This window comes from Macaca mulatta, chromosome 4 (assembly GCF_049350105.2).
Source record: "Macaca mulatta isolate MMU2019108-1 chromosome 4, T2T-MMU8v2.0, whole genome shotgun sequence".
Taxonomy (NCBI): Eukaryota; Metazoa; Chordata; class Mammalia; order Primates; family Cercopithecidae; genus Macaca; species Macaca mulatta.
The window spans coordinates 151029775-151151670 of record NC_133409.1 but is presented as its reverse complement, the minus strand read 5'-3'; the positions used below and the strand labels follow the sequence as shown (position 1 = coordinate 151151670).

At 44.3% G+C, this 121896-nt stretch overlaps 4 protein-coding genes, 4 long non-coding RNA genes and 2 pseudogenes across 51 annotated transcripts in view; 3 read left to right on the top strand and 7 right to left on the bottom strand.

The window, feature by feature from the left end:
• Positions 1–943: 943 nt before the first annotated feature.
• LOC114677645 (uncharacterized) lies at positions 944–13371 on the bottom strand. The gene is made up of 3 exons (XR_013416674.1): positions 13333–13371; positions 3035–3130; positions 944–2917 (listed from the first exon to the last, which is right to left on the bottom strand). It is a non-coding gene; the product is annotated as an uncharacterized LOC114677645 (long non-coding RNA).
• On the top strand, positions 12818–15290 carry LOC144340490 (uncharacterized). Its single transcript, XR_013416668.1, has 2 exons — positions 12818–14133; positions 14520–15290. It is a non-coding gene; the product is annotated as an uncharacterized LOC144340490 (long non-coding RNA).
• Positions 15291–37009: 21719 nt separating this feature from the next.
• On the bottom strand, positions 37010–40297 carry LOC114677642 (class I histocompatibility antigen, Gogo-B*0102 alpha chain-like). Of its 11 annotated transcripts, none has more exons than XM_078000553.1 (8): positions 40209–40297; positions 39809–40078; positions 39305–39580; positions 38463–38738; positions 38216–38343; positions 37949–37956; positions 37585–37652; positions 37010–37417 (listed from the first exon to the last, which is right to left on the bottom strand). In XM_078000553.1, exons 1-8 carry the CDS (start codon positions 40270–40272, stop codon positions 37329–37331), a joined length of 1179 nt encoding a protein of 392 aa, XP_077856679.1. In that variant the 5' UTR covers positions 40273–40297; the 3' UTR covers positions 37010–37328. The 11 variants fall into 11 exon arrangements, with proteins under 11 accessions (XP_077856679.1, XP_077856680.1, XP_077856681.1 ...); XM_078000554.1 differs by lacking the exon at positions 37949–37956 and adding an exon at positions 37763–37801 and having other exon boundaries at positions 37010–37431; positions 37597–37656; positions 38227–38343; XM_078000555.1 differs by lacking the exon at positions 37949–37956 and adding an exon at positions 37763–37783 and having other exon boundaries at positions 37010–37431; positions 37597–37656; positions 38227–38343.
• Positions 40298–49116: 8819 nt separating this feature from the next.
• LOC106992342 (dihydrofolate reductase-like) lies at positions 49117–50373 on the bottom strand (annotated as a pseudogene).
• Positions 50374–51757: 1384 nt separating this feature from the next.
• LOC723473 (patr class I histocompatibility antigen, B-1 alpha chain-like) lies at positions 51758–55048 on the bottom strand. Of its 9 annotated transcripts, NM_001318343.2 has the most exon segments (9): positions 51758–52182; positions 52348–52369; positions 52371–52407; positions 52514–52534; positions 52978–53094; positions 53214–53489; positions 54057–54332; positions 54560–54829; positions 54960–55038. In NM_001318343.2, coding segments are annotated over 9 exon segments (1104 nt in total). In that variant the 5' UTR covers positions 55024–55038; the 3' UTR covers positions 51758–52161.
• Positions 53927–81769, top strand: LOC144340491 (uncharacterized). The gene is made up of 3 exons (XR_013416669.1): positions 53927–54126; positions 81154–81280; positions 81757–81769. It is a non-coding gene; the product is annotated as an uncharacterized LOC144340491 (long non-coding RNA).
• Positions 64226–65153, bottom strand: LOC720317 (dihydrofolate reductase-like; annotated as a pseudogene).
• Positions 81770–93955: 12186 nt separating the features above from the next.
• LOC719250 (class I histocompatibility antigen, Gogo-B*0101 alpha chain) lies at positions 93956–100806 on the bottom strand. Of its 17 annotated transcripts, XR_013416655.1 has the most exons (9): positions 100708–100806; positions 100309–100578; positions 99772–100047; positions 98916–99191; positions 98695–98811; positions 97238–97270; positions 97084–97131; positions 95636–95783; positions 93956–94581 (listed from the first exon to the last, which is right to left on the bottom strand). XR_013416655.1 is itself a non-coding variant. In XM_078000547.1 (8 exons), exons 1-8 carry the CDS (start codon positions 100769–100771, stop codon positions 96915–96917), a joined length of 1089 nt encoding a protein of 362 aa, XP_077856673.1. In that variant the 5' UTR covers positions 100772–100806; the 3' UTR covers positions 96506–96914. The 17 variants fall into 17 exon arrangements, 11 of the variants coding, with proteins under 11 accessions (XP_077856673.1, XP_028698457.2, XP_077856672.1 ...); XR_013416656.1 differs by lacking the exon at positions 97238–97270; XR_013416658.1 differs by lacking the exon at positions 98695–98811.
• Positions 100807–118485: 17679 nt separating this feature from the next.
• Positions 118486–121896, bottom strand: part of LOC144329398 (class I histocompatibility antigen, Gogo-B*0103 alpha chain-like) — a 4317-nt gene continuing 906 nt past the window's right edge. For 2 of the 8 annotated variants that reach the window (XM_028842618.2, XM_078000537.1), the window contains exons 2-9: positions 121662–121869; positions 121256–121525; positions 120734–121009; positions 119919–120194; positions 119692–119793; positions 119219–119269; positions 119065–119112; positions 118486–118911 (exon numbers count right to left, since the gene is read on the bottom strand). In XM_028842618.2, coding sequence (XP_028698451.2) covers positions 118907–118911; positions 119065–119112; positions 119219–119269; positions 119692–119793; positions 119919–120194; positions 120734–121009; positions 121256–121525; positions 121662–121725 — 1092 coding nt within the window. In that variant the 5' untranslated portion in view covers positions 121726–121869 and the 3' untranslated portion in view covers positions 118486–118906. Of the gene's footprint in view, positions 118912–118996; positions 119113–119214; positions 119358–119673; positions 119794–119918; positions 120195–120733; positions 121010–121255; positions 121543–121657 lie in introns of those variants that run through there. The other 6 variants (XM_078000539.1, XM_078000540.1, XR_013416651.1 and 3 more) reach the window with 5 other exon arrangements.
• LOC144340487 (uncharacterized) overlaps positions 121073–121896 on the top strand; it is a 20835-nt gene continuing 20011 nt past the window's right edge. For all 3 annotated transcript variants that reach the window (XR_013416663.1, XR_013416664.1, XR_013416662.1), the window contains exon 1: positions 121073–121896. This exon is cut by the window's right edge and continues 937 nt beyond it. This is a non-coding gene — a long non-coding RNA (uncharacterized LOC144340487).

Below are 121896 nucleotides of genomic sequence, written 5' to 3'. Positions count from 1 at the left end.
GAAAAGTGCAGTTTTAAAAAATGTCCAAAAAATTTAATGGACTGTACGAATGAAATAAATTATTTTTGATTGTACTTTAAGTTCTAGGATACATGTGCAGAATGTGCAACTTCGTTATATAGGTATGCATGTGCCATGGTGGTTTGCTGCATCCATCAACCCATTATCTAGGTTTTAAGCCCCACATGCATTAGGTATTTCTCCTAATACTATCCCTCCTCTTGCCCCCATCCCCCGACAGGCCCCAGTATGTGATGTTTCCCTCCCTGGGTCCACATGTTCTCATTGTTCAACTCCCACTTATGAGTGAGAACATGCAGTGTTTGGTTTTCTGTTTCTGTGTTAGTTTGCTGAGAATGATTGTTTCCAGCTTCATCCATGTCTCTGCAAAGGACACAAACTCATTCTTTTTTATGGCTGCATAATATTCCATGGTGTATATGTGCCACATTTTCTTTATCCAGTCTTTCATTGATGGGCATTTGGGTTGGTTCCAAGTCTTTACTATTGTAAATAGTGCTGCAATGAACATATGTGTGCATGTGTCTTTATAGTATAGTAGAATGATTTATAATCCTTCAGGTACATATCCAGTAACAGGATAAATAAATTCTTAACTATGCTGCTATTTTATTTATTTAAAAAATGTGAGTTCGTGGGCTGGGCACGGTGGCTCACACCTGCAATCCCAGCACTTTGGGAGGCTGAGGTGGGTGGATCACGAGGTCAGGAGATTAAGACCATCTTGGCTAACACAGTGAAACCCCGTCTTTACTAAAAATACAAAAAAATTAGCCAGACGAGGTGGTGGATGCCTGTAGTCCCAGCTACTCAGGAGGCTGAGGCAGGAGAATGGCATGAACCCGGGAGGCAGAGCTTGCAGTGAGCCAAGATCGCGCCACTGCACTCCAGCCTGGGCGACAGAGTGAGACTCCATCTAAAAAAAAAAAAGAAAAAGAAAACAAAAATGTCAGTTCATGATCTGAGTAATTTGCCTCAGTATATTCAGGAAGGGCACTGGAAGTCCACTGATCTGATCAGAACAGAACCACATATATGAATGGAAAAAGTGGTCTTGTGTCCACCAATCCCAGGGGCTCACAGGATGCTGCCTAGAATGGGCTGGCTACAGCAACTCCTAGTTAATCCAGAAGTTTGAAATGAGTTCAATTTTGGGGGATTAAATTCTAATGAGAGGCAGAGAACAGGAAGATTTATGCTTTTCCATGCTAATCAATTGGCCCCATAAACATTTTCTTGTGCATGTTTTTGTAATTTCAAAAAAACTCAGTTGTTTTATCGGTAATGTCTTAGAGGTGCACACAGAGAGAGATGAGTATAATTGTGAAGCTAAGTTTTGTGAAGCACAAGGATGGCTAAAAAAGGGAAGGAACTGACCCCAGAATCCCACAGAGTAAGCCAGTAACCCTCAAGCCAAGAACGTGATGGCCACTGTTGTGCTTCAAAGGAAAAGCAGCCATCGGGGGAGCAAACAGAATTGCGTGAAGAGTAAGAGTGCAGATGGTGTCCCAAACACAGTGCTGAGATTCATGGAGAAGCACAGGAGGAAGCAACTGTGTAAGTATCCAGAGTCCTATGAAGGAGGGATTTCAATCCTCAAAGCCACCCTCTCCCATCTGCTAACAAGGATCAAGGCTTTTGTGGATGTAACTGGCTGTGGTTGATGGGAACCTCTGTGATCCCTATGGGGTTACACATAGCTTCAGGGAGGGGAATGAACACACATACAGCGAAGGGAAACCATTTGGGCCTTTACTGAAACCAATAGCTGATCCTTGGGTGAAAGTATGCATGTTCTGAGTACTGATGTTAATTACATAAAGACCTTGCTCAGACTTCATGTCACCTCGCACTGCTGGACTTTTGCCTTGACCTCAACTCTCACCAATGACCTTATGGGTAGTTTCTATGACCAGCTGACTTAAAAGGAAAATTCTGAGCTTCTTCATAAACATGCCAGCTTAGTGCATTGGTATGAGGCAGCAGTAGAGTGTGCCTGCAGTGTGGGCAACTCGGCAATGAGCAGAGACAGCGTTGAAGAGGGTCCTACCAATAGGCAGGTGGGGCTCTGATTCGCCCACTTTGTGTAGACAGAAGTGGCCTGAGGTGAGAATATGCACAGACTCATAGGCAACGGCAAATGGCTTAAACAGCGGGTCAGGGGCCCAGAAGGAGCAAGATTGGAAGATCAGGAACAGGAATATCTGGAAAGACGCATACAGTACACACAAAGTGCTAGGATCTTTTGTATGAGATGTTAATGCTCAGCAAAAATTAGCCTCTATACAAATAGTCTAAACAACCACATGTACAGGATGAATCATTCAGTACACATCAGCCAGCCTCTGTCCTTAACCATCCCAGTGCTCATGAAACAGGCTCTTGAAAGTAGTATCTATGGTGGCAGAGATGCACCCAAGGCTTGGGCTCCCTTCAGCATGGCTGACATGGTTATTGTCACAACCTACCTTCCAGCGATAAACAAACTCCAACAGATTACCTTCACTTACGGAGGTCAATGAGCAATTTGGTGGCAAAATGATTATACTTTTACTTTTTCACAATGAAAAAGTCAGGGGTTCTTTCAGATTTAGGTGACCTTGTATTAGGGGTATGAGTTTGTTCTTTCTTTCCACAGTGCCACACTCAGAACCATTATTCAAGGGCTCACATATGTATGATCTTCTAATAGGGGATCCACATAACATTGCCCCAGACTAAGAGACCTACTTTACAGCGAAGAGCGTCTGGCAGTGGACACATGACCATGAGACCTTCTGGTTCTACCCCATACTGCACCACACACGCTGCCAGCTGATAGAGCAGTGGAATGTTCTCTTGAGGGTGCAACTGGGTTTTATCTTCAAGATCACATCCTATCAGGATGGGTAATGTCCTTCAGGATGAAGCATACACTAAGGTTATGCCAGCAGCTGTTACATGGCGCCAAGTCTCCAACAGGTAGAGTAAGTCTCTAACAACCAGTGGTGGAAGAATGAATGACTATACTCACCAGCACTTCCAGTAACACACGTGGGGTGTTGGTGCTTCCCATCCCCTCGACATACTTAGCTTGTTTAGGAGTTTGGGATCCCAGAGAAGGAAGTTCCTACCATGGAACAGAGCACAAGTTACATTACGTTTAGGGGTATGTATTTTACCTGTTCAATTTGGGTTCCTCAGGCTAGGAGGCTGTTGGGAAAAGGAGGGGTTACTGTATAAGCAGGGATAATTGATCCTGATTATTATGAGGAACAGAACTTTAATTTCTGTCTTAATTTCTTGCTGAAACTGGTAACAGTGGTTGTGTCCAGGCAAGGAATTTGGAATAAATGTGGATGAGATGGAGGAGGAAATTTGCTTTTCACTCTCTACACATTTTTATTATTATAATCTTTTAAATCTTTTTCTTGTAGTAGCCATTCAAAATAAATTTTAAATTACAAATCAACTTCACATTTATTAAAACAATTTTTATTTCAATAGTGTTTGGGGGAAAGGTAGTTTTTGGTTATGTGTGTGAGTTCTTTAGTAGTGAATTCTGAGATTTTGGTGCACCATCACCCAAGCAGTGTACTCTGTACCCATTGTTGTCTTTTATACCTCACCCTACTCCCAAATATCACCAACAAGTCCCTAGAGTCCATTAAGTCATTTTGTATGTTTTTGTGATTTTTGCACATTGATTTTGTATCCTGAGACTTACTGAAGTTGCTTATCAGCTTCAGGAGATTTTGAGCTGAGATGATCAGATTTTCTAAATGTGCAAAACTCACAAGCATTCTTATACACCAATAACAGACAGAGAGCCAAATCATGAGTGAATTCCCATTCACAATTGCTTCAAATAGAATAAAATACCTAGGAATCCAACTTACAAGGGATGTGAAGGACCTTTCCAACGAGAACTACAAACCACTGCTCAATGATATACAAGAGGACACAAACAAATGGAAGAACATTCCATGCTCATGGATAGGAAGAATCAATAGTGTGAAAATGACCATACTGCCCAAGGTAATTTATAGATTCAATGCCATCCCCATCAAGCTACCAATGACTTTCTTCACAGAATTGGAAAAAACTACTTTAAAGTTCATATGGAACTATAAATAGCCTGCATTGCCAAGACAATCCTAAGCCAAAAAACAAAGCTGGAGACATCATGCTACCTGACTTCAAATTATACTACAAGGATACAGTAACCAAAACAGCATGGTACTGGTTCCAAAACAGAGATATAGACCAATGGAACAGAATAGAGCCCTCAGAAATAACACCACACATCTACAACCATCTGATCTCTGACAAACCTGACAAAAACAAGAAATGGGGAAAGGATTCCCTATTTAATAAATGGTGCTGGGAAACTTGGCTCGCCATATGTAGAAAGCTGAAACTGGATCCCTTCCTTACACCTATACAAAAATTAATTCAAGATGGATTAAAAACTTAAATGTTAGACCTAAAACCATTAAAACCCTAGAAGAAAACCTGGGCAATACCATTCAGGCCATAGGCATGGGCAAGGACTTCATGACTAAAACACCAGAAAGCAATAGCAACAAAAGCCAAAATTGACAAATGGGATCTAATTAAACTAAAGAGCTTCTACACAGCAAAAGAAACTACCATCAGAGTGAACAGGCAACCTACAGAATGGGAGAAAATTTTTACAATCTACCCATCTGACAAAGAGCTAATATCCAGAATCTACAAAGAACTTAAACAAATTTACTAGAAAAAAATCAAACAACTCCATCAAAAAGTAGGCAAAAGATATGAACAGACACTTCTCAAAAGAAGACATTTATGCAGCCAACAGACACACGAAAAAAATGCTCATCATCACTGGCCATCAGAGAAATGCAAATAAAACCACATGAGATACCATTTCACACCAGTTAGAATGGCGATCATTAACAAGTCAGGAAACAACAGGTGCTGGAGAGGATGTGGAGAAATAGGAACACATTTACACTGTTGGTGGGACTGTAAACTAGTTCAACCATTGTGGAAGACAGTGTGGCAATTCCTCAAGGATCTAAAACTAGAAATATCACTTGACCCAACCATTTGGTATTACTGGGTATATACCCAAAGGATTATAAATCATGCTGCTATAAAGACACATGCACATGTATGTTTAACGCAGCACTATTCACAATAGCAAAGACTTGGAACCAACCCAAATGTCCATCAATGATAGACTGGATTAAGAAAATGTGGCACATACACACCATGGAATACTATGCAACCATAAAAAAGGATGAGTTCATGTCCTTTGTAGGGACATGGATGCAGCTGGAAACCATCATTCTGAGCAAACTATCGCAAGGACAGAAAACCAAACACCGCATGTTCTCACTCATAGGTGGGAATTGAACAACGAGAACACTTGGACACAGGGTGGGCAACATCACACACCGGAGCCTGTCATGGGGTGGGGGGGGGAGGGATAGCTTTAGGAGATATATCTAACATAAATGACGAGTTAATGGGTGCAGCACACCAACATGGCACATGTATACATATGTAACAAACCTGCATGTTGTGCACATGTACCCTAGAACTTAAAGTATAATAAAAAAAATTTTTTTTAAGTCTCCCATTATTATTATGTGGGAGTCTAAGTCTCTTTGTAGGTCTCTAAGGACTTGCTTTATGAATCTGGGTGCTCCTGTATTGGGTGCATATATATTTAGGATAGTTAGCTCTTCTTAATGAATTGATCCCTTTACCATAATGTAATGGCCTTGTCTCTTTAAATCTTTGTTGGTTTAAAGTCTATTTTATCAGAGACTAGGATTGCAACCCCTGCTTTTTTATGTTTTCCGTTTGCTTGGTAGATCTTCCTCCATCCTTTTATTTTGAGCCTATGTGTGTCTCTGCACATGAGATGGGTCTCCTGAATACAGCACACTGATGGGTCTTGACTCTTTATCCAATTTGTCAGTCTGTGTCTTTTAATTGGAGCATTTAGCCCATTTACATTTAAGGTTAATATTGTTATGTATGAATCTGATCCTGTCATTATGATGTTAGCTGGTTATTTTGTTCATTAGTTGATGCAGTTTCTTCCTAGCATTGATGGTCTTTACAATTTGCCATGTTTTTGCAGTGGCTGGTACCAGTTGTTCCTTTCCATGTTTAGTGCTTCCTTCAGGAGCTCTTATAAAGCAGGCCTGGTGGTGACAAAATCTCTCAGCATTTGTTTTTCTGTAAAGGCTTTTATTTCTCCTTCACTTATGAAGCTTAGTTTGGCTGGATATGACATTCTGGGTTGAAAGTTCTTCTCTTTAAGAGTGTTGAATATCAGTCCCCACTCTCTTCTGGCTTGTAGAGCTTCTGCTGAGAGATCCGTTGTTAGTCTGATGGGCTTCCCTTTATGTGTAACCCAACCTTTTTCTCTGGCTGCCCTTAACATTTTTTCCTTCGTTTCAACTTTGGTGAATCTGACAATTATGTGTATTGGAGTTGCTCTTCTTGAGGAGTATCTTTGTGGCATTCTCTGTATTTCCTGAATTTGAATGTTAGCCTGCCTCGCTAGGTTGGGGAAGTTCTCCTGGATAATATTCCAAAGAGTGTTTTCCAACTTGGTTCCATTCTCCCCATCACTTTCAGGTACACCAATCAGACGTAGATTTGGTCTTTTCACGTAGTCCCATATTTCTTGGAGGCTTTGTTTGTTTCTTTTTACTCTTTTTTCTCTAAACTTCTCTTCTCACTTCTTTTCATTCATTTGATTTTCAATCACTGATACCCTTTCTTCCACTTGATCAAATCAGCTAATGAAGCTTGCGCATGCATCACGTAGTTCTTGTACCATGGTTTTCAGCTCCATCAGATCATTTAAGGACTTCTCTATACTGTTTATTCTAGTTAGCCATTCATCTAATCTTTTTTAAGGTTTTTAGTTTCTTTGTGATGGGTTCGAGCATCCTCTTTTAGTTTGGAGAAGTTTGTTATTACTGATCGTCTGAAGCCTTCTTCTCTCAACTCTTCAAAGCCATTCTCCATACAGCTTTGTTCTGTTGCTGGTGAGGAGCTGCATTCCTTTGGAGGAGAAGAGGTGCTCTGATTTTTAGAATTTTCAGCTTTTCTGCTCTGGTTTCTCTCCATCTTTGTGGTTTTATATACCTTTGGTCTTTGATGATGGTGGCATACAGATGGGGTTTTGGTGTGGATGTCCTTTCTGTTTGTTAGTTTTCCTTCTAACAGTCAGGACCTTCAGCTGCAGCTCTGTTGGAGTTTGCTAGAGGTCCACTCCAGACCCTGTTTGCCTGGGTATCACCAGCGGAAGCTGCAGAACAGCAAATATTGCAGAATGGCAGATGTTGCTGCCTGATCCTTCCTCTGGAAGCTTCATCTCAAAGGGGCATCCGGTTGTATGACGTGTCAATTGGCCCCCTACCAGGAGGCGTCTCCCAGTTAGGCTACTTAGGGGTCAGGGACCTACTTGAGGAGCCAGTCTGTCAGTTCTCAGATCTCAAACTCCATGCTGGGAGAACCACTACTCTCTTCAAAGCTGTCAGACAGGGACATTTAAGTCTGCAGAAGTTTCTGCTGCCTTTTGTTCAGCTATGCCCTGCCCCCAGAGGTGGGGTCTACAGAGACACACAGGCCTCCTTGAGCTGCGGTGGGCTCCACTCAGTTGGAGCTTCCCAGCCACTTTGTTTACCTACTCAAGCCTCAGCAATGGCAGACTCCCCTCCCCCAGCCTCACTGCCACCTTGCGGTTTGATCTCAGACTGCTGTGCTAGCAGTGAGTGAGGATCTGTGGGTGTGGGACCCTCCAAGCCAGGCACGGGATATAATCTCCTGGTCTGCCATTTGCTAAGGCCACTGGAAAAGTACAGTGTTAGGGTGGGAGTGTCCCAATTTTCCAGATACTGTCTGTCATGGCTTCCTTTGGCTAGGAAAGGGAATTCTCCAACCCCCTGCACTTCCCGGGTGAGACAATACCCCATCCTGCTCCGTGGGCTGCACCTACTGTCTGACAAGCCCCAGTGAGATGAACCCAGTACCTCAGTTGCAAATGCAGAAATCGCCCATCTTCTGCATCACTCACACTGAGAGTTGCAGACTGGAGCTGTTCCTATTTGGCCATCTTAACCTCCCACATGACACTTTCTTTAGCCACTGGTTGGTCAATGGGCACTTAGCTTGGTTCCATATCCTTGCAATTGTGAATTGTGTTGCTATAAACGTGTGTGTGCATGTGTCTTTTCCATATAGTTACTTATTTTCCTTTTGGTAGGTACCCAGTAGTGGGATTGCTGGGTCAAATGGTAGATCTAGTTTTAGTTCTTTAAGGAATTGCCATACTGCTTTCCATAGTGGTTGTACTAATTTACATTCTCACCATCAGCAGTGTAAAAGTATTCTCTCTTCACCACATCCATGCCAACATGTATTGTTTTCTGACTTTATAATTAATGCCATTTTTTTCTTTTTCTTTTCCTTTTTTTTTTTTTTTTTTTTTGAGACAGCGTCTTGCTCTGTCTCCCAGGCTGGAGTGCAGTGGTGCTATCTCAGCTTACTGCAATCTCTACCTCCCAGGATCAAGCAACTCTCCTGCCTCAGCCTACTGAGTAGGTTCAACTATAGGCACATTCCCCACACCTGGATAATATTTTGTATTTTGGTAGAGACAGGGTTTCACCGTGTCAGCCAGGATGGTCTCAATCTCCTGACCTTGTGATCTGCCTGCTTTGGCCTCCCAAAATGCTGGGATTACAGGCTTGAGCCACCACTCAGCCAAATTAATGCCATTCTTGCATGTATAAGGTGGTATCTCATGGTGAACCCCACATTTATTTAGCAAACATTTATTAGGCAGTTACTATGTGTCAGGCTCTCCTACGCCTCAGTGAGTGAAACATCAAAGATTCCACGAGGGGACTCAAAAAACAGGTAAATTCAGGCTACTATAATAAGTGCAGGAAAACTGCTTCCAGGAGGATGTAATGTCTAAACAGAGAACTGGATGAGGAACACAGTTAATCCAGGTGAATGGCAGGAGAAATCTTTTAGGGAATCAGTATCACAAACAAAGGCTCGGAAGACAGAGCACACAGGAAGTCTGGGGGAACTGCCAGCAGTTCAGGGTGGAGATTAGAGAGAAAGGAGCGCAGGGGCCAAAAGTAAGCTTGGAGCAGTGAGCAGATTCAATGACTAAGGCTTGTGGGGTTGGGGAGAACCTTGGCTTTTATCCGAGGACAATGTGCAACATTGGCAGCACTGAAGTCAGGAAGAACCTTGATCAGACCTGCATTCCAGAAGAATCACTCTGGGTTAAGTGTGAAGAATGAACTGAGAGATGCATGGAGACTGGATACATGGAGAAGAAGAGGTTCGAGGAAACCCTGGCGGGAACTGTAGGGAGAATATTAGGATGGAGGAAAGGGTAGAAAGGACCCTGAGAGATCTGAGTGATCAAGATCCACTGTTTCACACATGGAAAATGAAGTGGAAAAGGAGAAAGTTCCCCATGTGAACAGCACCCCATCTGGAAAAATGACATAAAACAAGCGAATTTGACCCATAACATAAGAGGTGCTGGGGCTCACATGGTATTGAGTGATCAGGGAGGAGTTTAGTTGAGTTCGCCTCTACAGACAGGTATTGAGTGCCAGGTATGCTGTCACAGGGACATAAGGAAATCAAAGGTATCTGCCTTATATCTTTGTGACCTACATGTCTGGTCCTGCTTAAGAACTATGCCAATCCCTGACTTCCCAGGGCCCTGACTAATTTTGTCTTGTGTCCATGTGGGAAGGGAGCTGAGGCTTGGCAAGAGGATCTTAGCCCATATGGTCCAAAAAATAGTAGAAAGATTTCTTTAGAAGACACACATTCCCTAATTAAATTGACTAATTTATCCATACAAGAGAAATAAAATCACTAAAAAATAAACTGAGTGAAGGAAAATAAATCAACGAAGTATAATTACCAGAAGTTTGTGGGATTCTGCATGAAAACAAGCTTGAAGAAACAGTGAAAGCAGAAGATTTGCCTAATAACAGTATGACACTCGAATGAAAAAAAAAAAAAAAACAGATAGGTTTAGTGGTGTTACTTCTTTACAGATGCAGGAGGTTTGAAAACTAATAGAGAAAAATATTTGGAGAGAACGCCATCTTAGCTTTCACACAGAATGCAAGACCAGCCTTTCCAGTGGGCATTTCTTGATTTTTGTTTCCAGGGCTTTGATTTCATAAACACAGCTCAGCTCTGCAGATCATCTGGCCCAGTCCGCGACCCAGGTTTGTAATGATCTTGTTCAGTCATGGTCCAGCCTGTGTGTAGAGACCCTAAGATGATGCCTGGTGATCCTGTCTCGTGGCATCTCATTCAGCTGAGAACCGGTGGGACCTAAACTTGCTTCTAAGCAACAGAATGTGGCAAAAATGATGCCACTTCTGTGATGAGGTCATAACAGCCCCACTCCTGTATTACTAGATGACTCTGTCTTCTGCCTTCTTTGTTTGCAAGTTTTGATGAAGCAGAAAGGCCTGTGTGGCAAGGAACTGAAGTCAGCCTCTGGCCACCAGCCAGTAAGGAACTGAGGCTGTCAGTCTAACAGGCATGGAGGAATGAATCCTGCCAACAATTGCTGGGGCTTGGAAGTGGATCCTTTCCCAGTTCAGCCTCCAGATAAGACCCAGCCATGGCATTCTGATGAAAATCATGTGAGAAAGCTGCATAGCTGTGTCTGGATTCCTGGCCTATAGAAATGTGGGATAATACATACGTGTTGTTGTAAGCTGCTAAGTTTGTGGCAATTTCTTTTTTTTTTTTTTTTTTTTTTTTTTGAGACGGAGTCTTTGCTCTGTCACCCAGGCTGGAGTGCAGTGGCGCGAACTCGGCTCACTACAAGCTCTGCCTCCTGGGTTTACGCCATTCTCCTGCCTCAGCCTCCCGAGTAGCTGGGACTACAGGCGCCCGCCACCTCGCCCGGGTAGTTTTTTGTATTTTTTAGTAGAGACAGGGTTTCACCGTGTTAGCCAGGATGGTCTCGATCTCCTGACCTTGTGATCCGCCCGTCTCGGCCTCCCAAGACAATTTCTTATATAGAAATAGATAGCTGAAAACACTTCCCACAGCTTTCATTGAGTTAAGTGACCCTTGGGGCCAGTTAGAACTTCTCTCATCCCCTTCCCTGTGGCAGCCCTTATCTTTCTCCTAGGTTGACATCCCGCTTTCTCTTTACCAGTGTAAATGTCAAGTTCTCTTACTATCTCCATTGCTGTCCTCTCACACCATCCAGGAGGCCCCACTAGGGAGTGGCAGACAGACAGGAGGAAGTGCCGTGGTCTGGGGTGTGGGTAGACTCCTCCTCATGGTTCAACCTTGAGTGTAGGTATTACCAGTTGGAAGAAGAGAGGTCAGGAATCATCAGGGATTGGAAGGAAATGAGTGAATACCCCACTGTTCTCAGGCCCATGCAGGCTGTGAAATAAAACAGTGATGAATAGACTCTACATGGCCCCCGCTGGTCTTTACCCTTCAGCATTCTAGATAGTGCACCTCATATGCCATGATGCAAACACCACTGACTCCCTCCATGGCAGATATAAATCTCCCTTTCCCCCGAATCCAGCAAGCACATTCTATCAGCCTATGGGTCACTTCAACCCCATGACTCCCCCGTCGGGACTGTGGCAAATGCAATAGACTCTGGTCCAGTCTCTGTGCCTGGAGAAGAAAGGGAAGCTGGTCAGAGCCCACAGGTGGTGACCCACAGGGAGCCAGTAGATGGGTATGAGGGTGAGTGTGAAAGAGCGGTCACGAGGGCTCAGCAGTCAGACTGTCTCCTTAGAGATATGAGTCACCCCATTGAGAGTTACTAAACTTCCTAGTGACCTCAGTTTCCTTGTCCGAAAATGGGGCTGATAGCTGTCTCTAGGTCATAGGGCTCTTGTGAGGTTTAAATGATTTAATTCATGTAAATCTCTTAGGAACGTGACTGACACTTTTTTAAAGGCACAATTCTGTAAAAGAGTGGGACCCATCCATTTATGTCCTGTTTCCTTATTCCAAGTGTGATGAAACCAGCTCTCCCCAACACTTCTCCTGATCCCCCTTCCATGCCTGCCGGTGGAGAGCTGTTCTGTCCCTTACAACCTACAGTGTAGGGAGCAACCAGGTAAAGGCCAGGTGGTACCAAGTATGAGGAAGTCACAGAGTAACACACACACACACACATACATACATACCCATACCTGCTTATATACATAAATATGTACAGATACATACATATACGCACTTATAAACACACACATACCCACAGACGCCCATACCTGTTTATACATCCACATGGGCACAGATAGACACACGCACATTACACACTTCCAATTCATTAATTCAGTTTGGGGCCTGGGTAATTCCAATTCAACCTCTTTTAAGAAATGTAAGAATCTGAAAGAGAAAGACCTGAGAATTTTTGTCCCACAAGAGACAGACCCACTTCCCAGGCACTGTGGGACTTTCTGAGACCCATGTGGCCCTGCTCCTGGAAGCTCATGGAGAAGCGGGAAAACCTGACTTTAGATCAAGATTCTGGAGCCCAAAGGCAGCCCCAGGAACTGGCCTTCCCTGGGTACCGGGCCTCCGGGAGTCCAGCAGGTCCCCTTCCTCCTATCTCACCGACAACGTCTCAGCCTGTCTTCCACAGCCAGGGGCCCCTCCCAGGCTTTGCTGCACAGCAGGAGTCTCCACGGGGCTCCAGAAGGAACAGGAACAGAGTTTAACTCAACCCCCTCGGGTGAGGCACCCTGAGGTCCAGTTTTTTGGTTCTAACATTGGTGATATCACTTTTCAGTCTTAAAATGTCTGTTTCTTTTCTGATTTGCAAAAAGATTTATAACTTTTGATACATGTGCTACGTTCTATTAGAACCTAGCAGTCCTGCGTAGTACTTTCATCCACTGTGTCTCTGATTCCGTTTCCTGGTGTTTTATCTTCCGGTTGAGTTAAAGACTATATGTAATTGTTGGCCACAGAGGACCAGGAAAGAAAAAGATTCCCAGTGAAGCTGGACCCATGTACATCACTGTTGACAAGAGTAACTACTGTCCTCTCCTGTTTACCTCCCTGCACTCCTTCTCTCTGTCCTCCCGCCCCACCCACCCTAGGGACAGCCTCAGGAGCCTGGGCCAGAATCCCCAACCCCGCAGTAGAAATGCTGAGGAGGAGGAGGAGGAGGAGACTGTGTTCGGTCCCCTCGTTCCTCAAATATGGATGCCTCCAAGGAACATAATTTCAGCTCCGAGAGGCTCTGACGTGCGGCCCGGAGGACCCCAGTACCTGCCGGTAGTAGCGTCTCCTTGCCATGCTCCAGGTGTCTGAACAACCACCTAATGCAGTGACCTATCAGGGCTTCCCTTGTGGCCTCCGCGGTCCAGAACCTCTCCCAAGTGCACTGGATCCTCCAAGCGCTTTTTGAGCCGCTGTCCAGGTCTGCAGGTCCTCGTTCAGGGACATGAAATCTCCCTGTCGTAGGTGGACTGAAAGTGTCCCCCGAGGAAGCTCCTGTCCGGAGTCACCACCCAGCCAGGCAGTAGCATCTGCAGGTGCGGTGCCCTGGACCTGCCCTAGGGCAAGCCGGAGGCGGGGCCGGGGAGGGGAGAGAGGTCTCCCCGCCCACGCCAGCTCCTTCCTCCCTCTTTGATTGGTCACAGCACAAATCAGTCATGATCCAGATGGAAAGAGAAACCTGGAGCAAAATGTCCCCTGCGCTTCCCCACCTTAGAGGGATCAGCTGAGGCCCCGACCCCCATCCCTGGGAGATCCGGGCTCGTACCTCTGGGGTCGGGGATGCGGGGGCCAATACCTGTGCCCGGAGTCTGAGGTCACTCACCGGCTGACCCTGGTGGTGGTGTCGGCCCAGGAACCTCAGGCCCCTCAGTAACACATTCCCTGCGGTCTTCGAGAACTTTCCTCAGGGCGCCCACAGCCCTGTCCCATCTTCTCCACCCGCGGCGCCCGCGGCTTCACGCTCTGATTCTCGTCGCGACTGTAGAAGCTCAGGAACTGCGTGTCGCCCACGAAGGCGCCGCTTGGGAGCTCAGGGCCCACATGGTGAAGGCGCAGCCCGACCGCCTTCAGGTACCCGGGCTGCGGGCCTGGGCTCCGGGAACCCACACGTTGCGGGCGGGAGAGGCGCAGGGAGCCTGGGACGCCGCCCCGCTCCTCTCGGGTCCCCACCCGCCCCTGTCTCTGGGACGCCCTCGCTCCGCCTCCCCGCGGGGCCCCAGCCTCCCGAGCTCCCTCCCACGTCCCCGCCCGGCACCGGAGCCGCTCACTTGGGAGCTTCTTACTGTGTCGGGGAAGGTGGGAAGGGGACAGAGGGACGGGAACCAGGGGAGGGTGGCGTGGGGCGGCGGCTCTGGGACAAACGACCTGAGGAGTCTGCAGACCCCAGCCCGGGGCGGAGGCGTCGCGAGAGGAGCTGCTGAGCCCTCCAAGTCGCCCTTTCCCTCTTGCCTCCCCAGCCCAGTTCATCCTGATCCTCTCCTCACCAGCCCAGGTCTCCCCAAGTCAGGGTCCGCAGAGGAGCAGGAAGGGAATTCCGGGACACAGGACCCGGCTTCTCCGGGTATCTTGGATCCAGGGAGGATCCTGGAGATCTCCCACTTTATGAAGCTCATCCTCCACTCACTCTGATGGCTTTTCTAGAACCCGGGACCCAATGGAAACCAGATAGGACGCCGTCCTCAGTCCTGGGGGAAAATCAAGAGCAAAGGGTGAGAGGTGGCCATGGGGTCAGGGAAACTCCTGCAGAATTCTCAGGAGAGGGAAATCTTCAGAGCTGCGACTTTGGCTTAGTTTGTCTTCCCCGCCAGCCACCTGTCCTAGAGCTGGAGATGCTTAAGTTTAAACCAGAGACTTTGGATATTTTTGCTGAATGACATAATCCTTGTCTTTCTCTCCTGGAATCGTGGGTCCAGACCACCACAGTGATCCAGTCGGCCCACTCTCCTTCTTCTCTCACTCCCGTCTCTCTCCCTGAGCTGGACTCTCCGCCCACCCTCACACTCTGGAAAAGTGCAGTGGTGTGAGCATGGCCCTGGGGCAGGATTGTCTGGGTGCAAACCCAGCTCCATCCCTACTTGTGTGTGATCTTCATTCCTTGGCATTAACTATAAAAGAGAAAAATAACAGGCACAAGCCATAGATGTGTAGTCAGAATAAAATGAATTGGCATTTTTTAAAATGCTAAGACCACTATTTGACACATAGCACAATAAAAGTGTAAAATGTTATCATTCTTGTCATTTCTTTAGGCACTTTTTCTTGAGCTCTTCCTCTTCTCTTTGGGTTCCCATGAAAATTTACCCTGTCAGAAGCTGATGTCAGCAAGAGACCTCCTCTTGGGAAATGCTGGCTCAGGGTAGGGCCTCCCTTTTAGTAAAGAGAAAAACTGATGGTGGACCAGTAGCTAGTGAGTCAGAGTCCATTTTATTTAATCAAGATCACCTACCTAGAATTAACTCCATTTTGATAAGGACATGCATCTCACAGATAAGCCCAATGTAATTTATGAGGAGATTGCTTTGATTTATTTGTGTAGAACTTACTCTAGTGCCTTTCACAGAGTCTTGCAACACATTTCAAATCCCTGGGTCTCATTTCACACTATCTGCCTCATAGAGTGAAGATGATGAGAAGTGTCTTCATACTATATTCACTCGTTTGTCTGTCAGAGTCACAGTCATATATTACATATGCAGATATTTTTCCTAGAAGTTTGAGTTTATTGATATATATTTTAATCTGGAATAGATAGATATTATGTAACATTTTTGTTTTTACTATCTCTAAGTTACACATGTTTAAGTAGTCACTACTGATACCTATGCATTATCTCTCTTGGCACGTGACAATGACATAAAAATTGTACATTCTACTTTAGTTTTCAGGAATTATTAATTATGTAGTTTGGATCATCCCTCCCATTGAGTACTACTGGGCAAGTGGGAAAAGAGTACATATTTGAAAAATCTGATGGAAAGTATGGAGGGGCTAACCAAGCAGTAAAGATGTGCCAGGCTGGGAACCAGCAGAAGGCAGAAATCTAGAAGAGCAAGTTGAGCTGAGGGGCCGCTTTTGTCTTGGGTGATGTTGGCTGCTCTGGGCAGTGTCTGAGACCTTCGAGGGCTAGGTGGATAAAGGCTACATCTAAAGGCTGCAGGGTGTATTTGTGGCACTGTAAATCCCTGGGTTTAGGATGGGTCCCAAAGGACTGACGCATAAGAGCAACACAGTCAGTTCTCAGGAGTTGAAACTCAACTTTTGTTTGGGTGAGCCAGTAGTTTTCACTGCTGTTACTGAAAATTGTAATTGAGGATCTTCCCAGTGTTGTAAAGAAGAAAAGAAATACACATAAAAAGGTTTGAAAAAAAGGCACAGAACTCTTATAATTTGCAAATGGTAATATGCTGAATGCAGAAAATACAAATGATTAGAACACGCTTGAAGCTAATAAGATATTTTTGCATGGTAGGTAGAAGAAATTATAGAGCTGTTTTGCACAGATAGAAAATGAAAATTTTTTAAAAATTGATACAGCAAAAGTGCATACATATAAACTTCTAAAACTAAACCTAACAAATTCTATACAAGATATCAATTGGGATATTTAAAAAACTCTACTGAGTAATAATAGAAGACAGTAATTAAAGAAGACAATGAATTAACTGAATCAATTTACCAAGATCCTGGTTTGGACGATTCAATATAATAATGACATTAATGGCCGGGCACTGTAGCTCACGCCTGTAATCCCAGCACTTTGGGAGGCTGAGGCAGGTGGATCACGAGGTCAGGAGATCGAGACCATCCTGGCTAACATGGTAAAACCCCGTCTCTACTAAAAATACAAAAAATTAGCCGGGTGTTGTGGTGGGCGCCTGTAGTCCCAGCGCTCTGGAGGCTGAGGTAGGAGAATGGCGTGAACCCAGGAGGCAGAGGTTGCAGTGAGATGAGATCGTGCTACTGCACTCCAGCCTGGGCGACAGAGCGAGACTCTATCACAAAAAAAAAAAAAAAAAAGGACATTAGTTTCCTACGGTGCTCTAAGAACTCAAATACATCTTAATCAAATATTTATCAAGCATTTTTGTGACACATTGCCAATTTTAAGCCTTATATCAAAATATGAAAGACAAAAAGTAACTGTGACACTCTAAATAAGAATAATATGCAGAGAGAATTTCCTTGGCAGATATTAAGACTTATATTAGAGTTTTTAATTGAGAGAGTCGGGATGTTGAGAGAGTCGGGATGTTGAGACAGGGGTAGTAAACTACAACTTTGGAACAGAATAGAAAGCCCTGAACGTATGTATGGCAGAGGCAACATTACAGATCGGTGGGTAAAGGAAAACAATTTAGAAAATAATTTAAGAACAATGGGTTATCTATATGGAAAAATGCAATTGTACTCATCTCTTATAAAAAAAAAAAAGTGCTATTGTACTCATCTCTTTAATATAGTAGAGTATCTTCACTACATTTAGTGTAGGGAAAGATTTTTATACAGGGTACAACAAAGTATTAACCCCAGGGTAAACTTTGACAGGATTAAAGACATTAAAGTTGAGCTCCCAGATTATTTGGGGTTTTCCATTCCCCAGGGGACAGCGATAAATGACTAAATGTTCCCCTGGGAAAGGCCTGTAAAAAGAATGTATCTTGGAGTGAATTATAGGGTCTTTTCTCAAAGGCACCAGCCTTCTGCTTATTTGAGGGGCTCTGACATATCAACTGGCTTTGGTGTAGCTACTGGATAAGAATTTCTGAATATCCAGGACTCGAGGTTGGTGACTGTTCAGGAGACCTAGCACTTTTTATACCTGTATGTGTCATGTGGCACCTTACTGCCTTGGTGAGGGGGCATCCTCTCAGCCCTTCAGGGAGATGTGGTTAGGAGATGTTAAGTAGCTTGCACATAATGGATACATTCCCACTTTTCCGTCTCTCTGAGTGGTGTTCAGACACTTTCCTCTGCAGTATGCCTGTGATAGGGATTCTGTTGACATAGGCTAGTCTTTTTCACCAATTGTTGCATATAGCAAAATCTGGAGAGATGATTTCTTTTAATAAACTCAAGGCTTTAGCCTGTTATATTAGAATAATATCTGGGCCTGTGTAGTTTTGCTATAATTCCCAGATGATTTAGATACATACGAAATATTGAGAACCACTGCTTTGAGCCACTAGTTTTTAACTTGTCTGCTGATTGGAGTCAAACCTGGAGAGTTTTCGAAACAATACTGTTTCCAGGATCCTACTTTTGATGAATTAGATTCAATTGGTTTTATGTGCTGATCTAGACCTGGGGCTATTTAAAATCTCCCATGTGATCAAAAGTGTAGTCAAATTTGAGAAACACTGTGCTAGGCCACAGTTGAGTTCGGGTTTTAATTAGCTAACCCGGCTGACTATTAGCATCACTCTGAGGTTTTCAAAATAACACATTTAATCTAAGATACTGGGTGAAGATCCCATATTAATGAATCCAGGTCAATCATGTCTCATTTCTCCCTGTGTCAATACTGAAAGCCCTGGGGAGAAATCCCTCCAACCAGTGCTCCTCTTCACTCTCTCCATGATGATGCTCCCATTTAGCCGATCCCAAATAAAAGCCAGACAGCAAGGTTGCCTTTTGTCATCCAGCAGGCCATGCAGCACAGTGTCCAGGACACAGAGCAGGGAGAGTATATGGAGCGTGGATCAGGAGGGCACAGAGAAGATGCCAGCAGACCTGCCCTCTCCATTGAACTCAAAATACAATGGATTTCCTAGCTAGTGCAATCAGGCAAGAGAATGTATAAACTACATGAATTAATAAAAGCTTTAAGCAAAGTCATTGAATTAAAACTATAAAAAATTATTTATATTTATACATACCACAACCGACACTGAAATTCAACAAAGAAAGAGATACTGTGAATTAGCACAATATTTCAAGATCTTTGGAATAAATCTACTAAAAGATACACAAGCAAAAACAGCAATACTTTATTTAAGAGTATTTAATAAATAAACATTCCATGTTCATGAATTATAAGTCTCAATGTGGCAAAACTTGTCAGTACTCTCCAAATCTGGTTACTGAATGAAATCTCTATTAAAAATAGAATTTTTAAAGGTACTTGGAAAGGTGCTTGTCAAGCTAGGAAAGTTGCCAATGATAGAAAAATCACTCTTGAAGTGAAAACTCAAAATTTATGGATTTACTTCAATGTATAGAGAGACATATTATAAAGCCATGGATTATCTCAGGATGATGAAAATGTTCTAAAATTAAATGTGCAGATTTAAAACTGAATATGTGAAAAGTCATTGAATTGTATACTTTAGATGGGTGAATAGTATGTGATTTATATCTCAATAAAGTTTAATGAAGAAAACATAATGAGATATTTTGAAAAATCCACTAGAATTTCTATATTAAAATCAATGAATGTTCCAAATATTGGTGAGAATACAGACCATCGAGATCTACCACACACCGCTTGCCACAGCCACTTTATCTAGCAGCATGGCGTCATCTCTTTGGGTGGGCTATCATACACGTATACCAGTAAGCCCACTCCTAGGTGTGTAATTTTGACAGATATGTGCTCATTGTGCCAACATACTAGTGCCAGAAGGCTTGTAACAGCGTTGCTTGCAATTTAAAAAATCTGACAACAAACGAAGTGACCATAAAAGAGAGAAGGGTTAATTTAATATATGATGTATTTATTCAAAGAAATGTTACAAATAATAAACATGAACACTCTGCAGACACCGATAACAACTTAGCAAACATGCATTTGATCTAAAATGAGGTATTGTAAGAATATACACAGCATGATTCCATTTGTATGAAAAATTCAAAATTTATATAAAGTTTGAGGTAGCCTATGTTGTTTTAGAAATGTATGCAAGGGATAAAGCTTTAAAGAAAGACATGAACAGGATTACTATGAAATCAGAATGAGGGTGAACTCTAATGACAGAAAAGGGATTGTTATTACTATGGGAATTGGTATGAAAACTTCTGGGTTTTTTTTCTGAGTTTTGTTTCTTTTTCACACGGATCTTCCCTTTAAAACCATATGTTAAAATGTAAATATAATTCATACCCCGCACTTTTGGTTGTAACTTAACAGTGTAAAACTGGTTTTAAAAAAAGTAATGTTAACTACTTATCTGTAGTTGGAAAAATTAACCTTTATTCACAAAAGAGATGGGTTTCCCCCTACACCACTCATCAGAGAAGAGACCAAGAATTGGAATGGGAACTCGGAATCGTCATCATCCTATAATTATACTCAGAATTCTGTCCTTAAAACATGGGAACACTGCTGTCCAGCTCCCTTCTGTGGTGATAGAATGACTATATCTGTGCTGTTCATTACGTCAGTCACCGGCCACCCATGAATTCTGAGTACTTGAAATGTGGCTAGTACAAGAGAGAACCTGGGAAAACCGACTTTTAAAATTAATGTAATTTGAATTGATTTAAGTGTAAATAGTGCCTTGTGGACAAGGCAACATTACAAAAACAAAATGCAGCATCCGCTGTCTCTGTCTTTCTGTTCAGCCAGCCATCATGTGAACGACAGCTTCATTGTTACTAACTTTGAAAAGACTCCATTTCAAAGAAAAGTGGAATTTCAGGTTCTTCGGGGTGAGACTTTCTTGAACTCAGCATCTAATAAAATACCCAAACCACACGAAAGGACTCTGTTTATCTCTGTTCTCTCTGAGTGTAGAAAAATATGCTGAATTCTTATTTGTATGTGAAATAAAGGAGTTTTCAATAAGAAATTTTTCTGTAAGGTGAGAAATTTATTCTAAATATAGTTCTCTAATTTCAAATGTTTTATCCAAGTTGCTTATAATTATTACTGTTTGGCTACTATAGTGTAAATATTTTTCAAATAATCTGAAATTTAAAAACATAGCAGTACAGTTCTATGCTGTGTGTGAAAAGGATTAAAAACAAGGTAAGCCTGTGTTAGCTTGGTAAATTATTACAATATAAGAGTGTTGTACAGTGTACCAAGTTTAATGTAGAAGATGATGAACACCTCACACAGCCCATTAAGTTCATTAGAAACGTTTCACTGTGAATGTGGAAGAGAGGATGAACAGAATTTTAAACACATTGGGTGTGTGCAGAGGATCAGGACCTTGAATTTAGCATCGCTTTTATATATTTTTTATTTACTTAGGGAGACTTTAGCACTCACTATGTCTCAGACACTTTTCTAGGTGCTTTTGATGCATCAAAACACATTTAATCCCCTAAGAAAATGTGGCACATGTACACCATGGAATACTATGCAGCCATAAAAACGGATGAGTTCATGTCCTTTGTAGGGACATGGATGAAGCTGGAAACCATCATTCTCAGCAAAGTATCGCAAGGACAAAAAACCAAACACCGCACGTTCTCACTCATAGGTGGGCATTGAACAATGAGAACACTTGGACACAGGAAGGGGAACATCACACACTGGGGCCTGTCATGGGGTTGGGGGAGGAGGGAGCGATAGCATTAGGAGATACACCTAATGTAAATGAGGAGTTAATGGGTGCAGCACACCAACATGGCACGTGTATACATATGTAACAAACCTGCACATTGTGCACATGTACCCTAGAACTTAAAGTATCATAATTAAAAAAACACACACACACATTTAATCATTGTATCAACTTTAAGAAGTAGTCACCATGGGAATCCCAATTTAGAGATGAGTAGTAGCTTTATGTAACTCCAGCCAAGGGGGTGATAGGCTTTTACAGTTCTTTTATAGTTTTTATTCCTAAAACATGTCTTTCATTCATCTTTTTTTCTAATTAATATTCAGATATATCTAGCAACTGGTTGTGTTTCATAGGATAAATTTTTGTCATTCATTCTACAGTGATTTAGCTTAGCATTAAAAGTTCATGGAATTTCCTTTTAGTTTGTAAATTAGAAACAATGTTGGCATTTACTTCTTGTTGATATTCCCCAAACCTCATTGTACACAACAGCTTCTCTCAAATAGAATCTCACAGAATCAGTTCAGGGTTGAACTCCTAACACTAAGATTTTACATTAACATTGTATTCTCTCTCTGTTGCACAGGCTGGAGTGCAGTGGCACCATCATAGCTTGCTGTAGTCTTGAACTCCTGAACTTAATGACTCCTCCTGCCTCAGATGCTTGAGTAGCTGGGACTACAAGGCACGCATCACCATGCCTGGCTTGACATTTTCTTTTATCAGATAGCAGAGTGAAGCACTTGCATTACAAAAATAAAATACATAAAATTATGACGATTTTGCCAATCTAACATATGACTTCAAATGGTAGTGATTAAATTAGGAGCTAGTCAGCCACTTTCAAACATGCTTTTCAAAATGAAATTTTAAAGGCAGTGGTGTCATTGTTTACTTCTACTACGCTCATAGGTTTAGCTGTGGTCATGCTATAGAGTTTGTTAAAAAAACTTCTCTGAGTCGTTTTAAATGGTCTTTTGAAAGCCAAACGCTGCAATCCTATAATCATTGGAATTGGGAACAAAAGATATATTTTTAGGCTTTATTTTATTATAATTTAAAATCTTAGTGATGGTAGGATTATTTTTCCTTATTGGTTTTTTCTAATGTATTTAAAGCATAGATAATTGTGTTCAATCAGTTGTAGTTTATGCTGAATCTTTTGACCATGTGAGGAAAGCAGATTTTTGGACTTTTAGCCCATCTTGACCCAGAGGGATCAGTGAAAACCTGGAATGAAGAATTTCTTCCTGTGCACACCTTTTTATCTTGTGTGCATTGCCCCTCATTCACACTTCTGTGCATTCACACATTTGTGATTGCACTTTTTTGTATTAATTTTGAATCATTTATTAATTCCACAGTCAGGTTAATAAAATGGTTAAAAATAAATTTTACATGAATTTTCTCAAAATCCATTACTTGATCCATTTATTCATTCTAAACCCATGTCAAATACCATTCTTTAAACCTCATCTTGTATTAAAGTTGCTTTCATTTATTAATTCAATCAAATGGCATTGAAACTTATAGCAAGAGGCATCTAAGAAGGCAGAATGTTTCTGTCTGTTCTGGGATTAACAGGGGCAGAAAGATGTGAAAGGCAGAGGGAAAAGAGGCCTCACAGAGGCAGCCCAGATATAATGACACCTGCCTCCCTGGCCAGAAGCCAACTTCCAGGATTCAGGATTCAGGAGTAAAGTGTCCCAATATTCAGAATGTTTCCTGGTCTCTCTTGAATTCAGTGCTCATTTGGTTAGGGCTAAGACCCTCACACACTTTGGTTTGAGGATCCAAGCGTAGAATGTGGCTGTCTCTGGGACATTTCATGCTAAAGAAGCCCAGCGCGTATAGTGAAAGGGTCTAGAGGGCACCAGCCACCCTTCCTTGGAACTCTATTCAAGGCACCTCCCAGTGCTCTATTACTTAGTTTGGCCACGTCCTAAGGAGTTTAGAGAAATGGCCGTGTTGCCTCTGAGTGGAAGTGAGGGGAGGCCATGGGGTAGTCAGGATTTTGAATCCCTATGTCCTTTCCCTCCATCTCTACCAGAGACCACTTGTGGAAGTCCAAGAAAAAAAAGACACAAATATCAGAGGTGAATCCAGGCCCATGGATCCATTGTGGTCAGGGGACTGAAGCCAACTGGCCCAACAGTGATGAAGTCTATGAGGTCTTGGTTACCCCAAAGCTCCCCCCATTAGGAGCTGCCTCTCACTGCCATCAGGGACCCCAGGAGCTGGACATGCCATTCTTTGTCATTTCTCATGAGGAGCTGGAGAAGTCCCAGAGCATATGGACCTTGATCGAATGGAGTCAGAGTGCAGTCAGGTAAAACTCTCCATTGGGCAGTATAATATGTTTGTTTTAATTTGCTGGGGCTGCCATAACAAAGTACCACACGCTGGGTGACTTAAACAACAGAAATTCATTGTCTCACAGTTCTGGAGGCTGGACGTTCAAGGTCATGGTGTTGGCAGTGCTGGTTTCTTCTAAGGCTTCTTTCCTTGGTTTGTGGATGTATTCTGTCTATGTCTTCACATGGTCACTCCTCTGTATCCGTCTGTGTCTAATCTTCTCTTTTTATAAGGACACTAGTCACATTGAATCAGGGCACACTCATATGACCTCATTTTACCTTAATGACCTCCTTAAGGACCTCTCCAAGTGCAGTCACTTTCTCAGGTACTGGGGGTTAGGACATCAACATGCCAATTTTGGGGGGATACAATTTAGCCCATAACAGTCTGGATTATCCTTGAGATTGCATTTTCTAAACAATAAAATAGAGTAAATCTCTTTGGCTCTTGATACTCTGAAATTTTGTTCTACAATGAGAACAAAAAAATGGAGAGTCAAAGATTGATGTCACCCAGAAGGTGAGCCCTCCATAACTCTGGCTGCCCCAAGACCCAGTGCTGTGTCATACCAGAAAGCCTTGCTCCATTCTAGTGATTCCGGTTTCATATTTTCAACTGGAAAGAAGATGATCTCCCAGGGGAACAACTTCTCCTGCTGGGCAGGCTTATTTTCATTATATGTGGAGGACAAAAAAAGTTGATGTAATAAAAAGAACATATTTGTCAAATTTTTTTGGTAATCGTTTTGATATCCTTATCACTACTCCATATTGTGATGAATATGTTGGCTTCATTTTGGTGGAAAGAACATGACACTGGTCCTTTTGAGCCAGCATTTTCTGGGCCTTTCCATGGGATTCACTTTCTGCCATGATGGATAAGGGGAGAGCTCTTGGTGTAGGGTTTAGTCTTTATAATGAACCATGCTGTTTGGGCAGCAGGTTTGTCTCTGGAAACTGGAATGAATCTCCTCCCCATTCAAAAGGTCAAGGTAGAGCAGGTCCTTGTTCAGGGTGCAGTGAGTGAGAGAAGGGAAAGTGACAGAGAGTATTCTTTCACCCCTTTGTGACCTGCATGCATCCAAGTCTCTGGTGTTTTAAATAACTGAAATTGAGACCTAGATCCACTTATCTGTAAAGTAGAACGGTGGAGGAGGAAGCATATCGTCCCCGCCACTGGAGAGATCCCTGAAGAGAGTTCGTGAGCCCCTGCTTTATTGAAAATGACACAAAATTTCATCAAAATAAAGTGAAATTGTGGCTTTATTTAGAGCTTCGACTGCCCACCTGCTTCCTAAGACATGATCCTTCCCCAGGAGACTGTAGAATCACAGGACTTACACTGGAGGGGTCAGGCATGATGGTGTTCTTCCTTTCTGGCAGACAGGATGTTTTGGATTGCATGTATTTTCCTAAGAAGGCTGAAAAAATATCTTCCATCACACTTGCTTTTCTTTAGTTTGACCCACCACTCCCTCATCAAGAGATAAGGTCTCTCCATCCCCTTAAACATGAGCAGATCTGATATCTGCATTAGCAAATAAAATATGGCAGAAGTGTGGTTGTGTCCGTTCTGGGCACTGCCATTAACCATCCTGCCTGCATCTGGTTCCTTCCACTTCAATTCCTGAACTATGTGAAACTCCCAGGCCATCATCTGAACCCAGCCAACACAGAACCCTTTGAGAGATCATAAAAAATTCTTTGTTACTATTTTCATGAATGTCCCTTTCTATCCCTCCAGTTTCAACTAGTGTGTGTCCTTGTGTGCAAAGTGAGTATATTGTAGCCAGCGTATGGTTAGATTCTTTTTATTCTATCCATTGTGATAATCTCTGAGTTCTGATTGGGCAGTTTAATCCATTTACCTTTAAAAGTAATTACTGAAAAGGAAAGACTTACTTCTGTAATTTTAATGTTGGTTTTATGCATGTCTTAAAGCTGTTTCATCTTTCATGTCCTTCATTCCAACCTTCCTTTGTGTTTAGTCAATTTTTTCAAGCAATATATTTTAAACGCCTTCTCATTTTCTTTCATGTATATTTTATGTATGTTTTCTTTGTGATTACTATGGTATTACATATAACAATACAGTTATAACAATCTTGAATTGAAACCAACTTCAATCATATATGAGAGTTCTGTTTTTTGTTTTGTTTCATTTTGTTTTGTTTTGTTTTTTGAGAGAGAGTCTCACTCTGTCACCCAGGCTGGAGTATAGTGGCATGATCTCGGCTCACTGCAACCTCCACCTCCTGGGTTCAAGCACTTCTCCTGCCTCAGCCTCCCGAGTAGCTGGGATTACAGGTGCCTGCCATCAAGCCATGCTAATTTTTTGTATTTTTAGTAGAGACGCCATGTTGGCCAGACTGGGTTTGAACTCGGGCTCAGGCAATCTGCCTGCCTCGGCCTCCCAAAGTGCTGGGATTTCAGGCATAAGCCACCACACCTGGCCTGCTTCATTACATCTTTTTCCACCTCTCAATTTACCTTATTGATGTCACAAATTACACCCCGGCAGGCTGGCAGGCTGGAAAGTCACAATGTTGCAGGCTTCAGTCTGAAATTTGTAGACCAGGCTGGGAGACTGGAAGCCTAAACTGTAGTTGCTACTGTCATCTTCAGGCAGAATTTTTTCTCCTCTGGGAAGCCTCATATTTGCCCAAAGGCCTTCAACTGATTCGAAAAGTCCCACCCAGATTTTTGAGGGTAATTTCCTTCTCATAAAATCAACTGACATCAGATTTTAACCACAACTGCAAAACACCATCATAGCAACATATAAATTAGTGTTTGATTATATAAGTAGGTGCTATGGTTTAGTAAAATGGATACATAAGATCCACCATCCCAGTCCATGCTTGTGAACTTGGCACCCATTAACGTTTTTTTAAGTCATACTTAGTCTCCAAATAAAAACAACTATAAAGTCATGCATTTGCCAAAGATGATACAACTAGTTTGCATCCACTAAAAACACACTAACCCTTTGTGCAGAAAAAGATTCAAACGGAATGCATGGTATGCACTCGTCTCTTTGATGTACTGTAACCTAAACACCATGTTTAAAAAAAGTTAAACCGTCATTAATAAAAGGGAACTATTAGCAGCATGTCTTATGTTTTAAGATGATTAGGAAAAGATGAAAACAAAGCTATTTGCTTAATATATGTATGGATACATACACACAGACATAAATATCTTTATAAAATATAGGAAAGTAATACTCATAACGTTTGCCATCTTTAGTTCTATAACTGGTCACATGGTTACAGCTGGTTATTTATTTATTTATTTACTGATTTATTTGATACAGGGTCTTGTTCTATTGCCCAGGCTGGAGTGGCATTACCTCGGCTCACTGCAACCTTCACCTCCTGAGCACAAGTGATCCTCCTACTTCAATCTCCTAAGTAGCTGGGACTACAAGCACACCACCAAGTCTGACTAATTTTTTGCATTTGTTTTCAGTAGAGATGGAGTTTCAGCATGTTGCCCAGGTTGGTCTCACACTCCCAGACTTAAGCATTCCACCTGCCTCAGCCTCTGAAGTGCTGGGATTACAGGCATGAGTCACTGTGCCAGCCAAAATTAATGTTTATAAATACTTTTTTCTTTTTTTACTAACCATCCCATATTCCCATTGCCTTCAACAAGTCCCTCAGCTGATTAGGTTTCTTTTCCTGCTTGGATGACTCAAACCTTCGTTCTTGAAGGGTTTGTGTCATTACTAGTCCTACCTGATGCGGGTTGTTGCAGTTTTTATTGACTTTAATTATAGGGCAGAGTATTACTAAGAGATGTTCTAAAAGATCTTCTGTATTCCAGACATAGTCTTATTTGCTGCCATTGTGTAGTAGCAGACCAATTCCCCGTGATGACCAGGACCAATCACCCCAGACGGTGCAGTCACTCCTTCCTTTTCTGTTTATTCAAAAGCATAAGGAGCTGAAGGGGCCGAGTGGCTGTCTTAGCTTCCAGTTCAATGGAATCATTTCTGTGTCTCCTGAGGGAGTATTCCTCCCTTTAGTAAACCTCTAGATCCTGATTCTGTTCCTCCTGACTGGGCAAGATCTCCCAATCAGGGTCTCTAGCACCTCCTACAGGTGGGTTTGGCCTGCAACAGGTCTGTACCTCCCTGAGAGAGAGTTCCCAGGGGAAGGGGCAGACTCCCATCTTTACTGCTACATAGCCTTCACTGGTGATACCTCCAGGTACTGGAAAATCAGAGGCAACTGGGGACTGCAGCAGACCCCCAATAAACTGCAGCAGCCCTACAGAAAAGTGACCAGACTGTTAAAGGAGAAAATAAAGGAGGAGAAAAACAAAACCCACTCAAAGGTCAGCAACTTCAAACACTGAAGGTAGATAAGCCCACAAAGATGAGAAAGAATCAGTGCAAGAATGCTGAAAACTCAAAAAGGCAGCTCCGGTTTGGATCCAGGCTAAGGCTGAGATGGCTGAAACAATAGACGTAGAATTCAGAATGTGGATAGGAATAAATTTCACTGTGCTAAAGGAGTATGGTGTAATCCAATGCAAGAAAGCTAAAAATCCTGATAAAACATTGCCAGAGTGAATGACAAAATAGCCAGTATAAAGGAGAACATAACCAATCAGATAGAGCTGAAAAGCACACTACAGGAATTTCATAGTGTAGTCACAAGTATTAACAGCAGAATACAACAAGTGGAGGAAAGAATCCCAGTGCTTGAAGACTGGTTTTCTGACATAAGACAGGAAGACAAGAATAGAATAAAAAGAATGAAAAGGAATGAACAAAACCTCCCAGAAACATGGGATTATGTAAAGAAACTGAATCTAGGAATGATTGGTGTACCTGAAAGAGATGGGGAGAATGGAATCAATTTGCAAAACATTTCAGGATATCATCTATGAGAACTTCCCCAACCTAGCTAGACAGGCCAATATTCAAATTCAGAAATGCAGAGGACCCCAGTAAGTTACTCCATGAGAAGATCATCCCCAAGACACATAATCATCAGATTCTCCAAGATTGATATGAAAGAAAAAATGTTAAGGGCAGCAAGAGAGAAGGGCCAGGTTATCTACAAAGGGAAGCCGATTAGACTAACAGTGGACCTCTCAGTGGAAACCCTACAAGCCTGAAGAGATTGAGGGCCAATATTCAACATTCTTAAAGAAAAGAATGTCCAACCCAAAATTTCATATCCGGTCAAACTAAGCTTCATCAACAAAGGAGAAATAAGATTATTTTCAGACAAACAAATGCCACTGGAATTCATTACCACCAGACTTGCATTACAAGAACTCCTAAAACAAGCACTAAACGTGGAAAGGAAAGACAGTTACCAGCCACTACAAAAACACACTGAAATACACAGATTGTGAAATATACAATAAAGCAACCACATAAGCAAGTCTGCAAAGTAGCCAACTAACATCATGATAACAAGATCAAATCCATACATATCAAGACTAATTTTAATGTAAATAAGCTAAATGCCCCATTTAAAAGATGCAGATGGGCAAGCTGGATAAAGAACCAAGACCCATCAGTATGCTGTCTTCAATACACTCATCTCATGCAATGCAGTGACACACATAGGCTCAAAATAAAGGGATGAAGGAAACTTTACCATGCAAATAGAAAGCAGGAAAAAAGTCAGGGTTGCAATCTTAGTTTCTGACAAAACAGACTTTAAACCAACAAAGATGAAAAAAGATTTTTTTAAAAAAGGGGCATTACGTATGGGTAAAGGGTTTAATTCAACAGGAGATCTAACTATCCTAAATATATATGCACCCAATACAGGCACACCCAGATTCATAAGCAGGTTCTTAGAGACCTTCAAAGAGACTTAGAATCTCACACAATAATAGTGGTAGACTTTAATTCCCCACTGACAATATTAGACAGATCAGCAATACAGAAAATTAACAGAGGTATTCAGGACCTGAACTCAGTCCTGGATCAAATGGACCTGATAGACATCTATAGAACTCTCCACCCCAAAACAACAGAATATACATTTTTCTCATTGCCACATGGCACTTATTCTAAAATCAATCACACAATTGGAAGTAAAACACTCCTCAGCAAATGCAAAAGAACTGAAATAATAACAGTCTCTTGGACCATAGTGCAATCAAATTCAAAATCAAGAATAAGAAATTCACTCAAACCATACAATTAAAGAGAAATTGAATAATCTGTTCTTGAATGAGTTTTGGGTAAATAATGAAATTAGGGCAAAAATCAAGAAGTTCTTTGAAACAAATAAGAACAAAGATACAATGTACCAGAATCTCTGGGAAAGGGCTAAGGCAGTGTTAAGAGGGAAATTTATAGCTGTAAATGCCCACATAAAAAAGTTAGAAAGATCTCAAGTTAACAACCTAAAATCACAACTAAAAGAACTTGAGAACAAAGAGTAATCACATCCCTAAGCTAGCAGAGGACAAGAAATAACAACAAAAAAAATTAACAAAGGTATTGTCTCCTGAAGGAGACAGAGACACACAAAAGCATTCAAAAGATCAGTGAAGTCAGGAGGTTTCTGAAAAAAAAATTACAAAAATATATAGACCACTAGCTAGACTAATAAAGAAGAAAGAAAATTCAAATAAACACAATTAGAAACAAGAAGAACATTACCACTGACCCCACAGAAATACAAGAAACTACCAGAAAATATTATGAATACCTCTACGCATGTAAACTAGAAAATCTAGAAGAAATGGATAAATTCCTGGACACATACACCGCCCCCAAGACTGAATCAGGAATAAATTCAATCCCTGAACAAATAACGAGTTCTGAACTTGAGGCAGTAATAAACAGCCTACAAACCACAAAAAAAGCCCAGGACCACATGATTGACAGGTGAACAGGCTCAGCCCAAAAGCTTCTTAAGCTGATAAACAACTTCAGCAAAGTCTCAGGATACAAAATCAATGTGCAAAAATTACTAGCATTCCTACACACCAACAACAGGTAAGCTGAGAGCCAAATCACGAATGAACTCCCATTTACAACTGCCACAAAAAGAATAAAATACCTAGGAATACAGCTAACTTGGGAGGTAAAAGATCTCTACAAGGAGAACTACAAACCACTGTTCAAAGAAATCAGAGATGATGCAAACAAATGAAAAAATTTCCTATGCTTATGGATAGGAAAAATCAATATAGTGAAAATGGCCATACTTCCTCATGCAATGTACAGATTCAATGCTATTCCTATCAAACTACTATGGACATTCTTCACAGAACTAGAAAAAATTATTTTATAATACACATGAGACCAAAAAAGAGCCCAAATAGCCAAGGCAATCCTAGGTAAAAGGAACAAAGCTGAAGATATCAAGGTACCGGATTTCAACTATACTTCAGGGCTGCAGTAACCAAAACGGCATGGTACTGGTATAAAAACAGACACATAGACAAATGGAACGGCATAGAGAACCCAGAAAAAAGACCACACACCTACAACTACGATCTTTGACAAATCTGACAGAAACAAGCAATGGGGAATGATTCCCTGTTTATAAATGGTGCTGGGATAACTGGCTAACCATACACAGAAGATTGAAACTGAACCCCTTCCTTACAACATATACAAAAATCACCTCAAGATGGATTAAAGACTTAAATGTAAAACCCAAAACTATAAAAACCCTGGAAGATAACCTAGGCAGTACCATTCAGGACACAGGCATGGGCAATGATTTTATGACAAAGATGCCAAAAGCAAGCATAACAGAATCAAAAATTGACAAGTGGGATCTAATTAAACTAAAGAGCTACTGCACAGCAAAAGAAATTATCAACAGAGTGAACAGACAACGTAGAGAATGGGGAAAATTTTTTGTGAACTATGCATCAGACAAAGGTCTAATATCTAGCATCTATAAGGAACTTAAACAAATGTACAAGAAAAAACAAAACAACCCCTTTAAAAAGTGGGCAAAGCATATGAACAGACACTTCTCAAAAGAAGACATACATGCAGCCAACAAACATATGAAAAAAAGCTCAACATCACTCATCATTAGAGAAATGCAAATCAAAACCACAATGAGACACTATCTCACACCAGGCAGAACGGCGATTATTAAAAAGCCAAAAAATAACAGATGCTCGTGAGTTTGTGGAGAAAAAGGGAATATTTATACATTGTTGGTTGGAGTGCAAATTAGGTCAGCCATTGTGGAAGACTGTGTGGTGATTTCTGAAAGACCTAAAGACAGAATACCATTATACCCAAAGGAATACAAATCATTCTCTTATAAAGACATAGGCACACATATGCTCATTGCAGCAACATTCACAATAGCAAAGACGTGGACTCAACTTAAATGCCCATCAATGATAGACTGGATAAAGACAATGTGGTACATATACACCATGGATTACTATGCAGCCAGAAAAAGTAACAAGATCATGTCCTTTGCAGGGACATGGATGGAGCTGGAAGTCATTATCCTTAGCAAACTAATGCAGGGACAGAGAAGCAAATACTGCATGTTCTTACTTATAAGTGGGAGCTAAATGATGAGAACGCATAGAGACAGAGAGGGGAACAACACACACCAGCGCCTTACAGAAGGTTGAAGGTGGAAGGAGGGAGAGGATCAGGAAAAATAACTAATGGTTACTACGCTTAAAACCTGGGTGATTAAATAATCTGTGCAACAAACTCCCACAACACAAGTTTACCTATAAAACAGCCTGTACCAGTACCCCTGAACTGAAAATAAAAGTTAAAAAAGGAAGTGAACTGCAGATTCTGCCTGTTGCTGAGCAGGTCTATTTCAATTATGCAAACCAGCGCTGAGGAAATAATCACAGGGTGGTCAGGGGCCCACTCGACCCGCTGTGAGAACGGTTCACGGATGTTAGGACTTCAGGTTTTCTATTCTTCTTAATTTAACCTTGCTAGGTTGTATGTTTCCAGGAATTTATCCATATCCTCCAGGTTTTCCAGTTTGTCAGTACAGAATTGTTCATAATAGTCTCTGATAATCTTTTGTATTTTTGCAGTATCAGTTATAATGTTTGTCTTTTCTGATTCTGTTTGAGTCTTCTCTCTTTGTTTCTTGGTTTGTCTAGCTAGTGGTTTATCACTTTTGTTTATCTTTTTGTAGAACGATCTTTTCACTTGGTTGATCATTTACTTGGTTTTTAGAAGTCTTTAGTTCTGTTCTGATCTTTGTTATTTTTTCTGCTAATTTTGGATGTGGTTTGTTGTTGCTTTTCTAGTTCCTTCAGGTTCATTGTTATATTGTTAATTTGTAGTGTTTTTACTTTTCTTAGGTAGGCATTTATTGCTATAAACGTCCCTTTTAGCCTTGTTTAACTGTATTCCACAGGTTTTGGTATATGTTGTGTTTCCATTTTCATTGGTTTCAAGAAACTTTTTGATTTCCATCTGAATTTCTCTGTTGACTCAATAGTTATTCAGGAGCATGTTGTTTAATTTCCACGTATTTGTCTAGCTGCCAGTTTCCCTTGGAGTATAATTGCAGTTTTATTCCATTGTGACTGGAGAAGATATTTGATATGGTTTCAACTTTTGAAAATTTGTTGAGTTTTTTTGTGGCTTAACATAGGCTATCTCCCAGAAAATATTCCATGTGTTATGAAAAGAGTATAGTATATTCTATAGTGTTAGAGAGAATGCTCTGTAAATGTCTGTTAGCATTATGAGTTCTAAAGTTCCGTTTAAATCCAATGTTTCTTCTTGATTTCTGTGTAGATGATCTGTTTAATGCTGAGGGTTGGATGTTGAAGTCCCCACTATTATTGTACTGGAGTCTATCTCTATTATTAGATGTAGTAATTTTACAGGCTGCTCTTTATTAGAAAAGAAAATGACTTGCGGGCTGCATTTCATTAAAAGGAAAACCTTACTGAGGACTTCTGTACCCTCACTATCTGCCGAAATAATTTCTTCTTAACTCCTATATCACTGCCAGCCTCTGAGCCAGAGTGAGGTCACACAGAAAGGCTGGGACTGTGCAGAACACATTTTAGTAAAGATGACTGAGTGGCAGTAGTGATGTCCAGCTTCCAGGTGCAGCAGTGACGTCTCCCCTGGCCTCAGTGTCCAGTGTCCAGCACCAGGTGTCAGAGGTGTGAGCAGTGGCGTCTGTACTCAGCAGCAGGGGCAGTTGTTCCTACGAGGGACCTGATCCAGGGTGGGCTGTGGATTCTGTTTCTGGATGTGTAGTTTCCAGCCTAGTTCTATGGCCTTCCCCACAATAAAATTAGCCCCCAGTACCATGTATGCTACTGTATGTGTAAATTAGAGAAATTTGGTTTCCACAGTTTTCTCCAAGAAGTGAGTGGGAAATGAGTCTGTGGGCGGGTGTCAGAGAGCGGCATTCACAGGTGTTCCTTGTGCGAGAGCCACATCCTGAACTGTCTACCTGGCCTCTACCTCATGGTGGAGAGAACAACAGGGAATGTCACATCTCATAACTGATGATACACATCCTCCCTTTTCTTTCTGTGAGAAAAATCCTCTTTTAAACAAGGTTTGAAAACCCACCCCACCCACCCACCCTGGCCACTCTCTGATCTCTGATCTCAGTGGTTCCCGATCTGGCTGAGCAACAGGATTGCTGGCGGGGCTTAGAAAATACACAGGCCACTCCCCAGAATCCCTGTCTCAGAATATTATGCACAAGACCAAGGAATCACTTATATAACAAGCCCTATAGGCAAGGCTGATGCTCAGACATGTGGGATCCTGGTGTTCTTGATCCGGAGACCAGCAGCATGAGCTCCAGCCTTGTCATAAATCAAGAATCTCTTGTTTAACTCCGGACTTCCTGGATCTCAGCACCACGTCCAGGTGATCCCTGTGGACATGGGAGTTCCTTGTCTAAGTGTTCTCTAGACTTGGGGTCAGAACTGTGCAGTCTGCTCTGGGTGTGGTCTGCTCAGATCCCTTAGAACTGGAGGTTCAGGGTTCTGTCCTTGCACTCATTCTTTTCCATAGTCAACCACTCCCTTGGTGCCCTCATCCATGCTTGAGGTTTTAAGTATCATTTATACAGTGTGAGCTCCTAAATCTATTTCTCCTGCCCAGTCTATTTCTCCTTTCCCCTAAACTCTGGAGTTGTCTGTCTAAATTCCATCCCAGCTCCCCCACCTGCATTCCTAGTAGACATCTCCTCCACTGAGTGCCTGTGATGCCCCCTCCTCAGTATGCTCCTGCCAGAGTCTCCCCATCTCCACTGACAGCAGCTCCACCCTTCCTTCTACTCACTCATTTTACAACTATGGGTGTCCTTGATTCATCTTTCTCACATCACAGATACAATCCATTGGCACATGTTGTGAGTCCATCTTCAAATGCATCTAGAATCCCCTCACGTCCCACTATTTCCCCTGCTCACACCCCAGTCAAGGTCACCGACATCTCCAGCCTGGAATACTGCACTCGCTTCCTACTGTTCTTCCCTTCTGCCTCCCTCGTCCCTCACCTCTCAATTCCCTTCTCAGTACAGCAGTCAGAGATCCTTTTAGAAGAGAAGTTGTGGCTGGGCTTGGTGGCTCACGCCTGTATCCCAGCACTTTGGGAGGCCGACGCGGGCAGATCACTTGAGGTTGGAAGTTTGAGACTAGCCTGGCCAATGTGGCGAAACCCTGTCTCTACTAAAACTACGAAAATTAGCCGGGCTTGGTGGTGGGTACCTGTAATCCCAGTTACTCAGGAGGCTGAGGCAGGAGAATCGCTTGAACCTGGAAGACGGAGGTGCAGTGAGCGGGAATCATGCCATTGCACTCCAGCCTGGGTGACAGAGCAAGACTCCATCTTAAATAAATAAATGAATAAATAAATAAATAAATAAGTAGTTGTACCATGTCCCTCTTCTGCTCAAAATTGTCCTCTACCTCCCATCTCACTCAGAGCAAAGGTCAGATCCTTCCCCACTCCCCTCAAGCCCACCTGCTCTGGCTGTACCTCTGACCTCACCTCAGTTTCTCTCTGTCCAGCCCTCCTGGCCTCCTTGCTTTTCAGGAAACACAGACACCTTCCTGCTCTAGTACATTTGAATTGGAGGATCCTCTGCCTGGAAAGAACTTCCCCAGACATCCTCATGGACAACTCCTCATGTCCCTCAAATCTTTCCTCAAAGGTCACCTTTGCAACGTGGCACACACTGACCACCCCAGCACAACAGCCACCTTCCCTGTCCCCACTGCCCACACCCTGGGTCACCTGTCTCACAGCACTTACCACCTTCTAGCACTTTCTTCCCTTGCTCTGGTTATAATGTCTCTTTCGTCTGCCTCCGCATTGGAACACATGCTACCCAAGGTCAGAGATTTTTCTCATTTACTTCAGTGATGTTCCCCAGATGCAGAACCACTCTGTCCTGTGTCTGGCTGACAACAAAGGTCAGTTGAATGAATGATCAGTGCAGAGCACCTCCCTAGTCTAAAGCCAGTATCTTTATTAACATAGCTTCAGGCTAAATGCTGTTTTGTGGTGACCACAGCACAAGGTCCCCTCACACTGACACCGAGGCTGCCTGTGCTTTTCTCAGCAGTGCTGCTTGTGGTCCTCCCTCCTCCATCCTTCCTCCCACACCAACCCCCCACACACCGCAGCACACAATCAGGTTTCTCTCTTCAGGAAAGAACAGTCCTTGATGATGGGCCCAATTTCACAAACAAGTATAAACCTAAATTTCACTCTGCTTTAGATTTGAGTTGGGACTTGAGCCAGCACCAAGATCACTAGAACCAGGGCAGGGAGAGAGGGCAGGAGAGGAGCCCTAGAAGGAGGGCAGGAATGAATGGATCTGAAAATTTGTCTCAGAAAGCACAGGGACTCCCATGTGCAGGGGCCACCCTGGGTGATGTGTGAGCCTCTGTAGTCACAGCTCCGGCTGGACAAGTTTCCACTGAAGGGACAAGGACAATGGAGCAGTGAAGGTGACCCAGCTGAGGACTGACCACATAAAGCCTATGAGGGACTGAACAGCAACAAGGCACAGGCCCCGTCCACATTCGGCTCCTCACAGCCTTCTCCAGTCCCCACCTGCAACAGACTCAGCACAGGGAACATGTGGATTCTGGAAGGTTCTCAGGTCTTTATTTCCTCTCTCAAATTTTAGGAATTGACTTATTTAATTAACCCATCAACTTCTCATGGCAAATATTGAGAAAACAAATTTCTATTCAGATTCTTATTTTCAGTAGGGAAGTAAGAGGTTGCAGCTTAATGCAGCATGAAGTTGAGACTGAGATGGAGACATCCAGCCCCACCTCTCTGGAACAGGAAAGATGACTGGGGAGGGAACACAGGTCAGCGTGGGAACAGGGGTCACGGTGGACACGGGGATGGGCTGTCTCTCCACCTCCTCACATTATGCTAACAGGGTCGCAGACACATTCAGATGCCTTTGCAGAAAGAGATGCCAGAAGCTCTTGAAGTCACAAAGGGGAGGCGTGAAGAAATCCTGCATCTCAGTCCCACACAAGACAGCTGTCTCAGGCTACAGAAAACAGTAGTCATGAACAAATTCAGGTCAGTCATGGTAAGTGATGACACTCTGAACAGTCCCCCCACAGACTCGAAACATCCCACTCAAAGAATCTCCATTACCCAGGCCTTTCCCCTCTGCCCCACCCCCACCCACTTCAAATCCCCAGGGTCTCACCTTTACAGGCCATGAGAGACTCATCAGAGTCCTGATCAGAGCCCTGGGCACTGCTGCTCCCTGGGGTAGAACAAAAACAGGACCTGGTCAGAGCCCACAGGAGACGTGGTGCAGGAGGAATAATGGAGTGGGTGAGCTCCTCCACACTCCTGCCCCCGGCACTTACAGTAGCTCCGGCTTTTTCCACCTGCGGGAAGTAAATGTCCTGTGAGGATCTTAGAGGGATCTTAGAGGAACCATGGGATCTTAGAGGAACCTCCTAGTCTTGAACCCAAGAGAAGTTTCTAGAACTATGACTACAGACCCAGGGCAGGATCAGGAAACACCAGGAAAGCAGGCGTGGGTCCTGGACCAACCGCCCTCCTAAGGTCTGTCCTTAGCAGGGACCTTCCCCTGACTCGTGAATGCTGGAATCACGATCCCAACACCACAACCATCAAAGTGATACATTGTTCTTCCTTGTCACGTGTGCTGCACAGAAGAGTAAGTGCCGGCACACAGGACCCAGGCAAGGTCGGCCCATGAGTGGATGGTGCTTTCCAGTAATGAGGCAGGGAACACTTCTACCTGGGGTTTGAAACCCCCAGCGGGACAAGAAAATCCAGACTCCACCCCTCACCCCTTCCCTACCTGAGCTCTCTGTCCTCCGCATCACAGCAGCAACCACAGCTACGGTGACCACAGTTCCTAAGACAGCCAGGCCAGCAACGATGCCCACGATGGGGATGGAGGGCTGGGAAGCCCGCTCTGGGGAAGGAGGAGAAGGTGAGAGGCCCTGACCCCAAGGCCTAAGCCCTGATCCTGCTGAAGGGCTCCAGAAGGGCTCCCGCTTTCCCTGAGATGTGACCCCTCATCCCCCTCCTTACCCCATCTCAGGGTGAGGGGCTCCAGCAGCCCCTTGTGCTGCACATGGCACGTGTATCTCTGCTCTTCTCCAGAAGGCACCACCACAGCTGCCCATTTCTGGAAGGTTCCGTTCCCTGCGGGCCTGGTCTCCACAAGCTCAGTGTCCTGAGTTTGCTCCTCCCCATCCCGCTGCCAGGTCAGTGTGATCTCCGCAGGGTAGAAGCCCAGGGCCCAGCACCTCAGGATGGCCTCATGGTCAGAGACTGGGTGGTGGGTCACGTGTGTCTTTGGGGGATCTGATGGGAAGAGTCAGAAAATTCAGGGGCTTTGCATCTCTCATGAGACAGCCCAACAGCATCCATGTGACCACCCTGAGAATGAACAGGACACCTGGGGTGGGGGAGGGAGCACAGAAGCCAGACACCAGCCTGGACACAGGCATCTGGGATAATCTCCTATTCCTTGGAAAGTTCTAATCTCTGAGGGAGGAACAGCGACTTCTGGTCCTGACCTGAGTGGAGGCCGAGGGACTCAGAAAAGCTGGAATCAGACCTTCAAACACGTTGAGTGTGAGGAAGAGAACAAGGCCTGAGAGAAAAAGCTCAAGGCTGCTGCGGTGGTCAAAGGGGAACCCTGATCTGTATTTAGGGACTGTCTTCCCCTCCATTTCCTCAGAGACGTCATCCCTTAATTGTCCTAGAGAGCAGAGGGGGCCCTCAGAGGAAATCAGGAAAATTCATGCCATTCTCCATTCAAGGGAGGGCGACATTCTAGCGCTGATCACATTATCCTCCCCTCCTCGTGGGAGGCCATCCTGGGAGATTTATAGGAGACGGGGAAGGCTCCCCACTGCCCCTGGTACCCACGCGCTGCAGCGTCTCCTTCCCGTTCTCCAGGTATCTGCGGAGCGACTCCAGGCACTCGCCCTCCAGGTAGGCTCTCCGCTGCTCAGCTTCACGGGCCGCCTCCCACTTGCGCTGTGTGACCTGAGCCGCCATATCCGCGGCGCTCCAGGAGCTCAGGTCCCCGTTCAGGGCGATGTAATCCTTGCCATCATAGGCTAACTGGTGATACCCGCGGAGGAGGCGCCCGTCAGGCCCCAGGTCGCAGCCATGCATCCTCTGGAAGGTGTGAGACCCTGGCCCCGCCCCCGCGGTCAGCCCCGCCCACCGAGCCCCGCCCCGCCCCGACCAACCCTTGGGAATTTCGGCCTAAACTGAAACCGAAACCGGGCAAAGGCGCCCGCGGCACTCCCAGGTCGAGGGTCTTGGGCTGGTCCTGCTGCCTCGGGGTGGATCTCGGACCCGGGCCGTCCGTGGGGCATGGGGAGGGGTCGTGACCTGCGCCCCGGGCCGGGGTCACTCACCGGCCTCGCTCTGGTTGTAGTAGCGAAGCGCGGTGCGCAGGTTCACTCGGAAAACCTGTGCGTGGGCCTTGGCTTTCTGTGTCTCCCGGTCCCAATACTCCGGTCCCTCCTGCTCTATCCACGGCGCCCGCGGCTCCATCCTCGGACTCGCGGCGTTGCTGTCGAACCGCACGAACTGCGTGTCATCCACGTAACCCACGGCGATGAAGCGGGGCTCCCCGCGGCCGGGCCGGGACACGGCGGTGTGGAAATACCTCATGGAGTGGGAGCCTGGGGGCGAGGAGGGGCTGAGACCCGCCCGACCCTCCTCCCCGCGCGGCTCCCCGGGTCCTGCGCCCCCGTCGGGCGGACCCCTCGCTCCTCCCCGCCGAGGCCGTCTCCCTCCCGACCCCGGACTCACCGGCCCAGGTCTCGGTCAGGGCCAGGGCCCCCGAGAGCAGCAGGAGGAGGGCTCGAGGCGCCATGACCCCATCCTAGGCGTCCGGGGAGAGTGTGAGTCTGAGTGGGGACTTTAGAAGCCGGACCGCAGAGACCCTGATTGGCTTCTCTAGAATCCGACACCCAATGGGAGTGGGAACTGGGGCCGCGTCACGAGAGTCCTGTAAAAAGGACCCAACACAGGTTGGGAGAAGTGAAACTCAGCGGAGTGGGGAATCCCAAACGCAGCGCCTGCCCAGTGCAAACAGTACCCTGAGACCCTGAGAGCGACGCCTGGGACCTGGGGCTTGGTCCTGATTCCTCTTCTCCTACACCAAGCCTCTTTGTCACACTGTCTGCCTAAGTCCTGGCCAAGGATCTGTCTGTGGAAACCAGGGACAGACCCCCAGGCTGCGCCCAGATCCTTCCTCTTCAGTGCTCGTCCTGGAATCCCCGACCCTGAACTCGACTCCCTCCCTCCCTCTCCTGCCTCTCCCCTTGGACCTTTGTGCAGGGAAACTGACCACGGGGAACTTGATGCCAGAGTGAGCTCGCCCTGGGAATGGAGGTGTAGAGACAGGGATTTTTTCTCTAAACCTAGTGAGGTTTTGTCTGAAGGCACCACACAGAGATTCTCATGGAGACCAGTTTCCTTTTTGTTTTTTAATACAGTCGATAGTACAATATTGGTAATCCCTATATGATTAGAATTCCAATCTGTAAAAGACCTGTGTCAAAACAGCATTATAATTAAACTATCAAAGCTCCTGTTTTACTTTCCCAGACTATGGATCTGTGACTCTGAGTTGTTGCATTTAAAATTATCTTCATTCCCTAGCCCGAGTTTCCCTGTGTGAGTCCAGAACATCTCCTCAATACAAAGAAGCAGGGTTTGTTACTGTCTATTGCAACCGGGAGCCTGTAGTCATCACCTCAAATCTGCCAGTGCTCCATGCAGTCCCAAGGCTCTTCACCAACGCTCAAGCACTGCCTGTTTTCCTGAACTCTGCACATCTAAGCAGTGTGCACATGTTATTTGGACACTTGGTATTTTTGTAAACCCCCCCTTTTTTTAATCATGAGGGGGTCATTAGTTTTTGGCAGTCCCACAAAATGTATTAAATATCAAATGCAAACAACCCCCTACTAGGCTCTTCCACTGCTTTAGAATTCTTTCCTGTCTCCTTTTCCTCACCTCCTGCTTCCAGCCCTTCTCTCTGCCCCTCTCATCCCTCACACCCTCCTCTCCCCTTAGTCCCCGCCACCCTGTCACTCCTGAATTGTGGCACTAACACTGTCCCTCACCTCCTACCCATGTCTGTTCTCCCCACAGTGCTCATAGGTCCTGCTAATGTGACTCATGTCGTGTCATTTCTTCACTTACTATGGCTGGATTTTGGTCTACAATTTATATGTTTTCAATTTGTCTCGTATCTTTTTGTTTCTGTTCGTCCTTTGCTACTTTTTTATGTGTCAAGTGAACATTTTTTAGTTTTGGTTTTAATTCTCCTAGTGACTTTTAGCTATATTTCTTTACACTAATGTTTTATTGTTGTAAGAATGGAACCTGATTCCTTGACTTTTCACAGTGAAGTTCAGGTTCTATTAAACTACATCCGGCAAAATAAAGGATACTTGTAACAGTGTAGTTTCATTTAACCTACCATTATGCTATTATTGTTTTATATATTATATCAATCTATATTATAAACTCAATGATACAGTGTAATACCTTTTGTTTTAGACAAGTAGCCATATGTCTTCAGGAAATTAAGAAAATGAGTGTGAATGTGACATGTGTATGTGCATCATTTCTGTTGTTAATTGCCTTTCTGTGTATCTGGGTCACCATCTAGTATCATTTCCCTTCACCCTGAAGAATTTCCTTGAAAATTAAATATAATACAGGACCTCTAGGAAATGAATTTTATGGCTTTGATGATATAAAAATGTCTTTATTTTTGCCTTCTTTCCCCCTCTTTTTTTTTTCTGCTTAGTAGGAAATTTATGTGTAATAAAATTCAACAGTTTTAGCTGCGCCTTTTGGTGAATATTGGTAAGTATTTATAGTCGTGTAACTACCACACTGCCCAGTAGAGAAACACCGAATGCACAGAACCCCCTGCTAGGCTCCTCCACTGCTTTGGAGTCCTTTCCCCTGCTCCTTGTCCTCACCTCCTGCTTCCCCAGCCCTTCTCTCTGCCCTCATCCCTCACACCTTCCTTTCCCGTTAGTTCCCACCACCCAGTTACTCCTGAACTGTGGCACTGTAGAGAACAGTTTCTTTTCCCTAAAAACCTTCTTTATGCCCCTTTCTATTTAATCCTTGCCTCCCACCCTCACCCTCTTCCCCTCATTCAACCACTGCTCTGCTTTCTGTCGCTGCAATGGTGACATTTCTAGAATGTCACGGACATGCAGTCATATGTTATGTAGTCTTTTGTTTGGTCTCTCCTTTAGCATAACGATGTTTGAGATGATGCCATTCATTCATTTTTATTGCTGAGCAGCTGCTGACTATCGTTGGAATCCCAGTTTATTCGTTGCTTTCTCTATTCTTCAGTTGATACACATGTGGACTCCTCCAGTTAGGGTTTGTTATTAATGAAGCCACTAGAAATAACTGCTTATAAGTGTGGCCTTACATTTTTATTTCTTTTGGATAACTACATATTTGTGGAATTGCTGGGTCATGTGGTAATGGATGGGTAACTGTGTAAGAAATTGTCATACCACTTTACAAATTGGCTGCCACATTTTTTGCATTCCTACCAGCAATATCAGACATTCTTGTTTTTTCCATATTCTTGTCAGTGTTTAGACTTATCATATGTCTTTTTAACTTAACCTACTCTAGTTGATGTGTGATGGCTTCTCATTGTGGTTTTAACTTGCACTTCTTAGATGACTAGTATTGTTTGCTATCCTTTCATGTTCATCTGAGTGACTTATTACATATATTTTATGAATTATTTTGTAAATTCACTGATTAATTCCAGAGACTTTTTCAGAATTCCCTAGTGTTTTCTAAATAAGCAATGAAGCTGGTAACAAAGAAAGTCTTTTTTCGTCCTTTCTTATCTATCGACCTTTTTTCTTTTAAAATTATTTTTATTTGGTAGAGATGAGGTCTCACCTATCAGACTGGTCTCAAACTCCTGAACTCAAGTGATCCTCCCCACTCAGCCTCCCAAAATGCAGGGATTACAGGCGTGAGGCACCATGCCCCGTCCTTGTTAACACTGGTTAGGATGCCTGTTAGGCGTTTAAGCAAGAATGATGAGAGCTCACATGTTTGTTTACAAGGAATTTAAACAAATATACAAGAAGAAAAAACACCCCCATCAAAAAGTGAGCAAAGGATATGAACAGACACTTCTCAGAAGAAGACATTTGTGTGACCAACAAACATATGGAAAAAAGCTCAATATCACTGATCATTAGAAAAATGCAAATCAAAACCACAATGAGATACCATCTCCTACCAGTCAGAATGGCAATTATTAAAAAGTGAAGAAACACTAGATGCTGGCGAGGCTGTGGAGAAATAGGAACACTCTTACACTGTTGGTGGGAATATAAACTAGTTCAACCACTGTTGAGGACCGTGTGGCCATTCCCCAAAGTTACAGAACCAGAAATACTATTTGACCAAGCAATCTCATTACTGGGTATATACCCAAAGGGATATAAATAATTCTACTGTAAAGACACATGCACACATATGTTTATTGCAGCACTATTTACAATAGCAAAGAAAAAGAACCAACCCAAATGCCCATCGGTGAGAGACTGGATAAAGAAAATGTGGTGTATATACACCATGGAATACCACACAGCCAGAAAAATGAATGAGTTCATGTCCTTTGCAGAAACATGGATGAAGCTGGAAGTCATCGTCCTCAGCAAACTAGCACAGGAAGAGAAAACCAAACACTTCATGTCCTCACTCCTAAGTGGGAGTTGAACATTGAGAACACATGGACACAAGGAGGGGAGCAATACACATCAGGGCCTGTTGGGGAGTGGGTGGTGAAGGGAGAGAACTTAGAGGATGGATCAGTAGGTGCAGCAAACCACCATGGCAGATTATGCATATGTAATAAACCTACACATTCTGCACATGTATCCTGGAACTTAAAGTAAAATAATATAAGTTAAATTAAAAAAAGAAAACGCATGTCTTACATGTATACATATGTTCATTGCAGCACAATTCACAATAGCAAAGACGTGGAATCAACCTAAATGTCCATCAGGGGTAGACTGGATAAATAAAATGTGGCACATATACACCATAGAATACTATGTAGCCATAAAAAGAATGAGATCATGTCCTTTGCAGGAACATGGGTGGAGTTGAAGGCCATTATCCTTAACAAACTAAGAAAGGAACAGAAAACCAACTACCACATGTTCTCACTTATAAGTGGGAGCTAAACTATGAGAGCACATGGACACACAGAGGGGAACAACACACACTGTGGTCCACTTAATGGTGGAGGGTAGGAGGAGGGAGAAGATTGGAAAAATAGCTAATGGGTACTAAGGCTTAATACTTGGGTGGGTACTAATGGGTATAGAAATAATTTGTACAACACAATCCCATGACACAAGTTTACCTATATAACAAACCTGCACATGTACCCCTTAACTAAAAATAAAAGTTAAATTTAAAAAACAACAACAACAACAACTAACAAAGTGCATATCTGGAAAGAGCATATGGTTGGGTTCTGTGTTTTTTTTTAAACCAAGTCTTATAATCTCTGCCCTTCATTGGAGTGTTGATTCATCCAGGTTTTTGTCATTATTGATATGACAAGTTTTAGGTCTACTATGTTATTTTCCCAGTTTTTGTTTCTCTGTTCCTCTTGTCATGACCAATTACTTTTTATTAAAAACCATAGAAACAAAAGAAAGTAGAAAAACATCTTTAAAATGCTGGAAGAGAAAAAGGTCAAAAAGAATTCTATATCCAGCACAGATGTCTTCCAAGGACAGACAAAATAAGGAGATATTTCAGGTAAAAGAAAATGAAGAGAATTTCTCATCAGCAGATCTGTACAATAACAATTGGTAAAGAAAATTCTTCAGGCTAGAGGCAAATTATACCAGGTGGAAAATGAGATTATCAGAAAATATGAAGATGATCAAAAATGGTAAATACTGAGCTAAGTTCAAAGGCTATCTTGCTTCCCTCATTTACTCTTTATATTCATAGAACTGTTTAAAGATAAGAAAAAAACTTTTCTCGTGGGACTTATAACCTATATAGATATATTGCATATAATGTCTATACCACAAAAGATGGACATTTTACAGAGGATAAGTGGTTGCAAGATTTCTGTATTTATCAGTACTAGTACATTATTAATTGAAAGTGGACTGTGAAATGTTAAGAATAAGTTAATTTCTGAAGGGAATTGAGACACAAAAAAATATTCAAGAGATCAACAAATCTCAGAGATGGTTTTTTGAAAACAAAACAAAACAAAACAAAACCTTAGCCAGTCTTGAGTCTCACCATCCTACAATTTTAGAACTATTGCGAATACAAAAGTAATCAAAGAACAGTCCTGCCCAGAAAGAGGAGTTATTCCTAAATATGGTGGCCCTGGGACAGTTGGCCCTCCCTGCTGGACCTCTTCTGGATGGGCACTTTCTGCAGTGACTTTGTTGTCCTGCTATTCCACTCTACCCAGTGTCCTGACCCAACAGACAAGGGACGTCCGCTGCTGTGTCCACACTTGGAGAAGGAAACCTTGATGACATCAGTACATTACAAGCCGGGCATGACAGCTCACCCCTGTAATCCCAGCAGTTCAGGACGTTAAGGCCAGAGGTCAGGAATTAGAGACCAGCTTGGACAATATAGTGAGACCCTTGTCTCTAAACCAGAATAAAAATAAGTAAACTTAGCTGGGCATGGTGGTGGGCACTTGTATTCCCAAGTATTGGGGAGGCTGAGGTGGGAAGATCTTTTGAGCGCATGAATTCAAGGCTGTAGTGAGCTATGATCGCACCACTGGACTCCAGCCCAGGCCACAGAGTGAGAACTTGACATAAAAAAATACATCGTAAACCTTTGCTCACTATGGGTTATTTTATTTATTATTTATTCAATTTGTGTTTTGATTTTATTTCGCTGGCAGCACAATAAACCAAGACATGCAGAAACTAGAAATCACATCCACTTTCCAGTGGTAAAAAGCCCAGTCCAGGGAGGTGAGAAGGAGACAGTCCTCATTAGCGCTGAGGATTTGGGGAGATCGAGATGGGCTGGGCAGGAAGGGTTTTTTTCTTTGTTTTTGTTTGTTTGTTTGTTTGTTTGTTTGTTTTTTATGAATGAGTGTAACTTTTTATTAAGACAGAATTGTTTTTATTGAGGATATATATGAAAAAGTTTAAATAAGATCAAATGGCTCCAAAAGTCTTACAGTGGAAGCAACAGTCCTGCCAGTTGTTCTTTCCAGAGACAAGCACTTTTCATTCTCTCAGTTTTTCCTTCTGGTAGTTGCCTTCGTGGGTTTTTCCAAATTATTATTTTTTCAGTTTTACAAGTGGGTGCATATATTAATACATGTAATTTTTAAAACCCTCTTCTGTTTATAATGCATCCCAACCGTCCCCTGCCCCATCCCTCCTAATCCTCCAGAGCAATGACTTTCAACTCTTTTAGCAATGTCTTCTGTTCTTCTCCTCACATAACTACTTAGTCATTTCTTGATTATTTTATATATTCTATAGTGATTTCTTAATATGACAGATGAGGATTTAGCTCTTACACCATCACTATCTTCACTTTTCCTCCCATATTGTCCCAAAGTAGTTACCAGAGTTAGGGGCTAAGCAGTCACCACATCATTATGACTATGTACATATTGCTCATTGTTGAGAAAAACAGCGTAATATGCTCTTCGTATCCTGTACTTCTTTCTGCCCTAGAATTAATGATTGCCTAACCACCCTTCCCCCTTGCTTTTTTACTTTTGCTTTATCTTCCATGAACTTCTTTCCAAATGTCCCAAATCTGGCAATAACCTATTATTATTTTTAAGAGAAGGGACCTCACTATGGTGGCCAGCCTGGTCTGGAACTCTTGGGTTCAAAAATCCTCTTGCTCAGACTCCTGAGTAGCTGGAACTACAGGCATGGGCCATTCCACCCAGCTAACCTATTAATATTTTCACTGTTTCTTTTTAAAGCCAGCTCCATAGCTGGAATATTTCCTGTGTTGGATCCTATTTGCTGGATCCATGTCATTCTCTGGTTTGTCTACTCCTGCATTTTGCTGGAGTATTTTCTCCAATAGCTTCCTAAGAAAGGATACATGGAGGTAACCCCTGAGTCTTTGCTTGTCTAAAAATGTATTATTTTACATTCACCCTTGATTATTTGGCTGAATATAGATTTATCTGTTGAAAATAACTTTCTTTCTAGAATTCTGAAGGCATGCTTCCATTGTTTTCAGCTTCTTTTTCAAGGCAGGGTCTCTTCTGTCACCCAGGCTGGAGTGCAGTGGCGCAATCACAACTCCCTGCAGCCGTGACCGCGCGGGCTCAATTCATCCACCTCAGGCCCTGAGCAGATGGGACTACAGGTGGGCGCCACAGGGCCCAGCCAACTTTTGTATTTTTTGTAGGGATGGGACCTCACCATGTTGCTCAAGCTGGTCACAAGTGATCCGCCTGCCTTGGCCTCCCAAAGTGCGGGGATTACAGGCGTGAGCCACTGTGCCCGGCCAGTTTTTCTTGTATTCTTTCTCTACGTCCTTCATTTCTCAAAGGCATCTCAAACTCAGTGGGCCCCAAACCAAAGTCAAACTCCATTAGAATATCCTGCTACTTCCAACCTTAAAATATATCTTAAATCACAGTTTCTTACTACATGCAACCCTTTGGTTCAAGCTACCATCATCCCTCACTTGAACTTAGAATTGGTTTTCCTGCTTCTGTATTTTTTTAAATCATAAAATATTTCAAATAAACCATGTGTGGCTTTATACATTTTACTACATAAAAAGAATGAAGATCTGCTGGGTGCGATGGCTCATGCCTGTAATTCCAGTACTTTGGGAGGCTGAGGTGGGTGGATCACTTGAGGTCAGGAGTTTGAGACCAGCCTGACCAACATGATGAAACCCCATCTCCATCAAAAACACAAAATTAGCCGGGTGTGGTGGCGCGCACCTGTAGTCCCAGCTATTTGGGAGCCTGAGGCAGGAGAATTGCTTGAACCCGGGAAGGCGGAGTTTGCAGTGAGCCGAGGTCACGCCATTGCACTCCGTCTGGGCAACAAGAGCGAAACTCTGTCTAAAAATAAATAAATAAATAAAAAGTATGAAGAGCTTACATACTTAAACAAGGAATTGCTTTAAGTGTTTGGTATCCACTGTTCTTGTGCATGCCAGCAGCTTCTTACTGCAAACACCTGGGACTTGCTATAGAGCAGCTGGAGTACGTTCCACCCACACACAGGACAGGGAGCTGACAACCAAGGAGTGGAGGATCAACACTCCAGCTTTCTCCCCTCCGTTTCCCTGTATCTCAGCAGTATGGAGTTTGATACCGATGAGAACCTGCTCACTGACTTTAAACTGCTTTTCTTACCTTCTCAGTTCCATTTCTCCATACCTCAATTGATGCTTTCTGGTAAGATCTAGCAAATAAACTGTTTTCACTGAAATTTCAGTCTTGGAATCTCCTTTGGGTTCCCCAGTCTAAGGCAGAAATATATTCATTTTCCCATCATTGGACTTCCAAGTTGTTGTCAATTTTTCACCGTTACAAACAAGGCTGCAACATTTGTCTACAAACCTCTAGGTATACACGTAGGAAGCTTTCAGTATTTCCTACTAGTGAAACTGCTCAGTTGGAGGGTATGTGCATCTTCATCTTTAGTAAATACTACCGACATTTGAAAAGCCCAACAATGTCAAGGACTGGCCAGAGTCCCATGTGCGATGGGTGTGGAATGGCAGGTCACTGTAGCAGGTGCGGGGACTCAGTTGGGGTCTTGGAGAGGCACTTAGTTATAGCAAGAGCGTTTCATAAATGATATCTGATACAGTCAAGATTAGTGGGGAATAAAAACACGTTGCTTAGAAATAATTATCCATAAATCTAAAGTCAACAAAAGTCTTCTTTTTCTAATGTAAAAATACTTTTTTCAGAGGGAGGGGGAACAACTTAAAATAAACCAGAACACACCTTCATATTAATCATTCTTCTCATATACTTCAAATTTGTAGTTAATGCCTTTCTCCTCCTGGACATCCGAGAGAAAACCTGGGTATTCTGGCAGAAGTTTATATTTCTCCAAATCAATTTCTGGAAAATACGTGTCACTTTCAAAGTCCTGCCTGATCCTTGTCACAAATAGTTTAAGGTGGCCTGGGTGATTCATGGCTTCCTTATAAACAGAACTGCCACCAACTAACCAAATCATCTCTACTTTATTTGCTAATCTGGTTGTTCAGTAAGTTTTTGGTTTTTTTGTTGTTGTCGTTTTGTGTTTGTTTTTTGTTTTTTGTTTTTTTTTTTTTTTTTGAGACAGAGTCTCTTTCTGTCGCCCAGGTTGGAGTGCAGTGATATGGTCCTGCTCACTGCAAGCTCCACCTCTCGGGTTCACGCCATTCTCCTGCCTCAGCCTCCCGAGTAGCTGGGACTACAGGCGCACGCCGCCACTCCCGGCTAATTTATTTATTTTTTTATTTTTAGTGGAGATGGAGTTTCACTGTGTTAGCCAGGATGGTCTCGATTCCCTGACCTCGTGATCTGCCCGTCTGGCCTCCCAAAGTCCTGGGATTACAGGAGTGAGCCACCGCGCCCGGTCGGTTGTTCAGTAAGTTTTAAGGCATCGTCCATACTTCTGGCAAGAAAATGAACCTCCTTGTGGAGGTTCCTTGAGTTCTCTGCTGAGAACTAAATTAATTCTATCCTTTAAAGGTCGATCCTTCTCAGGAATGGAGAACCAGGTCTTCCTACGCATAATCACCAGATTCTGTTTACCTTCTACTGAAGAGTTTGTGTCATTCTCTGGAAATACCTGAATTCATTCCTGAGCGGTGGCCAGGGCAGGTCCCGGTTCTTGCCAATGCCCGTGTTCTGGGACACAGCGACGATGCAGTTTAGCAAATGAACCATGACAGCAGCGGTGAGCACCTCCGAGCCCGCTCGCTACACAGGGACGCGCGGCCAAGATTGGCCGGAAGGTTTTTACTTGGAACCTGGAGATGAACAATGATATCCCTCTCTCCACCTTAAAGCTCATCCTGGGCATCCACCTCCTGGGAGCAGGAGCAGCGCAGCAGCGCCCCCTGGTGGTCCATGCGCTTCCTTTTGCAGATCACTCACAGCCCTGAGACCCTCCTCTCCTTTCCATGCACCTGGAATTTCTTCACTGGACACCATCCTGCATCAACTTTCCTGTAAAGCAAAAGAAGGGTGAGGTTGCTGGAGAAGGAATGGTGTCATTCCCCACCTTTGGCGAGATCCATGTCACCGTGTTCAAGGGAAGCGCCAGACCTTATTCCCCATGCAGAGAGGAGGCTCTGGCCATGAAGGCGCCTTTGGAGAGGTGAGGACCCGCTCCCTCTACACTGAAGGCCAAAAGCCTGCAGACGGCGGAGAAGGCTTCCCCTCAGCTGTGTCCTATCAGATTCTTCCAAGAGTCAAGGAGTAGACCTGCATATTGCCTCTGGTGATGTGAGCTGCACGCACACCTGGAAGTGAGGTCACCTCTGCTGGGGGTCCTGGGGCTACTGGTTGTTCTACTTGCTCAGTGTCCAGAGAGGAGAATGAGAAGGAGACTTTGTGCAAAATAGTAACCATGCTCTATACATTATTTGTGTCATAAAATAAAAGACTCCAAAAGGAAAAAAATAACTATCTAAAATGTGTGTCCTTTAATAAAAAGTAAACACCCATTAACCATTAGGGATAGACGTTTACGGGGCAAACCAGAGGCCCCATCATTTGCCCCACTTCAACAATAAATTCTTTCCTCCCCCAAGTAAAAACACATCCTGACTTTTATGATCATCATTTCTTTTATATACATATATATATATATATATATATTTTTTTTTTTTTTTTTTTTTTTGAGATGGAGTCTTGCTCTGTCTCCAGGCTGGAGTGCAGTGGCGCAATCTTGGCTCACTGCAACCTCCGCCTCCCGGGTTGAAGCGAGTCTCCTGCCTCAGCCTCCTGAGTAGTTGGGACTATGGGCACACCCCACCACACACCCAGCTAATTTTTGTATTTTTTTAGTAGAGACGGGGTTTCACCATGTTGGCAAGGGTGGTCTCGATCTCTGGACCTCATGATCCACCCATCTCTGCCTCCCAAAGTGCTGGGATTACAGGCTTGAGCCACCATGCCCGGCCTCTATTTTATATTTTTATCATCCAAAATTATAAAGCCTATGAGGGATTGAACAGCAACTAGGCACAGGCCCCGTCCACATTCGGCTCCTCACAGCCTTCTCCAGTCCCCACCTGCAACAGACTCAGCACAGGGAACATGTGGATTCTGGAAGGTTCTCAGGTCTTTATTTCCTCTCTCAAATTTTAGGAATTGACTTATTTAATTAACCCATCAACTTCTCATGGCAAATATTGAGAAAACAAATTTCTATTCAGATTTTTATTTTCAGTAGGGAAGTAAGAGGTTGCAGCTCAATGCAGCATGAAGTTGAGACTGAGATGGAGACATCCAGTCCCACCTCTCTGGAACAGGAAAGATGACTGGGGAGGGAACACAGGTCAGCATGGGAACAGGGGTCACGGTGGACACGGGGGTGGGCTGTCACTCCACCTCCTCACATTATGCTAACAGGGACGCAGACACATTCAGATGCCTTTGCAGAAAGAGATGCCAGAAGCTCTTGAAGTCACAAAGGGGAGGCGTGAAGAAATCCTGCATCTCAGTCCCACACAAGGCAGCTGTCTCAGGCTACAGAAAACAGTAGTCATGAACAAATTCAGGTCAGTCATGGTAAGTGATGACACTCTGAACAGTCCCCCCACAGACTCGAAACATCCCACTCAAAGAATCTCCATTACCCAGGCCTTTCCCCTCTGCCCCACCCCCACCCACTTCAAATCCCCAGGGTCTCACCTTTACAGGCCATGAGAGACTCATCAGAGTCCTGATCAGAGCCCTGGGCACTGCTGCTCCCTGGGGTAGAACAAAAACAGGACCTGGTCAGAGCCCACAGGAGACGTGGTGCAGGAGGAATAATGGAGTGGGTGAGCTCCTCCACACTCCTGCCCCCGCCACTTACAGTAGCTCCCGCTTTTTCCACCTGCGGGAAGTAAATGTCCTGTGAGGATCTTAGAGGGATCTTAGAGGAACCATGGGATCTTAGAGGAACCTCCTAGTCTTGAACCCAAGAGAAGTTTCTAGAACTATGACTACAGACCCAGGGCAGGATCAGGAAACACCAGGAAAGCAGGCGTGGGTCCTGGACCAACCGCCCTCCTAAGGTCTGTCCTTAGCAGGGACCTTCCCCTGACTCGTGAATGCTGGAATCACGATCCCAACACCACAACCATCAAAGTGATACATTGTTCTTCCTTGTCACGTGTGCTGCACAGAAGAGTAAGTGCCGGCACACAGGACCCAGGCAAGGTCGGCCCATGAGTGGATGGTGCTTTCCAGGAATGAGGCAGGGAACACTTCTACCTGGGGTTTGAAACCCCCAGCGGGACAAGAAAATCCAGACTCCACCCCTCACCCCTTCCCTACCTGAGCTCTCTGTCCTCCGCATCACAGCAGCAACCACAGCTACGGTGACCACAGTTCCTAAGACAGCCAGGCCAGCAACGATGCCCACGATGGGAATGGAGGGCTGGGAAGCCCGCTCTGGGGAAGGAGGAGAAGGTGAGAGGCCCTGACCCCAAGGCCTAAGCCCTGATCCTGCTGAAGGGCTCCAGAAGGGCTCCCGCTTTCCCTGAGATGTGACCCCTCATCCCCCTCCTTACCCCATCTCAGGGTGAGGGGCTCCAGCAGCCCCTGGTGCTGCACATGGCACGTGTATCTCTGCTCTTCTCCAGAAGGCACCACCACAGCTGCCCATTTCTGGAAGGTTCCGTTCCCTGCGGGCCTGGTCTCCACAAGCTCAGTGTCCTGAGTTTGCTCCTCCCCATCCCGCTGCCAGGTCAGTGTGATCTCCGCAGGGTAGAAGCCCAGGGCCCAGCACCTCAGGGCGGCCTCATGGTCAGAGACGGGGTGGTGGGTCACGTGTGTCTTTGGGGGATCTGATGGGAAGAGTCAGAAAATTCAGGGGCTTTGCATCTCTCATGAGACAGCCCAACAGCATCCATGTGACCACCCTGAGAATGAACAGGACACCTGGGGTGGGGGAGGGAGCACAGAAGCCAGACACCAGCCTGGACACAGGCATCTGGGATAATCTCCTATTCCTTGGAAAGTTCTAATCTCTGAGGGAGGAACAGCGACTTCTGGTCCTGACCTGAGTGGAGGCCGAGGGACTCAGAAAAGCTGGAATCAGACCTTCACACACGTTGAGTGTGAGGAAGAGAACAAGGCCTGAGAGAAAAAGCTCAAGGCTGCTGCGGTGGTCAAAGGGGAACCCTGATCAGTATTTAGGGACTGTCTTCCCCTCCCATTTCCTCAGAGACGTCATCCCTTAATTGTCCTAGAGAGCAGAGGGGGCCCTCAGAGGAAATCAGGAAAATTCATGCCATTCTCCATTCAAGGGAGGGCGACATTCTAGCGCTGATCACATTATCCTCCCCTCCTCGTGGGAGGTCATCCTGGGAGATTTATAGGAGACGGGGAAGGCTCCCCACTGCCCCTGGTACCCACGCGCTGCAGCGTCTCCTTCCCGTTCTCCAGATATCTGCGGAGCGACTCCAGGCACTCGCCCTCCAGGTAGGCTCTCCGCTGCTCAGCTTCACGGGCCGCCTCCCACTTGCGCTGTGTGACCTGAGCCGCCATATCCGCGGCGCTCCAGGAGCTCAGGTCCCCGTTCAGGGCGATGTAATCCTTGCCATCATAGGCTAACTGGTGATACCCGCGGAGGAGGCGCCCGTCAGGCCCCAGGTCGCAGCCATGCATCCTCTGGAAGGTGTGAGACCCTGGCCCCGCCCCCGCGGTCAGCCCCGCCCACTGAGCACCGCCCCGCCCCGACCAACCCTTGGGGATTTCGGCCTAAACTGAAACTGAAACCGAGCAAAGGCGCCCGCGACACTCCCAGGTCGAGGGTCTTGGGCTGGTCCTGCTGCCTCGGGGTGGATCTCGGACCCGGGCCATCCGTGGGGCATGGGGAGGGGTCGTGACCTGCGCCCCGGGCCGGGTCACTCACCGGCCTCGCTCTGGTTGTAGTAGCGAAGCGCTGTGCGCAGGTTCACTCGGAAAACCTGTGCGTGGGCCTTGGCTTTCTGTGTCTCCCGGTCCCAATACTCTGGTCCCTCCTGCTCTATCCACGGCGCCCGCGGCTCCATCCTCGGACTCGCGGCGTTGCTGTCGAACCGCACGAACTGCGTGTCATCCACGTAACCCACGGAGATGAAGCGGGGCTCCCCGCGGCCGGGCCGGGACACGGCGGTGTGGAAATACCTCATGGAGTGGGAGCCTGGGGGCGAGGAGGGGCTGAGACCCGCCCGACCCTCCTCCCCGCGCGGCTCCCCGGGTCCTGCGCCCCCGTCGGGCGGACCCCTCGTTCCTCCCCGCCGAGGCCGTCTCCCTCCCGACCCCGGACTCACCGGCCCAGGTCTCGGTCAGGGCCAGGGCCCCCGAGAGCAGCAGGAGGAGGGCTCGAGGCGCCATGACCCCATCCTAGGCGTCCGGGGAGAGTGTGAGTCTGAGTGGGAACTTTAGAAGCCGGACCGCAGAGACCCTGATTGGCTTCTCTAGAATCCGACACCCAATGGGAGTGGGAACTGGGGCCGCGTCACGAGAGTCCTGTAAAAAGGACCCAACACAGGTTGGGAGAAGTGAAACTCAGCGCAGTGGGGAATCCCCAACTCAGCGCCTGCCCAGTGCAGACAGTACCCTGAGACCCTGAGAGCGACGCCTGGGACCTGGGGCTTGGTCCTGATTCCTCTTCTCCTACACCAAGCCTCTTTGTCACACTGTCTGCCTAAGTCCTGGACAAGGAACTGTCTGTGGAAACCAGGGACAGACCCCCAGGCTGCGCCCAGATCCTTCCTCTTCAGTGCTCGTCCTGGAATCCCCGACCCTGAACTCGACTCCCTCCCTCCCTCTCCTGCCTCTCCCCTTGGACCTTTGTGCAGGGAAACTGACCACGGGGAACTTGATGCCAGAGAGTGAGCTCGCCCTGGGAATGGAGGTGTAGAGACAGGGATTTTTTCTCTAAACCTAGTGAGGTTTTGTCTGAAGGCACCACACAGAGATTCTCATGGAGACCAGTTTCCTTTTTGTTTTTTAATACAGTAGATAGTACAATATTGGTAATCCCTATATGATTAGAATTCCAATCTGTAAAAGACCTGTGTCAAAACAGCATTATAATTAAACTATCAAAGCTCCTGTTTTACTTTCCCAGACTATGGATCTGTGACTCTGAGTTGTTGCATTTAAAATTATCTTCATTCCCTAGCCCGAGTTTCCCTGTGTGAGTCCAGAACATCTCCTCAATACAAAGAAGCAGGGTTTGTTACTGTCTATTGCAACCGGGAGCCTGTAGTCATCACCTCAAATCTGCCAGTGCTCCATGCAGTCCCAAGGCTCTTCACCAACGCTCAAGCACTGCCTGTTTTCCTGAACTCTGCACATCTAAGCAGTGTGCACATGTTATTTGGACACTTGGTATTTTTGTAAACCCCCCGCTTTTTTTAATCATGAGGGGGTCATTAGTTTTTGGCAGTCCCACAAAATGTATTAAATATCAAATGCAAACAACCCCCTACTAGGCTCTTCCACTGCTTTAGAATTCTTTCCTGTCTCCTTTTCCTCACCTCCTGCTTCCAGCCCTTCTCTCTGCCCCTCTCATCCTCACACCCTCCTCTCCCCTTAGTCCCCGCCACCCTGTCGCTCCTGAATTGTGGCACTAACACTGTCCCTCACCTCCTACCCATGTCTGTTCTCCCCACAGTGCTCAGCGGTCCTGCTAATGTGACTCATGTCGTGTCATTTCTTCACTTACTATGGCTGGATTTTGGTCTACAATTTATATGTTTTCAATTTGTCTCGTATCTTTTTGTTTCTGTTCGTCCTTTGCTATGTGTCAAGTGAACATTTTTTAGTTTTGGTTTTAATTCTCCTAGTGACTTTTAGCTATATTTCTTTACACTAATGTTTTATTGTTGTAAGAATGGAACCTGATTCCTTGACTTTTCACAGTGAAGTTCAGGTTATAGTAAACTACATTCGGCAAAATAAAGGATACTTGTAACAGTGTAGTTTCATTTAACCTACCATTATGCTATTATTGTTTTATATATTATATCAATCTATATTATAAACTCAATGATACAGTGTAATACCTTTTGTTTTAGACAAGTAGCCATATGTCTTCAGGAAATTAAGAAAATGAGTGTGAATGTGACATGTGTATGTGCATCATTTCTGTTGTTAATTGTTCCTTTCTGTGTATCTGGGTCACCATCTAGTATCATTTCCCTTCACCCTGAAGAATTTCCTTTAAAATTAAATATAATACAGGACCTCTAGGAAATGAATTTTATGGCTTTGATGATATAAAAATGTCTTTATTTTTGCCTTCTTTCCCCCTCTTTTTTTTTTCTGCTTAGTAGGATATTTATGTGTAATAAAATTCAACAGCTTTAGCTGCGCCTTTTGGTGAATATTGGTAAGTATTTATAGTCGTGTAACTACCACACTGCCCAGTAGAGAAACACCGAATGCAGAGAACCCCCTGCTAGGCTCCTCCACTGCTTTGGAGTCCTTTCCCCTGCTCCTTGTCCTCACCTCCTGCTTCCCCAGCCCTTCTCTCTGCCCTCATCCCTCACACCTTCCTCTCCCCTTAGTTCCCACCACCCAGTTACTCCTGAACTGTGGCACTGTAGAGAACAGTTTCTTTTCCCTAAAAACCTTCTTTATGCCCCTTTCTATTTAATCCTTGCCTCCCACCCTCACCCTCTTCCCCTCATTCAACCACTGCTCTGCTTTCTGTCGCTGCAATGGTGACATTTCTAGAATGTCACGGACATGCAGTCATATGTTATGTAGTCTTTTGTTTGGTCTCTCCTTTAGCATAACGATGTTTGAGATGATGCCATTCATTCATTTTTATTGCTGAGCAGCTGCTGACTATTGTTGGAATCCCAGTTTATTCGTTGCTTTCTCTATTCTCCAGTTGATACACATGTGGACTCCTCCAGTTAGGGTTTGTTATTAATGAAGCCACTAGAAATAACTGCTTATAAGTGTGGCCTTACATTTTTATTTCTTTTGGATAACTACATATTTGTGGAATTGCTGGGTCATGTGGTAATGGATGGGTAACTGTGTAAGAAATTGTCATACCACTTTACAAATTGGCTGCCACATTTTTTGCATTCCTACCAGCAATATCAGACATTCTTGTTTTTTCCATATTCTTATCAGTGTTTAGACTTATCATATGTCTTTTTAACTTAACCTACTCTAGTTGATGTGTGATGGCTTCTCATTGTGGTTTTAACTTGCACTTCTTAGATGACTAGTATTGTTTGCTATCCTTTCATGTTCATCTGAGTGACTTATTACATATATTTTATGAATTATTTTGTAAATTCACTGATTAATTCCAGAGACTTTTTCAGAATTCCCTAGTGTTTTCTAAATAAGCAATGAAGCTGGTAACAAAGAAAGTCTTTTTCGTCCTTTCTTATCTATCGACCTTTTTTCTTTTAAAATTATTTTTATTTGGTAGAGATGAGGTCTCACCTATCAGACTGGTCTCAAACTCCTGAACTCAAGTGATCCTCCCCACTCAGCCTCCCAAAATGCAGGGATTACAGGCGTGAGGCACCATGCCCCGTCCTTGTTAACACTGGTTAGGATGCCTGTTAGGCATTTAAGCAAGAATGATGAGAGCTCACATGTTTGTTTACAAGGAACTTAAACAAATTTACAAGAAGAAAAAACACCCCCATCAAAAAGTGAGCAAAGGATATGAACAGACACTTCTCAGAAGAAGACATTTGTGTGACCAACAAACATATGGAAAAAAGCTCAATATCACTGATCATTAGAAAAATGCAAATCAAAACCACAATGAGATACCATCTCCTACCAGTCAGAATGGCAATTATTAAAAAGTGAAGAAACACTAGATGCTGGCGAGGCTGTGGAGAAATAGGAACACTCTTACACTGTTGGTGGGAATGTAAACTAGTTCAACCACTGTTGAGGACCGTGTGGCCATTCCCCAAAGTTATAGAACCAGAAATACTATTTGACCAAGCAATCTCATTACTGGGTAATGAGATACCCAGTAAGGGTATAAATAATTCTACTGGGATATAAAGGGATATAAATAATTCTACTGTAAAGACACATGCACACATATGTTTATTGCAGCACTATTTACAATAGCAAAGAAAAAGAACCAACCCTAATGCCCATCGGTGAGAGACTGGATAAAGAAAATGTGGTGTATATACACCATGGAATACCACACAGCCAGAAAAATGAATGAGTTCATGTCCTTTGCAGAAACATGGATGAAGCTGGAAGTCATCGTCCTCAGCAAACTAACACAGGAAGAGAAAACCAAACACTTCATGTCCTCACTCCTAAGTGGGAGTTGAACATTGAGAACACATGGACACAAGGAGGGGAGCAATACACATCAGGGCCTGTTGGGGAGTGGGTGGTGAAGGGAGAGAACTTAGAGGATGGATCAGTAGGTGCAGCAAACCACCATGGCAGATTATGCATATGTAATAAACCTACACATTCTGCACATGTATCCTGGAACTTAAAGTAAAATAATATAAGTTAAATTAAAAAAAGAAAACGCATGTCTTACATGTATACATATGTTCATTGCAGCACAATTCACAATAGCAAAGACGTGGAATCAACCTAAATGTCCATCAGGGGTAGACTGGATAAATAAAATGTGGCACATATACACCATAGAATACTATGTAGCCATAAAAAGAATGAGATCATGTCCTTTGCAGGAACATGGGTGGAGTTGAAGGCCATTATCCTTAACAAACTAAGAAAGGAACAGAAAACCAACTACCACATGTTCTCACTTATAAGTGGGAGCTAAACTATGAGAGCACATGGACACACAGAGGGGAACAACACACACTGTGGTCCACTTAATGGTGGAGGGTAGGAGGAGGGAGAAGATTGGAAAAATAGCTAATGGGTACTAAGGCTTAATACTTGGGTGGGTACTAATGGGTATAGAAATAATTTGTACAACACAATCCCATGACACAAGTTTACCTATATAACAAACCTGCACATGTACCCCTTAACTAAAAATAAAAGTTAAATTTAAAAAACAACAACAACAACAACTAACAAAGTGCATATCTGGAAAGAGCATATGGTTGGGTTCTGTGTTTTTTTTTAAACCAAGTCTTATAATCTCTGCCCTTCATTGGAGTGTTGATTCATCCAGGTTTTTGTCATTATTGATATGACAAGTTTTAGGTCTACTATGTTATTTTCCCAGTTTTTGTTTCTCTGTTCCTCTTGTCATGACCAATTACTTTTTATTAAAAACCATAGAAACAAAAGAAAGTAGAAAAACATCTTTAAAATGCTGGAAGAGAAAAAGGTCAAAAAGAATTCTATATCCAGCACAGATGTCTTCCAAGGACAGACAAAATAAGGAGATATTTCAGGTAAAAGAAAATGAAGAGAATTTCTCATCAGCAGATCTGTACAATAACAATTGGTAAAGAAAATTCTTCAGGCTAGAGGCAAATTATACCAGGTGGAAAATGAGATTATCAGAAAATATGAAGATGATCAAAAATGGTAAATACTGAGCTAAGTTCAAAGGCTATCTTGCTTCCCTCATTTACTCTTTATATTCATAGAACTGTTTAAAGATAAGAAAAAAACTTTTCTCGTGGGACTTATAACCTATATAGATATATTGCATATAATGTCTATACCACAAAAGATGGACATTTTACAGAGGATAAGTGGTTGCAAGATTTCTGTATTTATCAGTACTAGTACATTATTAATTGAAAGTGGACTGTGAAATGTTAAGAATAAGTTAATTTCTGAAGGGAATTGAGACACAAAAAAATATTCAAGAGATCAACAAATCTCAGAGATGGTTTTTTGAAAACAAAACAAAACAAAACAAAACCTTAGCCAGTCTTGAGTCTCACCATCCTACAATTTTAGAACTATTGCGAATACAAAAGTAATCAAAGAACAGTCCTGCCCAGAAAGAGGAGTTATTCCTAAATATGGTGGCCCTGGGACAGTTGGCCCTCCCTGCTGGACCTCTTCTGGATGGGCACTTTCTGCAGTGACTTTGTTGTCCTGCTATTCCACTCTACCCAGTGTCCTGACCCAACAGACAAGGGACGTCCGCTGCTGTGTCCACACTTGGAGAAGGAAACCTTGATGACATCAGTACATTACAAGCCGGGCATGACAGCTCACCCCTGTAATCCCAGCAGTTCAGGACGTTAAGGCCAGAGGTCAGGAATTAGAGACCAGCTTGGACAATATAGTGAGACCCTTGTCTCTAAACCAGAATAAAAATAAGTAAACTTAGCTGGGCATGGTGGTGGGCACTTGTATTCCCAAGTATTGGGGAGGCTGAGGTGGGAAGATCTTTTGAGCGCATGAATTCAAGGCTGTAGTGAGCTATGATCGCACCACTGGACTCCAGCCCAGGCCACAGAGTGAGAACTTGACATAAAAAAATACATCGTAAACCTTTGCTCACTATGGGTTATTTTATTTATTATTTATTCAATTTGTGTTTTGATTTTATTTCGCTGGCAGCACAATAAACCAAGACATGCAGAAACTAGAAATCACATCCACTTTCCAGTGGTAAAAAGCCCAGTCCAGGGAGGTGAGAAGGAGACAGTCCTCATTAGCGCTGAGGATTTGGGGAGATCGAGATGGGCTGGGCAGGAAGGGTTTTTTTCTTTGTTTTTGTTTGTTTGTTTGTTTGTTTGTTTGTTTTTTATGAATGAGTGTAACTTTTTATTAAGACAGAATTGTTTTTATTGAGGATATATATGAAAAAGTTTAAATAAGATCAAATGGCTCCAAAAGTCTTACAGTGGAAGCAACAGTCCTGCCAGTTGTTCTTTCCAGAGACAAGCACTTTTCATTCTCTCAGTTTTTCCTTCTGGTAGTTGCCTTCGTGGGTTTTTCCAAATTATTATTTTTTCAGTTTTACAAGTGGGTGCATATATTAATACATGTAATTTTTAAAACCCTCTTCTGTTTATAATGCATCCCAACCGTCCCCTGCCCCATCCCTCCTAATCCTCCAGAGCAATGACTTTCAACTCTTTTAGCAATGTCTTCTGTTCTTCTCCTCACATAACTACTTAGTCATTTCTTGATTATTTTATATATTCTATAGTGATTTCTTAATATGACAGATGAGGATTTAGCTCTTACACCATCACTATCTTCACTTTTCCTCCCATATTGTCCCAAAGTAGTTACCAGAGTTAGGGGCTAAGCAGTCACCACATCATTATGACTATGTACATATTGCTCATTGTTGAGAAAAACAGCGTAATATGCTCTTCGTATCCTGTACTTCTTTCTGCCCTAGAATTAATGATTGCCTAACCACCCTTCCCCCTTGCTTTTTTACTTTTGCTTTATCTTCCATGAACTTCTTTCCAAATGTCCCAAATCTGGCAATAACCTATTATTATTTTTAAGAGAAGGGACCTCACTATGGTGGCCAGCCTGGTCTGGAACTCTTGGGTTCAAAAATCCTCTTGCTCAGACTCCTGAGTAGCTGGAACTACAGGCATGGGCCATTCCACCCAGCTAACCTATTAATATTTTCACTGTTTCTTTTTAAAGCCAGCTCCATAGCTGGAATATTTCCTGTGTTGGATCCTATTTGCTGGATCCATGTCATTCTCTGGTTTGTCTACTCCTGCATTTTGCTGGAGTATTTTCTCCAATAGCTTCCTAAGAAAGGATACATGGAGGTAACCCCTGAGTCTTTGCTTGTCTAAAAATGTATTATTTTACATTCACCCTTGATTATTTGGCTGAATATAGATTTATCTGTTGAAAATAACTTTCTTTCTAGAATTCTGAAGGCATGCTTCCATTGTTTTCAGCTTCTTTTTCAAGGCAGGGTCTCTTCTGTCACCCAGGCTGGAGTGCAGTGGCGCAATCACAACTCCCTGCAGCCGTGACCGCGCGGGCTCAATTCATCCACCTCAGGCCCTGAGCAGATGGGACTACAGGTGGGCGCCACAGGGCCCAGCCAACTTTTGTATTTTTTGTAGGGATGGGACCTCACCATGTTGCTCAAGCTGGTCACAAGTGATCCGCCTGCCTTGGCCTCCCAAAGTGCGGGGATTACAGGCGTGAGCCACTGTGCCCGGCCAGTTTTTCTTGTATTCTTTCTCTACGTCCTTCATTTCTCAAAGGCATCTCAAACTCAGTGGGCCCCAAACCAAAGTCAAACTCCATTAGAATATCCTGCTACTTCCAACCTTAAAATATATCTTAAATCACAGTTTCTTACTACATGCAACCCTTTGGTTCAAGCTACCATCATCCCTCACTTGAACTTAGAATTGGTTTTCCTGCTTCTGTATTTTTTTAAATCATAAAATATTTCAAATAAACCATGTGTGGCTTTATACATTTTACTACATAAAAAGAATGAAGATCTGCTGGGTGCGATGGCTCATGCCTGTAATTCCAGTACTTTGGGAGGCTGAGGTGGGTGGATCACTTGAGGTCAGGAGTTTGAGACCAGCCTGACCAACATGATGAAACCCCATCTCCATCAAAAACACAAAATTAGCCGGGTGTGGTGGCGCGCACCTGTAGTCCCAGCTATTTGGGAGCCTGAGGCAGGAGAATTGCTTGAACCCGGGAAGGCGGAGTTTGCAGTGAGCCGAGGTCACGCCATTGCACTCCGTCTGGGCAACAAGAGCGAAACTCTGTCTAAAAATAAATAAATAAATAAAAAGTATGAAGAGCTTACATACTTAAACAAGGAATTGCTTTAAGTGTTTGGTATCCACTGTTCTTGTGCATGCCAGCAGCTTCTTACTGCAAACACCTGGGACTTGCTATAGAGCAGCTGGAGTACGTTCCACCCACACACAGGACAGGGAGCTGACAACCAAGGAGTGGAGGATCAACACTCCAGCTTTCTCCCCTCCGTTTCCCTGTATCTCAGCAGTATGGAGTTTGATACCGATGAGAACCTGCTCACTGACTTTAAACTGCTTTTCTTACCTTCTCAGTTCCATTTCTCCATACCTCAATTGATGCTTTCTGGTAAGATCTAGCAAATAAACTGTTTTCACTGAAATTTCAGTCTTGGAATCTCCTTTGGGTTCCCCAGTCTAAGGCAGAAATATATTCATTTTCCCATCATTGGACTTCCAAGTTGTTGTCAATTTTTCACCGTTACAAACAAGGCTGCAACATTTGTCTACAAACCTCTAGGTATACACGTAGGAAGCTTTCAGTATTTCCTACTAGTGAAACTGCTCAGTTGGAGGGTATGTGCATCTTCATCTTTAGTAAATACTACCGACATTTGAAAAGCCCAACAATGTCAAGGACTGGCCAGAGTCCCATGTGCGATGGGTGTGGAATGGCAGGTCACTGTAGCAGGTGCGGGGACTCAGTTGGGGTCTTGGAGAGGCACTTAGTTATAGCAAGAGCGTTTCATAAATGATATCTGATACAGTCAAGATTAGTGGGGAATAAAAACACGTTGCTTAGAAATAATTATCCATAAATCTAAAGTCAACAAAAGTTTTCTTTTTCTAATGTAAAAATACTTTTTTCAGAGGGAGGGGGAACAACTTAAAATAAACCAGAACACACCTTCATATTAATCATTCTTCTCATATGCTTCAAATTTGTAGTTAATGCCTTTCTCCTCCTGGACATCCGAGAGAAAACCTGGGTATTCTGGCAGAAGTTTATATTTCTCCAAATCAATTTCTGGAAAATACGTGTCACTTTCAAAGTCCTGCCTGATCCTTGTCACAAATAGTTTAAGGTGGCCTGGGTGATTCATGGCTTCCTTATAAACAGAACTGCCACCAACTAACCAAATCATCTCTACTTTATTTGCTAATCTGGTTGTTCAGTAAGTTTTTGGTTTTTTTGTTGTTGTCGTTTTGTGTTTGTTTTTTGTTTTTTGTTTTTTTTTTTTTTTTGAGACGGAGTCTCTTTCTGTCGCCCAGGTTGGAGTGCAGTGATATGGTCCTGCTCACTGCAAGCTCCACCTCTCGGGTTCACGCCGTTCTCCTGCCTCAGCCTCCCGAGTAGCTGGGACTACAGGCGCACGCCGCCACTCCCGGCTAATTTATTTATTTTTTTATTTTTAGTGGAGATGGAGTTTCACTGTGTTAGCCAGGATGGTCTCGATTCCCTGACCTCGTGATCTGCCCGTCTGGCCTCCCAAAGTCCTGGGATTACAGGAGTGAGCCACCGCGCCCGGTCGGTTGTTCAGTAAGTTTTAAGGCATCGTCCATACTTCTGGCAAGAAAATGAACCTCCTTGTGGAGGTTCCTTGAGTTCTCTGCTGAGAACTAAATTAATTCTATCCTTTAAAGGTCGATGCTTCTCAGGAATGGAGAATCAGGTCTTCCTACGCATAATCACCAGATTCTGTTTACCTTCTACTGAAGAGTTTGTGTCATTCTCTGGAAATACCTGAATTCATTCCTGAGCGGTGGCCAGGGCAGGTCCCGGTTCTTGCCAATGCCCGTGTTCTGGGACACAGCGACGATGCAGTTTAGCAAATGAACCATGACAGCAGCGGTGAGCACCTCCGAGCCCGCTCGCTACACAGGGACGCGCGGCCAAGATTGGCCGGAAGGCTTTTACTTGGAACCTGGAGGATGAACAATGATATCCCTGTCTCCACCTTAAAGCTCATCCTGGGCATCCACCTCCTGGGAGCAGGAGCAGCGCAGCAGCGCCCCCTGGTGGTCCATGCGCTTCCTTTTGCAGATCACTCACAGCCCTGAGACCCTCCTCTCCTTTCCATGCACCTGGGATTTCTTCACTGGACACCATCCTGCGTCAACTTTCCTGTAAAGCAAAAGAAGGGTGAGGTTGCTGGAGAAGGAATGGTGTCATTCCCCACCTTTGGCGAGATCCATGTCACCGTGTTCAGGGGAAGCGCCAGACCTTATTCCCCATGCAGAGAGGAGGCTCTGGCCATGAAGGCGCCTTTGGAGGGGTGAGGACCCGCTCCCTCTACACTGAAGGCCAAGAGCCTGCAGACGGCGGAGAAGGCTTCCCCTCAGCTGTGTCCTATCAGATTCTTCCAAGAGTCAAGGAGTAGACCTGCATATTGCCTCTGGTGATGTGAGCTCCACGCACACCTAGAAGTGAGGTCACCCCTGCTGGGGGTCCTGGGGCTACTGGTTGTTCTACTTGCTCAGTGTCCAGAGAGGAGAATGAGAAGGAGACTTTGTGCAAAATAGTAACCATGCTCTATACATTATTTGTGTCATAAAATAAAAGACTCCAAAAGGAAAAAAAATAACTATCTAAAATGTGTGTCCTTTAATAAAAAGTAAACACCCATTAACCATTAGGGATAGACGTTTACGGGGCAAACCAGAGGCCCCATCATTTGCCCCACTTCAACAATAAATTCTTTCCTCCCCCAAGTAAAAACACATCCTGACTTTTATGATCATCATTTCTTTTATATACATATATATATATATATATATATATATTTTTTTTTTTTTTTTTTTGAGATGGAGTCTTGCTCTGTCTCCAGGCTGGAGTGCAGTGGCGCAATCTTGGCTCACTGCAACCTCCACCTCCCGGGTTGAAGCGAGTCTCCTGCCTCAGCCTCCTGAGTAGTTGGGACTATGGGCACACCCCACCACACACCCAGCTAATTTTTGTATTTTTTTAGTAGAGACGGAGTTTCACCATGTTGGCCAGGATGGTCTCGATCTCTTGACCTCGTGATCCACCCACCTTTGCCTCCCAAAGTGCTGAGATTACAGGCTTGAGCCACCATGCCTGGCCTCTATTTTATATTTTTATCATCCAAAATTATAATTTAGTTTTACCTTTAGAAATATGATTTTGTTCTATTTTATTCTATCAATTCTTCCTTGAAATTTATATTGTGTGGTAGAGCTTCCCATAGTGTGCATTTTGCTGATTGCTCCCCAAATTGTAGTTTAATATGTATTTCTAGTATCTGTTATACCTCTAAACTGGTAACTGGCTACAGAGATTAGCTTCTATTCAGGCTTGATCTCTTTTTCACTTTACTTGTGTGATGCTACTGTATCGTTGTCTTCCAAAAAGAGGAAGAATCTCACAGTATTTTCTTTTTTTTAAGTCGGAGTCTCTCTCTGTCCTCTAGCCTGGAGTGCAGTGTCCAGATCTCCACTCACTGCAAGCTCCGCCTCCCGGGTTCGCGCCATTCTCCTGCCTCAGTCTCCTGAGTAGCTGGGACTACAGGCGCCCGCCACCATGCCCGGCTAATTTTTTGTGTTTTTAGTAGAGACGGGGTTTCACCGTGTTAGCCAGGATGGTCTCAATCTCCTGACCTCGTGATCCACCTGCCTCGGCCTCCCAAAGTGCTGGGATTACAGGCGTGAGCCACCGCGCCCGGCCAGTTTTTTGGGGGGTTTTTTTGTATTGTTAATCGTCATTGCTGTTCAATGGCTAAATCTGTTCATTCATTATCGGTTGCAAAAGAGTTATTACAGTCTCAGTCTCTCATTCCTTCTTCATTTATTATCTGAATAATTTCTAAAGTAAGAGATTTGTCCTCCCCTACTGTTTGTTTACTACTAGAAACTTGTTTTTTGAGAGACTAAGTCAAGCATGTATTCAGCTATGACCCAGCGATTGCACTCTTAGTTATCAACCAATAGAAATGTATGTATATGTGTGCCAAAATATATGAAAATATTATTCATAGCAGCAAGATTTGCAAAATCTAAATATGACATAATTGTCTATCAACAGTGAAGGGACAAGAAGTGTGAGCTATTTATAAAGTGGAGCATTGGACAGCCATGGGAGTGAATAGGCTACAGCCACACACAGCGAGATGATGAGACCCAGGCGCATGTATAATGCCATTCAACTGGAACTGGCAGAACTCCTCTGTGTTAGAAATCAGGGGTAGCTACTCTAGGGTTGGGGAGGGTGGTTTATGAGTCTCACCTTTTGGAGGCTACCTATGGGTCCAGCAGCACTGACTCCCACCTACCAAGGCCGTTGAGTGACCTGGCAGGATGGGCGCGTGAAGGCAGCTAGTGTGGTTCCTGCGTGCACATTCCCATCCTGCCAGGTCTGAGCTGGTCCACAGTGAAGCCTGGCTAACTTCCATTTGTCTGCTTGGTTGTTCAGTGCCACCTCAGGGGTAGGTATTTTCTGCGTGGATGGGGTGTTAACTTGGGGTTCAGGCTCTTTCCACATGGACTATTTCCATCTCATGAGGGGCCTGTCCAACCTATGACTCTGTAGGTGACACACAAGCCAATTCATGTAAGTACTTGGAATCACATGGTTCTTGGTGTCCCATGGTCAAGAATTCTATCTGATCAGGGCCAGTAACACTAAAAGTTGCTTTGAGAAGGGGGCGTATGTCTTTGCTGTGGATGACATGATCTTACTCCAGAATCCTAGGCCCTCCATTGTGACTTTCCCACTGATGCTTGGTTCAGCTCCATCCCGCATCTTTCCCCACCCCTGCCACCTCCAGCACCAGGGGGACTGAGGGACGGTGACTGCCTGCACCACAGCGTGGATCTGCTGCAGTGTCCTTTTTTGTGTAGGCCCCACTTGAAGCTGGCATCCTCGTATGTCACCCAAAATGTGGGCCAAAAGATATACCTATGTATGGAATGTGGTGTTGTCAGAACCCAAAGAGATTCACTAGGCAATCTGCTTCTCTTTCTCTTTTTTCGTTTCCGTGAGGATGAAAGATGTAATGGGTTTTTTGTTTTGTTTTGTTATGTTCTTATCGGAAGAAATTTCCCTGCATGCCCCTAGCCACCGGACTCATACAATTTCACTGCAGTGGCCACTCCTGAAGTTCTGTAAGATTTGTCCTCCTCTCTCTGGGGTGCATGTGTTTTACCAAGGCCTCCAGCATACTTTCCACCTTCTTTCTCATCCATCCCAATCTATGATGTTGCCAATGAAATGAACAAATTTAACATTCTGTAGAATGTTCATGGTCTCTTAAGACTCTGTTATAGATGGCAGGAGAGTTCTAATAGCTCTCAGGGAAACTGTAAATAAATGTGGTATGAATGTGAATAACTCCATACCCACTTTCTAATTGGAAAGGAAAGCACTCAGCAAATCCCCGGCTGCACACCATTGGCCTGCAGCCTTGTTAACCTCCGCTAGCAGTGATATGCGGCCAGCATGGCGGCTGCAATCAAGACTGCCACTAGCTCAAGTCTGAAGTAAAAGTAATCCTGTTCATTCTTTAGGCCCCATCAGACTTCAGCAAGGACAGAATACACAGAGATAACAGGCAACCCCAACACCGCCCCACTTCCTACAGCTCTCTACTGGTGGTGCCACCCCCACAATACCTGCAATAACCTCCACAAGACCTGCCCTGGGATGTCATATCACTTCCGATTCAGTTGAGAAAGCGGCAGTTTCAGAGACTTCCCTTTGGCCTTCAGCCCAAAAAAAGCCCTTACTGCACAGGCGAGGGATCCAGTGTGGGGGTGACTCCAGCTGCCAGTGCATCATTGCCAATTACGTTCTCATGGAATAGGGAAACAAACAGGGCTGGGACTACAGGATTATGAGTTATAATGTGTCCTGGCCTCTGGAAGCCCCTCTCTGATGAACATGATGGAGCTGTGGAAATCTGGACATCAATGTCAGCTCACACCCAATGTCAATCCTCCCCCAAATTCTGCCTATTTCCCTTGCCCAGTGTACTGAGTAAATGGCTGTAGGTTCCTTTGCAAAAGAGCTCAGGGAATTGAGCCAACATACACTTCCATGCTGTTCCAGGGTCCTTCCTCCTATGGGTATGGACTCCTCCTCTGTCACTGGGATGTGAATCTGAAAGTTGACTGAGGTCTACAGGCATTGAGAATGGAACCTGATTTTGTACTGAGTCAATGACCCTCACCCTCCTGCTCCTCAACTCTTGCTTTCTTTTCATAGATATCAAGCAGCGCCCTTGCTGGCTGTCCTTCTGTTCTGAACCTGAGACACTGCCCTCTATTAACCTTCCCCACATCCCTGCAGGTCAAGCACCACCTTGGCTGCTCCGTTGGGGTTGTCATGGTAACTGTGCCCTCTGACTTTTGCAGGTCACTGCCACCACTTGATCTCTATCTCTTCAGGGCCACACTCTCCCAACAGATAGTAACTAGCCCAACTCTGGGGCCACATTTCCTATCATCATCCCCATCCTACAGAGGACAGAACCCCGACACTTCTTATTGATGCAGATCTCTCTCACCAGCACGTTCATGAGGGCTCTGGTGCAAGGTGTGCCCTCTGGGCCTTCTGGTGGGATATGACCCTGATGGGCCTCTGGCCTCACATAATGGCTTCATCCACACCTCGACTTTCCTCAGGCTTCTTATTTCATCCTCTGCATGTTCCAGGGCAACTAAGTCATGGTTAACTTGTTGAGAGTTGGGCATTATTTTTTCCCCATCTACATAGAGCCACCCAGCAGTGAGTGTGCCTCATGCCCTGGAGTCCCTGATAAACCCATGTCCTGAGAAACTGCCCTCAAGTCAAAGGATTTTTATTCATCCAGCCTGACATTCTGATGCTTTGATCAAACACCCTCACATTTCAATCCCGCAAGTGCTCCGCGGGCTCCTGTAAGGCCATGCCGGCTGGTTCCTGCAGAGCTCCTGAGAGGGGTTCCCGCTGCGTCACAGGGGGGAGGCTTCTGCAGCATCTTCCAGTACAGGAAGCGGGAACTATTACCAGAGAAAGGCGAGCCTCCCCTGCATGCCCAGAGGGTCCTGGAGGGCACCCATTAGATAACTCTTCCAGTTTGCAGAATCTCAGGTTTCCCCAGCAGGGCCCTGACTTTCCCACAACAGGCGTGCCTTGGCTGAGTGTCAAACATCTCTGGAGTGCCGTGACCCTCACAATGATGTCTTCAGCTGCTATTCCATGCTACATGCCCTTCCTCTAGAGGAGATAAAGGACTGTCCATGAGACACTGCAGAGGCACTCACACATAGCCACCGACTGCTGTTAACAATCCTCAATTTCTCTTTCTCCTTTTATAGGGCACCAACACAGCCAAGTTGTATTCAGCCAACTCCACTGTCTCTCTCTGTAGGTTTCCCTCTCACCCTGTCGTTACTGTGCAGAGGCTTCTATCATCACACCTGCCATAGCTTCCCCTAACCAGGGCATCTTCTCAGGTCAGCACTGGGCAGATCCACAGTTGCTCGGCTGCACCTTGTGCTATGAACTTTCTGTGTCCTCCACCAACCCAGATGGCGTCCTCTTGGCCAGTCAGGCAGTGGGTGAGCTCATCCCAAATCCCCATGCTTTGGCCTGTGTTCTTGGAACACTCCTGACACCACTCTTGTTAGTTAGGGTCCCTTGAGGAGAAGACCCTAATATTTATTAAAAGTGTGATATTTTATTCAGGGAAATGCTTATGAGTGAAATTGGGGAGGAAGACAGAAAACGCTGGTAGAGCCATTGTGGGTGACGCAAGTCTAAACCCCAGTGAAGGAGAGAGGGAGGGAGAGTCAGCTGGAAGTGCCCTAGACCCAGTGCAGGCTAAGGGAAGTTCAGTAAGAGGATCAGGGAGCCCTGGAGCTCAGTTTGCCTTCAGTGGAGGAAAGATCCTGCTTTAGTTTCCCTGCTGTTCTCAACCGTTGGCTGGAAGAAGCTCATGGGAACATGGTTTCAGAGAAAATGTAGTGATAGGCTTCAGGCTAGAATAGCTGGGACCATCATCAGTTACACTTCCTCTAGCTGAGGGTCTCAGATGTGCATTCCCGTGACTGCCACAATGGCCCAGTGGTGAGAGAAAAAATGATGATGATAAAAGAAAAAAAAGGAATGGACTGTTCAATTAGTAGATGAGATAGGATGCGGTTTGGACACCGGCAGAGGAACTGGCTCTGGCTGGGACTAGGTCAGCCTACAGCAACTGTCTATGTGGTGGAAGGTCCATCAAGCAGTGCAGCTGTAAATGCATGAGCTCATGGTGGTGGAATCTGTGAAGTTGTCTTCTAATGTGTTCACTTCTCTCAGTGAGGTAGGAAACAAGGCCATCAGCTGAATTAAGAATGGAGAAGGAGGGTTGGACATGTGAGCACAGAGAGAAGGTGTGTAAGAGTCACCCAGCCCGGAGGGGGCTGAGGGTGAGCCATGCAGGGAGAAGGTGATTGCTGGCCGTGGTGGGGGCTCCCCATGAGGTTTGGGTCATGAAGGTAGAGAGAGCAGTCAGATTCCTGTGTGCTGCTCTCCTGCAGCTCAGGAAGCAGGTGCAGTGTAGGCAGAGGTGGAATCCACCAGCTGAGTAGTTTTGCCAAGCAAGTGTGACAACGCAAGGGAGAGGCAAGGGAAATCATCTACCATAGAATCCAAAATGGGTGAGGAGGGAGGAGAGGACATTCAAGGCTGAGGGACAATGGGTGGATGGCAGGATCACTAGATTGGGAATCCCGGGGGGCCCAGGGGGTCAAAGGATTGCTGGAATTGATGTACTACAGGGTGGACACCAAGCCTGAAAAACACATACATATAGAGTGAATTATTTGCTGATATCAAATTATAGCATATGATAAAATGATAGTATCTGTGTTCTCAGAGCCTGTGGCCACCCTGCAAGGGGATGAGTGGGAAGACGGTCAGAGAGTGGAAAGTGTGAGACTGAGAGTATTTAAGTGCTGGGGTTCTTGGCCATGATGAGGCCTAGATGACAAGGGCACAGGGCCCAGGCACAGCAGAGGAAAAGGTCATTGAGGAGATGAGGTTTAGGATCTCAGAAACCAGGGAGTGAGGGCATCCTCTCTGCTGTATGGGTGTCTATTGCTGTCATAAAAATTACCACAGGCCAAGTGGCTTTAAACAGCACCTCTTTGTCATGTCACAGTTGTGTGGGTTGCAAGTCCACCCAGTCTCATGGAGCTGAGACCAAGGTATGGGCAGGTCTGTGTTCCTTCCTGGAAACTCTGGAGAAAAATCCACTCCCAAGTTCATTCAGGCTCTTGTCTGAATTCACATTCTTGTAGATAGGACTGAAGTCCCCGTTTCTTTTCCTGTGGCGCATCCAACCTCCCGGCTTGGAACTTCTGGCTTCCTCTGCTGTGTCTTCTCTTCTTCCCTCTTCTGCAACATCTGTGACTCCAGCCAGAGCACGTTCTCCACTTTTAATGGCTCATGTGATTTGATTGGGCCACACAGAGAGTCCAGGAGAATCTCCTTATTTTAAGGTCCTTAATCTTCATTACATGAGTAATGTCTCTTTTGCCATGTAATGCAAGCTGTTCACAGGTTCTAAGATTGAGGCTGGACTTCTTTGGGGACCATTACTCAGCCCACCACATCTGCATATGTTGAAGTCATCAATATCAAGGAGACAGCACTGCTGGAGAGGGAGCCAGGGAACCAGGAGCTACAAGTCAGGATTGAGAGGAACGGCCTGGGGCCCACAGGGAATGGCTACAATGAAGGGAGTGGGGCCCTAATCTGATGACAGCTGAGGGAGGTTTGGGAGGAGGGAGGCAGAAAGGTCTCAAAACCACAATGAGAAATGAGTCCAAAGGTACAAGTCCCTGGGGAAAGTCCCCATGTGGGAGGACTTCTGAAGGGTCTGTGTCCTCCGGAAAACCCAGGTTCCTGCTGGAGCTGCGAGATCAGGAACATCCTGAGAGAGGATGTGGAGGTTTCGCTGATCAAGGGCTGAGAATTCCAGGGGGTGCAGTGGAAAGATTTCTGGAGTTGCGGTGGGAGGATGAGGGGGACAGAAGAGGGGTGTGCAGTGACTTGTGGGGATGCGAGTGCAGGGTGTTTGGGGGACCCAGAGTGACTGACACAAACAGGGAAAGGGCATGAGGAGCTCAGTCCTGGTGGACTCGAGGCAGACGATGGTGCTGAGGCTGTGGGAGACGAGGGAGGAGGAGCAGGGTTGGCTGTCACCTGGGCTTTGTCCATGGAGGTGAGGACGGTGGAGTGGTTGGGTCTTAGTGCTGTCTGGACCTTTCTTGACCCCCTGATGACAGAATGGAGTGCCTGAGGCAGGGGGATTCCTAGAGGATTGACCCTTGAACGTGAGGAAGGGAAGTGAGCTCATTCCAGGTCTCAGGTCTACCCTGACACCTTCTGCAGGTGGTGTCACTTCTGGGTCCCATGTGTGACCCCAGGATAGGGCCCTCTTCTTCCCTGCTGAGGAGATGGAGGCCCAGGGGAGCTGTGCTCAGATTTGATTATGCCAATATGCATGTTCACATCTTAAAATATGATGTGGAAGTGGAGATGTTGTTTCCAAATAAAACAAAACTGAGTAAACAGGAGTTTTAAAAAACCTGAGCAATGGAGAGAAGAAGAAAATGTTTCTGCTTTTCAGTTTTCCCGAATGTTGCTGTCAAGGGGCTGGAGAGAGAAGTTGCAGGAAGAACAGAAACCTCGGAAAGGGCTGGAGCTCCTGAGCTCTGCTCACCTCCACAAGAAAGACCTTTGGGAAATTATTAAGACAATTTCCCATTACTTTGAAATTCTGTAATATTAGGGAATTCTAGGAGCTCTCTTCAGTGTAATAACAATATTATTGTTGGAAAAATGTTATTTGTTAAGAGATGAGTACTGACGTATTTAGGAATGAGGGTCGTGATGTTAGCAGTGATTACCAAAGTTTCAACAAAAATTATGGAAATATAATTTATTACATATACAAAGGAAATAATTAGATCTATGGTGACCATTGTATTCTTTGAAACTTTAGGACTCTTGGAAATTTTTTACAATAATTTGGAGAAAATTTTAAGGCTAATAACACATAATCACATGAGAAATGTTCACCACATCATGTGGAGTGGAAATTCAGTTTTGAGACCAGATGAGGTGGCTCATGCCCGTAATCCCACAGCTTTGAGAGGCTGAGGTGAGAGGATCACTTTAGGCCAGGAGTTCGAGAGCAGTCTGGGAAACATAGCAAAACCCCACCTCTACAAAATCCTAAACAATTAATTGAACCTGGTGACGGGTACCTGTGGCTCTAGCTAGCTGGGAAGCTGAGTCGGGGTGATTGCTTAAGCCTAGGAGTTCAAGGTTATAGTGAGCTGTGATCATACCACTGCAATTTAGCCTCAGTGACAGAGCAAGACCCTGTCTCAAAAAAAAAAAAAAAAAAAGGAATATTTAGCATTTAAGAGCATTCAAGAGCATGTGCACAAGAATGCGTCAGTTGTGTGTATTTTGTGTGACTGTATCATTGTGTAGAGAGTATCTGAGTAAGAGCGTATATCAATCTGTGTGGTGGCATCTTTGTGTCTGTGTGTATTGGTGTGTGTGTCTATGTGTGCATTCATTCATTCATTCATTCACTCAACTAGTATATTTAAAGTAACAATCAGGCACTATTCAGAGCAAGGGAAATGCAGCTGTGAACAATCAAAATCACTGTCCTTGTCCTCATGACGCTTGTATTCTAGAGGAGAGAAATAATCAATTAAAATAAATACATTCATAGCTGGGCACAAATGTGTGTAATCCCAGCACTTTAGGAGGCTAAAGCTGGAGGACCCCTTGAGTCCAGGAGTTTGAGACCAGCGTGGGAAACACAGCAAGACTCTATTTGTACCAAAAAAAAAAAAAAAAACTAGCTAAGTGTGGTGACACACACCTGTAGTCCCCAGTTACTTGGGAGGCTGAGGTGGGAGGATCACTTGAGCCCCGGAGTTCCAGGCTACAGTAAGCCGAGATTGCACCACTGCACTCCAGCCTGGGTGACAGAGCACAATCCGGTCTCTCCAAATAAATAAATAAGTAAATAATTCTTAAATGTTAGTAAAAGGGTTGTGAACAAAAACAAAGCAGAGTGGGATCAGAGGGGATGGGAGATGCCACATGAAGTGGGCAGTGCAGGGACGGGCTCTCATGGAATGAGGAGAATGTCAGGGTGGAAGGGAGCCCTGGAGATGAACTTCCAGGCTCCATGTCCCAGGTTCAAGGGATTCTCCTGTCTCAGCCTCCCGAGTAGCTGGAATTACAGGTGTCCACCACCGTGCCTGGCTAATTTTTTTGTCTTTTTAGTACAGACAGGGTTTCACCATGTTGGCCAGACTGGTCTTGAACTCCTGACCTCAAGTGATCCACCTGCCTCGGCCTCCCAAAGTGCTGGGATTACAGGCGTGAGCCACCACGCCTGGCCCCAAGAGGGATTTTTCACGTAACATGCTTTGAAAAGATTCTTCAAAACATTCCAAAGGTATTACAGGGAAAATTTCCTCCCCCAGGTCCTCTGCCAGAAATGAGCACGTTGCCAAGTCTCATGCATCCTTCCTGGAAAGCAGTTATGCACGTGTTATTGTTGTTACATGAAGAAGGAGCACTGAAAAGAAAGAAGGAGTAGAAGAAATGTTTCTTCTTTTCGGTTTTCCGCAGTGTTGTTATGAAGGGCTGGAGAGAGGGTTTGCAGGGAGGAGACAGAAACCTCAGGGACGGCACAAGGCTCCAGAGCTTCCCTCTCCTCTCATCGTTGTGGAGTCCCTTGCTGCTCAGAGGCTCCTTCACCCCCACTGATGCTCAGCCCCGGATCAGCCATCTCTGCCTGACTTACAGCCCACTCGTCTCTTCTGCTCAGAGAATCCGAGAGCATCGTGGCGGCGCCCCCCGTGTGGCCACAGGGCTAAAGACACCTGCTCAGCCAAGACCTCCTCTGTTTTTCCCTGGGGTCCAGCCAGCAGGACAGGGGTCTGAACACAAGAGGGCGCGCCTACCCTATGTCAGGGTTGGGATCAGCCGTGTCTGTGTGGTTCTATTCATGTACCCTTTACTGTATTCCACTGATTTATGCCTATTTTATGCCAATATCACACTGCTTTTTATTACTAGATGTTTATAGTAAATCTCGAAATCACCCAATAGCATCCTCCAAATTCTTCTTTTAAAAATTATTTTGGCTATTCAGTTATTTGTATTTCCATAGATTCAGCTTGCCATTTCTTTAAACATTTCTTTTAAAGCTCACCAGTGTTTTAATTGATATTACACTTAATGTAATAGCTCAGTTTTGGAGAATTAATAACATCGGAGATTCCAGTTCTTGAATGCACTATCTCTCTGTTTATATCAATCTTCTTTACTTTCTGTTGGTGGTGCCATGTAGAACTTAGTGTACAAATCATACACACTATTAAAACATTGATGCCTGGACATGGTATTACTTTAATCATTGTTTTATAAGTGGATTTTTAAATTTTTCATCATTCTGATTTTACATTACTTGTAGATACATTACTTTTGTAGAGGAATTGTACCCTACAATTTTCATAAATTCACTTATTACTTCTAGAAGTTGTATTTGCCTTAGGATTTTCCACTTGCATAATATTGTCACCTGCAAACAAGGACATTTTACTTCTCTTTCATTTATAAGTCTTTCATTTCTTTTTCTTGGCTTAATGCTCCGGCCAGGACCTCCAGGACAATATCTTTGCTGTTTTCCTGATCTTAGGTAGAGAGTAATCAATTTTCATTATAAAATATAATGTGAGTTGTAGGTTTTACATAGAAGCCCTTGATCAGATTGAAGAACTTGCCTACAATTCCTATTCACTGACACATTTTATCACAAGTGAGTGTTGCATTCTATTTTTTATTAATTTATTTTTTTAACTTTTAGGTTCTGTGGTACATGTGCAGGCTTGTTATGTATTTAAATTCCATGTCATAGGAGTTTGGTGTACAGATTAATTTATCATGCGGGTTACAAGCATGGTACTTGATAGGATGTTTTTTAACCCTCACTCTTCTCCCATCCTCGACCCTCTAGTAGGCCCTGGTGTTTACTGTTTCCTTCTTTTGAGTCAATGTGTAGTCACTGTTGAGCTCCCACTTATCAGCGAGAACTCATGGTGTTTGGTTTTCTGTTCCTGTGATAGTTCTCAGAATAATGACCTCTAGCTCCATCCATGTTCCTGCAAAGGACATGACCTTGTCCTTTTTTATGGCTACATAGTATTCCATAGTGTCTGTGTACCATCTTTTCCTTATCTAGTCTACCATTGATGGGTTTTTAAGTTGATTCCATATCTTTGTTATTCTGAATAGCACTGCAATGAACATACACGTGCATGTGTCTTTATGGTAGAATGATTTATATTCCTTTGGGAATAGACCCAGTAAAGGGATTGCTGGGTCAAATGGTAGTTCTCTTTGAAAAATTGCCAAACTATTTTCCATAATGGCTCAACTAATTAATTTGCATTCCCACTAGCAGTGTATAAGTGTTCCCTGTTCTCTGCAACCTTGCCAGCATCTGTAATTTTTTGACTTTTTAATAATATCCATTCGACTGGTGTGAGATGGTATCTCATTGTGGTTTGGATTCATATTTCTCTAATGATTAGTGATGTCGATCATTTTTTCATATGCTTATTGGCCATGTGTATGACTTCTTTTGAAAAATGTCTGTTCATGTCCTTTGCCTACTTTTTAATGGGGTTGTTTTCTGCTTGTTAATTTGTTTAAATCCCTCATAGGTTCTGGATAATTAGGCCTTTGTCAGATGCATAGTTTGTAATATTTTCTCCCATTCTGTAGGCTGACTGTTTATTCTGTTGATAGTTTATTTTGCTGTGCAGAAGCTCTTTTATTAGATTCCATTTGTCAGTGTTTGTTTTTGTTGCACTTAACTTCTGGCGTCTCTTCTTTTGATACCTTTTAAACATGTTTTTAAAAAAAATTTTTTTTTTTGCCTTTTATTTTAGTTTCAGGGCACTTGCCAACAGCTGAGGCAGCATAGTGGGGAGCAGGTGCTTCCGCTGGTGTGAGGATACCGCCGGGAGTGGGGCTGTGGTGTTCTTTTGTAATGCTGGCACCAGCAGTAGTGGTGGCTTGGTGGGGGGGAGTTGCTGCTGTCTGTTCTTGCACCGGCGCAGGCGGCTGCAACAGCCAGGAAGATTGCTTGAACCTGAGAGGTTGAGGCTGCAATTAGCTATGATTGTGCCATTGCACTCAGCCGTGGTGACAGAGTGAGACCGTTTCAAAAAAAAATTATTTATTTTATTTATTTATCTATCTATCTATCTATTTATTTATTTATTTAGAGACAGAGTCTCACTTTGTCGCACAGGCTGGAGTGCAGTGGTGTAATCTTGGCTCACTGCAACCTCCGCCTCCTTGGTTCAAGAGATTCTCCTGCCTCATCCTCCTGAGTAGCTGGGATTACAGGTGCCGACCACCAGGCGCGGCTAATGTAGTATTTTTAGTAGAGGTGGGGTTTCACCACGTTGGCCAGGCTGGTCCTAAACTCCTGATGTCAAGTAATCTCCCCACCTTGGGCACCCAAAGTGCTGGGATTACAGGCGTGAGCCACAGCACCCAGACTGTTTTTTACTATATTGATTGAGTTGTATTATTTAATTTGCAGATGTTAAATCAAACTTACTTCTCCATATAAAACCAGTCTGGCATGACATATTGTTCTTTTTATGTTTATTTGAATTTGATAATTTTTGCATAGATTTTTGGGTCTGGGTTCAAGATAAATACTTGTTTGTGGTTCTTTTTTCTTGTGATTTTGTTGTCTGGGTTTTCTCTTCTTTTTTCTTAATCTTAGTAATATTGGCCTCATAGAGTTGAAAATGGTTGCCTCCTTTAATTTCAAAAATGATGTGTTTAAAATTGATGTTATATGTTCCATACAATTCATCAGTGAAGTCTTTTGGACCTAGAGTTTCCTTTATGGGAAGGAATTCAATTACACATTCAATTTCTACAATTTATACATAGCTGGCCACATTTTCTATTTCTTCTTGGGTCAGTTTTCATGAGTTTTCTCTCTCAAGGAAATTGTTCATTTGGTTGTCAAACTTACTGGCATGAAATTATTAATATTTCTTTTCAGGACATGAAGACTGTGCACTGATGTTCTTTTCTTCCTGATATTGTTAATTTGGGTCTTTATGTCTTGATCAGTCTAGCTAGGGGTTTATAAAATTTACTGATTATTTTCCCATATAACCAACTTTTTGATTTATTAATTTTATTTATCTTTCTGATTCATTGACTTCAGTTTCATTATTATTTCCTTCCTCTGCATGCTTTGGTTCACTTTGTTCCTGTTTGTTTTTTTATGGCAGAAGCTAAGTTACTAATTGGAGACCTTTCTTCTTTTCTGATACAGGAAAGTAAAGATACCAAATTTTCTCTAGTACTACAGCTACATTCCATACATTTTGATTTATTGTACTTTCATATCCTTCAGTTTAGAAGACGTCCTAATTTCTCTTGTGATTTCATTGACAAAATTGTCGATCAGAATTGTGATGTTTAATTTCCAGATACTTGGTATTTTTTATGATAATGTATCTTAGTCCATTTGGGCTGTTGAAACAGAACACTGTAGTCTGTGTGGCTTATAAACAACAGAAATCTATTTCTCACAATTCTCACAATTCCAGAGCCTGGGAAGTCCAAGGTCAAGACAATGGCAGAGACAGTGTGTGATGAAGGGTGCATCCTGATTCACAGATGGTGTCTTTTCTTGGTGTCCTTACATGGTGGAAGGAGCAAAGGAGTTCAATGAGGTCCTTTTTATAAGGGGACTGATCTCACTAATAAGGGCTCTGCCCTCAGGACTTAATCACCTCCTAAAGGCCCCACCTCCAAACACCATCACATTAGGGATTAGGTTTCAATATGTGAATTTAGGGGATGACAGAAACATTCAGTCCACAGGGTCATCTTATTGTTACTGATTTCTAATGTGTTTCCATATGGTCAGAAAATATATCTCGTATGATTTCAATATTTTCAAATGTATTGTTTTATGGCCTGAAATACAGTTTCTCTTGGTAAATGTCTCATTCACACTTGAGATCATATGTATTTTTTCATTGACGTTCATATGTATATAAGTCAATAAAGTCTGCAAGGCTAATGCTTTTTGGTTTTCTAGGTATTTGTTGGAATTTTTTATAGTTTTTAAATGTATTGCTAAAGAGAAACTTTTAACATATCTAATCATGCTCATGCAATTCTCCATTTCTATCTCTGTAATTTTGTCAACTTTTTTCATGAACTCTGAAGTTATGCAATTGGGCCCATTTCGGATTGCATGTCTTTTTGTTGAATTGACACTTTTGTTATGAAGTGTCTCCTTTTTTTAATCTCTGGTAATACATTTCATTTGAAAGTCTCTTTTTTACTGGTAGTACTATAACTCTTTCAACCTCCTTAAGTTTACTGTTTGCATGACATTGCTTTTTGCATCCATTTTCATTTGACTTGGACTTATGTGTGCCTGCAATAGTGTGTTTCACAGTGCTAAATTGGACAATTTATAAAGAAAAGAGGTTTAATTAGCTCAGCATTCCACATGGCGGTGGGGGAGCTCCCAGGAAAGTTACAATCATGGCAGAAGGTGAAGGGGAAGCAAGGCACCTCTTACAGGGCAGCAGGAGGGGGTGGGAGGAGGTGCCACACTCTTAACCAATCAGATCTTGTGAGAACTCACTATCATGAGACCAGCAAGTGGGAAATCACCCCCCATGAACAGTACTACAGCCTATGAGGTCTTGGTCACACCAAAGCTCTTCCCCATAACGAGCTGCCTCTTACTGCCATCAGGAACCCCAGGAGCTGGACATGGGATTCTTTGCCATTTCTGAGGAGGAGCTGGAGAGGTCCCAGAGCATATATACCTTGATCCAATTGGAACCACAGTGGAGTCAGGCAGAACTCGGCATTGGGCAGGGTAATATGTTTGTTTTAATTTGCTGGGGCTGCCATAACAAAGTAACACACTGGGTGACTTAAACAACAGAAATTCATCGTCTCACAGTTCTGGAGACTGGACGTTCAAGGTCACGGTGTTGGCAGTGCTGGTTTCTTCTGAGGCTTCTTCCCTTGGTTTGTAGATGTGTTCTCTCTGTGTCTTCACATGGTCACTCCTCTGTATCTTCTCTTTTTATAAGGACACTAGTCACATTGAATTAGGGCACAGTCACATGACCTCATTTTACCTTAATGACCTCCTTAAAGACCTCTCCAAACGCAGTCACTTTCTCAGGTACTGGGGGGTTAGGATATCAACATGCCAATTTTGGGGGGTACAATTTAGCCCGTAACAGTCTAGATTATCCTTGAGATTGCATTTTCTGAACAATAAAATAGAGTAAATCTCTTTAGCTTGATTCTGTCTCTTGATACTCTGAAATTTTGTTCTTGCAGCGAGAACAAAAAAAAAAGAAGAGCCAAAAGTTGGTGTCACCCAGAAGGTGAGCCCTCCCTAACTCTGGCTACCCCAAGACCCAGGGCTGTGTCATTCCTGAAAGTCTTGCTCCATTCTAGTGATTCTGGTTCCAGCTTTTCAACTGGAAAGAGGATTTTCTCCCAGGGGAACAACTTCTCCTGCTGCGCAGGCTATTTTCATTATATTTGGAGGACAAAAAAAGTTGATATAATAAAAAGAACATATTCATCAACTTTTTGTGGTAATCATTTTTATATCCTTATCAATACGCCACATTGTGATGAATCCATTGGCCAGCAGACCAAGTAGACCAGGCTGGCAGACTGGAAACCTAAACTGTAGTTGCTACTGTCATCTTCAGGGAGAATTTTTTCTTCTCTTGGAAGCCTCACATTTTCCCCAAAGGTCTTCAACTGACTCAAAAAGCCTCACCCACATTTCTAAGGCTAATTTCCTTTTCATAAAATCAACTAAGGCTGGGTGTGGTGGCTCATGCCTATAATCACAGAACTTTGGGAAGCCAAGGCGGGTGGATCACTGAGGTCAGGAGTTTGAGACCAGACTGACCAACATGGTGAAACCCCATCTCTACTAAAAATACAAAATTAGCTGGGCGTGGTGCTGCGCATCTGTAATCCCAGCTACTGGCGAAGCTGAGGCAGGAGAATCTATTGAACCCGGGTGGCAGAGGTTGCGGTGAGCCAAGATCACTCCATTGTACTCCAGCCTGAGTGACAGAGCAAGACTCCATATCAAAAAAAAAAATCTACTGACATCAGATTGTAACCACAACTGCAAAACACCATCATAGCAACATCTAAATTAATGTTTGCTTAAATAACTAGGTACCATGGTTTAGTCAAACTGACACATAAGACCAACCATCCCAGCCCATGCTTGTGAACTCACACCCATAAATGTTTTCTCAAACCATACTTAGTCTCTAAATAAAAACAATTATAAAGTTGTACTTTTGCCAAAGATGATACAACTATCTTGCATCCAACTAAAAACACACTAACCCTTTCCGCAGAAAAAGATTCAAACTGAATGCATGATATGCACTCTTCTCTTTGATGTACTGTAACCTAAATACCATGTTTTAAAAAGTTAAACCATCATTAATGAAAGGGAATTATTAGTAGTACATCTTATGTTTTATTATTAGATGATAAAGAAAAGATGAAAACAAAGGTATTTGCTTAATACATGTATGGGTACATACACACAGACATTAATATCTTTATGAAAACATAAGGAAGTAATGCTCATAACATTTACCGTCTTTAGTTCTGTAACTGGTCACATGGTTACAGCTGGTTATTTATTTATTTACTGATTTATTTGAGACAGGGTCTTGTTCTGTTGCCCAGGCTGGAGTGCAATGGCATTACCTCGGCTCACTGCAACCTCCACCTCCCGGGCACAAGTGATCCTCCTATCTCAACGTCCTAAGTAGCTGGGACTACAAGCACACCTCCAAGTCTGACTAATTTGTTGTATTTATTTTCAGTAGAGATGGAGTTTCAGCATGTTGCCCAGGTTGGTCTCACATTCCTAGACTTAAGCAACCCCCCTGCCTCAGCCTCCCAAAGTGCTGGGATTACAGGCATGAGCCACCATGCTGGCCACAACTCATATTTATAAATAGCTTTTTTTCACTAACCGTCTTATATTCCCATTGCCTTTAGCAAGTCCCTCAGCTCATCAGGTTTCTTTTCCTGCTTGGGTGACTCAAACATTCATTTCTGCAAGAGAATGGGTCATTAGAAGTCCTACCTGACTTGGGTTGTTGCAGTTTTTATTGACTTTAATTATAGGGCAGAGTATTACTAAGAGATGCTCTAAAAGATCTCCTGTGTTAGAAACATAGTCTTATTTGCTGCCATTGTGTGGTAGCAGACCAATTTCCCCCTGAGGACAGAGACCAGTCACCCCAGACAGAGTAGTAACTCTTTCCTTTGTCTGTTGATTCAGAAGCATGAGCAGCTGAAGGGGCTGGGTGGCTGTCTTAGCTTCCAGCTCAGTGGAATCATTTCTGTGTCTCCTGAGGGAGCATTCCTCCCTTTGGAAAACCTCTAGACCCTCAGGACATAAGGTTGTGAGAACAGGAAGCAAAGATATTGCAAGTGGATCTCCATGGGTAATAGTGAATCGTGCGACTCCCATTTCTATTTGGTAATTTCTGGACACATAGATCTTGGCTATGAGATGACCACCACCACATAATGGATGCAGATTCAGAGCATGTACAACTTCTGGAGAACGTTGCCGAAAACCCACAAGTTATTGCCACCTTGCTGACCCTGTAACTGCATGATGAAAAGGTCACATTGCCCTTCTGTAAAACCAGCTGCTTCAGGATGATGGAGAGCACAGTAAGACCTGTGAATTTCATGAGCATGGGCCCATTGCAGCATTTAATTTTCTGTGAAGTGAATTGCTTGATTGCAAGCAATGCTGTGTGGGACACCATACGGCAGATATGGCATTCTGAAGTCCAGGAATATTGTTTTGCCAGAAGCACTGCTTGCAGGGAAGATAAATTTGTATCCAGAGAAAATGTCTGTTTCAGGAGGAACAAACCCCTGCTCCTTCCACAATGGTAAGTGTTCAATGTAATCAACCTGCACCAGTAATTGGCTAATCACCTCCAGGAATGGCATCATATCGGAGACTCAGTGTAGGTTTCTGCTGATGGCAGATTTGGTACATACCCAGCAGTGATTGTAGCCAGGTTGGCTTTGGTGAGTAGAAATCTATGTTACTGAGCCCAGGCATCATCTCCACCCATACCACCACAGCCATTTTGTTCATGAGTCCACTAAGCAAAGAGGATGAGAGGTATACAAAGAATGAGTCTTCCCATCCACTTTATCAAAACTTCTCCTGCTGAGGTCACCTTGTGGAAATTAGTCACATGAGAGACAGATATCTGCACATTTTTTGCCCATTTAGAAAAGTGTATCCACATGCCTTATACTGAGAATCCCTTTCCAACTATTTTCCAATCATGTTCTTTAAAATTCTCTGACCATACATCCAAGCCATTGGTCATAGCTTATGAATCCATATACAGTCATGTCTGTGTTCATTTCTCTTTTCAAGCAAAATTAATAATCAGCTACACTACTCAAAGTTCTGTCTACTAGAAACATCTCCCTTCAATACAGTTCTTCAGGATGTCTCAGAAGGGATGCCTGCATACCATACAGAACCATTTATACACAGACCTTTGTTTTCCCTTCCTGAGTCAATAATTATAAGGAACTCCCCTATGAGGCCATAGGTACAGGCCAGGAGAGAAAAGGTAATGTAGCAGAACTGGGAGCCATGAGCATTTGGGCCATTTCCTGGTGTCGTGTACTTGTACCTTCAGGGCTTCCTTCAACCTGATCTCCTGTATACCAATTCCATTAGCTGATGGAGTGCTGCTGTGCACCCTCAACATTATGGATTGTGGGTCAGACAATACCCAATTAATGATGGGTAGCTCAGATCATATGGTCATTTGGTGGCCCGCAATGAATCATTCAGTCTCTACTAAGGCCTAGTTGCAAGCCAAAAGCTTTTCTCAAAAGGAGAGTGGTTATCTGCAGAAGGTGGCAGGGCTTTGCTCATGGCTCTTAGTCCTGCCACTTTACCATTTCTCCCCTAGCCTGCACCTAAAGTTATTCCCTGTGATTCACTCACAGGAGGCTGCCAAAGGCTCCAAGTAGTTCTTTATCTGCCTCTGACAATTCAGTCTCTGTTGGATCTGCTGGATCATATCATCCAAGTGGCAGAGTAACTTGCACAGCATCCTGGACCTGATGCAGAGCCCTCTTATATTCTGGGCCCCACTCAAAACTAGCAGCTTTTCAGGTCAGTCAGTAAATGGGCTAGAGTAGCACACCCAAATGAGGAATATGCTGCCTCCAAAACCAAAGTGCAGTAGGTGTTGTGCCTGCTTTTTGGATGTAGGTAGCGCCAGGTGCAACAAGTTATCCTTCACCTTAGAAGGACTATCTTAACGGCCCCCATCGCTGGACCCCTAAGAAATTTCACTGTGGGGGTGGAGGAGGGCTCCTGATTTTTATCAGATGAATTTCCATACTCTGAAACCCAAATTTATTTTTAATAAGTCTAGAGGAGTTACTTCTTCTTGCTTACTAGATCCAGTCGGCATAATGTCATCCACGGAACGGGTCAGTGCAGGGTCTTCTGGATGGGAAAGGTGATCAAGTTTCTTGCAGACTGGATTATAATATGGGCTCGAGAATTGATGTATCCCTGCAGTAGGACAGTGTATGTGCATTACTGGTCTTGGCAGTTGAAAGTAACTGTTTCTTGCGCTCTTCCGTAGTGGATCTCGGGGAAAAAACAGTTGCCCTATCGATAGCTGCATACCAGGTAACGGGCGATGTCTTAATTTGTTCAAGTAATAAAACCACATCTGGCACAGTGGCTGCAATTAAGGTCACAATCTAGTTAAATTTACAGTTATCAACCAACGTCTTTAAGATACATTTGTTTTCCACACTGATCAAATAAATGAGTTGAATGGGCATCTCGTGGGAATTGTTTTCCCTGCATATTTTAAACTTTTGATCATTGTACTAATCCCTGCACTCCCTCCAGAAATGCAGTATTGCATGTGGTTTACTATTTTTCTAAATAGAGACAGTTCTACTGCATTCCACTTATCCATTTTTGCCTTATGAGCCCTCACTCCTTAGGTCAAGGTCCCAGGGGAGTGGCCAAGATGGCCAACTAAAAGAACCTAGGGTGTATGGCTCTCATGGAGAGGAACAAAGGGGCAAGTAAATGCAGTACCTTCAACTGAAACATCCAAGTACTTTCACTGGGATTAATCAAGGAAACAACTCAACCCATGGAGCTTTAGATACTCTAGGTTTCTAGCTTCCTGGCAAAGTAACTGCAACTCTGGCAAAGTGGGAGGTTAGACCCCCATAAATACCCATAGGAAACAGGCTGAATCCACAGGGCCAAACAGTAGTGTTCTGCAGGCCCCATTTCCACCTCGCTTCACAGGATAAGATCAATTGACTTGGAATTCCAGCCACCAGTTGCAGTGTTGCGCCTAACTGGGACAGAGCTCCCCAGGGAGGGGTGGGCCTCCAACTTTGTTGTTTGGGTGACCATGCCATTCCAGCCTTCAAGCTTCACAGTGTCCGAGGCAACCAGCGGTCAAAGTGGAGCCCCAACACACCATAGCTGCTCTACAAAAAACATGGCCAGAATATGTTTTAAAACAGGTCTCCAATGCTATTCCTCCTGACTGGGCAAAACTTCCCAACCAGGGTCTCCTGCACCTCCTACAGGTATGTTCGGACTGGCAACAGCCCTCTACTTCCCTGAGACACAGCTCTTAGAGGAAGGGGCAGACTGCCGTCTTTGCTGTTATATAACCTTCACTGGTGATATCTCCAGGTACTGGAAAATTTGAGGCAACTAGAAACTGGAGGAGGCCCCCAGCAAACTGCTGCAGCCCTACAGAAAAACGGCCAGACTGTTAAAAAAGAAAACAAAAGAAGAGAAAAACAGAACCCATTCAAAGTTCAGCAGCCTCAAAGACTGAAGGTAGATAAGCCCACAAAGGTGAAAAAGAATCAGCACAAAAATGCTGAAAACTAAAAAGCCAGCAAGGTTCAGAACCAGGCTAAGGCTGAGACGACTGAAACAACAGAAGTAGAATTCAGAATATGGATAGGAATAAAGTTCACTGTGCTAAAGAAGCACACTGTAATCCAATGCAAGGAAGCTAAAAATCATGATAAAACATTGCTGGAGTGAAGGACAAAATAGTCAGTATAAAGAAGAATGTAAACAACATGATAGAGCTGAAAAACACACTACAGGAATTTCATAGTGTAGTCACCAGTATTAACAGCAGAATAGAGCAAATGGAGAAAAGAATCTCAGTGCTTGAAGACTGGCTTTCTGAAATAATACAGGAAGACAATAATAGAGAAAAAATAATGAAAAGTAATGAAAAAAACCTCCCAGAAACATGGGATTATGTAAAGAAACTGAATCTACAAATGATTGGTGTACCTGAAAGAGATGCGGAGAATGGAACCAATTTGGAAAACATTTCAGGATATTATCCATGAAAACTTCCCCAACCTAGTTAGACAGGCGAACATTCAAATTCAGAAATGCAGAGGACCCCGGTAATTTATTCCATGAGAAGATCATCCCCAAGACATATAGTCATCAAATTCTCCAAGGTTGTAATGAAAGAAGCAAGTCTGCAAAGTAACCAGCTAACGTCATGATGACAGGATGAAATCCATACATATCAATACTAACTTTAAATGTAAATGCGCTAAATGCCCCATTTAAAAGACACAGAGTGGCAAGCTGGATAAAGAACCAAGACCTATCAGTATGCAGTCTTCAATGCACCCATCTCACATGCAATAACACACATTGGGTCAAAATAAAGGAATGGAGGAAAATTTATCAAACAAATGGAAAGCAGAAAAAAGCCAGAGTTGCAATCCTACTTCCTGACAAAACAGACTTTAAGCCAACAAAGATCTAAACAGACAAAGAAGGGAATTACATAATAGTAAAGGGTTCAGTTCAACATGGAGATCTAACTATCCTAAATATATATGCATCTAATACAGGAGCACACAGATTCATAAGGCACATTCTTAGAGACCTTCAAAGAGACGTAGAATCTCACACAATAATAATGGGAGACTTTAATTTCCCTACTGACAATATTAGACAGATCATCAAGAGAGAAAATTAACAAAGATATTCAGGATCTGAACTCAGCCCTGGATTAAGTGGAACTAATTGATGTCTATAGAACTCTCCACACCAAAACAACAGAATATACATTTTTCTCATTGCCACATGCCACTTACTCTAAAACCAATTACACAATTAAAACACTCCTCAGCAAATGCAAAAGAACTGAAATCATAACAAACAGTCTCTCAGACCACAGTGCAATCAAATTCGAAATCAAGAATAAGAAATTCACTCCAACCATACAATTGTATAAAAGTTGGATAACCTGTTCTTGAGTGACTTTTGGGTAAATAATGAAATTAGGGCAGAAATCAAGAAGTTCTTCGAAACTAATGAGAACAAAGATAGAGTGTACCAGAATCTCTGGGAAACAGCTAAGGCAGTGTTACGAGGGAAATTTATAGTCATAAATACCCACATCAAAAAGTTAGAAAGATCTCATGTCAATGACCTACAATCACAACTAAGGGAACTTGAGAACGAAGAGCAAACACATCCCAAAGCTAGCAGGGAACAAGAAATAACCAAAAACATTAACAAATTTTCTTCTGAAGGACACAGAGACATGAAAAATCATTCAAAAGATCAGTGAAGTCAGGAGGCTTTTAAAAAATAATAATAATAAAATATATAGACCACAAGCTAGACTAACAAAGAAGAAAAGAGAGAAAATTCAAATAAACACAATCAGAAACAATAAGAACATTACCACTGACCCCACAGAAATACAAGTAACCACCAGAAAATATTATGAACACCTCTATGCATGTAAACTCAAAAATCTAGAAGACAAGGATCAATTCCTGGACACATACACCACCCTCACGATTGAACCAGGAAGAAATTGAATCCCTGAACAAATAATGAGTTCTGAACTTGAGGCAGTAATAAGCAGCCTACAAACCACCAAAAAACCCCAGGACCAGATGATTGACAGGTGAGTTCTATTAGATGTACAAAGAAGAGATGGTACCATTCTTACTGAAACTATTCCCAAAAAATGAGGAGGAGAAAGTCCTCCCTAACTCCTTCTATTAGGGCAGCATCATCCCGATACCAAAATGTGGCAGAGATACAACAACAACAGAAAAGAAAACTTCAGGCCAATATTCTTGATGAACACTGACACAAAAATCTTCAACACAACGCTGGCAAACCTAATCCAGCAGCACATCAGAAAGCTTATCCACCACAATCAAGTAGGCTTCATCCCCAGGATGCAAGGTTGGTTCAACATATGCAAACCAATAAATGGATTCATCACATAAACAGAACTAAAGGCAAAAACCACGTGATTATCTCAGTAGATGCAGAAAAAGCTTTTGAGAAAATTCAACATCTATTCTTGTTAAAAAAAAAAAAAAAACACTTCTCGAATCACGAGGTCAGGAGTTCAAGACCATCCTGGCCAACATGGTGAAACCCAGTCTCTACTAAAAAAAAATACAAAAAAAAAAGCTGCATGTGATGGTGTGATGGCGGGTGCCTGTAATCCCAGCTACTCAGGAAGCTGAGGCAGGAAAATCGTTTGAACCCAGGATGCAGAGGTTGCAGTGAGCCGACAGCACATGACAGCACTCCAGCCCAGGTGACAGAGCGACACTCCATCTCAAAAAAGCCTAAACAAAACAAAACAAAAACCACTCAGTAAACTAGGTATTGAAGGAACATACCTCAAAATAGTAAAAGCCATCTATTGCAAACCCACAGCCAACATCATACTGAATGGGCAAAAGCTTCCCCTTGAAAGCTGAAACAAGACAAGGATGCCTTCTCTCACCACTCCTATTCAGTGTAGTATTGGAAGTTCTGGCCAGGATAATCAGGCAGGTGAAATAAATAAATGATATTCATATAGAAGGAGAGGAAGTCAAACTATTCCTGTTTGCAGATGGCATGATTGGATATCTAGAAAAATCCATAGTCTCAGCCCAAAAACTTCTTAAGCTGATAAACAACATCAGCAATGTCTCAGGACACAAAAAACAATGTGCAAAATTTCTAGCATTTCTACACACCAACAACAGGTAAGCTGAGAGCCAAATCAGTAATGAACTCCCATTCACAACTGCCACAAAAAGAATAAAATACGTAGGAATATAGCTAACTTGGGAGGTAAAAGATCTCTACAAGGGAAACTACAAACCGCTGTTCAAAGAAATCAGAGATAATGCAAACAAATGGAAAATTTTCCTATGCTTATGGATAGGAAAAATCAACATCATGGAAATGGCCACACTGCCCAAAACAATGTATAGATTCAATGATATTCCTATCAAACTATCATTGACATTCTTCACAGAACTAGAAAAAATAATTTAAAAATTCACATGGAACTAAAAAAGAGCCTGAATAGCCAAGGCAATCCTAGGCAAGAGGAACAAAGCTGTAGGTATTATGGTACCAGATTTCAACTATACTTCAGGTCTACAGTAACCAAAACAGCATGGTACTGGTACAAAAGCAGTCATATAAACAAATGGAACAGAATAGAGAACCCAGAAATAAGACCACATACCTACAACTGTTATCTTTGACAAACCTGACAAAAACATGAAATGGGGAAAGAATTCCCTATTTATAAATGGTGCTGGGATAATTGGCTAGCCATATGCAGAAGATTTAAACTGAACCCCTTTCTTACACCATATACAGAAATCACCTCAACATGGATTAAAGACTTAAATGTAAAACCCAAAACTATAAAAACCCTGGAAGATAACCTAGGCAATACCACTCAGGACATAGGCATGAGCAATGATTTTATAACAAAGATGCCGAAAGCAAATGCACCAAAGCAAAAATTGACAAATAGGATCTAATTAAACTAAAGAGCTTCTGCACAGCAAAAGAAATTATCAACAGAGTAAACAGACAGCCTACAGAATGAGGGTAAATTTTTTGCAAATTATGAATCCAACAAAGATCTAATATCTAGCATCTATAAGGAACTTAAACAAATTCATAAGAAAAAACAAACTAACTCCATTAAAAAGAGAGCAAACAGTATGAATAGACACTTCTGAAAAGAAGACATACATGCAGCCAACAAACATATGAAAAAAAGCTCAACATCACTCATCATTAGAGAAATGCAAATCAAAACCACAATGAGATACCATTTCACACCAGGCAGAATAGTGATTATTAAAAAGTCAAAAAATAACAGATGTTGGCAAGGTTGTGGAGAAAAAGGAACACTTATACACTTTTCGTGAGACTGTAAATTAGATCAGCCATTGTGCGGTGATTTCTCAAAGGCCTTAAGACAGAAGTACCATTATACGCAAAAGAATATAAATCATTCTATTGTAAAGACATAGACACATATGTTCATTGCAGCAACATTCACAATAGAAAAGACACGGAATCAACTTAAATGTCCATCCATGATAGACTGGATAAAGGCAATGTGATAGATACATACCATGTAATACTATGCAGCCAGTAAAAGGAACAAGATTATGTCCTTTGCAGGGACATGGATGGAGCTGGAAGCCATTATCCTTAGCAAACTAATGCAGGAACAGAAAACCAAATACTGCATGTTCTCACTTATAAGTGGAAGCTAAATAGCTAAATGTATCTGTCTAGTTGCCAAACTTTCCCTTGGTGTATATTTCTAGTGTTTTTCCATTGTGGCCAGAGAAGATATTTGATATGATTTCAGTTTTTGAAAATTTGTTGAGACTTGTTTTGTGGCTTAACATAGGCTCTCTCCTGGAAAATGTTCCACATGTTCATGAAAAGAGTGTATATTCTGTAGTGTTAAATAAAGTGCTCTGTAAATATCTGTTATCTTTATTTGGTCTAAAGTTCAGTTTAAATCCAATGTTTCTTTCTTGATTTTCTGTGTAGATGATCAGTCTCATGCTGAGGCTGGGATGTTGAAGTCTCCTCTCTAATTGTATTGCAGTCTATCTCTCTTGTTACATGTAGTAATTTTACAGGATGCTCTTTGTTAGAAAAGGAAATGATTTGGGGGCTGCATTTCATTTTTAAAAACCTTACAGAGGACTTCCATACCCTCACTATCTGCCGAAATAATTTCTTCTCAACTCCTATATCACTGCCAGACTCTGAGCCAGAAAGAGGTGACACAGAGGCTGGGACTGTGCAGAATGTATTTTAGTAGAAGTGGTTGAATGGAAGTAGTGATGTCCAGTTTCCAGGTGCAGCAGTGACATCTGTCCTGGCCTCGGGGTCCAGTGTCCAGCACCAGGTGTCAGAGGTGTGAGCAGTGGCATCTGTGCTCAGCAGCAGGGGCAGTTGTTCCCAGGAGGGACCTGATCCAGGGTGGGCTGTGGATTCTGTTCCTGGATGTGTAGTTTCCATGCTGGTTCTGTGGCCTTCCCTGTAAGGTCAGCCAAGAGAAAGGATGAGAAGGAAACCCAAGGTCAGACGAGGAAGTTTGTTAACCTGCCGGCTGCTCCACCACAGACAGAGGAGGCAGCACCAAGCTTACAGAATGAGGGGTTTATATTGAGGAGGGGAGTGTGAGGGAGGTCTTTGGTATGGCCACCTCCTGGGGTTGTTTGCTGGTTAATTTTGCCATATATCACTTTGTGACATTTATTACGTTTATTACAGGAGGGTTTAGGTACAGTTTATTTATGCTTCGCACGACCTCCCCCTGTGCAGTCTGGATGGTTTGTATTTAGGGTTTGCTTATTGCAGGAAAGTGTAATAAGTGAAGTCTGCTGGCTTCACCGCTGCACCTAGTATAAGGGCTTAGAAATGTAAAGAGCCTTGGGGGAAGGAGAAGAGTCACAGAGCATTAGGGGGAGGGGTGGGCAGCTCAGAGAGGTTTTAGGGCAGGGTCCGCAGTACCAAGAAGCTTTTTGGGGCAGTTTGTCCCTAACATTCCCCACAATAAAATTAGCCCCCAATACCACGTATACTACTTCATGTGTAAATTAGAGAACTGGTTTCCATACTTTGCTCCAAGAAGTGAGTGAGAAATGAGTCTGTGGACGAGTGTCAGAGAGCGGCATTCAGGGATGTTCTTTGTGCGAGAGCCACATCCTGAATTGTGTACCTGGCCTCTACCCCATGGTGGAGAGAACAACAGGGAATGTCACATCTCATAACTGATGATACACATCCTCCCTTTCCTTTTGCAAGAAAAATCCTCTTTTAAACAAGGTTTGAAAACCCACCCCACCCATCCACCCTGGCCACTCTCTGATCTCTGGTCTCAGTGGTTCCCAATGTGGCTGAGCAACAGGATTGCTGGCGGGGCTTAGAAAATACACAGGCCGTTTCCCAGAATGTCTGTCTCAGAGTATTACGCACAAGACCAAGGAATCACTTATATAACAAGGGTTATAGGTGAGACTGATGCTCAGGCATGTGGTGTTATGCCCAGACCGTTTATTCCCCGAAGAAGACCACCAGAGTCCAGAGTCAAAGCTAAGCAGCAAGGATCTTTATTACAGGTTCGAACCTGGAGCTCTCACTTGCTCGTGAAACGAGACGGGCAGGAGAGCTCCCCCACTGAGCTCCGAACAATGTTATATAGTCTAAGGAAAGTAGGCATAGAATCATTATACAAATTAGAGGTATGATTGGCTGGAGTTTGAACAAAGCGATTTGGCAAACTATGATTGGTTCCCGCCATTTCTGATATTTCAGTACAACCCTTGAGGCGGAAGAGCAGTTTTACACAAAGGCAGTTAATTATATTGTGTCAGGTTGCACAACCAGTTTATGGCTATCTTGCTTAAACACACCTTGTGACCTGGCTATCTTACTTAAACATTCCTTGTGACCTGGCCTCAGAAAGAAAAACATGTACTTACAGAACTTACGAAACCTCTGGTACGTGCAGAGATTAGAAAGCAGAACAAAGAGTTTAGCAACATCGTGGGGGAAAGGGAGGGTACGCATTTTTGTATCTTTGTGTCCTTTCAGTGGGATCCTGGTGTTCTTGATCTGGAGACCAGCAACATGAGCTCCAGCCTTGTCATAAATCAAGAATCTCTTGCTCGACTCCAGACATCCTGGATCTCAGCACCACGTCCAGGTGATCCCTGTGGACATGAGCATTCCTTATCTAAGTGTCCTCTAGACTTGGGGTCAGAACTGTGCAGTCTGCTCTGGATGTAGTCTGCTCCGATCCCTTAGAACTGGAGGTCCAGGATTCAGTCCATGACCTCAGTCTTTTCCACAGTCAACCACTCCCTTGGTGCTTCATCCATGCTTGAGATTTTAAGTATCGTTTATATGGCGTGACCTACTAAATCTATTTCTCCAGCCCAATCTATTTCTCCTTTCCCCTAAAGTCTGGAGTTGTCTGTCCAAATTCCACCCCTGCTCCCCCACCTGCATTCCTAGTAGACATCTCCTCTACTGAGTGCCTGTGATGCCCCCTCCTCAGTATGCTCCTGCCAGAGTCTCCCCATCTCCACTGACAGCAGCTCCATCCTTCTACTCACTCATTTTACAACTATGGGTGTCCTTGGCTCATCTTTCTCACACCACGGATACAATCCATTGGCAAATGCTGTGAGTTCATCTTCAAATGCATCCAGGATACCTTCATGTCCCACTATTTCCCCTGCTCACACCCCAGTCAAGGTCACCTACATCTCCAGCCTGGAATACTCTACTCACTTCCTACTGTTTTCCCTTCACCCTCCCTTGTCCCTCGCCTCTCAATTCCGTTCTCAGAACAGCATTCAGAGATCCTTTTAAAAGAGAAGTCATATCATGTCCCGCTTCTGCTCAAAACTGTCATCTACCTCTCCATCTCACTCAGAGCAGAGGTCAGATGCTTCCCCACTCCCTCCTGGCCTGCCTGCTCTGACCACACCTCTGACCTCATCCCAGTTTCTCTCTGTCCAGCCCTCCTGGCCTCCTTGCTCTTCTGGGAACACAGACACCTTCCTGCCCCAGTACATTAGAACCGGAGGATCCTCTGCCTGGAAAGAACTTCCGCAGACATCCTCGTGGACAACTCATGTCCCTCAAATCTTTCCTCAAAGGTCATCTTTGCAACAAGGCACACAAAGACCACCTAGCACAACAGCCACCTTCCCTGTCCCCACTGCCTACACCCTGGATCACATGCCTCACAGCACTTACCACCTTCTAGCACTTTCTTTCCTTGCTCTGGTTATCAGGTATCTATCATCTGCGTCTTCCCACTGGAACACATGCTCCACAAGGTCAGAGATTTTTCTCATTTTACTTCAGTGATGTTCCCCAGATGCAGAACCACTCTGTCCTATGTCTGACAGAAAACAAAGGTCAGTTGAATGAATGATCACTGTAGAGCACCTCCCTATTCTAAAGGCAATATCTTTATTATTAACATAGCCTCAGGCCAAATGCTATTTTGTGGTAGCTACAGCACAAGGTCCCCTCACACTGACACTGAGGCTGCCTGTGCTTTTCTCAACAGTGCTGCTTGTGTGTCCTCCCTCCCCCATCCCTCCTCCCACACGAACCCCCTCTCCCCACCTGCACACTGCAGCACACAATCAGGTTTCTCTCTTCAGGAAAGAACAGTCCTTGATGATGGGTCCAATTTCACAAACAAATATAAATCTAAATTAGATTATGCTTTAGATTCATGAGTTGATATTGGAGCCAGCACCAAGATCACTGGAACGAGGGCAGGGAGAGAGGGCAGGAGATCAGAGCAGAAAAGGAGCCCTAGAAGGAGGGCGGGAGCTGAATGGGTCTGAAAACTTGTCTCAGAAAGCACAGAGACTCCTGTGTGCAGGAGTCACCCTGGGTGATGTGTGAGCCTCTGTGGTCACAGTTCTGCTGGACAAGTTTCCACTGAAGGGACAAGAACAATGGAACAGTGAAGGTCACCCAGCTGAGGACTGACCACATAAAGCCCCTGATGGACTGAACAGCAACTGGACACAGGCCCCATCCACACTTGGCTCCTCACAGCCTTCTCCACCCCCACCTGCAACAAACTCAGCACAACTAACACACGGATTCTGGAAGGTTCTCAGGTCTTTATTTCCTCTCTCAAATTCTAGGAATTGACTTATTTAATTAACCCATCAACCTCTCATGGAAAATATTTGAGAAAACAAATTTCTATTCAGATTCTCATTTTCAGTAGGGAAGTAAGAGGTTGCAGCTCTGTGTACCATGAAGTTGAGACAGACATGGAGACATCCAGCCCCACCTCTCTGGAACAGGAAGGGTAACTGGGGAGGGAACACAGGTCAGTGTGGGAACAGGGGTCACGGTGGACACGGGGGTGGGCAGTCTCTCCACCTCCTCACATTATGCTAATAGAGATGCAGACACATTCAGATGCCTTTGCCAGATGCTCTTGAAGTCACAAAGGAAAGGCCTGAAGAAATCTTGCATCTCAGTCTCACACAAGGCAGCTGTCTCAGGCTACAGAAAACAATAGTCATAAACAAATCCAAGTCAGTCATGTTAAGTGATGACACTCTGAACAGTGCCCCACACACTCGAAACATCCCAATCAAAGAAGCCCCATAACCCAGTCCTTTCCCCTTTGCCCCACGCCCACCCACTTCAGACCCCAAGAATCTCACCTTTACAATCCCTGAGAGACACATCAGAGCCCTGGTCACTGTCGCTGGCTGGGGTAGAACAAAAACAGCATCTGGTCAGAGCCCACAGGAGACATGGGACAGGAGGAATTACGGGATGGGTGAGCTCCTCCACACTCCCACCCCCACCACTTACACACAGCCTGAGAGTAACTCCCTCCTTTTCCACCTGTGGGAAGAAAATGTTCTGTGAGGGGACAAGGAGGAGGCAGGGACACGAGACCTTAGAGGAAGGAACCTCCTAGTCTTGTACCGGAGAGAAGTTTTCGGAACTGTGACTACAGACCCAGGGCAGAATCAGGAAACACCAGGAAAGCAGGGGTGGGTGCTGGACCAACGGCCCTCCTAAGGCCTGTCCTTAGCAGGGACCTTCCCCTGACTCATGAATGCTGGAATGTGGACCCCAACACCACAACCATCAAGGTGATACATTGTCCTTCATTGTCACATGTGCTTCACAAAAGAGTAAGTGCCGGCACACAGGACCCCAGGCTGGGATGGCCCATGTGTGGATGCTGCTTCCCAATAATTGTGGGGAAAAGAAAGAAAGATCAGACTGTGACTGTGTCTATACAGAAAGAAGTAGACATAAGAGACTCCATTCTGTTCTGTATTTGAGATGCTGTTAATCTGTGACCCTACCCCCAACCCTGTCCTTGCAAGAGACATGTGCTGTGGTGACTCAAGGTTTAAAGGATTTTGGGCTGTGCAGGGTGTGCTTTGTTAAACAAGCGCCTGAAGGCAGCTTGCTGGTTAAAAGTCATCACCATTCTCTTAATCTCAAGTACCCAGGGATACGCACACTGCCAAAGGTCACAGGGACCTCTGCCTAGGAAAGCTAGGTATTGTCCAAGGTTTCTTCCCATGTGATAGGCTGAAATATGGCCTCGTGGGAAGGGAAAGACCTGATCGTCCCCCAGCCTGACACCCGTGAAGGGTCTGTGCTGAGGAGGACTAGTACAAGAGGAAAGAAGGCCTCTTGGTGGTTGCTGGCAGTTGAGATAGAGAAAAGCATCTGTCTCCTGCCCGTCCCTGGGCAATAGAACATCTGGGTATAAAACCCCATCATATGTTCTGTTTACTGAGAAAGGAGAAAACCGCCTTAGGGCGAAAGGCGGGATTTGCTAGCGCAATGCTGCTCTTTATGCACTAAAAAGGTTTATGGAGATATTTGCATATGCATATCAAGGCACAGCACTTTTCCTTAAACTTATTCATGTCACAGAGAACTTTATTCATATGTCTTACTGCTGACTTTCTCCCTACAATGATCCTATTATCCTGCCACTTCCTTTTCTTTAAGATGGCAAAGATAATTATCAATAAATACCAAGGGAACTCAGAGACCGGTGCCGATGTGGGTCCTCTGTATGCTGAGCGCCGGTACCCTGGGCCCACTTTTTCTTTCTCTATACTTTGTCTCTGTGTCTCATTTCTTTTCTCAAGTCTCTCCTTCCACCTAACGAGAAACGCCCACAGGTGTGGAGGGGCAGGCCACCCCTTCACTAATGAGGCGGGGCACACTTCTACCTGGGGCTTGAAACCCCCAGTGGGACGAGAAAACCCAGACTCCACCCCTTACCCCTTCCCTACCTGAGCTCTTCCTCCTCCACAACACAGCAGTGACCACAGCTCCAGTGACCAAAAAGGCTAGGACAGCCAGGCCAGCAACGAAGCCCAAGATGGGGATGGCGGACTGGGAAGATGGCTCTGGGAAAGGAGGGGAAGGTGAGGGGTCCTGACCCTGCTGAAGGGCTCCAGAAGGGCTCCTACTTTCACTGAGGAGAGACGTGATCCTTCATCCCACTCCTTACCCCATCTCAGGGTGAGGGGCTCCAGCAGCCCCTCGTGCTGCACATGGCACGTGTATCTCTGCTCTTCTCCAGAAGACACCACCACAGCTGCCCACTTCTGGAAGGTTCCATCCCCTGCTGGCCTGGTCTCCACAAGCTCAGTGTCCTGAGTTTGGTCCTCCCCATCCCGCTGCCAGGTCAGTGTGATCTCCGCAGGGTAGAAGCCCAGGGCCCAGCACCTCAGGGTGGCCTCATGGTCAGATATGGGGTGGTGGGTCACGTGTGTCTTTGGGGGATCTGATGGGAAGAGTCAGAAAATTCAGGCGCTTTGCATCTCTCATGGGACACTCCAGCAGCACGCATGTGACCACCCTGAGAATGAACAGGACACCTGGGGTGGGGAAGGGAGCACAGAAGCCAGACACCAGCCTGGACACAGGCATCTGGGATAATCTCCTATTCCTTGGAGAGTTCTAGTCTCTGAGGGAGGAACAGGGACTTCTGGTCCTGACCTGAGTGGAGGCCGAGGGACTCAGAAAAGCTGGAATCAGACCTTCAAACACATTGAGTGTGAGGCAGAGAACAAGGCCTGAGAGGAAAAAGTCACAAAGCCCAAGGCTGCTGCAGGAGTCAAAGGGGACCCCTGATCTGTATTCTAGGGACTGTCTTCCCCTCCATGTCCTCAGAGACGTCATCCCTTAATTGTCCTAGAGAGTAGAGGGGGCCCTCAGAGGAAATCAGGGAAACTCATGCCATTCTCTATTCAAGGGAGGGCGACATTCTAGCGCTGATCCCATTTTCCTCCCCTCCTCATGGGAAGCCATCCCGGGAGATTTATAGGAGACGGGGAAGTCTCCCCACAGCCCCTGCAGGGTACCCGCGCGCTGCAGCGTCTCCTTCCCGTTCTCCAGGTGTCTGCGGAGCCACTCCAGGCACTCGCCCTCCAGGTAGACGCTCCACTCCTCCGCCTCACCGCACGCCTCCCACTTGCGCTGGGTGTTCTGAGCCGCCGTGTCCGCCGCGGTCCAGGAGCGCAGGTCCTCGTTCAGGGCAATGTAATCCTTGCCATCGTAGGCGTGCTGGTTATATCCGCGGAGGAGGCGCCCGTCCGGCCCCAGGTCGCAGCCAAACACCCTCTGGATGGTGTGAGACCCTGGCCCCGCCCCCGCGGTCAGCCCCGCCCGCCGAGCCACGCCCCGCGCCGAGCCACGCCCCGCCCCGACCAACCCGCTGAGACTTTGGCCTCGACTGAAAATAAAACCGCGTAAACGCGCCTGGGGCTCTCTCCGGTCAAAGGTCTGGGCGGGTCCCGCGGCCTCGGGGCGGATCTCGGACCCAGGGACTCGGGGCGACCCGGGTCGTCCGTGGGGATGGGGAGGGGCCGTGACCTGCGCCCCGGGCCGGGGCCACTCACCGGCCTCGCTCTGGTTGTAGTAGCGGAGCAGGGTCTGCAGGTTCTCTCGGTGAGTCTGTGCGTGGCCCTCGGCGTTCCGCGTCTCCCGGTCCCAATACTCCGGCCCCTCCTGCTCCACCCACGGCGCCTGCGGCTCCATCCTCGGACTCGCGGCGTCGCTGTCGAACCGCAGGAACTGCGTGTCGTCCACGTAGCCCACGGAGATGAAGCGGGGCTCCCCGCGGCCGGGCCGGGACACGGAGGTGCTGAAATACCTCAAGGAGTGCGAGCCTGGGGGCGAGGAGAGGCTGAGACCCGCCCGACCCTCCTCCCCGCGCGGCTCCCCGGGTCCTGCGCCCCCACCTGCGGTCCCCTCGCTCCTCCCCGCAGAGGCCATTTCCCTCCAGACCCCGCACTCACCGGCCCAGGTCTCGGTCAGGGCCAGGGCCCCCGAGAGCAGCAGGAGGACGGTTCCGGGCATCATGACCCGCACCCTGTGCGTCTGAGGAGACTCTGAGCCCGGGTGGGTGCGTGGAGACTTTAGAACTGGAACCGGGGCGACGTTGATTGCCTTCCCTAGAAACCCGACCCCCAATGGGAGTGGGAACTGGGGACTCGTCGTGAGTATCCTGGAAGAAGGACCGGACACAGACTGGGAGAAGTGAAACTCAGGGGAGTGGGGAATCACCAACCCAGCGCCTCCCCAATGCAGAGGAGGCTCTGGGAGCCTGAGACCCTGACAGCCACGCCCGGGACCTGCGACTTCGTCCTGATCCCTCTCCTACACCAAGCCTCTTTGTCCCCCTGTCTGCCCAAGTCCTGGACAAGTATCTGTCTGTGGAAACCAGGGAGGACCCCGAGACTGCACCCAGCCCCTTTCCCTTCACTACTCGTTCTGAAATCCCCGACCCTGAACTGGACTCCCTGCCTGCCATTCCTTACCTCTCCCCTTGGACCTTTGTACAGGGAAACTCACCACAGGGAACTTCATGCCAGAGAGTGAGCTCGCCCTGGGAATGGAGGTGTAGAGACAGGGGTTTTCTCTCTAAACCTGGTGAAGTTTTGTCTGAAGGCACCACACAGAGATTCTCATAGAGACCAGTTTCCTTTTTGTTTATTAATACAGTAGGTAGCACAATGTTGGTAATCCCTGAATGATTAAAATTCCAATCTGTAAGAGACCTGTGTCAAAACAGCATTACAATTAAACTTTCAAAGCTCCTAACTTTTACTTTCCCAGACTATGGATCTGTTACTCTGGTTTGTTGCATTTAAAATTATCTTCATTCCCTAGCCCGAGTTTCCCTGCATGAGTCCAGAACATCTCCTGAATACAAAGAAGGTTTGCTAGTGTCTATTTTAACCCGGAGCCTTGTAGTCATCACCTCAAAGTCGCGAGTGCTCCATGCAGTCCCAATGCTCTTCACGGACGCTCAAGCACTGCCTATTTTCGTGAACTCTGCACATCTAAGCAGTGTGCATATTTTATCTGGACACTTGGTATTTTTGTAACTCTTTTTGTTTGTTTGTTTTAATCGTAAGGAATCAATTAGGTTTTTGGCAGTCCCACAAAATGTATTAAATACCGAATGCAAAGAACCCCCTGCTAGGCTCTTCCCCTGCTTTAAAATTCTTTCCCCTGCTCCTTTTCCTCACCTCCTGCTTCTCCAGCCCTTCTCTCTGCCCCCTCATCCCTCACACCCTCCTCTCCCCTTAGTCCCTGCCACCCTGTCACTCCTGAATTGTGGCACTAACACTGCCCCTCACTTGTAGAGGACTACGTGCTCGCAAACGAGGCATTCCTGGTAAGTCCTGCTCTTGCAAAGGGAGCAGGGCATTCCCGATAAGTCCTGCTCTTGCAAAGGAAGCAGGGCGTTCCTTCCCTACAAACAGGGAGGACAAAGGAGCTAGCTGCAAACTGCAGACCCTGGGGGCTTGTTTATGTGTAAACATCTTGAAAATCCAGAAAATCAGGGGAAGGTCAGAAAAACAACAATGTGTCTTGTGACTTGGCAACATTCCACAAACGACTGTATAAAATAAAGCAGAACATGCCGTTCAGGGCGGCCGCCATGTTTGTCTTGTCTTGTGTTTTCTTGTGTGTTCATTCCTTTGTTTAGGAAACATGCAGACCCCAACACTCACCTCCTGCCCATGTCTGTTCTCCCCACAGTGCTCAGCAGTCCTGCTAATGTGAGCAAAGTCCTGTCATTTCTTCACTTACTATTGCTGGATTTTGGTCTACAATTTGCTATATGTTTTCAATTGGTCTCATCTCTTTGTTTCTGCTCCTCCTCTACTACTTTTTTATGTGTCAAATAAACATTTTGTAGTTTATGATTTTAATTCTCCTAGTGGCTTTTGGCTATATTTCTTTACACTAATTTTTTACTGTTGTAAGAATGGAAACCCAATTCCTTGGCTTTTCACAGTGAAGTTCAGGTTATATTAAACGACACCCAACACCCGGCAAAATAGAGGACACTTGTAACAGTGTAGCTTCGTTTAACCTAACATTATGCTATTATGGTTTTATATATTACATCAATCTATATTATAAACTCAATGATACAGTGTAATGCTTTTTGTTTTAGACAAGCAGCCACATGTCTTCAGGAAATTAAGAAAATGAGTGTGAATGTGACATGTGTATGTGCATCATTCCTGTTGTTAATTGTTCCTTTCTGTGTATCTGGGTCACCATCTAGTATCATTTCCCTTCAGCCTGAAGAACTTCCTTTAAAATTACATATGGTACAGGACTCCTAGGAAATGAATTTTATGGCTCTGATGATCTAAAAATGTCTTTATTTTTGCCTCCCCTCTCCTTCCCCCTCCTTTTTTTTTTTTTTTTTTTTTTTTTTTTTGCTTATTAGGGCATTTACATGTAATAAAATTCACCAGTTTTAGCTGCGGTTTTTGGTGAATATTGGTAATTATTTATAGTCGTGTAACTACCACACTGCCCAGTAGAGAAACACCGAATGCAGAGAACCCCCTGCTAGGCTCCTCCACTGCTTTGGAGTCCTTTCCCCTCCTCCTTCTCCTCACCTCCTGCTTCCCCAGCCCTTCTCTCTGCCCTCATCCCTCACACCTTCCTCTCCCCTTAGTTCCCACCACCCAGTTACTCCTGAACTGTGGCACTGTAGAGAACAGGTTCTTTTCCCTAGAAACTTTCTTTGTGCCCCTTTCTATTTAATCCTTGCCTCCCACCCTGACCCCTTCCCTTCACTCAACCACCGCTCTGTTTTCTGTCACTGCAATACTGAAATTTCTAGAATTTAATGGACATGCAATCGTATGGTATGTAGTCTTTCGTTTGGTCTCTCACTTAGCATAATGATGTTTGAGATGATGCCATTCACTCATTTTTGTTGCTGAGCAGCTGCTGAGTATTGCTGGAATCCCAGTTTATTCACTGGTTTCTCTATTCTCTAGTTGATTGACATGTGGATTACTCCAGCTAGGGTTTGTTATTAATGAAGCCACTAGAAATAACTGCTTACAAGTGTGGTCTTACATTTTTACTTCTTTTCAATAAATACATATTTGTGGAATTGCTGGGTCATGTGGTAATGGATGGGTAACTGTATAAGAAATTGCCATACCACTTTACAAATTGGCTGCCACATTTTTTGCATTCCTACCAGCAATATCAGACATTCCTATTTTTTCCATATTCTTGATGGTATTTAGACTTATCATATGTCTTTTTAGCTTTACCTATTCTAGGTGATGTGTGATGGTTTCTCATTGTGGTTTAACTTGCATTTCTTTGATGATTAGTATTGTTTACTATCTTTTCATGTTCATCTGAGTGACTTATTAAATATATTTTGTGAACTATTTTGCAAATTCAATGATTAATTCCAGAGACTTTTTCAGAATCTCCTAGCGTTTTCTACATATGCAATGAAGCTGGTGACAAAGAAAGACTTTTGTTTCTTCCTTTCTTATCTATTGATCATTTTCTTTTAAAATTATTTTTATTTGGTAGAGATGAGATCTCACTATCAGGCTGGTCTCAAACTCCTGAACTCAAGTGATATTCCCACCTCAGCCTCCCAAAATGCAGGGATTATAGGCATGAGCCACCATACCCCGTCCTTCTATTGGTCTCTTAGTTAATTTTCTTGCAATGTTGCACTGGTTAGAGTGCCTCTTAGGTGTTTAAACAAGAACAATGAGCTCACATGTTTGTTTACAAGGAACTTAAATTTACAAGGAAAAAAACAGCCCCATAAAAAATTGGCAAAGGATATGAACAGACACTTCTCAGCAGAAGAAACAAACGAAAAAAAAATCAATATCAATGATCATTAGAGAAAAGCAAATCAAAACCACAATATACTATCTCCTGCCAGTCAGAATGGCAATTATTAAAAAGTGAAGAAACAACAGATGCTGGCGAGACTGTGGAGAAAAAGGAATGCTTTTCCACTGTTGGCGGGGATGTAAAATAGTTCAACTATTGTGGAGGATGGTGTGACCATTCCTCAAAGATCTAGAACCACAAATACTATTTGACCCAGCAACCCCATTACTGGGTATACACCCAAAGGAATATGAATCATTCTACTATAAAGACACATGCACATGTCTGTTTATTGAAGCACTACTTTCAATAGCAAAGACATGGAACCAACCCACATGCCCATAAATGATAGCCTGGGTAAAGAAAATGTGGTAGATATACACCATGGAATACTACACAGCCATAAAAAGGAATGAGTTCATGTCCTTTGCAGAAACATGGATGAAGCTGGAAGTCATCTTCCTCTGCAAACTAACATGGGCACAGAAAAACAAACACCGCATGTTCTCACTCCTAAGTGGGAGTTGAACAATGAGAACACATGGACACAAGGAGGGGAACAACACACACCAGGGCCTGTTGGGGAGTTGGGGGCAAGTGGAGGGAACTTACAGGACGGGTGAATAGGTGCAGCAAACCACCATGGCAGACTATATGTATGTAACAAACCTGCACGTTCTGCACATGTATCCTGGAACTTAAAGTAAAATAAATTAAAGTTAAAAAGAAAGAGCATGTCTTACATGTACACATATGTTCATTGCAGCACTATTCACAATAGCAAAGACCTGGAATCAACCTAAATGCCCATCAATGGTAGACTGGATAAAGAAAATGTGGCACATATACACCATAGAATACTATACAGCCATAAAAAAGAATGAGATTATGTCCTTTGCAGGAATATGGATGGATTTGGAGGCCATTATTCTTAGCAAACTAACGCAGGAACAGAAAACTATATACCACATGTTCTCACTTATAAATGGGAGCTAAATGATGAGAATACATGGTCACGTAAAGGAAACAACACACACTGGGGTCCACTTGAGGGTGGAGGGTGGGAGGAGGGAGAGGATCAGGAAAAATAGCTAATGGGTACTAAGGCTTAATACTTGGGTGGGTACTAATGGGTATAGAAATAATCTGTACAACAAAACCCATGACACAAGTTTACCTATATAACAAACCTGTACATGTGCCCCTTAGCTAAAAATAAAAGTTAAAACAAACAAACAAAGTGCATGTCTGGAAAGAGCATATGGTTGGGTTCCGTGTTTTCTTAAACCAAGTCACACAATCTCTACCCTTCATTAGAGTGGTGATTCATACAGGTTTTTGTCATTATTGATATGACAAGTTTTAGGTCTACCATGTTATTTTCCCAGTTATGGTTTCTCTGTTCCTCTTGTCCTGACCAATGACTTCTTATTAGAAACCATAGAAACGAAAGAAAATAGAATAACATCTTTAAAGTGCTGGAAGACAAAAAGGTCAACTACGAATTCTATATCCAGCATAGATGTCCTTCAAGGATAGGCAAATAAAGAGATATTTCAGGTAAAAGAAAATTAAGAGAATTTCTCACCAGCAGATCTGTACAATAACAACTGGTAAAGAAAATTCTTCAGACTAGAGGCAAATGACACCAGGTGGAAAATGAGATTATCAGAAAAGATGAAGATGATCAAAAATGGTAAATACTGAGCAAAAGGCTATCTTGCTCCCCTCATTTATTCTTACTTTATATACATAGAACTGTTTAAAGAAAAAGTTTTTTATCGTGGGACTTACAACCTATGTAGATATATTCCATATAATATATATGCCATAAAAGATGGACATTTTATAGATGATAAATGGTTGCAGTATTTCTATATTTACGGGTACTAGTACATTATTAACTGAAAGTAGACTGCGAAATGTTAAGAATGAGTTAAGTTCTGAAGGAAATTGCGACAATAAAAACCATTCAAAAGATCAACAAATCTTGGAGATGGTTTTTTGAAAACAAATCCCAGCCAGTCTTGAGTCTCATCATCCTACGATTTCAGAACTATTGTGAATACAAAAGTAATCAAAGAACAGTCCTGCCCAGAAAGAGAAGTTATCCCTAAGTATGGTAGCCCTGGGTCAGTTGGCCCTTCCTGCTGGACCTCTCTCACATGGGCACTTTCTGCAGTGACTTTGTTGTCCTGCTATTCCACTCTACCCAGTGTCCTGACCCAAGAGACAAGGGGCCTCTGCTGCTGTGTCCACACTTGGAGAATGAAACCTTGATGGCATCAGTACATTACAAGCCGGGCATGACAGCTCACCCCTGTAATCCCAGCAGTTCAGGATGCTAAGGCCAGAGGATTGCTTGAGATCAGGAGTTGGAGACCAGCTTGGACAACATAGTGAGACCCTTGTCTCTAAAAAAGAATAAAAATAAGTAAACTTAGCTGGGCATAGTGGTGGGCACTCATATTCCCAGGTATTGGGGAGGCTGAGGTGGGAAGATCCCTTGAGCTCATGAAAGCAAAGCTCCAGTGAAGCTATGATTGCACCACTGGACTCCAGCCTAGGCCACAGGGTGAGAACTTGACATAAAAAATACATTGTAAACCTTTGCTCACTATGGGTTATTTTATTTAATATTTTTTCAACGTATGTTTTGATTTTATTTTGCTGACAGCACAATAAACCAGGACATGCTGAAACTAGAAATCACATCCACTTTCCAGTGTTAAAAAGTTCAGTCCAGGGAGGCAAGAAGGAGACAGTTCTCATTAGTGTGGAGGATTTGGGGAGATCGAGATGGGCTGGGCAGGAAGGTTTTTTTCTTTGTTTTGTTTTGTTTTGTTTTATGCACGAGTGTAACTTTTTATTAAGATAAAATTGTTTTTATTAAATAAATACATGAAAATGGTTAAGTAAGATCAAATGATTCCAAAATCTTACAATGAAAACAACAGTCTTGCCAGTTGTTCTTTCCAGAGACAAGCACTTTGCATTCTCTTAGTCTTTCTTTCTGGTAGTTACCTTCATGGGTTTTTCCAAATTATTTTTTTTAGTTTTTCAAGTGGGTGCATATATTAATACATGTAATTTTAAAAAGCTTCTTCAGTCTATAATGCATCCTAACAGTCCCCTGCCCCATCCCTCCTAATCCTCCAGAGTAATGACTTTTAACTCTCTTAGCAAAAAAAAAATAGCAACTCTATTTTTCTCCTCACATAACTACTCAGTCATTTCTTGATTATTTTATACATTCTATAGTGATTTCTTGATATGACAGATGAGGATTTAGCTCTTACACCATCACTATCTTCACTTTCCCTCTCATATTGTCCCAAAGTAGTTACCAGATTTAGGGGCTAAGCAGTCACCACATCATTATGACTAAGTACATATTGCTCACTGTTGAGAAAAACAGAGTGTTATGCTCTTCCTATCCTGTACTACTTTCTGCCCTAGAATTAATGATTGCCTAACCACCCTTCTCCCCTTGCTTTTTTACTTTTGCTTTATCTACAATGGACTTACTTCCAAATGCCCCAAATTTGGCAATAACTTATTATTATTTCTAAGTGAAGGGACCTCACTATGGTGGCCAGCCTGGTCTGGAACTCTTGGGCTCAAACCATCCTCTTGCTTAGACTCCTGAGTAGCTGGAACTACAGACATGGGCCATTCCACCCAGCTAACCTATTAATATTTTCACTGTTTCTTTTTAAAGCCAGTTCCATAACTGGAATATTTCCTGTGTTAGATCCTATTTGCTGGATCCATGTCTTTCTCTGGTTTGTCTACTCCTGCATTTTGCTGGAGTATTTTCTCCAATAGCTTCCCAAGAAAGGGCACATGAAAGTAACCCCTGAGTCTTTGCTTATCTAAAAATGTATTATTTTACCTTCACCCTTGATTATTTGGCTGAATATAGATTTATCCATTGAAAATAGCTTTCTTTCTAGAATTCTGAAGGCATGCTTCCATTGTTTTCAGCTTTCTTTTTGAGACAGGGTCTCTTCTGTCACCCAGGCTGGAGTGCAGTGGCACAACCACAACTCCCTGCAGCCGTGACCACGCGGGCTCAGTTCATCCACCTCAGTCCCTGAGCAGATGGGACTACAGGTGGGCGCCACAGGGCCCAGCCAATTTTTGTATTTTTTGGAGAGATGGGGCTTTACCATGTTGCCCAAGCTGGTCTCAAGGGATCTGCCTATCTCTGCCTCCCAAAATGCTGAGCCAATGTGTTACAGGCGTGAGTCACTGAGCCTGGCCAGTTTTTCTTGTATTCTTTCTCGACATCCTTCATTTCTCAGAGGCATCTCAAACTCAGTGGGCCCAAAACCAAAGTCAAACTCCATCAGAATATCCTGCTACTTCCAACCTTAAAATATATCTTAAATCACAGTTTCTTACTACATGCAACGCTTTGGTTCAAGCTACCATCATCCCCCACTTGAACTTAGAATTGGTTTTCCTGCTTCTGTATTTTTTTAAATCATAAAATATTTCAAATAAACCATGTGTGGCTTTATACATTTAACTACATAAAAAGAATGAAGATCTGCCGGGTGCGATGGCTCATGCCTGTAATTCCAGTACTTTGGGAGGCTGAGGCGGGCGGATCACTTGAGGTCAGGAGTTTGAGACCAGTCTGACCAACATGATGAAACCCCATCTCCACCAAAAACACAAAATTAGCCAGGCGTGGTGGTGTGCGCCTGTAGTCCCAGCTATTCGGGAGCCTGAGGCAGAATTGCTTGAACCCAGAAAGGCGGAGGTTGCAGTGAGCCGAGGTCACGCCATTGCACTCCGTCTGGGCAACAAGAGCAAAATTCTGTCTAAAAATAAATAAATAAAAAGTATGAAGAGCTTACATACTTAAACAAGGAATTGCTTTAAGTGTTTGGCATTCACTGTTCTTGTGCATGCCAGCAGCTTCTTACTGCAAACACCTGGGACTTGCTATAGAGCAGCTGAAGTACGTTCCACCCACACACAGGACAGGGAGCTGACAACCAAGGAGTGGAGGATCAATACTCCAGCTTTCTCCCCTCCGTTTCCCTGCATCTCAGCAGTATGGAGCTTGATACCAATGAGAACCTGCTCACTGACTTTAAACTGCTTTTCTTGCCTTCTCAGTTCCATTTCTCCATACCTCAATTGATGCTTTCTGGTAAGACCTAGCAAATAAACTGCTTTCACTGAAATTTCAGTCTTGGAATCTGCTTTGGCTTCCCCAGTCTAAGATAGAAATATGTTCATTTTCCCATCACTGGACTTCCAGGTTGTTTTCAATTTTTCACTGTTACAAACAAGGCTGCAACATTTGTCTACAAACCTCTAGATATACACGTAGGAAGATTTTGGTATTTCCCACTAGTGAAACTGCTCAGTCCAAGGGTACGTGCATCTTCATCTTTAATAAATACTACCAACATTTGAAAAGTCAGACAATGTCAAGGACTGGCCAAAGTGCCACATGTGATGGGTGTGGAATGGCAGCTCACTGTAGCAGGTGCGGGGACTCAGTCGGGGTCTTGGAGAGGCACTTAGTTATAGCAAGAACATTTCATAAATGGTATCTGATATAGTCAAGATTAGTGGGGAACAAAAACACATTGCTTAGAAATAATTATCCATAGATCTAAAGTCAACAAATTCTTTTTTTCTAATGTGAAAATACTTTTTTCAGAGGGAGGAGGAACAACTTAAAATAAACCAGAACACACCTTCATATTAATCATTCAAAAGATCAGTGACGTCAGGAAGTTTTAAAAATAATAATAATAATAAAACATATAGACCACGAGCTAGACTAACAAAGAAGAGAGAAAATTCAAATAAACACAATCAGAAACAATAAGAACATTACCACTGACCCCACAGAAATACAAGTAACCACCAGAAAATATTATGAACACCTCTATGCACGTAAACTCAAAAATCTAGAAGACAAGGATCAATTCCTGGACACATACACCACCCCCAAGATTGAACCAGGAAGAAATTGAATCCCTGAATAAATAATGAGTTCTGAACTTGAGGCAGTAATAAGCAGCCTACAAACCACCAAAAAACCCCAGGACCAGATGATTGACAGGTGAGTCCTATTAGATGTACAAAGAAGAGATGGTACCATTCTTACTGAAACTATATTCCAAAAAAATGAGGAGGAGAAAGTCCTCCCTAACTCCTTCTATTAGGGCAGCATCATCCCGATACCAAAATGTGGCAGAGATACAACAACAACAGAAAAGAAAACTTCAGGCCAATATTCTTGATGAACACTGACACAAAAATCTTCAACACAACGCTGGCAAACCTAATCCAGCAGCACATCAGAAAGCTTATCCACCACAATCGAGTAGGCTTCATCCCCAGGATGCAAGGTTGGTTCAACATATGCAAACCAATAAATGGATTCATCACATAAACAGAACTAAAGGCAAAAACTACGTGATTATCTCAGTAGATGCAGAAAAAGCTTTTGAGAAAATTCAACATCTATTCATGTTAAAAAAAAAAAAAAACACCTCTTGAATCACGAGGTCAGGAGTTCAAGACCATCCTGGCCAACATGGTGAAACCCAGTCTCTACTAAAAAAAAATACAAAAAAAAAGCTGCATGTGATGGTGTGATGGCGGGTGCCTGTAATCCCAGCTACTCAGGAAGATGAGGCAGGAGAATTGCTTGAACTGGGGAGACAGAGGTTGAAGTGAGCCAAGAGCACACCACTGCACTCCAGCCCAGGTGACATAATGACACTCCGTATAAAAAAAAAAATACTCAATAAACTAGGTGTTGAAGGAACATACCTCAAAATAGTAAAAGCCATCTATGGCAACCCCACAGCCAACATCATACTGAATGGGCAAAAGCTAGAAGCATTCCCCTTGAAAACTGATACAAAACAAGGATGACTTCTCTCACTACTCCTATTCAACATAGTATTGGAAGTTCTGGACAGGACAATCAGGCAAGTGAAATAAATAAATGGTATTCAAATAGGAAGAGAGGAATTCAAACTATTCCCGTTTGCAGATGACATGACTTGATATCTGGAAAAAAACCATAGTCTCAGCCCAAAAGCTTCTTAAGCTGATAAACAACTTCAGCAAAGTCTCAGGATACTAAATCAAAGTGCAAAATTTACTAGCATTTCTACACACCAACAACAGGTAAGCTGAGAGCCAGATCAAGAATGAACTCCCATTCACAACTGCCACAAAAAGAATAAAATACGTAGGAATACACCTAACTTGGGAAGTAAAAGATCTCTACAAGGGAAACTACAATCCACTGTTCAAAGAAATCAGAGATGATGCAAACAAATGGAAAATTTTCCTATGCTTATGGATAGGAAAAATCAATATCGTGGAAATGGCCATACTGCCGAAAACAATGTATAGATTCTGCTGAGACCAGCTCTGTTGGGGAGACCCTAACCCAGTGGTGCTAGAGGAATTAAAGACACACACACACAGAAAGATAGAGGTGTGAAGTGGGAAATCAGGAGTCTCACAGCCTTCAGAGTTGAAAGTCCCAAACGGAGATTTACCCACAGATTTATTAACAGCAAGCCAGTCATTAGCATTGTTTCTATAGATATTAAATTAACTAAAAGTATCCCTTATGGGAAACGAAGGGATGGGCTGAATTAAAGGAATAGGTTGAGCTAGTTAACTGCAGCAGGAACATGCTCTTAAGGCACTCGTTCATGCTATTATTTGTGGCTTAAGAATGCCTTTAAGTGGGTTTCCACCTGGGCAGGCCAGGTATTCCTTGCCCTCATTCCGGTAAACCCATAACCTTCCAGCGTGGGCTTTACGGCCAACATGAACATGTCACAGTGCTGCAGAGATTTTGTTTATGGCCAGTTTTGGGGGCAGTTTATGGCCGGATTCTGGGGGATTTGCTCCCAACAGATTCAATGATATTACTATCAAACTATCATTGACATTCTTCACAGAACTAGAAAAAATAATTTAAAAATTCACATGGAACAGAAAAAAAGCCCGAATAGCCAAGGCAATCCTAGACAAAAGGAACAAACTTGGAGGTTTTATGGTACCAGATTTCAACTATACTTCAGGTCTATAGTAACCAAAACAGCATGGTACTGGTACAAAAACAGTCACATAAACCAATGGAACAGAATAGAGAATCCAGAAATAAGATCACATGCCTACAACTGTTTGACAAACCTGACAAAAACATGAAATGGGGAAAGAATTCCCTATTTATAAATAGTGCTGGGATAACTGACTAGCCATATGCAGAAGGTTTAAACTGAACCCCTTCCTTATACCATATACAGAAATCACCTCAACATGGATTAGACTTAAATGTAAAACCCAAAGCTATAAAAACCCTGGAAGACAACCTAGGCAGTACCACTCAGGACATAGGCATGGGCAATGATTTTATGACAAAGATGCCAAAAGCAAGTGCACCAAAGCAAAAATTGACAAACAGGATCTAATTAAACCAAAGAGCTTCTGCACAGCAAAAGAAATTATCAACAGAGTAAACAGCCTACAGAATGAGGGAAAATTTTTTGCAAACTGTGAATCCAACAAAGATCTAATATCTAGCATCTATAAGGAACTTAAACAAATTCACAAGAAAAAACAAACTAACTCCATCAAAAAGAGGGCAAACAGTATGAACAGACACTTCTGAAAAGAAGACATACATGCAGCTGACAAACATCTGAAAAAAAGCTCAACATCACTCATCATTAGAGAAATGCAAATCAAAACCACAATGAGATACCATTTCACACCAGGCAGAATGGTGATTATTAAAAAGTCAAAAAATAACAGATGCTGGCAAGGTTGTGGAGAAAAAGGAACACTTACACACTGTTGGTGACATTGTAAATTAGATCAGCCATTGTGCAGTGATTTCTCAAAGGCCTTAAGGCAGAAATACCATTATACCCAAAAGAAAATAAATCATTCTATTGTAAAGACATAGGCACATATGTTCATTGCAGCAACATTCACAATAGAAAAGATACGGAATCAACTTAAATGTCCATCAATGATAGACTGGATAAAGGCAATGTGATAGATACATACCATGTAATACTATGCAGCCAGTAAAAGGAACAAGATCATGTCCTTTGCAGGGACAGGGATGGAGCTGGAAGCCATTATCCTTAGCAAACTAATGCAGGAACAGAAAACCAAATACTGCATGTTCTCACTTCTAAGTGGAAGCTAAATGATGAGAACACATAGAAACTCAGAGGGGAACAGCACACACAGGGTTCTTTCAGAAGATGGAAAGTAGGAGGAGGGAGAGGATCAGGAAAAATAACCAATGGGTACTAGGCTTAAAACCTGGGTGATTAAATAATCTGTGCAACAAACTCCAAGAACACAAGTTCACCTATAAAACAGCCTACACTTGTACCATTGAACTGAAAATAAAAGTTAAAAAAAAAAAGAGCTGATCTGCGGATTCTGCCCATGGCTGAGTAGGTCTATTTCAATTATGCAAACCAGCGCTGAGGAAATAATCACAGTGTGGTCAGGGGCCCACTGGACCCGCTGAACAGTTCATGGATGTTAGGGCTTCAGGTTTTCTATTCTTAATCTAGTCTTGCTAGGTTATATGTTTCCAGGAATTTATCCATATCCTCCAGGTTTTCCAGTTTGTCAGTACACAATTGTTCATAAAAGTCTCTGATGATCTTTTTGTATTTTTGCGGTATCAGTTGTAATATTTCTCTTTTCTTTTGAGTCTTCTCTCTCTGTTTCTTGGTTTGTCCAGCTAGTAGTTTATCACTTTTGTTTGTCTTTTTGAAGAACAAACTTTTCACTTTGTTGATAATTTACATGGTTTCTAAAAGTCTTTATTTAGTTGTGCTCTGGTCTTTATTACTTTTTCTGCTAATTTTGGATGTGCTTTGTTGCTTTTCTAGTTCCTTGAGGTTCATTGTTATATTGTTAATTTGTAATGTTTCTACTTTTCTTAAGTAGGTATTTATTGCTATAAACTTCCCTTTTAGCCCTGTTTAGCTGTATCACACAACGTTGGTATGTTGTGTTTCCATTTTCATTTGTTGCAAGAAACTTTCTGATTTCCATCTGAATTTCTCTGTTGACTCAATGATTATTCAGGAGCATGTTGTTTAATTTCCATATATTTGTCTAGTTGCCAAACTTTCCCTTGGTGTACATTTCCAGTATTTTTCCATTGTGGCCAGAGAAGATATTTGATATGATTTCAATTTTTGATTATTTGTTGAGACTTGTTTTGTGGCTTAACATAGGCTCTCTCCTGGAAAATGTTCCACGTGTTCATGAAAAGAGCGTACATTCTGTAGTGTTAAATAAAGTGCTCTGTAAATATCTGTTATCTTTGTTTGGTCTAAAGTTCAGTTTAAATCCAATGTTTCTTTCTTGATTTTCTGTGTAGATGATCAGTCTCATGCTGAGGCTGGGATGTTGAAGTCTTCTCTCTAATTGTATTGCAGTCTATCTCTCTTGTTACATGTAGTAATTTTACAGGATGCTCTTTGTTAGAAAAGGAAATGATTTCGGGGCTGCATTTCATTTAAAAAAACCTTACAGAGGACTTCCATACCCTCACTATCTGCCGAAATAATTTCTTCTCAACTCCTATATCACTGCCAGACTCTGAGCCAGAAAGAGGTGACACAGAGGCTGGGACTGTGCAGAATGTATTTTAGTAGAAGTGGTTGAATGGGAGTAGTGATGTCCAGTTTCCAGGTGCAGCAGTGACATCTCTCCTGGCCTCGGGGTCCCGTGTCCAGCACCAGGGTGTCAGAGGTGTGAGCAGTGGCGTCTGTGCTCAGCAGCAGGGGCACTTGTTCCCAGGAGGGACCTGATCCAGGGTGGGCTGTGGATTCTGTTCCTGGATGTGTAGTTTCCACGCTGGTTCTGTGGCCTTCCCTGTAAGGTCAGCCAAAAGAAAGGATGAGAAGGAAACCCAAGGTCAGGAGCGGAAGTTTGTTAACCTGCCGGCTGCTCCACCACAGACAGAGGAGGCAGCACCAAGCTTACAGAATGAGGGGTTTATATTGAGGAGGGGAGTGTGAGGGAGGTCTTTGGGAGGGTTTAGGCACGGTTTGTTTATGCTTCGCTCAACCTCCCCCTGTGCAGTCTGGATGATTTGTAATTGGGGTTTGCTTATTGCAGGAAAGTGTGATAAGTGAAGTCTGCTGGCTTCACCACTGCACCTAGATAAGGGCTTAGAAATGTAAAGAGGCTTAGGGGAAGGAGAAGAGTCGCAGAGCATTAGGGGGATGGGTGGGCAGCTCAGAGAGGTTTTGGGGCAGTGTCTGCAGTACCAAGAAGCTTTTTGGGGCAGTTTGTCCCTGACATTCCCCACAATAAAATTAGCCCCCAATACCATGTATACTACTTCATGTGTAAATTAGAGAACTGGTTTCCATAGTTTGCTCCAAGAAGTGAGTGGGAAATGAGTCTGTGGACGAGTGTCAGAGAGCGGCATTCAGGGATGTTCTTTGTGAGAGAGCCACATCCTGAATTGTGTACCTGGCCTCTACCCCATGGTGGAGAGAACAACAGGGAATGTCACATCTCATAACTGATGGTACACATCCTCCCTTTTCTTTCGCAAGAAAAATCCTCTTTTAAACAAGGTTTGAAAACCCACCCCACACACCCACCCTGGCCACTCTCTGATCTCTGATCTCAGTGGTTCCCGATCTGGCTGAGCAACAGGATTGCTGGTGGGGCTTAGAAAATACGCAGGCCATTTCCCAGAATGTCTGTCTCAGAGTATTACACACAAGACCAAGGAATCACTTATATAACAAGTGCTACAGGTGAGACTGATGCTCAGGCATGTGGGATCCTGGTTTTCTTGATCTGGAGACCAGCAGCATGAGCTCCAGCCTTGTCATAAATCAAGAATCTCTTGCTCGACTCCAGACTTCCTGGATCTCAGCACCACGTCCAGGTGATCCCCGTGGACATGGGCGTTCCTTGTCTAGTGTCCTATAGACATGGGGTCAGAACTGTGCAGTCTGCTCTGGGTGTGGTCTGATCACATCCCTTAGAACTGGAGGTCCAGGATTCAGTCCTTGCCCTCATTCTTTTCCACAGTCAATCACTCCCTTGGTGCCCTCATTCATGCTTGAGGTTTTTTGTATCGTTTATATGATGTGACCTCCTAAATCTATTTCTCCTGCCCAGTCTATTTCTCCTTTCCCTAAACTCTGGAGTTGTCTGTCCAAATTCCACCCCAGCTCCCCCACCTGCATTCCTAGTAGACATCTCCTCTACTGAGTGCCTGTGATGCCCCCTCCTCAGCATGCTCCTGCCAGAGTCTCCCCATCTCCACTGACAGCAGCTCCATCCTTCTACTCACTCATTTTATAACGATGGGTGTCCTTGATTTGTCTTTCAAATACCACAGATACAATCCATTGTCAAATGCTGTAACTCCATCTTCAAATGCATCCAGAATCCCCTCACATCCCACTATTTCCCCTGCTCACACCCCAGTCAAGGTCACCGACATCTCCAGCCTGGAATACTGTACTCGCTTCCTACTGTTTTCCCTTCTGCCTCCCTCATCCCTCACCTCTCAATTCTGTTCTCAATACAGCAGTCAGAGATCCTTTTAAAAGAGAAGTCATATCATGTCCCGCTTCTGCTCAAAACTGTCCTCTACCTTTCCATCTCACTCAGAGCAGAGGTCAGATGCTTCCCCACTCCCTCCTGGCCCGCCTGCTCTGACCACACCTCTGACCTCATCCCAGTTTCTCTCTGTCCAGCCCTCCTGGCCTCCTTGCTCTTCTGGGAACACAGACACCTTCCTGCCCCAGTACATTTGAACTGGAGGATCCTCTGCCTGGAAAGAACTTCCGCAGACATCCTCGTGGACAACTCATGTCCCTCAACTCTTTCCTCAAAGGTCACCTTTGCAAGAAGGCACACAAAGACCACCCAGCACAACAGCCACCTTCCCTGTCCCCACTGCCCACACCCTGGATCACATGTCTCACAGCACTTACCACCTTCTAGCACTTTCTTTCCTTGCTCTGGTTATCGGGTATCCATCGTCTGCGTCTTCCCACTGGAACACATGCTCCACAAGGTCAGAGATTTTTCTCATTTTACTTCAGTGATGTTCCCCAGATGCAGAACCACTCTGTCCTATGTCTGACAGAAAACAAAGGTCAGTTGAATGAATGATCACTGTAGAGCACCTCCCTATTCTAAAGGCAATATCTTTATTATTAACATAGCCTCAGGCCAAATGCTGTTTTGTGGCAGCTATGGCACAAGGTCCCCTCACACTGACACTGAGGCTGCCTGTGCTTTTCTCAGCGGTGCTGCTTGTGTGTCCTCCCTCCCCCATCCCTCCTCCCACACCAACCTCCTCTCCCCACCTGCACACTGCAGCACACAATCAGGTTTCTCTCTTCAGGAAAGAACAGTCCTTGATGATGGGTCCAATTTCACAAACAAATATAAATCTAAATTAGATTATGCTTTAGATTCATGAGTTGATATTGGAGCCAGCACCAAGATCACTAGAACCAGGGCATGGAGAGAGAGCAGGAGATCAGAGCAGAAGAGGAGCCCTAGAAGGAGGGCAGGAGCTGAATGGGTCTGAAAACTTGTTTCAGAAAGCACAGAGACTCCGGTATGCAGGGGCCACCCTGGGTGATGTGTGAGCCTCTGTGGTCACAGTTCTGCTGGACAAGTTTCCACTGAAGGGACAAGAACAATGGAACAGTGAAGGTCACCCAGCTGAGGACTTACCACATAAAGCCCCTGATGGACTGAATAGCAACTGGACACAGGCCCCATCCACACTTGGCTCCTCACAGCCTTCTCCACCCCCACCTGCAACAAACTCAGCACAACTAACACACGGATTCTGGAAGGTTCTCAGGTCTTTATTTCCTCTCTCAAATTCTAGGAATTGACTTATTTAATTAACCCATCAACCTCTCATGGAAAATATTTGAGAAAACAAATTTCTATTCAGATTCTCATTTTCAGTAGGGAAGTAAGAGGTTGCAGCTCAGCGCACCATGAAGTTGAGACTGAGATGGAGACATCCAGCCCCACCTCTCTGGAACAGGAAGGATGACTGGGGAGGAAACACAGGTCAGCGTGGGGACACGGGTCACGGTGGACACGGGGGTGGGCAGTCTCTCCACCTCCTCACATTATGCTGACAGGGACGCAGACACATTCAGATGCCTTCGCAGAAAGAGATGCCAGAGGCTCTTGAAGTAACAAAGGGGAGATGTGAAGAAATCCTGCATCTCAGTCCCATGTAAGGCAGCTTTCTCAGCCTACAGAAGACAACAGTCATGAACAAATTCAAGTCAGTCAGTCTCTGAAGAGCCCACCACACTATCAAAATGTCCCAATCAAAGAATTCCCATAACCCAGTCATGTTCCCTCTGCCCCATCCCCCACTGACTTCAGACCCCCCAGGGTCTCACCTTTAGAATCCATGAGAGACACACAGGAGCTCTGGGCACTGTTGCTACCTGGGGTAGAACAAAAAGAGGACCTGGTCAGAGCCCACAGGAGATGTGGGACAGGAGGAATTATAGAGTGGATGAGCTCCTCCACACTCCCGCCCCCACCACTTACATGCAGCCTGAGAGTAGCTCCCTCTTTTTCCCATTGTGGGAAGAAAATGTCCTGTGAGGCGACAGGGAGGAGGCAGGGGCCATGAGATCTTAGAGGAACCTTCTAGTCTTAAACCCAAGAGAAGTTTCCAGAACTATGACTGCAGACCCAGGGCAGGATCAGCAAACACAAGGAAAGCAGGTGTGGGTCTTGGAACAACTGCCCTCCTAAAGCCTGTCCTTAGCAGGGACCTTCCCCTGACTCGTGAATGCTGGAATCACAATCCCAACACCATAATCATCAAGGTGATACATTGTCCTTCACTGTCACACGTGCTTCACAAAAGAGTAGGTGCTGGCACACAGGCCCCAGGCTGGGACGGCCCATGTGTGGATGCTGCTTCCCAGTAATGAGGCAGGAAACACTTCTACCGGGGGCTTGAAACCCCCAGTGGGACAAGAAAACCCAGACCCCACCACTTACCCCTTCCCTACCTAAGCTCTTCCTCTTCCACATCACAGCAGCAACCACAGCTCCTAGGACAGCCAGGCCAGCAACGATGCCCACAATGGGGATGGTGGATTGGGAAGACGGCTCTGGGAAAGGAGGGGAAGGTGAGGGGCCCTAACCCCCAGGCCTGAGCCCTGACCCTGCTAAAGGGCTCCAGAAGGGTTCCTGCTTTCTCTGAAAGACATATGACCCCCTCAATCCCCCTCCTTACCCCATCTCAAGGTGAGGGGCTCCAGCAGCCCCTTGTGCTGCACATGGCACGTGTATCTCTGCTCTTCTCCAGAAGGCACCACCACAGCTGCCCACTTCTGGAAGGTTCCATCCCCTGCTGGCCTGGTCTCCACAAGCTCAGTGTCCTGAGTTTGCTCCTCCCCATCCCGCTGCCAGGTCAGTGAGATCTCCGCAGGGTAGAAGCCCAGGGCCCAGCACCTCAGGGTGGCCTCATGGTCAGAGACGGGGTGGTGGGCCACATGTGTCTTTGGGGGATCTGATGGGAAAGTCAGAAAATTCAGGCGCTTTGCATCTCTCATGGGACACCCCAGCAGCACCCATGTAACCATCCTGAGAATGGACAGGAAACCTGGGGTGGGGAAGGGAGCACAGAAGCCAGACACCAGCCTGGACACAGGTACCTGGGATAATCTCCTATTCCTTGGAAAGTTCTAGTCTCTGAGGGGGGAACAACGATTTCTGGTTCTGACCTGAGTGGAACCCGAGGGACTGAGAAAAGCTGGAATCAGACCTTCAAACACATCGAGTGTGAGACAGAGAACAAGGCCTGAGAGAAAAAGTCACGGGGCCCAAGGCTGCTGCAGGGGTCAAAAGCGTATTTCCTCAGAGATTTCATGCCTTAATTGTCCTAGACAGCAGAGGGGACCCTCAGAGGAAACTCTGGAAAACTCATGCCATTCTCCATTCAAGGGAGGGCGACATTCTAGCGCTGATCCCATTTTCCTCCCCTCCTCCTAGGAGGCCATCCCGGGAAATCTATAGGAGATGTGGAAGACTCCCCACTGCCTCTGGTACCCGCGTGCTGCAGCGTCTCCTTCCCGTTCTCCAGGTATCTACGGAGCCACTCCAGGCACTCGCCCTCCAAGTAGGCTCTCAGCTTCTCCGCCGCACGGGCCGCCTCCCACTTGCGCTGCGTTATCTGAGCCGTAGTGTCTGCGGCGGTCCAGGAGCGCAGGTCCTCGTTCAGGGCGATGTAATCCCTGCCGTCGTAGGCGAACTGCCGGTACCCGCGGACGAGGCGCCCGTCGGGCCCAAGGTCGCAGCCGTACATCCACTGGAAGGTGTGAGACCCTGGCCCCGCCCCTGCGGTCAGGCCTCCCCACCGATTCCCGTCCCCGCCCCGACCAACCTTCGGGGATTGTGGCCTAAGCTGAAAATGAAACCGGGTAAAGGCGCCTGGGGCTCTCCTGGATCCTGGGTCTGGGCGGGTCCCGCAGCCTCGGGGTGGATCTCAGACCCAAAGACTCCGGGGAACTCGGGCCGTCCGTGGGGGATGGGGAGAGGTCCTGACCCGCGCCCCAGGCCGGGGTCACTCACCTGCCTCGCTCTGGTTGTAGTAGCGGAGCAGGTTCCTCAAGTCCCCTCGGAAAGTCTCTGCGTTGACCTTGGCGTTCCGTGTGTTCCGGTCCCAATACTCCGGCCCTTCCTGCTTCATCCACGGCGCCCGCGGCTCCATCCTCGGACTCGCCGCGTCGCTGTCGAACCGCACGAACTGCGTGTCGTCCACGTAGCCGACTTCGAGGTACCAGGGCTCCCCGCGGCCGGGCCGGGAGACAGCGGTGCTGAAATACCTCAAGGAGTGGGAGCCTGGGGGCGAGGAGAGGCTGAGGCCCCCCACCGACCCTCCTCCCGGCGCGGCTCCCCGCGTCCTGCGCCCCAGCCGGGCGGTTGGTCCCCTCGATCCTCCCTGCAGAGGCTGTTTCCCTCCCGACCCCGCACTCACCCACCCAGGTCTCGGTCAGGGCCAGGGCCCCCGAGAGCAGCAGGAGGAGGGTTCGGGGCACCATGACCGCATCTTTGGCTTCTGGGGAGAATCTGAGTCCCGGTGGTTGACTGAGGACTTTAGAACCAGGACCGGGACGACACTGATTGGCTTCTCTAGAAACCCCACAGCCAGTGGGAGTGGCAACTGGGGACGTGTCCTGATTATCCTGGAAGAAGGACACAGGTTGGGAAAA

Coding starts and splice junctions, on each gene's coding strand:
- LOC114677642 (XM_078000551.1), bottom strand. CDS start 40,272: ATGGCGCCTCGAGCCCTCCTCCTGCTGCTCTCGGGGGCCCTGGCCCTG. Junction 40,079..40,208: donor CCTGACCGAGACCTGGGCCG/GTGAGTCCGGGG, acceptor CCTCGCCCCCAG/GCTCCCACTCCATGAGGTAT. Junction 39,581..39,808: donor CTACAACCAGAGCGAGGCCG/GTGAGTGACCCC, acceptor GGGCGGGGCCAG/GGTCTCACACCTTCCAGAGG.
- LOC723473 (XM_077999171.1), bottom strand. CDS start 55,023: ATGGCGCCTCGAGCCCTCCTCCTGCTGCTCTCGGGGGCCCTGGCCCTG. Junction 54,830..54,959: donor CCTGACCGAGACCTGGGCCG/GTGAGTCCGGGG, acceptor CCTCGCCCCCAG/GCTCCCACTCCATGAGGTAT. Junction 53,490..54,056: donor GGAGACGCTGCAGCGCGTGG/GTACCAGGGGCA, acceptor TCTTCCCATCAG/ATCCCCCAAAGACACACGTG.
- LOC719250 (XM_078000544.1), bottom strand. CDS start 100,771: ATGATGCCCGGAACCGTCCTCCTGCTGCTCTCGGGGGCCCTGGCCCTG. Junction 100,048..100,308: donor CTACAACCAGAGCGAGGCCG/GTGAGTGGCCCC, acceptor GGGCGGGGCCAG/GGTCTCACACCATCCAGAGG. Junction 99,192..99,771: donor GGAGACGCTGCAGCGCGCGG/GTACCCTGCAGG, acceptor TCTTCCCATCAG/ATCCCCCAAAGACACACGTG.